Source organism: Aplidium turbinatum, chromosome 4, assembly GCF_918807975.1.
Source record: "Aplidium turbinatum chromosome 4, kaAplTurb1.1, whole genome shotgun sequence".
In the NCBI taxonomy this organism is placed as follows: domain Eukaryota; kingdom Metazoa; phylum Chordata; class Ascidiacea; order Aplousobranchia; family Polyclinidae; genus Aplidium; species Aplidium turbinatum.
In genome coordinates this window covers 13,887,006-14,030,175 of record NC_137475.1, presented here as the reverse complement: position 1 = coordinate 14,030,175, position 143,170 = coordinate 13,887,006, and the positions used below count along the sequence as shown (strand labels likewise).

The window sequence follows — 143,170 nt, the reverse complement described above, 5'->3', positions numbered from 1 at the left end:
AACACTTTTAGGGTAATATTTGAATAAAATTTATTAGCAGATAAACAGCTATTAACTTATTAAAGGTAGCTTTTACACACGAACGGGCAAAATCTGCGGCTAAAATTAGAGAACACCAAAAACTCAGCGACACAAAAACCCAACAGAGTAAGCCATTCTGAAAATGCTTCCACAAATTAGTTAAAAGAAACGTAAATTGCGTAAATTTTGCGCGATTTACGATTTGCAAAATTTATTAGTGTCTTTCTGTGTGTCTAAAACAAGTCCTTGGGGGTGTTAATAGCCAGATGTCTTGGAAAACGTTATAAATTTCTATAAATTTTATTGCCGTATACAGTATTTTCAACAAAGGGCTCAACTTCGGAATCCAAACTTTAAAAGTTTTGAGGGGGGGCATGGCACCTTTCGCCCCCCCCCCCCCCCTGGCTACGCATATGCGCAACACTAAGCAGAGCTCAGTTCAGTTCAGTTTGTTTCTATTTCTGACCATCACAACGAAAAAATAATAGGCTATGTGCCGAACATAGCAGAGGTCTACAAAAAGGCAGAAGCGACAAAACGCGGACGTTATAACGTGCATGATACTAAAGCAGGAAAATCAGTTTAAATTGTGGCACGGTCGCAACACCTTAGTTTCGTAGCATAATATATAGAAATTAAAAAAAGAGAGAAAAAAAGTTGGTGAATTTTTTTTACAATTTATACGAGTAAAATGAAAAAAAACAAAAACAATAAGCCAGTTGCTATATTAATCAATTAGAGCTAATTCAAGTAAAAAATAGGTAGGCTATCATATTGTGAAAGCAAAAATTTCTCGAAACACAGCAAGGGGTGCGAAAATATCCAGGCCAGCTAAGAATAGGCTAGATTGCGTTAAACAGTTGTGTTATCAGATGCTATTTTAGCTTAGCTAATGTAACTTACTATCTTATACCTAAAAAATGGATCAATGCTTCTCGGTTGCAAACAGCCCAGAGTTTGAAAACCAAAACAGAAGTAATCCTATCAGCTCCGTGACGCGACAATTTATCGAAAGACAATTTATCGAACGACAGTTCTGTAGTGTTTCGTCATAGAAACCATTGTTACGTTTCACTAGCCTATCGTTTGTACTACGTGCGACTGTTACGAGACTAGACACGAGATAGATTCAGCAGAGAGAAAGTACAATAAAGTGGTCTGTGTGTAATCTATTAAAGTGTGGTATATCTAAGTTAATCAAACGGAAATACAACAATGGCGACGAGGATTTAAGTGAAAGATGGCTGAACAAGTTACTGTAGCCCGAAGCAACCCGCTGGTCTGCGAACTAGGCAGTTTCAAATCGTTTCAAGTGCAAGGTGATCCACATGGTTTAGGACAAAAATGGAAGCAGTGGAAAAGGTCATTTTCTCTTTTTACTGTCAGCAAAGGAATCGCAGACGATAAACAAAAGCAAGCGTTGTTGTCACACACAGCTGGAGAAGAGGTTCAAGAAGTTTATTTCAGCCTCGTGGACGAAAATGACGACAGTAAGTCTTTTAATGATACTCTAGCAATTTTGGATGAGTACTTTTTGCCTAAATGTAATGTTCCTTTTGAAAGATACAAGTTTCGACAGCTGACGCAAGCCCAAGACGAGACAATTGATAAATTTATTTGCCGTTTGCGCCAGCAAGCAACGTTGTGTGAATTTGGAACCAATAGAAATGACTACATTCGAGATCAAGTTATTGAAAAATGTGCTTCTAACATATTGAGAAGGAAGTTGCTCGAAAAAAATAATCTAGTTTTGAATGATGCAATAGTTATTGCAAAAGCTCATGAAGATGTCGAAAATCAATTAAAGACAATGCAGCCTACGTCATCAGTTCATGTCAACGAAGTGCGCCACCCAGAGCATCGACGCGCATTGCCTTCAATTAAGAAGGAAGGGAAAGTATGTTTTGCTTGTGGTAAGACTGGACATTTTAAGTTTGATCAACAATGCCCAGCAAGAGGCAAGCAATGTAACAAATGTGGCAAAGTCGGACATTTTGCTTTACAATGTCGAACACGGTCCCGAACGAATAGATGTGTGACGTCACAATATCCTTCTGACGTCAAGATGAATCGGAATACGCCGTTGCGGAGACCAGTGCAGCGTAAGTCCAATACCAATACATTGGAGGAAGAAGAAGGAAAGACTTTTATTTTCGCAGGAAACGAGGAGAGCAACAAAGAAGTTTTCAACTTACAAGGGACACGTAAGAACTCTTGTACAATAACTTTGAAAGTTGGTGGTGTAAAATTATCTGATGTTTTGATCGATTCAGGTGCTGCCAGTAATGTGATTAGTAAAGATATTTGGGAATGGTTAAAATGTCGTAATGTTGTTGCCCAATGTCGGAAATCAGCTAAATCTTTGTATTCATATGGGAGTACTACACCGTTACCTACACTAGGTACTTTTACTGCAGAAGTAATTTGTGAGGATACTATCTGTGCCTGTGTAACTGATTTTATTGTAGTTAACTGTGATGCACCTAGTCTCTTAAGTAGAGATACTGCAGAAAAATTAAGTGTATTGCATATTGGCCCTTCACGTGTAAACAATCTGTGTAATGATGTTTTTGATAGTTACCCTAAACTGTTTAATGGGGTGGGACTTTTAAAAAATTATGAATTAAAGTTACACATTGACACATCGGTAAAGCCCGTGGCTCAACCAGTACGTAAAGTTCCATTTCAACTTAGGGGTAAAGTTGAGTGCAAATTGCAAGACCTACTCGACGCAGACATCATTGAAGAAGTTCCCGAGGGACCTACAGGTTGGGTTCCACCCGTTGTTATTATCCCAAAGCCAGATGGGGATGTACGATTGTGTGTAGACATGCGTCGAGCGAATGAAGCAATCATCCGGGAACGACATCCCATTCCAACAATTGAAGATTTGTTGCATCGAATGAATGGTAGCACTATGTTTAGTAAACTCGATTTAAAGTGGGGTTTCCATCAAATTATGTTAGAGCCAGAAAGTCGTTACATCACAACATTTGTGACGCATAAAGGACTGTATCGCTATAAACGTTTGATGTTTGGAATCAATTCCGCTCCAGAGAAGTACCAAAAGATTCTGTGCGATGTGTTGAAGAAATGCCAAGGAGTAGCCAACATCGCAGACGATGTAATTGTGTACGGGAAGAACAAAGAAGAACACGACCAAAGATTGATTAATGTTTTAGAAAAACTACAGGAAGCCGGATTAACCTTGAACAAACATAAATGCCAATTTCGTTTACCGAAGCTGACGTTTTTTGGACACAATCTGAGCAAGCAAGGTGTCAGTCCTAGCGAGGAAAAAGTCGCAGCAATACTGAATGCAGAACCACCGAAAACTTCAAGTGAAGCAAGATCATTTATGGGATTGGTTCAATACTCTTCTAAATTTATTCCAAATCTTGCTACGATCGCTAGGCCTATACTTGATCTGACAAAGAAAGAAGTTAAATTTGAGTGGAAGCAGGAGCAGCAACAAGCTTTTGAACAACTGAAATCATTGATGACCAAAGCTAATGCATTAGCATTTTTCCGAACCGATTGCAAGACACGCATTATTGCAGATGCATCACCAGTCGGTTTAGGAGCTGTTCTTACACAGCTACAGGATGGGTTATGGCGCGTAATTGCCTATGCGTCAAGGAGTCTTTCTGACATTGAGAAGCGTTATAGCCAAACAGAAAAGGAAGCTTTGGGGTTAGTTTGGGCATGTGAACGCTTTAATCTGTATGTGTTTGGGAAGGAATTTGAGCTGGAAACAGATCATAAACCTTTACAGTTTATTTATAACAAAACGTCCAAACCCTCTGCCAGAATAGAAAGATGGGTTTTAAGGTTACAAGCTTATGATTTCAAAGTTGTTTACAGACCGGGACGTACGAACATTGCAGATGCCTTATCAAGACTCAACTCCACACAATCAAAAGAAGACGGTTCGCATGAAGAGTACGATTTTGTGAGGTTAGTAGCAATAAGCAGTACTCCAGTTGCATTAACACCGCTAGAAATTGAAAGAGAGTCTGCTCGTGACAAGGAGTTTGAAGAAATTCAAAAATATGTCAAATCTGGCGATTGGTCAAAGTGTTCTCAATTTAGCTATTTACATGTCAAGGATGAACTTTGTTATGGTGAATTAATTTTAAGAGGAACACGACTAGTAATTCCAAAGTCTTTGCGAGAACGCGTTTTGGAGCTCGCACATGAAGGACACCAGGGAATCGTTAAAACTAAGAATAGACTACGCACGAAAGTGTGGTGGCCTAAAATGGACAGTGATGCAGAGAAGTTGTGTAGGAAATGTCATGGTTGCCAAGTGACAAGCGAATGTGCAAGACCGGAGCCGATGACAAGAGTGGTTCCTCCGAACGGTCCATGGCAAGCTTGTTCTGCTGACATTCTTGGACCGTTGCCAAGCGGTGAAAACATTTTAGTTATTGTAGACTACTACAGTAGGTACTATGAAATAGCTGTCTTGAAGTCTACTACCACCACGAAAATAATAGACGCAATTGTGCCTGTGTTTGCACGATTCGGTGTGCCAGTTTCTTTGAGAACTAATAATGGGCCACAATTTGTTTCTTCAGAGTTTGAAAATTTCTTAACCGAGTACGGCATAAAGCATGAAAAGTCGACGCCATTGTGGCCACAAGCAAATGGAGAGGTGGAGCGACAAAACAGAACGTTGATGAAAGCGATCAGAATTGCACATGTGGACGGAAAAGAATGGAAAGAGGAGATCAGTAAATTCCTGATGGCTTATCGATCGACACCACAGTCATCCACTGGTGCATCTCCGTACTATTTGATGTTTGGACGAGAAATGAAAACGAAACTTCCAGAATTGTGTCGTGAGCCACAACAGTTCGACGAAGAAGTCAGAGATCGTGATTGGGAGAACAAATTGAAAAGTAAGAGCTATGCTGACGAAAAAAGGGGGGCTGTAGAGTCGGAAATAAAAATGGGTGATGAAGTCTTAGTTAGAAATCCTAAAACTTCTAAATTGTCTCCTACATTTAAACCTGTCCCTCAAACAGTTGTCTCGAAAGAAAAGGGTGAGGTTACTGTTATGGATAAAGATGGTATTGAACTAAAACGTAATTCGTCTTTCTTTAAGAAGTATATCAGTCCAGACAATAGTCCTTGTGAAAGTGAGACTTACGACTCACCACTAGTCACTGTCGATGAATCAGATTCAATGAATCTATCACCCCCACGTTTACAAATGCCAGAACGTAGATCTTTTCGCTGTATAACTAAACCAACAAGGTTTAATGACTATGTTCTCACATAAACATGTTTACTGTATGTGGTAATATTGTGTAGTTCTGTTTTTACGTGTATTGGAGTAACCTACCACATACTAACAATTTTCTTATTTGTTTATGTCTTGCTTCATACTTGCATATTAAGGCATATCGTCGAAATAGTAATAGCCTGATCTGATGTTTCTATGTACAGTTGTACATACCGTTTGTGTCACCAATTGTTTCGTAATTGAGTCGCCACTAAAGTGTAGCTGTAGCCTACCAGTTTATAAAAGCTCATTCATGTTCTTGTTTTTCAATGTTAAAGCTGCATTAACTATATGATTTGTACCGTATTTTGAAGTTTTAAAAAAAAGGAGGGATGTAGTGTTTCGTCATAGAAACCATTGTTACGTTTCACTAGCCTATCGTTTGTACTACGTGCGACTGTTACGAGACTAGACACGAGATAGATTCAGCAGAGAGAAAGTACAATAAAGTGGTCTGTGTGTAATCTATTAAAGTGTGGTATATCTAAGTTAATCAAACGGAAATACAACAAGTTCATCGAACGACAGTTTATCGAAAGACAGTTCATCGAACGACAATTCATCGAAACGACAGTTCATCGAAACGACTGTTTATCGAAACGACAGTTCATCGAACGACTGTTTATCGAAACGACAATTTATCGAACGACGAAGCACATATGCAATGGAATACTCAGGGGTTAGGGGTTAAGGGTTAGGGGATAATGGTTAGGGGTTAGGGTTAAGGTTAGGGTAGGGTTGCCATACCGTCCGGAAAATTCCGGACATGTCCGGAATTTAGGGTTAAATTTTGCGTCCGGGAAGAATTTAAAAAAATGCTCAAATGTCCGGAATTTTATGATGGGCGTTTTGGGGGAATTAAAATTGCGGGAATAATCCTGTAAATTAGGGGTGTCCTAGAAAATTCGCTCAGCCAGTTCATTTTACTGCATCTGCAATCGTACTGTGCACACTGCCAATCCAGAACATTGTTATTTCGTACCATGTGCATTTTTTTACTACGAGGTTGTAGCCTACAAAATTATGATGTAACAGAGCGTTTTCCTTATCAATGATGGTTACCACTTAGAAGTCAGTGTTACCATTTTAGTCTTTTTAAAACCAAATCTGGTTTATTTTGCAACCGTTTCGTTTATTATTTTTCGATTTGGTTTATTATTATTATTTTTTTTTTTTGGTTTATAATTTGCTTTTTTAACATACTTTACGTCAGGTATTTGGTTCGTTGCAGTGATTATTTCACTCGAACAAATTTTTTGGTTTCTTTCTGCTTCAATTTGGCTTATTCTGGTCTTTTTTGTTTAGCTTCATGTGTCGTAATGCGATTTATCAGTATTGTATGTTAGTTTATTTTTTAATGTATTTCTGCTTCAATTTGGTTTATTCTGGTCTTTTTTTTAGCTTCATCTAAGCTTTATCAAGTTGAGCGTTGCAACTATGTGGTCACAGCGGTAAACCATAATCTCTTCGTGGGAAAATTGTAACATAAGATTCCCGAATCCGTTCGTCTGTATGTAATGACCGAAAAAGAAACACTCCTTCGAAACGTCTTTTCAAAATTTTATTTCTGTAAAAATAGCCTCAAAGCTGTCGAAATTGGATGCAACGCCGTACACCACTAAAACTTGTCACTACAGAACAGATTACTTAGATAAAAGACGGAAAATTTGTCCAGCTAGCAAGCACCAAGCAAACAGTTAAATATGCGACTGACTTCCAACAAACAATTTTACGAATGACTAGAATAATTTGCGATATCTCAAATGCACGTAGACAGTAACTGTGACGCAATAATGAAAGACATTGTCACGCAATTCAAACCGTTGTTCAAAGGTAGTGATGCAATATTTCATCAGGTCTTACGACCGATGGTGCAATATTTGGACATTTTCTAGCAATTTCCATGACGTAAGATGCCAGCTAGGTTAAGTAGACCACAACGGTTTTTATATGACGTTTGATTTGGTGAACAAAATTGTCGGGAACACTATGAAAGGCATATTGACTCTTCAATATAATTTCAAAGATATGTGCTTTAGTGAATTTTCTCATTTTTGAAATCACACAAGGCCCTATTGAAGAGAATTAGATCTTCAGAAAAATATGCATGGCCAGAAGCAGTGACGTTCGGTGGCTTAAACCATTGCGAAAGCAACTTGGAAATATGCTGCAGCAAGGTAGTAGGCCCGAAGGGCGTAACCGTCGGGCAAAGCCCGAAGGCGTGTTGCCGAAGGCAACACTTCCAGCGGGGGGCCTCCCCCAGAAAATTTTGAAAAACTCTTCCAATTTGGTGCGCTCTGAGAGCATTTCCAAAACAAAATCTTCGGACTTTCCCAGTCCGAGGATAAAGATTTAATCAATCAATCAAACTGGGACTAGTCTAGAATGTTGGCTGCGTTTTTAGACTGAGCACAAAAACTTATTGTCAATGTCATCTGTAAGCATTTAAGACATGCATTGGACTGGTGCACTAGTAAAGAGCAAATAATTAGCCTATAAATTAAGCTAGTCCATTCTTGAAGAACACAAGTAAATTTGCTCTGAACTTGTGATGTCAGTCTATTGACCCAAAAGAATTTAAAAAACACTTGTGCTGTTTCAGTAGCCTACTGGTTGGTTAATGTACCCTTTGGAATTGCATGTTTTATTGTAGAATCTATGTTTTTTTTGGTAAGAGAACCAGCTTTATTTTCAGCGTACTCAGTAGCCTATAGTTACAAGCGCGCAAATCACTCATGCGTAGAGGTTGTATTCGTTTCGTCTGAAACCAAAAGCAGCCGCTATGAGATACGCATGATGTCACTGGGAAAGCACAACTAACCATGCCATAACCATAACACATCTGATTGGCTAAGCAGCTGGTGACGTTTTGCAAAACGATTGAAGATTGGATAAAACGAAGGCGTTTTTTGACATTTTTGAACCTGGGAAAGCAACTTTGAAAGTTGATTTCCCTGGAGCTTCAGTGATAGTTTCTGACAAAAGCGTTTGCGTTAATTGGCATTTATAGGCAAGACATGCGGTTTGGTGAGGACTTAGACTACTCACAAGCGTTACGAGTAATTCTAGTCACGAACACAGTAATTTTCAAGTTAAAATAGACTTGATAAAAATAATAAGTTAAACCTAGAATTCAGTCATTATATTTTGCATAATTTTTGCTCAGGTAAGCACTGCTTTCCCTCACCGATCGTCACTGGTCAGAAGAGTAAATTTGTAGTGACTTGACTTACAAGCGTGTCTTTAATTTGTTTTAAGCATGTAATTGCTGTTCTTCCTTTTTGGCACAACCTAATTCTCATTATTATTTTTCACTCTGAAGTTGAGATTTTTTTCAGTGACGGTCCGTAGCTATATTTAGAGAGTGCTTACTGCTTACCCTGCCTGGTGTGAGATTCTGCTCGTGGCAGAAGACAATACTTTTCATTTCGGTAGCTGGCGCTTTAGCATGAGTATCGTACAACGTTTGCAGCTTTAGCATTTCGGTTTCATGAAAATAGTCATGCACTGTCCGGAATTTTGCTTTTTCAAATATGGTAACGCTAGGTTAGGGGTTAGGCTTAGTGGTTAAGGGTTAGGTTTTCGATTAACTGTCGTTCGATAAATTGTCGTTCGATAAACTGTCGTTCGATTAACTGTCGTTTTGATAAACTGTCATTTCGATGAACTGTCGTTCGATTAATTGTCGTTCGATAAACTGTCGTTTCGATAAACTGTCGTTCGATAAACTGTCTTTCGATAAACTGTCGTAGTACCTATCAGCTCAATGACATTCTGACGTCAAACTCAATGACGTTTGGAGATGCAAGCCGTTGAATTTTTGATGCAAACATTTGCCATTAACAATAACTTGCTCTTTCTACTGAACAACTGTGATGGTCTGTCTACACTGTCTAAGTACCACAGGATCAGGGGCGCCGGAACGGTTTTTGACTGGGGGGCAGGATTATGAAAAAAGGGCACTTTTGTTGTGAAAAGGCCAATTGTTTTTAAAGTTTTAAGATAAGATATAGCAATAATGCTCATCCATCAGCTCATCATCGAGTAATGATACAAGTGTCCGGTATACAAAGAACAACGGCATGGGAGGGCATCATGCCATGTTATGATGATGTAGGCTAATTACCTACTGTGATACAGAATTTTGTGCCGTGAATATTATTCTGCGGCAAAAATGAAAGATTATAATTAGGCTAAAAGCTAATTGCTGAAACTGTTATATCGTATTGCAAAATGTGCAGTAGCTTACATGACCTTAAAAGGGCACCATTTCCCCCCTACCCCCCATCCACAGAAAAATTGAAGGCAGGGGGGCATCCGCCCCCCCTGCCTCCGCTTCCGGCGCCCCTGCAAAGGATCGGTCACCAGTCTCAATATTTTATTACAAATCGATTTCATGAGAGGCCGTAGCCCTCACATCTTCAGTCTCGTATGAAACCAATGCTGCCACAGCTTACCTTTCAAAAATAACTAGAATCACCAAAATATATCACTAGATTGGAAAGAAAATCACTAGATTTAAAATGGTTGCGAGGAAGTAACAGTCTTGCTTAAAATCGTTTGAGAATGAATGAAAATCAGGTCATAATCAACATTACAGCAATACACAGCAAATTTTTTGTGGGTAGGCCTACGACAGAAAATGATAAATACATGAACGAAAAAAAAATTAGATACAAAAAGCAGAGACCAAGGATGGGAAGCTGCAGGCAGGTGATATAATTGATCTCCGATAGCTCAATTAATTGGTTAGCGCTTCACTTCTGAAACGAAGAAGCTTCAATATCAAGCGGCGCTGGTTCGACTCTTGGGGTGTGCGCTTGAGCAACACATTTTAAGGACTGCTCTCTATTCAGCTGCATCTAATGGATGGAATAATTCCCCGGCAACAACACTTCAACAACCGGCAACTTCACTCTGTCAATCTAGGTGACCGGGCCTGCGTCAGTTATTCAAAGCTTCTACAAGTATGAGAAACTGCCAGGATTAAGCTCTACAAGAAGCTTTCCAAGTCCGAGGATAAAGATTCAATCAATCTCACACCTCCTGTGGCTGATGTAGCAACTTTTGGATCCAACGCTTTTAGCTTTGCTAACATACAAGAATCTGACAAATCAAATCTTTGTTTAATTTGCTTACACAGTTCCACCAAATATAAAAGAATGTCTAAACGAAATTGTTCTGTTATTGTTTTTGAGAGGTTCTTGTAATAGCAAAGCTTCACAGCAGTGCCGGTCTTTGGGGTGTGCAAACCGTGCGATCGCACAGGGCCCGCAAATTAGGGGGCCCGAAATTTACTCAGAAAGTGCAGTAATTTTGTCATTTCCAATGGAAAAATTCAACAAAGAAATTAGCAACAAGAAAACATAGAGATTGAACGGCTGCAACCTATTTCGTACCCTGAAAAAATTGAGAAAAAAAACAACAGAGCCGAAGTCGCTGATCGGAGTTGCCGCAAACATTTCAAAATTTCTCTCGATCTTTTCAGGGGACGAAATAGGTCGAAATTTGATTTTGTTACTTCGATTTCAGGGTACGAAATCGGGGTACGAATTTTTCAGGGACGAAATAGGTTGCATCCAGACTCAACATAGAGACATAGCTTTATTTCAGAAAAATGCCAAAGAAAGCATAATCTTATCCTTTTGCTATGCCACCGGACAGAACCATTTTACAGTAATATTAATACCCAAGGTTTTGTTGAACATGCTCTTAGAATGCCCCAAATACAAAGTAATTTTTCAAAATTTTCTGGGGGAGGCTCCCGCAGATCCCGCTGCTGGGTGGCGCCTTCGGCGATCACGCCGTCAGGCTTCGCCCGCGGACCGTCAAACCACCCCCTCCCCTTTCAAAATACCTAGCTACGCTACTGAATTGGATCATTGTCATTGGGGCCCGCAAAGCATATTCCGCACAGGGCCCGAAATACCCTAAGACCGGCACTGTTCACAGCTACCACCAACAACAATTATCTTCTTTAGCTTTGTAATGGTTAGGGTGGTTTTTGTAATGGTCTTCTTGTAAGTTGTAACGAAATATCGTTCTCAGACTCAATGTCAATTTCCATCAGACAGCTCCACTTACCACCTGTCTACTATTATAGCAGTATTTTAAATTCTATTATTAAAATATAAAAAAATGACCTGTTCACCTTAACTTGACTAAAAATCACTAGATTGCACCGAAAACAGCAAAAAGTAACTATGTCACTAGGTCAGTCTGGAAATCACTAGATCTAGTGAAAAATCACCAGCTGTGGCACCACTGTATGAAACAAGTTACGGTTCCTGCGAAGAAATTGAATTACTGTATACACGCTATGACGTAATAATTATAAAACAAAGTGTGAATGCCACGGGAATGAATAGCAGTGGAGTCAACACTATAGGTTAGAAAATACACAAATTATTTCACTGCAGGTAAAATCATGGATTGAATATTGATGGTGGCTTTGATCTTGTGAAGCCACTTGTCCTCACAAGCGTCAAGCCGGTCTAAACTAGGTAGTTCAAGAAAAGTAACACTGAAACAGTTGGACAGAGGCGGTTTATTGCTCAGATCATAGAAATTGGCGAAATGCTTAAGTAAAGCTGCACAGTCATTATTTTTAGAGAGGTCAAATTTATTCCAGATATTACGATGGTAAAGCTTTGGTAGAGAGTTTGCTTTGTTGAATCATAGAGAAATAAAACAAAGCAACTGTTGTATGGATATCCTTCCCACTTTTTCAATAAAGTCTTAAACACCTTCATGGCTGATGAACCAAAAGACACGCCTGAAGAAGTAGATTTTAGTTATTTTATTAGTACTGTATACCCTTTTTACGAAAAGATTCAGCAATCTTTGCAAAAAACCTAGCTAAACTTATAAAAAAGAAATTTTCATGTGACATTCATCCTGTATACAGTGGCGTAGGAGCATATGCTGCCGCCCCTGGCTTTCGTTGAAAATGCCGCCCTAAGTACATTGCAGCAAATTTTGAAATAGTTTCATGTTCAAGCAATCTTTTCAATAAAAATAATTACAAATAATGTGCCGCGTCTCAGAAGTTCTATAATGCTTGAGAAAGAAGCCTTACCTACTGTCTCAGCGTTAAGGCCAAAAATAAAAGACAAAAAATGGACAACAAATGTATTAGGCAAATAAAAGATCAATAGCCGCCTCAAAATTGAACTTTTCGAGCTTTTGCCGAAGCAAAATCAGCGATAATATCTTCAAATCAAGTTTTTGAACGTAGTCTCTTTCTATAGACACAAGCATAAATATGGTGTCAAATCAAGTAGGTGTGATTTAGCTAACCAGTGTAAAACATCAAACGCTGTTGCATTACGATCAAACGTGGTTTCCCTGCTTTGCACTAGCCTCTTAAATCTGTCAATTTCCACAGCTAACCCCAAAAAGTCCACCTTGTTGTCTTTATTCATTTTGTTTTTTGTTTTTTGTTAGTCGTATCCAGGCTTACACCCGGTGGTTGAAGATTTAGATTAAGTGGACGGGAAAGCAAGGAAGCCAATCTTCGTGTCCACCTTCAGGCATGCCTTTAAGTGTCCTGCCACAGACACAGCCGCATGCTCGAGCGGTGTCGAACCGGCGCCCTTTTGATTGCCGTTCCAGGGTTCTCACCACTCGGCTATGCACCCGGCATTTTTGCATTATTTCATTTATTTTTGCATTACTTCATTTCTCGTGCTGTGTGCACTGTGCAGCCTCATTTTGCCGCCCCTTTGCAGCCTGCCGCCCCTGGCGCAGAGCCAGAACCGCCAGGTGGCTGCTACGCCACTGCCTGTATATAAAACATTTAAAGTGCACCAATATTTTCAACTGAAGTCGCCTACCCCCTTTGCTGTTTCTTCGAATGTTGTGTATAAATTTAGTTGTTTGCGTGAAACATGACAATAAAACCAGACATACATTAGTATGCCAACCAGACATTTGTTGACAAGAGCCGGAGAGCACTTAAACCCAAACTTAACAACCAAAAGTGCAATTAAAGAGCACATCGCCTCTTGTGAAACGTGCACTGACAATGTCTCGATCGAACAATTTAAAATCATCTCTCGAGGCAGATCTGAATTTCAGACTAAGATCATGGAAGCCTTAAGAATCAAACGTAATAATCCGTCTCTCAACCGGCAGTTATTCGCCTGTGGTTCATCGTTCCTCTTGTGTGTGTTCTAATTTGTTTGTCAAATGCCTGTAGTTTACACCTCATGTGATCTGTTTTCCACCGTATAATTTATTTGTAATCATTCCTGTGTCACTCCAGTTCAGTTTTTGCTTTTCAGTCTGGAGTGTCGTTAGTATAAAGTTACAGTTATAGTGCAAAGTCAAATTTACCTTACAATTTTCATTTTATGTATATTGCAGATATGTAATTCCTGATGAAGACACACGTGCGTGTCGAAAACGTTAGAGTTTATTTTTAATTATGTTATACTTGTGTATGTAATACATCATGTTAAACCCGCTGAAGTTACTTTGTTTTATAACTCTATAATACGATGGCCTGTCCAACGAACAGAAAATTTATTCACAGTTTGGCCGACGTACGTCACGTACTGTTTCTACATACGTTACAAGTTACTACATAAATACCATAGTTACTACAATCTAATTGTTGCTTGAGTTTAAAAACTTTATGGACTTTAAAAACTCTAAAAACTTTAACTTTCATTTCGCTTTTGTTTTATTTTTATTACGTCATAGTGTGTATATATATCAATTTTTTCGCACGAACCGTAACTTGTTTCATACGATACTGAAGATACGAGGGCTACGGCCTCTCATGAAATCGATTTCTAATAAAATATTGAGACTGTTGACCGATCCTTTGGTACTTAGACAGTGCAAACAGACCAACTAGTAATGGACAAAGATCGTCGCAGCATAATAGCAGCTCAGATAGTCAGGCAGATCTCCTCCATCAGTTTACTACTAGAGAACTTCAAAGAACAACTGTGATCCGAGATCTCCAAATGTAGTGGGGTGACTTCAGTCGCTAGATCTGTTCTTGTACAATGTACCTGTTAAATTTTTTTTAATGGGGCTGGATCCGATGTTCTGCCTCTAGGCCAGAGTCGGAAGGAAAAGCAGGCTACATATTCCAGAGCACGTGTCCGGTCAGTAGCGTAAAACCCACCAGAGCGATAGTTAGATTTTATTCTATTAAATACGTAAAAACGTGATAATTTTGATTCAAAGATGCAGTAAAGATAAACAATTTTAAACCATAACATATCACAAAATACTTCTGTTGTATTGCAATGAATGGAAGGTAATCTTTATTTCCAAAACTAAACATTAAACTAAACTGAATACTAAATATGGTTATTGCGCTATTCTAGCAAAGAGAAATAAAACTAAGTAACTTCAGCGGGTTTAACATGATGTATTACACACACAAATATAACACAATTAAAAATAAACTCTATTTAGAAAGAAACTCTAAAAAGAAATTTTCATGTGACATTCATCTTGTATATAAAACATTCAAAGTGCACCAATATTTTCAACTGAAGTCGCCTACCCCCTTTGCTCTTTTTTCGAATGTTGTGTATAAATTTAGTTGTTTGCGTGACGGAAACCAGACATACATTGGTATGTCAACCAGACATTTGTTGACAAGGGCCGGGGTGCACTTAAACCCAAACTTAACAACCAAAAGTGCAATTAAAGAGCACATCGTCTCTTGTGAAATGTGCACTGACAATGTCTCGATCGACCAATTTAAGATCATCTCACGAGGCAGATCTGAATTTCAGACTATAAAGATCATGGAAGCCTTAAGAATCAAACGTAATAATCCGTCTCTCAACCGGCAGTTATTCGCCTGTGGCTTATCGTTCCTCTTATGTGTGTTCTAATTTGTTTGTCAAATGCCTGTAGTTTACACCTCATGTGATCTGTTTTCCACCGTATAATTTATTTGTAATTATTCCTGTGTCACTCGTTCAGTTTGTGCTTTTCAGTCTGGAGTGTTGTTAGTATACAGTTACAGTTATAGTGCAAAGTCAAATTTACCTTACAATTTTCATTTTATGTATATTGCAGATATGTAATTCCTGACACACGTGCGTGTCGAAAACGTTAGAGTTTATTTTTAATTATGTTATATTTGTGTATGTAATACATCATGTTAAACCCGCTGAAGTTACTTAGTTTTATTTCTCTGTGGTTCAACAAAGCTAACTCTCTACCAAAGCTTTATTATTCTAGCAAAGTAGCCAACTTACAGTTTTATTCAATTCTTTAGTTTGTAACTATACACGCCGACCATTGCACTGAGGCTGTTTCATTAAAATAGATTTGAACCATTCTTGCTCAACATTTCTTGTAGGCTATGCGTGACAAATTCAAATGTCTAAATCTCAATACCGTACTTAACTATTTCAAATATCCTTCCATGTGCAAAAGTAGATTCTACAATTGACAGATTTGATAATTATCAGAAGCGAAAAGCTTTGCAACTTCTTCCGATTTTGTAAAAGTCGGATTCAGCGCGCTTGGTTTAAGAAATAAACACATCAACCTTATTGTACCGACGTCCACTCATTAACCAATGCTTTGAAAATCTGACACTTCAATGTTGGACTATATGTAAAAAAAAGACGTTTAACTTCCAAGCAGTTGTTTGCTTATGTGGCTGCAATTGCAAAAAATCTTGTTCAAAGTTCTATGTGGAAAGGTATCCACGAATTGAGCATCGCATCAGCATCGCACTTACATTGCATCGATGTTTACAACGTAGCCGATATTAGCTCAATTTGACCGGTGACCAAGAAATCACTTCCTGTTTTCTGCAATAATACTACCTCGTTTTTGAAACAAAATTGTTTTGCACCTCAGTGCCTCAATAGCTAATGTTTCATTTTCTATCATGTCGCTGGTTTTGATAAGTTTGGAATTTTTCTATGACACTATACTTTGTAATATTTTTGAATATAACTTAATAGCCTATGTAGGCTACTATTTTTTTGAAATATATATTATGTTTGAGTAATAATAGCCTAATAGCCCAAAAATCCATACAGTCCACAAAGAAACAAAAAGCAAACAAAGAAACAAAAAAGTAAAAGGCTCTGTACACCAGGTTAAAAACAATGGAAAAGTCACAATGTGTAGACTAAACTGTCCAGTGTCCATACCGCAATATTGCAAACTTGCAGGATCAGGACTGGATCTTTTAGATTTCCATAATCATTGGATCAGGACTTGTATTTGTCGGATCAAGATCTTGGAAAACGTAAATCCGAACATCTTTGATAAGTTCGGTAAAAAGATCAAGTAACCTACTTTTTCTTTCATTGTCATAGCCTACTTGAATCCAAGCATTGACTATCTCTTGTATGAAAAGTTTCCAAGTTTTTCGGTCTTTTGTTATTTGTGTTAGACCTGGTTGTTGTTTTCTTGCTAGTCTAAGAAATTCTCTGCATTTTTCGAAATACCCACAGCTCCAAACCATTTATTTTTTTTGTCATTCTTTTGTTAAATGTCCAAGTTTCTGGATTGTATTTAAACATTGGATAAATATAACACTCTCATTCACATGCAGTTGAGAAGGATATGTAAGATAGTCTACTTGTTGCACAACACTGATTTCATTTTGTTGAAAGTGGCTTTTGCTTGAGCAATAACTGGTCACAACGGTAAACCATAATCTCTTCGTGGGAAAATTGTAACATAAGATTCTCGGATCCGTTCGTCTGTATGCAATGACCGAAAAGAAACACTCTTTTGAAAACGTCTATTCAAAAAGTGTATTTCTGTAAAAATAGCCCAAGGCTGTAAATTTGGAGTGCAACGCGATACACCACTAAACTTGTCACTACAATGCAAATTACTTGGATAAAGACGGAAATTTCGTCCAGCTGGCAAGCACTAAGCAAAACAGTTAAATATGCGACCAACTCTCAAGTAACAATTTTAAGAATGACGAGAATACATTGCAATATCTCAAACGCACGTAGGCAGCTACTGTGACGTAATAATGATAAGCAATGATAAGCTATTCAAGCAGCTGTTTAAGTTTGGCTTACACCTGTTCAAGTAATTAAAGATTTAACGATGATGTAATGTTATGCTGCAGCTGCAATGTTTTACAGGTCTTGCAAGCGATAGTGCAATTTGCTCATTTTTTAGAAATATTCCATTACGTAATACGCTAAGATTCAGTAGACCTGAACGGTTTTACATGACGTTTGATTTGGTGAACAATTGTCTGGAACAATAGCCTATATGTGTAGGCTATTATAAGCTCTTCATCATTTTTTTTGCGTCAAAGTTTATTGCTGTCCCGAGATATCGAAAACGTTTTACATTCTTTCTGATTTTTACATTTATTTTAATTTGACAAATTGAAATTTAGTTTACTTTCTTTTTTCTTGATGATGACTTTTGTCGCTTTGTTTCCGTTTTCTTTTCCTTCAATTTCATCCCAAATTCCTTACTATTTTGTTCAACAAATTTTGCACTTTTTCTTCCGAATCTGCTATCAAGACAGTGTCATCAGAACATTCCATGTTATTAAAGTTAGTTCTACAAACACTTGTACCAACTTCATCCTCAAGACATCGGATGTTGATCTCACTATAAGTTATATATAAGTTATAACAACAAAAAAAAGCTTGGGAAAGCACTCATCCTTGTCTAATACCTCTCTTGACCGATGTCCAATCGCTAATGTTGTGATCCAATTGGTCACAGCGGTAAACCATAATCTCTTCGTGGGAAAATTGTAACATAAGATTCTCGGATCCGTTCGTCTGTATGTAATGACCGAAAAAGAAACACTCCTTTGAAACGTCTATTCAAAAAGTGTATTTCTGTAAAATTAGCCCGCGGCTATCGAAAATGAGATGCAACGCGATACACGACTAAAAACTTGTCACTACAATCCAAACTACTTAGATAAAGACGGAATTTTCGTCCAGCTGACAAGCACTAAGCAAACAGTTAAATATGCTACCAACTTTCAAGCAACCATTTTACGAATGACTAGAATACATTGCTATATCTCAAACTCACGTACGCAGTTACTGTGACGTCATAGTGAAACATTGTGAAGCAATTCTCAACAGGTGTGATACAAGTCTTACGAACGATGGTGCAATCTTGGCTCATTTTTTAGGTAAAATTCCATGACGTAATACGCTAAGATGCAGTAGACCTGAACGGTTTTTATATGACGTTTGATTTGGTAAACAATTGTCTGGAACACCAATCCACTCCACCAGTTCCCACGCTTTTCGAATTAAGCAGCGATTTTTTCTCTCCAGGTCCAAATCGAAAAATTGGACTCATAAAAAATTTAAGGCCTGGAGAAAAGCTAATTTTAGAAAAACCAAGAAGAAAATTTGATGGTGGTCACTTCTGTTGTGTTTTTACAACAAAATAAGTAAAGCTACAATAAGCTTTTTCAATTCGGAAAGTGTAATAACAATGATAGTCTTTGTTTCACTTTTATTCAACAGAGGGTACGATAAAGCAATAACGCAGACGAATATTAACCTCTACTCGTGCAGACGACCAGGGTTTCTAACTGGGTTTCGTAAACACGATAGGCTAACACCTCCCACGTAAAAGTTGTAAGTTCATGAATCCTAGTGACAGTCACTGGCAACATATACGTTTGAGGAGGTAGGCTACACATAAAATAACAATGATGATGCAAAACGACTCTACACATAATATGGCACCCTGAGTTTGATGACTCTCTTTAGGCCGATTTGATCTCTGGGGACTCGCCATTTCACTTTCAACCTTATCACTCAAATAGGCGCCAACCGAAGGCTGAGATTTACTGTCGAATCGTGGACGGAGCTGGTCAACGTGTCTGCGCCATATACAGTGGTTCCGAAGTTAGTTGAGGATTGGGGGGGATAAATCAATATTTTATCAAATTTTAGACAATTTTGAACATTGAGGGGATGCATATTTTTATACACAATTTTAGTGGTAGCCTGCCGGTATTAAGTTTATTAAACAATCACCGGACCTCGATAAATTAGCTGCTAACAGCATAATATACAGATAAGAAATCATGGAGATAAAAGTGCTACCAGTGCTCTTGTGAATGACTGCTGCAAGATTAAGAAACAAGTAAAGAAAAATTGGTACCTCCAGCGGGATTCGAACCTATGACCTTCCAATGAATACTTAGTTTTTCAAAAAAAAAAAGTTATACTTTTCTTCTTGTCCTCTCCTTCACTAGAATCACTACACTTAGTGCACTATAGGACAAAGTCACTAGTCAGGAGACGGAAAACAATCGAAGCTACAGAAGAACATCTGCCAATTCATGACCAAAATAATAACTTTCAAACACAGCACAAGAACTTGTTACAACAGAACATATTGCGTCTTACGGTAGTGCGCATTGAAAACTCATTAGCAATGTCATTTATGCTGATGTCATTAAGAATGTTTTGGTGAATGTTGCTAACGATACTAGCATTCAACATTTCCTGTCCCAAAGTATTTCTCAGCCAAGTTTTAAATCTACGAAGATCGGAACATGACCTCTCACAAGCAGCAGAGCTTACCGGGCAAACTAAGAGGATCTTAATCAGCTGGAGTATTTGAGAATAGAGAGGTTTTTCCAACTCGGACAATGCCTGATAAGCTCTTTTAGCATCGTTACAGAGATTTTGCTTCTGCAGCCTTTCTGAATGAATCAATTTGATAACTCATCGATTGTCTATTCAGCTCTGGATAATTTTTGACTATTTCAGGAACTAAGCCGGTCTTGAAAAAAACCGTCATAAGCATTACTGCAGTGGCGTGGCCAGTGGCCTGGTCCAACTCGTTCATAATGCCTTCAATGAAGGTCTTTCATTGTCTAGCATCAAATCCAAGACAATTTAGAACTTTGATCAAACATCAATAAAAAAAACAACAACAGCAATTCAAGACGCTTGCAAACAACTCGAAGTAGCCTACAACTTCATAGCAAATAATTTTTTCTTAATTATTGGAGGGGATGCTACCAAAATATTGGGGAGGATATATCCCCCCCATCCCCCTTACTTCGGCAAACTGGTATTTGTGCCCACAGTCCACTCGCACCTAGACCGTACAAGTTCCAAATATTTTGATGACAATCCCTGAAACCCAACGGGTTTGCTGCTTTGTGCTTGACCTGGCTTGACCCCATACAAGGGCGTAAACGTTCATGTGTTTTTTTTATAAGGGTTTCCATTCTTCTCTTCCCCTTTCTTCGCTGTTTGGCGAGCTTCCATCACTTGCTTCTTTTTTGCATCATGAACAGGTGATGGTAGCAGGACGTCAATTTTCGTTTTGATTTGGCGAATTGTGAGTATTGTAGTTCATTCGGAGAATATCCACAGGGTAGTGGCATAGGGAACGTTCAAATATTACGTAACGCTTTTTTTCCGAATTTTTGACCCCCCCCTCCCCCATGTAACGCCAACGTAACGCTTTTTTCAGTCCCCCCCTCCCCCATGTAACGCTTTTTCACTACGAATTCAGCACAAAAAACTACCATTCCGTACTCGAAAGCGTTACGTAACGTTTTGCTTGAACCCCCTCCCCCCCGATGTGACGCTAACGTAACGCTTTGCATAAACCCCCCCTCCCCCTCGAAGGCGTTACGTAATATTTGAACGTTCCCATACGCCTGTATGCCATTGCATCAAGAATTCATGCAGTGTGACTTTCGATGAAAAAGTAGACTTTCGTAGAGCTTGTTTGAAGGTTTGAACGAGTTTTTCAGCGGCTCCGTTGGTAGCAGGATGGTAAGGTGCTCCAGTGAATAGCACAATTTCTCTTTTCTTACACCATTGCTGAAAGTCACTTGACATGAAAGTAGCTGCATTATCTGTAACGTGCAGGTATCCAACATAAGTGAATGAATCTTCTAATAGTTCTATAGTGGTATTTGTCGATACAGAACTAGTTGGATAAATACACCGATGTTTGGAGTAAGCGTCAACGATGACTAGTCAGTTTCTACCAATGAACTGTATAGGCTATTGCGTGGTCTGCGTGTATCCGACTCCATGGTTTGTCGGGCATCATCTACGGGTGGTTGTCCATTTTAAAGGTTTATTCTGAAACTCCGCGCAAGTCAAACACTGTTTGCTTTGTTCTTGTATGTCTGCATCAAGGCCGGGTCAATAGACAGCTGCTGTGCGGGCGAGTTGCTGCATCTCTTTTATGCCGCAAAGATGTTATAATTCAAGAATAGACTTTAGGGATTCACTAGTCTCGATCCATATAACAAACATCTATGTTTCACTGACAATGAGTCAATAATTTTCGTAAAAACTTCAACCTTTTGGTTTTCAAGATATTTTTCTGGCCATCCCTCACGCTTATATCACATAGCTGTAGATATAGCTGGATCTTTTGCCGATTCTTTGCGAACAGATTGTAGGCTAAATCAGCTGACTTGAGCTGGTGGCTGATGACTTTGATGGTGTTGAAAATATTGATGTCATCTTCCTCTTCTTCATCGTCAAACTCCTCATCGTGACCACCAGGTAAACGGCCCAGGGCATTAGCGCTACCATGTTCAGAGGTTTTTCTATACTCATTGGTTTAGCTGTATTGTCCAAGAATCAGTGTCCATTTTGCTAAACGATTAGCAGCTTAAAGTGGTCTGACTTTAGTGGGACTGAACAATGCCAAGAGTGGCTTGTGGTCGGTGACCAAAATTAACTTGCGAGCTAAGTACCGTACTAGTGAAATTTATGGAAGCCAAAGTGGTCTGACTTTAGTGGGACTGAACAATGCCAAGAGTGGCTTGTGGTCGGTGACCAAAATTAACTTGCGAGCTAAGTACCGTACTAGTGAAGCTAAGTACGATTACGAGCTAATACGATTACGATTAATAGCTAATACGATTAAGCTAATACGATTAATAGAGAGCTAATACGATATACGATATATAATATACGATATTACGATATATATATACGATATATAAGAGCTAATACGATTAATACGATACGATTACGAGCTATCGATTACGAACTAAGTACCGTAATCGATAATGCTTCCTTTTGAATCTGACTGTAGCCTATTTTCTTTGTGTGGTAGATAACATTTTTAAAACATTAGCGATTAGTCGCTCTCTGCCATTGGGAAGACGATGAAATAACACAGCTCCATTTCCAATCCCAGATGCATCGCATGCTATTCCAATTGGAAGTGACTGGTCAAAGTGAGCTAATCCCATTTCTGTGCTTAACGTTTCCTCAAGCGTAGTGAAAGCTACTTCTTGCTGTTTGTAGTGGACGTCGAGTAGTCCAAAACATCCGCTCATAGGCTACCTAGCTGTAAATTATTGCAGCAACATCCGAACACATCGGCGGTGGGGATGATTCGAGAATGATGTCTGGATGTCTACGTAGGAGTTTGTTTGTTTGTTTATCTTTATCCTGCATTGCGGGAAAGCGGACTTGAGCGCTATGCATCGGTGTACGCCTTCCGACATACACCTGACCCACGCTGCAGCCGACAGCAATGTTTGTTTCCGGTTGTCTACTTTACTTATGACTTAAATTTGGTACTACCCATTACTCGAAATCGATCACTGGGTAGAAGCAATTATCGTAAAGTTTCTTGCCCAGAGAAACAACAGCAAGTGCGAGTGGCTGGAGTCGAACATGCAGGCTCTCGACTGCGAGCCCAACGCGCTAACCACTCGGCCACGGCTGCCGACAGAGTTTATTGCAGAAAACAAATCTTCAAACAATCAGGACGCATTAACTCAAAAAGTTGCAACCGAAAAATGCCTAACTAACAGAACGTGGTGAATTGAATCAAATCATGACTTGTAACATAAATTGAACTGACACCACAGCAACTGAAATGGTAGGCCTAACATAACTGCAAGCAAAGCGTGGTGAACTGATTGAAAAATGCCACGACTCAATGACTAAAACAATTGTAATAGTGCAATTCAACGCTAGACACGTTGGTTTAAGAAAAAACACAGTGTGGTTAGAATGCTCCAAGCGATGCAATCACGACACACAAACGCACTGTGGCATGCAGCACATGCACAACGCTAAAAAGACGTAAAAGTAGCTTACGTGTGGGCCTATATGTATCAAACTACCGATTGCAAGAACGCGCTCAAATTATTAGTTAGCGTTCTAAATTCGTAAGAAGCACACAAATACCTAGCTAGCGTTTCAAATTCCTAACCATGACACACTTGACTTATAGCGAAACTACAGGGACTAAAGGCCTCCAGGTTTTCACGACATCAATAACACAATGAGAACACAATAATGCCGCAAAGAAAAAGCCGCATGAGCTACACTGTTCTCCTCAGTTCCATTCTCAGTGTTCTTCCTGGTCAACTGGTAAAGGGGCTCTGTGATAGTGGCAATGTTAAGCAGGAACATACTATAAAACAGAAAAGAACCCAAAATTGATTGGAGAGTTGAAATGTCATTTGGTTGAGGCATGTTGTTGCTGAGTAGGCCTACAGCATCGACTTTGTGTCCTTTGGCAATGCCTTGGTGGGATAGGGTATGACCAAAATACTTGACACTATTCTGTGCAAACGCACATTTTTCTAGTCTTCAACGCAGTCCTTTGTCTTGTAGTCTCTGCAACAATTGACATAAATTGTGAAAATGTTCTTAAACATTATCACCACTGTTACGGACAATCGTTCCCCAAATCAAACGTCACATAAAACCGTTTAGGTTTACTTAACCTGGCGCCTTACTTCATGGAATATTGTTAAAAAATGAGCAGAGACTTCATCATCCTTTGTAACACATATAAAACATTGCACAATCCTTTTCAACACCTGTGGAATTGCTTAACAATGCTTATCGACTAATACGTCACAGATACAAGTTATGTGGTTTGAAATATCCCTAGTCAATTTCGTCATTTTAGAATTGTCGCTGGAAAGGTTGGTCGAATATTAAAACTGTTTCGCTTGTGCTTACCAACTAGACGAAGTTTCCGTCTTTTATCCCAGTAATCTGTATTATGGCGACAAGTTTTAGTGCATACTGTGTTGCGTTCTCCCTTTTCGACAGCCTGTGGTTATTTTTTCTTGAAATACAATTCGTGAAGAGGTTTTCATAAGTGTGTTTCGCTTGTTGTTATTGCATACAGACGAAAGAATTCGGGAATTTTATGTTACAACTTTCCCACGAAGAGATTATGGTTTTCCGCTGTGACCATAAAAAATAAAAGACGTGTTCTTGTCAGTTGGTACAGAAGAATTTCAAGCACAAAAAAAAAATTAAAGACGTTTTCTTGTCAGTTGGGATCGAAGAACTTCAAGCTAAAAATTAAAGACGTTTTCTTTGTTGGCTCTCAAGCAAGAAAAAGAAAAAAATCTGAAGAAGTTTATCATTTCATCTGGAAGCAGCAAAACATTTATTGGCAAGAAAGAAGATTAAAGACTATCGATCTGTGCTTGAAGATTCAACTGGACGAATCCAAGCAAGTTGTGTGGAACTTTCAATAGCCTAGATTGGAAGATTCCAGAAGGGGTTGGACTCGATATACCCCTACAACTACGGTACTGTGCATTTAAATTGTTTTTCTATTTTTACGGTCATCGCAGTTAAGTTTTTATAACTACTGTAATTGTTTGTGTGTGTGTAACTTAATTTTTAATTGTTAAGCCCAATATTTAATATGTCTACACTCGGTGGCGACAAGGACTCGACCGCCGTCGACTCGATTGGGTTTAAACCTGATGATGTTCTTTGCGGTCGGGCAGGCCATTCTGGGGAGGGACCCAGTAATGATGAGACTAAGTTAGTTAGAGAGGCTCGGTATCTTAGAACGGATATTTTGACTCAAATTGTAGCCCTAGGTTCTTTGAGTGATAAGCAGGCATTGTTAATTTTTAGATCCAAGTACTCTACTTTGGAAAAGGATTTACAGCATTTCCATGCACTTTTGAGTAAAACTTTTAACTCTGAAAATTTGGCAGAACTTCGTGATAGGGTAGATCCCGAATTTAACTTGTTAAAAAATAACTTTGAAAAAAAAGAAAGTGAGTACTCAGATATGTTGAATGCTGACATACACCCTGAAGATAGCGCCTCAAATGTAAGCACTAGGATGTCTAGGAGCTCGTCACGAATAGTTGCACAAATTAACCTGCAGCTAAGACGAGAGGAGCTCCAGATACAAGCCGAGGCCGCCGAGAGAGCTGAGACCATACGAGATGAGGCTGAAGCGAGAACTGAGGCCGAAGCGAGAGCTGCTGAGTTTGCACTCAGAGACGCCCAGTTGAGGGCTGAACAACGTAAGGACAACGTAGGCTGAACAACGTAGGCTGAACTACGTCTTCTAGGCTTTAGCTGAATATCGATCAGAGGTGGGCTCCCGACGTAGCTCTAAGAAGGGCTTTTCTAGGCATTCCAGAAGTGAACTTCATTCGCGGTTAAATTTACATAACTTTTTCCAGACGCCTGTTCAATCCGTAAGTTCACCAGTACAATCCACATGTTTTCAAGCTGTTTCAGGAGGTCTCGGGGCCACAGCTAAAGGTCTTCCGAAGGATCTAGAGCCAAGGCCAGCAAATTTTAGCCGAACTCCTCCACCAGAGCGTAGGCTACTGGTCACCGGGCCGCTATCAAAAGTAATGTTTTGCCCTCTTCACAGTTTTCTGCGCCGCTAGTTTTTGATTGCCCAGCTACACGTAATTTGAGTGGTTGTGAGAGGCGTATCGCGTCAACTGATTTTAACGTGCGTGAGGATCGTGATCGGGCTGTGCACGTGACTGAGCCCCCTCAGCCCCTTAAGGGAGATAGCTTGTCTTTTCTCGCTAAATCGAGTTCTCAACAGCAGGATTGTTTTTTTGAATACCAAAATAGTAGGACGTTTTTCGATAAAGCGGCCTTGATAGGTTACGATGGTAATAATATGCCATTTGTCTTCTTTAAAAATCATGTTACGGCCTTGATGGCAGCTTCGCCCTTTAAAAGGAACTCGTTTGACTTTGTTACAAGCAGCTTGTGTTAGAACAGCTGCGCAAACGATTGCTAATTTGGTTTCTGACACTCCTGGCTTGTCAGAGGAAGACAGGATAGAAATGTCGTTAGCTCGCTTGTCCCAACGTTTTGGAGTTCGTGGAGGTTTTTTTGCCGAACCAGAAAATAGGAAGTATCGCTATGGTAGCAAATTAACTTCGATCTCTTCTAGTGATTTGAAAGAGTTTAAAGATGAATTGTTGCAGTGTCTGCTTTACGCGCAAGCTTATGGTCAGCTCGATAAAATCGAAGGACGTTTTGTTTTGGATTTGGCTAAGCGACTCCCGTTTGACGCTAAGCAGCGTTATCTTGACTTTTTAGGTGATCAGTATGGTAGCACTAATGAGCCTACTTTTCAGAGTTTGTTCGATTTTGTAGTACGGGAAGAAACGAGTAAGTCGACTGATTTTGGCATTATGCTAATGGGCGATTCTGGTGAGTCGCAGCATTTTAAAAAGTTTGGCAAAGGAAAATTGTCTTCATGTCCGGTTAGGCAGACGTCGGTAAAACCCCATGATAATGTGATGTCAGGGAGTTCGCAGTACTCGACTGGTGTTGGCGCACCGCGCGGTGGTGAGGCCAGACGTAGAGACCTGCCGGCATGTATTATTGTTTGTCACGTGGCCAAGTAGAATATCACTTTTTGTTTAATTGTAAAGAATTTTTGGGCTTGACACCTAAAGATCGGAGAGATGTTATTGTGAAAGCTGGCAAATGTTTGAATTGTTTGCGCTAGCATATGGTTAGGGACTAAGATCATGCAAACAACTGTCGTAAGTGCAGAGATGTACGTATACGCCGCAAATTCTACGCCGTAGACATGCGGCGTAGACTTTTTTTACGCTAACGCTTACGGCCACACTTTTTTGGATAGTTGTCGCTTGAGGCTACGCCGTAAAGTTTTCGCATTTTTTTAGCTCATAGCGACCACGCATACTTTTTAATGTCTTTTTTTCGCTACAACACGCCAATACCTTCCAGCGCTGCAGTTGAAAGAATGTTTTCAATTGTCAAAGACATATTGAAACAAAAACGCAGCAAAACGTCAGATGAACACTTTCTGATGCTTGTGTTTCTTCGTGGAAATTCAAAATAAAACCTGTTTGTTTCGCGTGGTTTATACCGTGTGAATGTTTGGCACATAGCAAACAAAATGAGTTTACGCTAGTGTATGCGCTGATGCTGACGCCGCCAACTTTTTTACAAGTTACGTTGACGCATACGGCGTATGGTTTTTCAAACGTTTGCGTTTACGCTGACGGCGTCAATATTTTTTGTATGCGCGTACATCACTGCTTAAGTGTGGGCCTAACAATGATAGGAAACACTTTTTTATCTTGCATGATTTTTATGTGACGTCACGTGATTCTCTGGATTCGATCGGCAAAGATGCTGCTTGTGCCAGAGTTCCTGTGCGTAATGTTAAGATTGGAAATGTTAAAGCAGCCTTTAACCGCATTACTGCTGCTCGTGTTTTGAATCCAATGACGGGTAAATCGAAGTTGGTGTATTGTCAGTATGATCTTGGTTCGCAATTGACGATTGTTTTGAGTGATTTGGTGTGCAAACTTAGCCTTAAACCGTATGATAAAGCGTCGTTTAAAATGGATACCCTGGCTGGTCAGAAACCTACTTGTGCTGACCTTGTTAATCTCAACATCCAGTCGTTTGAGACGGGTGAACTGTTTTGTGATGTAACTTCGGTGGTTAGTCCAGCTTGGGCTGACGATGTTAAAACTTTACCGCATGAGCAGGATTTAAGTGGTTTTCGTCATTTTCATGACGTGAATATGTTTCATTTGAGTGAATGTAGTACTGTAGATGTACTGATTGGTAACGACAACGCTTATTTGATATGGGCTAAAGAAGAGCGTGTTGGTGAAAATCGTAGTGAACCAGATGCTTTACTCACTCCTCTCGGTTGGTTGGCTTGTGGTGGTAAGTCACCCTTAGATGAAAGCGTTGCTAACGTGTGCAGAGTGCAGACATCTTCAGAGTCAGATGTCATCTCTGGCTATCAACGTAAAATTGAGTCTCGTGATATGGAAATAGCAGACCTGAATAAAGTCATTCAGGATTTGACATTGCAAAATGAAACCTGTGAATTGTCTCGCAATGACATTTTGGCTAGAGAACTTGTTGAACCGAATATTAAATTGAAAGATGGTCGATTTGAGATACCTGTACCGTTGAAGGAAGATACTGATCTACCTAACAATTTTGTGTTGGCGTTGGATAGAGCTGCTGCTTTAAGAAAGAAGGCTTTAAAACAACCTGAACTTCGTGATTTCCTTACTGACACCATGAAAGATCTTAAATCTAATGGCTATATTGAGCGTGCTGGTGAAGCAGGAAATGTAAAGGGATTTGAGTGGTATTTACCATACTTTGTGACGTCACAATTAAAAAAGCGCATTATTTAGGCTACCATGGAAAATCTGAATTCCGAGGAACTTGTGTTAATGATATGTTTTCGGGTCCTGACTTGTTAAACCCTCTGGTAGATGTCTTGGCTGAATTTCGGCTTAGTAGATTTGGTCTCATGGCCAATGTGATTAATTACTTTTTTCACATTTTGGACACTTCAATAAGCAAGCCCAATTTTATTGAACTGCTTATACGTACACGGACAGTGCCGTTTGGATCGTGAACGAACGCCCTTTGGTACCTTTGAGTGACGACCCTAGGGATTTTACTGTCATCACCCCTGCCTCACTTTTGACCCCATATTTGGACCCATACTGTGCTGTTGGGCAACCACATGATCGTGACCAACTAAGAAGGGATTATTGGTTCAATTTGTCACTTTCTCAGCAGTGTTGGAGTAAATGGATAGATTTTACTTGCCAGGACTTCAGGGCCGGAAAAAATGGTTAAAAATTGCCGAAAATTTGGAGCCTGGTCAACTTGTAGTGGTGGGTTCTCTCCAAGACATTGGTAAACGTGGAAAGTATCAACTTGGAAGGGTGCATGAGGTAGTCCCACAAATTAGGAAATAGAAGCCTGTGGTTCGTAGAGCTAAAGTTGCCGTTTGCAACTATGATGAGAGTACGGGGGAAGTGAAAGTAGACTACGTGTTGAGGGATATTTCGTGCCTCGCCCCCGTAAAGAACGCCTAAGAGTTAGGGTTTGAGCCTAGTTTTGTCTGCGGTGGCCGACATTTGTCTGAGCCAAGAACAGTCGGTTATTATCGCAACCATTGTATATAGCGTGTACCTATGGTACCAATTTCATGTATCGTCATGTATTATTCTTATTGTTGTTCATTCTTTGCATGCCCTTTGTATTTGCGTATTAACCTAATACCTAAACGTGAGTGATTCAAACAATTTTTGTATCGTGTGTTTTTATTCATTGGCTCACGATTGTCGTCAATTCTTTTTTAGTTATGCCATGTCAGACTGCCATAACTGCTGGGGTCGTTATGTTACGGACAATCGTTCCCCAAATCAAACGTCACATAAAACCGTTAAGGTCTACTTAACCTGGCATCTTACATCATGGAATATTGCTAAAGAATGAGCAGAGATTGCATCATCTCTTCGTAACACATATTTTATTTTTTATTTTTTTATTTGCATCAGACTCAAGATGGTCCATGTTACACAATCACACATAGCCTAGAAAGTAGAAACAAAGCAGATACTCAACTCCGAAGAGCTGAGTCGTAATGAACCAAATACAAAGATTGATAATAACAGTCTGTTCGCATTAGTTCATAAATCCATTGATTGGAAGACAAGTTACATCGGGTTATAAACTGATAGGAATCTTTTGCGAATGAGAGCTTGAAAGGTTGTGGTATTGTTATCAACGAATGCAGAGGTGATGCTGCATCGTCTCTGCAGATTAAACAACATTCTGTAATAGTTACTGTATCCAACACGTAAGCGATTACTACTGGATGAAAGATAGTTGCACCATAGTTGACAGGCATATAAAGGCATACAATAGGAACGAAACAACACATTTTTAACAGCAATCGAACATTTGGAAAACCTTGCTTTTAACATGTTTCCAGCACAATACAACGACCGTAATTGTCGTTTCATATCTTCATCATCGGATAGTAAGTCGTTAATTATTACTCCTAAATATTTCACAGAGGTCTCAAAGCAGATACGTTTTTCATTTAAATATACGATCGGGTTAAAGTCAAGTTTCAACATCTTGGATTTAAATAAAACACCAACAGTTTTGTTGCAATTAAATATAATGTCGTGAGAAATGGCATATTTTTGACATACATTAATGAGTTTCTGGAGACCCTTGACACTTGGTGCAAAACAACACAAGTCATCAGCATACATTAAATGATTAAGACAGGAATTGCCTATGCAGCAGCCAACAGAAAGATCGTTTAATTCGGAGGATAAATCATTCATGTACAATGTAAAAAAGTGAGGGCTTAATACCCCTCCTTGTCTCACCCCATTAGAAACACGAAAATACTCGGAGTAGTGACATCCCCACTTCACCGCCATAGATTGATTTGCATACCAATAACATAACAATCGTACAAATATCATTGGCACAGATCGTTCAATAAGTTTTAAGAACAGAACCGAATGATTCACTCGGTCAAATGCTTTTGATGAATCCAAAAACACAGTAAAAACAGGAGTACCGTGTTTAACATAATGGGAAATGGTTTGTTTCAACAAAAATACACACATATCAGTACTGTGCTTTGCTTTAAAGCCAAATTGATTATCCGCTGTAATTAAGAAAGGCTCAATTTGTAGCAAAATATAGTACTCAAAAATTTTAGATATAATGGTGGCAATTGCGATCGGTCTATAGTTACCAGTACCGGTATTGCTAATGTCGCCATTGTTGTTTTTTACAGCAGGTACAATCACTGTACGCATACAATTGTTAGGTACATATCCGTGATACAAACACATGTTAAAGAATAAGCTAAGATAGAGGTAAACTACAGGATGTGAGAACAAGACGTGTTCAGCTGAAAGCTTGTCATCCCCAGCTGATTTGTTAATACAAATTTTCTTACACAGTGTTTCTAGCATATTAACATTGCAACAATACAGGTCAAGGTCAAGATAATTACCTTTGTTATTAATACTGTTGATCACTACACCTTCCGCGTAGGACTGAGGTTTCACTGCATTTAAGAGCAGGTTATAATGGTTCTCCCACATGTCAGCAATATCAATCTCACCAGTCGCTCCACCTACGGTTAATGAGAGTGGTGGATGCTTTTTCACACTTCTAACCTTTTTCCAAAATTGGGATGATGTACATCCAGCAAGTAAACTGTTTGCAAGAGAGTCAGCTTTGTGCTGTTCTTTTTTGTTTTTACAATCGCGTAGTGCATATTTAAAAACACGACGAGTATCTTTCATTTTTGAAAACACAGGTCCACTTGTTGGTTTATTACATTGAATCCATTCCAGATAAGCTGCTCTGGCCTTTCTATGTGTTGCACGAACATTGTCATTCCAACCATCAACATGTTGATGAAGCTTTTTCTTTTTCCTTGCAAGTGCAGAAGATGCTGTATACAGCGATGATACAATAACATTGTAAAATTTGTTTATATCATCCAAATGATTTTGGTCCTGGCAGAAAGGGTCATTACAAGAAATACACTGTGAAGGTAGAGGTATTTGACATAATAAGTTGTTAGTAGCATCATAGTACCTAACCTTCTCCACATCAGAGACACTATTCCAATGTAATGGAGTATCACTTGCATTTTGTTTGAAATCCAGTTTGGAAAGAGAAGTTTCAGACAACTCAATGAGCAAAGGTCTATGATCAGAGGTAAAAGAATCATGAATCACACCAATAGTGTTAATGGCATTGTGAGCAGAGCATGAAGATAAACAGTGATCTAACCAGCTTGTTGTACCATGAGCATCACTGATATAAGTAAATGTATCAGCGGGTAATAGCAGACAATCAGACATGGAAAAACCCTCCTCTTCACAAAAGCTATCCAAAAGAGGACCAAATGCATTGGTATTGCTAGCATTAAAATCTCCAGTTATGATAAGATCACTGCCACTGAGATCATTGCACATTACTTGCAGATTGCCAAGGTAATCAACAAAATCATCATGATTGTCACTGCAACAATATGGCAAGTACACATTCAAAACAGATAGTGATGAGCTTTCAAAGTTTATTGTGATGCCAATGATGTTACCATTTTGACTTGTAAGTTTGTCAGCATTTAGATTCTTATTCCATAGGATGGCAGTGCCACCAAATGGCCTACCAGTTCTAAAGCCATCTTCATCATTCATTGGAGAAAAAGAATGAGAATGATGATTTTCACTGAGATTGCTGAGACAATCAAGCTGTTGTTTAGAGAGCCAGGTTTCTTGGAGGAATATGACATCATACTTTTTACAAAAGTTTTTGACTTCATCAACAGAAGAACCAAAACCTCTGCAATTATATGACACAATTTTTATGTTGCTGGAAGCCATGAACTTTATTAAATTTAATTTGTGTCAGCAGACACAGGCTCCTGGGGTTTTGGAGAATAAAATCTTTTCACAAGGAGACCACTTGGCCAATTGTTTGGATTGGTTGAATCTTTAAATGCTATACCTTGTAGCTCTACTTTAAATGATGCATATGAATTATATTTAGATTTCAACTGGTGTACATTGACACTGGAAGCATATAAAACATTGCACAATTCTTTTTTAACACCTGTGGAATTGCTTAACAATGCTTATCGACTAATACGTCACAGATACAAGTTATGTAGTTTGAAATATCCCTAGTCAGTTTCGTCATTTTAGGATTGTCACTGGAAAAGTTGGTCGAATATTAAAACTGTTTTGCTTGTGCTTACCAACTAGACGAAGTTTCCGTCTTTTTATCCCAGTAATCTGTATTGTGGTGACAAGTTTTAGTGCGTACTGTGTTGCGTTCTCCCATTTTCGACAGCCTGTGGCTATTTTTCTCGAAATACAATTCGTGAAAAGGTTTTCATAAGTGTGTTTCGCTTGTTGTTATCGCATCCAGACGAATGGATTCGAGAATTTTATGTTACAACTTTCCCACGAATATATTATGGTTTTCTGCTGTGACCAACCACTGACAAGTAGGCTATGTCATCCAAATATACAGCAACACCTTTCAGGTCTGAGGTTAAATAGGACATGGTCTCCCAGGAAGCCTCCCCTGGAGCTGAACGAATATTGAAAGGCAAGCGCATTTGCAGTAACACTCCTTTGTGAGTGCTAAGTGTTAGTCGCTTTTGGATTTCTGGCTTAAAAGGTAATTGGTTGTATGCGTCGGCCAAATCTATTTTAATATTAACAACCTGTTTCAGCCTGATGCCAGGAGTTCGCGGATGCAACCTAGTTCGTACCCTCAGTTCGTACCCTGAAAAGATCGAGAGAAAAAATTTAAAAAAGCCGAAGTCGCTGATCGCAGTTTCCGCAAAGAAACAAAAACTCTCAGTCCTGATCATTACCGGAAATTTTAAAATGTTTGCTGAAACTGCGATCTCAACCCTAACCCTAAACCACAACCATTTTAAAATGTTTGCGGAAAATGCGATCAGCGACTTCGGCAAACTCTTGGGATCATTACCGAAAATTTTAAAATGTTTGCGGATACTGCGGAAAAACAGAAACTGCGATCAGCGACTTAGGCTTTGTTCTACTTTTTTCTCTCGATCTTTTCAGTTTGTTTGTTTGTGGAAACTCCGATCAGCGACTTCGATTTTTTTGAATTTTTTCTCTCGATCTTTTCCAAACCCTAACTCTTTTAAAATGTTTGCGGAAACTGCAATCAGCGACTTCGGCTTTTTTTAATTTTTTCTCTCAATCTTTTCCTAACCCTAAACCTTTTAAAATGTTTGCGGAAAATGCGATCAGCGACTTCGGCAAACCCTTAGGATCATTACCGGAAATTTTAAAATGTTTGCGGAAACTGCGGAAAAACGGAAACTGCGATCTATCGGCTTTGTTCTATTTTTTTCTATCGATTTTTTCAGTTTGCTTGTTTGCGGAAACTCCGAACAGCGACTTCGGCTTTTTTGAATTTTTTCTCTCGATCTTTTCAGGGTACGAACTGAGGGTACGAACTGTTCAGGGTACGAACTAGGTTGCACCCTAGGATGCAACCTAGTTCGTACCCTGAACTAGTTTGAAGGAAAATGGAATTCTAAGAAAGACCCTACATCAGACATCAACAGCCCTGGACAAACTGGAACAATATGGAAGAAGGGAAAACATCAGGATTCATAATATACCGGAAAACTTGGAACAAGATGAAGACGATGGGGAACAAACAATTCAACAATTGGCAAAAATACTGAAAATACAATTCTCAAGCACTGATATTCAAAGATGTCACAGACTGGGAAGACCGAAAAGAAACAAACCCCGACCAATAATTGCACGCTTCACATCTTACAAAAAAAGAATGGAATTCATACAAAAAAAGAGGAACATCAAAAAAGACTGCAAGGAAGATGACAATGCAAAAATGGAAAAAGCTTTCATAACAGAAGATCTCACTCCACTAAGATCGAAGCTCTTCTGGTATGTTAAAAATCATTGTTGCGATAAATATTCAAAGTTCCATACTATTAATGGCAACATAAAAGCATACCATGAAGAAAATGACAAATGGGTCACTATTTCATGTCCTGATGACTTATTTAAGCATGGTATGGACAATAATATTGAGGTTTTAAAACTGAAGGACAATGCAGGCTGGTTTTAATTTACTAAACCACTGGTGTGCAAATAGTTGTATCCTTCTGGTTAAACAATGGCCAACCATCTTTGTACATTTTGTAATAACTTAATTTCTCCTGATGATCAAGATAGTATCACTTGTGTTGTATGCAATAATCATATGCATTTAAAATGTGTATCAGAATTTGTGCACTATAATGAACAACATAGCAACTTGTATTGCCCAACATGCGGCAAAGCAAATCCTCTATTTGGTAATACTGTGAATATGGAAGCAGAATATATTTCTCTAAATAACCCTGATAGCAGTATGACACAATTAAATGATTCATGGCTTGACAGTGTTGAAGATCTTGACGCTACATGCAAATTCATTGGTGAAGATGAATTGTGTCACCATTTTGGTAATAATAATCAACTGGATATTATACATTTTAATATTCGTAGCCTTAGAAAAAACAAGGAAGAAATTGAGAGAGTACTCGCTCCATTAAAAAGACCTCCAGAAATAATTGCTATCTCTGAAACCAAACTGAAACCTTTTGATCCAATTGGTAATATAACACTACCAGGGTACCAGTTTGTCCACGAGGATTCCATTACAAATGCTGGGGGAGTCTGCCTTTACATTAGGGATAACATCCTGTACCAAGTCAGACATGACCTAAAACTCAACATTGAAGGCTGTGAAAACTTATGGATTGAGAATATTTGTGGCGATCAAGGCAAAGGAAAATTAATCATTGGTGTCATCTACAAACATCCCAGTACATCCATCAAAATGTTTATTGATTCATTTAGTGATACCAGGCCTCGAAATTCGTTTTTGTTGACGGCGGACAAACGTGTCCGGTCTGAGCAGCTATCTCGGCGGACAAATTAAGTTTCACGGCGGACACACCAGTTTTAGCGTCGATCGTCATGCTTAATCACTTTATCTTGATAACTCTTCGCCATTTAAGAGCTATGGCTACGGTTTGGAAGGCTTTTTAAAATTTCAGCGAAGGCTTTCATCAGACTAACGAGGTGCGCTTGGAGAGTCAAAGCGCCGTGTAGCTGCAATACGCCGCATAACTGATTAACTTCCACCGAACGAGGTTGTGTGGATTTTTGCGTCACAATGCTCTGAGCACTAGTCGGAAAACTTCTACACTACCGCTACTATTTTCTGCTGTGCAAAGTTTCACTGGGCATTTTTCTTTAGGTATATTTTTGCGTGTTATGTGAGCGAAAGTAAATTTTCCATGGGCCTTTTCTTTCTTACTGTAATACCAAAACTTAACAAATTTTGCTTCATTTTGCTGTAATAGCCTACTCGTATAATCTAATTTTGTAACCAACCTTGCCTTATCAATATTACTCGGAGATCAAAGCCAGACATTGTGACGTAAGACTTGAACTAAGTTGCGCGTGCTCCCATCGATTCTCAGCGAAGAATTCACCTTTGCTACGCTGATTCAATGTCATCAATCGTTAAAACAACGTAAAAATCGAAAGTTTTTCAGTTTGAATAGAATCTAAGCGATACAGTATTCACATTTTCTAGATGCGCGGGAAATTATATTCTCGCAATCGCAACAATAATTGTTCGTGCTATGCAATGACGATTTGTATCGCTAGTTCCTGTGTTATTTCTCGGCGGACAAATATGACCGATCTAGATGGTACTTCCCGCGGACATCACATGCTGTGACGGCGGACATGTCCGCGGTGTCCGCCGTGAATTTCGAGGCCTGTGATACCCTACACAAGTTACAAAATTTTAAAGGACTTTGTGTGATAGCTGGTGACATTAATATAAATATTTTAAATTCTACAACAGAAAATATTTTATCCTACAAAAATCTTTTGCAAAGTTTTGATTTAAATAGCCTAATAGACATACCAACACGGATTACATCTCATTCCAGCTCGCTGCTTGACCATATCTATACAAAATCCACTCTCAATATAAAATCTCAGGCCTTTGTTATTCAAAGCGATATCACTGACCACTTTCCTGTAGCTGCTAAATTTACTATAGACAACTATTCCAAGTCTGCTGAAGACACTCACATCCGGATACGTAGTATGAAGAATTTTAATGAAAACCAGTTTGTAAATGATGTTGCCAAATCTATTAATAACAGCATGACATTCAATATGACACCACAAGAGAAAGTAATAACCTTGGAACAGATTATTAATGATGAAACCAACAAGCATATGCCATATACTAAACTTAGCAAAAAAAAGAGTCGGTTATATCTGAGGCCATGGTTGTCAAGAGGTATTCTATCCTCCATCAAAACGAGGAATAAAATGTTCAAGCAACTATGTAAAACTAACTTTAAGAGTAATGATTTATACACCAAGTACAAAAAATATAGAAATCTGCTTACTCATGTGAAAGAGAAATCGAAGTCTAATTATTATAAAACCTCAATAAACAAAGAAAGAAACAACTCTAGCAACACATGGAAAATAATAAATGAAATTACTGGCCGTACAAACAAAAAACATAATATACAATACGCAACCAACTTTTCATTAAGTAATGGTCATGAAGTTACAACCGACCCGGTGCAAATAAGTAATACATTTAACACATATTTTACTCAAGTGGGATCTTCACTTGCAGCCAAAGTTCCAAAAACCACTTCTAATCCATTGTCCCTGATGAGAGGCAGACTTCTCAATTCCCTGCACCTAGCAAATACTGATGAAATGGAAATTTTAAGCATTGTCAACAGCTTAGATAACAAAAAAGCAACTGGTCCAGACGGCATCACTATTAAAACAATAAAAAGATTGAAGTATGTCATAAGCCCAACCTTAGCTTCTATAATAAATGAATCTATGACAATTGGTAAATTTCCTGATAGCTATAAAATTGCAAGGGTGATACCCCTTCATAAAGGGGGAGTAAAAAACAAAGTTGATCAATTCAGGCCTATTTCCATCTTAACATGTTTCTCCAAAATCTTTGAAAAAATCATTCATAAAAGGTTAGTAAATTTTTTTGAAAAATTCAATGTTTTGTCCCAACAACAGTTTGGTTTCAGAGGTGGACATTCAACCACATTAGCTGCTACGGATATCTATGAACAACTACTACAAAATTGCGATGATGGTTTTACTACATGTAGTATCTTTATTGACCTTGCCAAAGCATTTGACACTGTTGACCATGAAATTCTTTTAAAGAAACTAGATTATTATGGCATCAGAGGAAATGCCTATAATTTATTAAAGTCTTACTTAAATCACCGTTACCAGTTTGTGCAGATTGGTACTACAAATTCTAAATATGAAGAAATCAAATGTGGTGTACCCCAAGGCTCAGTTCTTGGTCCACTGTTGTTCATTATCTACATTAATGACCTTAATCACGCTTCTGAATTTGAGACTCGTTTGTTTGCTGATGATACACTACTATGTATTAAGGATAAAAGCCCTACTAGATTGCAAGAAAAAGTGAATTCTAACCTCTTAATGATTCAAAACTGGATGCATACAAACAAGTTAACAATTAATGTAAGCAAAACCAAATACATGTTGTTTGGGTCAAAGTTTGTTCGAGAAAATTCAAATCTAGAAATAACTTTTCAAAATACCAGTTTGCAACGCACAAACACCTACAAATACTTAGGAATAACATTTGATGAGTCGTTATCATGGAAACAGCACATCAATATAATCTCAACAAAACTTTCTCAAAGCTGTGGTGCTCTATATCGATTAAGAAAGTGCGTAAATTCCCAGACATTAAAAGCAGTTTACTATGCTCTAGTTCACTCCCACCTAATGTATGGTATCATCTGTTGGGGTCGTGCTTCTAAAACGGAGCTGTATCCTTTAAATCTGGTACACAATCGCATAATTCGCTGTTTAAACTTCACCAAGATTAAGGACAGAATTCCCACCAAATCTCTGTTCAATAAAAGCAACTTGCTACAAGTCGAAGACATGTTTTTAATAGAAGTATGTAAGTTTGTTTATAAAAGCAATAAAGGACATCTACCAGCAATTTTTTCTGAGTACTTTCGTCCTTGTAATGAAACTCATAACTATAATACCAGAGGTGCTAAGAAAGATATACTTTTTAAACCAAGAATGCATACAAAGCTTGGTCAACGCTCAATTAAATTTCTTGGAACAAACACTTGGAACAAATTACCGGAACAGCTAAGAAAAATTCAAACAATTAGTATGTTTTCTAAAAAATTAAAACTGCACTTAATGTCTGGGTATAAATTAAGTAACTGATATAGTGCCATCAAACTGTTTTTACTTATTCTCACCGTATCTCGCTAATTACTGTATATTCGCTTTTTCCTTACCAGTAGCCTATGCTGTGTTGTAGGCTATGTATAGCCTATGCCATTTTGTATTTCTGCATCGCTTCTTGTATTCCTGTTTTATATTGTACTGTTAAATTTCGTGTGTGTATTGTTTTTCATTTTGTAATGTATACAATATATATTTGCGTTCAACTCCGACACCGTTCCATGTCAAATAAGCTATGACACCACACGGGTGTGGCAGACTTGATGACCAGTTCGGTCCTTCTGCCACTCCCATCATCGTCAGCAAACATTAAAACAACCTAGTTCACATTGTAATCTTGTATTGTTTTTCCACATGTGCTGTTGATGCAAATAAATAAATTTCTCTCTCTCTTCTCTCTTTTACTTAAGAAGAATGGGTGCAAGTATAGAATCCGCCACCCTGGTCAACATGACGTCACAAAACGGACGCAACTACTACATAAAGGGTGAAAAAAAGGATGCTGAAAAGCGGCGGAATGAAGGTGATAAAGCGGAATGGATATGGATTTTTTGACAATTTTACTGTGTTTTTACAATAAAAACATTAAACCAACGTCGAGTGTTGAATATAACTACATAGAATGACAAAAAAATTACCAAATTGCATCAATTCAACTAAACATTTACCCATTAAACTTTAAAAATAAAATTATGAAACGTTTGCAACTAAATGTGTTCTATGATGTGTTGTAGCGGTCAAATTTCTGCTCGCATTTTAATTTTTACAATAAAAGTACCAATGTAACGCAACTGCAAAGAGTATGTCTTGCTTTATGCACGTGGAAAGTTTCAGGTTTATATCTTATCTACAAAACGGGCAATCGTCGTTCAAACGTAGCCGCTGGACGACACTTTTTTCCAATGCGTTGTAAAGGCGAATCGATCCTTATTCAGTGTAAGCCACCCCCTGTTTGCAGTGATCGGTAAATAGTGCTTCCACTAAACTTGCTGTAATTTTCTCGTTTCTGCTCAGATTTTAACAATTTTGCCATCGTTGGAAAGCACGATCATACATCTACACGAATCAATTAGCTATAAATCCAGAACAAGTAGCCTACTATCTTTATCTTGTAATAACTTAAACTTCACCAAGTTGTATCGATTCTCAGCAATTTACTTCATACAATAAAATTATTAAACTTTTGCAGATTGAAAGGGTATGTCTTGCTTTATTCACCTGAAAAGTTTCAGGTTGATATCTCATGTACAAAACGGGCAATCGTCGTTCAAACGTAGCTGCTCGGCGACACTTTTTTCCAATGCGTTGTAAAGGCGAATCGATCCTTATTCAGTATAAGCCACTCCCTGTTTGCAGTGATCGGTAAATAGGCTAGAGCTTCCACTAAACTTGCTGTAGTTTTCTCGTTTCTGCTCGGATTTTAACAATTTTGCCATCGTAGGAAAGTACGATTATATATCTACCCGAATAATTTAAATGCAAGCACAAAGTAAGTACTAGATTTATCTGGTGATAACTTAAACTTCACCAATTTGTACCGATTTTCAGCAATTTAATTTTTACAATAAAATCATTAATCTATTACAAATTGAAAGAGTATGTCTTGCTTTATTCACCTGAAAAGTTTCAGGTTGATATCTCATGTACAAAACGGGCAATCGTCGTTCAAACGTAGCTGCTCGGCGACACTTTTTTCCAATGCGTTGTAAAGGCGAATCGATCCTTATTCAGTATAAGCCACCCCCTGTTTGCAGTGATCGGTAAATAGTGCTTCCACTAAACTTGCTGTAGTTTACTCGTTTCTGCTCGGATTTTAACAATTTTGCCATCGTTGGAAAGAACGATCATACATCTACACGAATCAATTGGCTACAAATTCAGAACAAGTAGCCTACTATCTTTATCTTGTAATAACTTAACTTCACTTTATCTTATAATAACTTATCCTTATTCAGTATACGCCACCCCCTGTTTGCTCGTTTGGTAGATGAGATATAAACCTGAAACTTTTCAGGTGAATAAAACAAGACATACTTTTTCATTTTGTAAAGGATTAATGATTTTATTGCAAAATTAAAGTGCTGCGAATCGGTACAAATTGGTGAAGTTTAAGTTATCTCAAGATAAATCTAGTACTTACTTTGTGCTTGCATTTAAATTATTCGGGTAGATATATAATCGTACTTTCCAACGATGGCAAAATTGTTAAATTCCGAGCAGAAACGAGAAAACTACAACAAGTTTAGTGGAAGCCCTATTTATCGATCACAGCAAACAGGGGGTGGCGTGTAGGGTACTGAATAAGGATCGATTCGCCTTTATAATGCATTGGAAAAAAGTGTCGTCCAGCGACTACGTTTGAACGACGATTGCCAGTTTTGCAGACAAGATATAAACTTGAAACTTTCTAGATGCATAAAGCAAGACATACTCATTTAATTTGCAAAAGTTTAACAATTTTATTGTATAAAGTAAATTGCTGAGAATCGATACAAATTGGTGAAGTTTAAGTTATCACAAGATAAAGCTAATACTTGCTTTGTGCTACTGTTTAATTGATTCGTGTAGATATATAATCGTGCTTTCCAACGATGGCAAAATTGTTAAAATCCTAGCAGAAACGAGAAAACTACAGCAAATTTAGTGGAAGAACTATTTACTGATCACTGCAAACAGGGGGTGGCGTATACTGAATAAGGATCGATTGGCCTTTACAATGCATTGAAAAAAAGCTTCGCTGGGCGGTTAAGTTTGAAAGACGATTGCTCGTTTGGTAGATAAGATATAAACCTGAAACTTTTCAGGTGCATAAAGCAAGACATACTCTTTTCACTTGCAAAAGTTTAATAATTTTATTATAAAAATTAAATTGCTGAGAATCGGTACAAGTTGGTGAAGTTTAAGTTATTACAAGATAAAGATAGTACTTGTTCTGGATTTGTAGCTAATTGATTCGTGAAGATGTATGATCGTGCTTTCCAACGATAGCAAAATTGTTAAAATCTGAGCAGAAACGAGAAAACTACAGCAAGTTTAGTGGAAGCACTATTTACTGATCACTGCAAACAGGGGGTGGCGTTGTGGTAATATTTATTTAGGTTGTATTTTATTTAAGTATATGTTTAAGTATGAGTATGGTTTGTTTATAAGTTGAATTAAGATGAAGGCTGTCTAACTGCCTGATGAAATTTCTATCTATCTAATTTATCTAGTTTGGCTATCTGACTCCATGAAATAGCCTAATTTCCACACAATTGTTATTCGAATTATATTTTTAAGTTATCAGAAGGTGTTCGTATAATGTTGTAGGTCTATAACACAATTTGAATTTAAATAGTACAGAATAATGAAATTACAGGATAGTGAAACATTATGACGAGTTATTACATTTTAATTAAACAATCAATTTAATGTTTTTCTGAGAGCTGAACTGGTCTAACTGAGCTGGTTTGATGTGAGCTGGTTTCGTGTGAGCTGGTCCGATTTGATAGAGCTCTCGTCAAAGGACGAACAAACCATTTTATTGTGTGCGCCCTTTTTCTTATTTACTTCGGGAGCAGTTTACATGAAAAATTACAGAAACGCTAGGAAATAAATTTAAGTTAAAGTAGTTCACTTTAGTACAAGAAAGGGAAACGTATATGACGAAATAATGGATCGCTACAGCGTATACTGAATAAGGATCGATTCGCCTTTACAATGCATTGAAAAAAAGCTTCGCTGGGCGGTTAAGTTTGAACGACGATTGCTCGTTTGGTAGATGAGATATAAAACTGAAACTTTTCAGGTGCATAAAGCAAGACATACTCTTTCCATTTGCAATAGATTAATGATTTTGTTGTAAAAATTAAATTGCTGAGCATCGGTACAAGTTGGTGAAGTTTGAGTTATCACAAGATAAAGTTGGTACTTACTTTGTGCTTGTGTTTAATTGATTCGGCTAGATATATAATTGTATTTTCCAACGATGGCAAAATTGTTAAAATCCGAGCAGAAACGAGAAAGCTACAGCAGTTTCAGTGGAAGGACTATTTACTGATCACTGCAAACAGGGGGTGGCTTATACTGAATAAGGATCGATTCGCCTTTACAATGGATTGGAAAAAAGCTTCGCTGGGCGGTTAAGTTTGAACGACGATTGCTTGTTTGGTAGATGAGATATAAATCTGAAACTTTTCAGGTGAATAAAGCAAGACATACTCTTTCCATTTGCAAAAGATTAATATTTTTATTGTAAAAATTAAATTTCTGAGAATCGGTACAAGTTAGTGAAGTTTAAGTTATCACAAGATAAAGCTAGTACGGTACTTATTTTGTGCTATTGTTTAATTGATTCGTGTAGATGTATGATCGTGCTTTCCAACGATGGCAAAATTGTTAAAATCCGAGCAGAAACGAGTAAACTACAGCAAGTTTAGTGGAAGCACTATTTACCGATCACTGCAAACAGGGGGTGGCTTATACTGAATAGGCTAAGGATCGATTCGCCTTTACAACGCATTGGAAAAAAGTGTCGTCCAGCGGCTACGTTTGAACGACGATTGCCCGTTTTGTAGATAAGATATAAACCTGAAACTTTCCACGTGCATAAAGCAAGACATACTCTTTGCAGTTGCGTTACATTGGTACTTTTATTGTAAAAATTAAAATGCGAGCAGAAATTAGATAGCTACAACACATTTAGTAGCAAACGTTTCATATTTTTATTTTTAAAGTTTAATGGGTAAATTTTTAGTTGAGTTGATGCAATTTGGTAATTTTTTTGTCATTCTATGTAGTTATATTCAACACTCGACGTTGGTTTAATGTTTTTATTGTAAAAACACAGTAAAATTGTCAAAAAATCCATATCCATTCCGCTTTATCACCTTCATTCCGCCGCTTTTCAGCATCCTTCTTTTCACCCTTTATGTAGTAGTTGCGTCCGTTTTGTGACGTCATGTTGACCAGGGTGGCGGATTCTATACTTGCACCCCCCGGTTGACGGTATACAATACAACATTTGTCGATACGTGTATATAATTATATATCTTACTGTAGTCCTTTTACTATGGTCTTGCCATAAGTAAAAATGTTATTATGTGGTTATATTATAGGCATGGTAATTTTTTCCTGTACCGTAGCTCAAAATAACCTGTAATGCATTTCATATTGGAGGAAACTCGCAAGATTCTTTTTAAAAACCGAATTGACAAATATGTCTTCATTACATTGCACTTTCTTATGATTGGTACTTACTTATTTGAGCTATTGGTAATCTTACCAAAAATATATGGTTATGGTTTCTCTTCTTCATTGAAAAGCTGTCATATTATTGCTGGTAAGTTATTGCACTCATTGTATGCAATTCAGTTATTATTAGATAGCAAACGCTATCTAATTTTTTTTAGTCAAACAAAATCTTGCTTGCTATAGACTAGTTTGAAATTTCAAATAAAATAAAATAATTTTATTTTGAAATAGTTTTGTTTGGAAACAGAATTTGTGAACTTAACAAATCATCATCATCATCAATCAATTTTGATTATACAGGCCATGAATTAATCCTCATGTCGAGGGTGTGGCCTGTCTGTCTGTCAAGAACGAAGTCTTCCCCTCCACACCTCGCGATTTATTGGGTTGGCAGAGTCCATGTTCAGGGCTACAAAGTCATGTTTTATAAGTTCTTCCCAAGAAAGTTTTGGTCTACCTTGACCCCGTTGTGCTGCGATGTTGACACATCTGACCTGTGAGATCCAGCTTGAGCTGCGCTCAACGTGACCAAGCCATCTCAGTCTGCCTAATTGGAGGACTTTACTGATGTCTTTTAATTTGAGTTTTGATAGCAGAGTCTCAAAATGGATGTTGTTTTCAGGTTTGACTAGGCAGGTCCATCTTACCATCGCTCTGTCATTACGTTGTAGGCGCTTGACGGTGCTTGCTAAAGTAGCCCACGTTTTAGAGCCATAGAGCATGACACTCCTCACACAACTGGAGTAAACTTGTCCTCTGGTTGCAGCAGGAAGTTGCTTGCTTGTGAGGATAGGGAGGAGTTCTCTAAACTTTTCCAGGCTGACTTGCACCGAGTTATAGCCGCATGCTCACACCCCCCTCCAGAAGACATGGTATCACCAAGGTAGCAAAAGTCAGCTACCACGGTAAGTGTGCCACCTTCAACCTCAACCTCGCTTACCGGCCTGCCATCTATTGGTCTTGCTGTGCCCTGACAGCATGGGCATGAGTAGTGTGGGTCCGGTCTGAGTGACCCTTTAATTCCACTACACTTTTTGTGGACCCAGTGGGAGCAATTGGTGCAGAAGATAGAGTTGCTACCGGTTCCACTTAGGCATACCGAGCAAGGGTGCTTTCCTGATCTTCTTAGGGAATTCTGGTTGATGCCAGAGGTCATTATTTTGGTCTTACCCATGTTCAGTGTTCACTGTTCACTCTTAGGCCCTTTGCTTCCATTCCCTTCTTCCAGGCGGCGATTCTGTCAACTAGTGACTCCAATGAGGTGCTGATAATGGCAAGGTCATCAACGTACAACAGCTCCCAAGGGCAGGCTGTGCGCAGTTCGAGTGACAGGGCCTCGAAGACAATGATGAAGAGCAGTGGGCTCAATACAGAATCCTGATGCACAGTTGCATACCTATGCCTACTTTAAAAGTGTTACTGTGCCCATCCCCAACACACACATAGCTCCTAGCATTCAGGTACATTGATTGTACTATCCGAGTATCCGTACTAGCCATTCCTCAACAGTCAACACTCAACTTTCGCATGGCCCACCAGATCACCTTCCTTGGCACTCAATCAAAGGCTTTTTCCAGGTCTACAAAGGCCATATAGAGAGTCTTGTTTACGGCAAGGTGTTTTTTTTGAAGTTGGCGGATGATGAAGATGGCGTCAGTTGTACCTCGACCTGGCATGAAGCCGAATTGCATTTTATCAATCTGCACTTGTTGCCTAATCAATTGTTCTGTCACTCTCTCAAGTATTTTCATGGTCTGGTCAAGCAGCTTCAAGCCTCTGTAATTACCCCTATCAAGGGCATCCCCTTTACCTTTATAGATGTTGATGATGTAACTTTCTTCCCAGTCTGCTGGTATATGACCCTCGCTAACAATAGCTTTTACAAGATCACGTATAAGAGCAACTCCAGCTTTGCTTGTTGGCTTCAGCATCTCTGCTATTATTCCTGAAGGACCAGGAGCTTTGCCCATGTGCATCTTACTGATGGCTCTTTCGATCATCTCTGTGGTGATTGGTACACTAGGGCAATCGACTGATGGTTCATCTGAGAGATTATCCGGGTTCCAGGGGAACTCTACATTGAGAAGTCGTTCATAGTATTGTTTCCAAGCGACCTTCCTTCCTCGTCGAGGGAGAGTTCACTAGCATCATTTTTGATGGGTTTATCACTACTAACGTCTTGATTGTCACGTCGCATTTGCTTAGCCAGCTTGTAGACGTTCCCTGACTTTGAGTTGACAATGTGAAATAGTGTCTTCTCAGCTTCGGTTTTAGCATTGTAGTGTATATATATGGCATACTTAGCAGTTTTTTTGGCATCGTTGTACGCTTCTCTGCTTCCTCCTGCCTTCCATGCCTTAAAGCATCTCCTTTTCTCCTGCACAGCATTCTCCACTGTATCATTCCACCACCAGGTTTCTTTTCTGCATCGGTGCCTAGATGAAACACCACAAGTTTCTTGTGCAGCTTCAGTGAAATATATCGTCAATTTGAAAAGTGGTTGTGCAGTTGTTTTTTTGTTGTTGTATCATAACATTTATATAGTCGCTCTGTTGCTTAAAGGGATACTAAAGGAAAAACCTGACTTGACGATTTTCCACGTTCTTTCTGTTTAACATGCTACCATAAAACGATTTTCAATACAATTTTGCCCCATTGCGGTCTGACCACCATTGCGCGCGTGCTTTTGTCAGAGCTTTCAAAACGAGATTGGGCTTGAGCAGCGAAGCGTGCTATTGTACAGTAGGGTGGCTCATTTTCCTTGATGTTCTTTAAAATTTTTGTAAGTTTGGAATAATTTTGCTCACTGATATTTGCAAACCAAAAATTTTTGTTGGGTTTTGACCTTTGACCCTGGTTCATCCAAGGAGAAATTCTGAATTTTTCCAAAAAATTAGTAAATTTCGAAGTGGTTTAGCAGTATCTGAACAGGGGATTTCTCAAAATTTGACCACGTGATTTTGACGTCACTTCCCCTGTTAACTATCATGTGGAACATCTTCACCCTGCTCCAAGTCTGAGAGTCACTAATAGTGCATGCTTTTAGTGTCATTTTAGTTGATTTTACAGCCTTTTCGCGGTCAGTGAATCTATAATCACAGACCAACAAAAAATTTGGGCACAAAAGGAGAGAGTCATTTTAGAGTATTTCAGTGCCCCTGATTCCGAAAATGCACTTAGTTTTTTCGAATTGGCTCTAGTTTTCGAGATATTTCGCGATGAAAATATTTTTGAAATCGTTACTCAAAAGATTTCCATTAGCCAATTACTTATTTTCAGCCCTGTTTACCATTATGATGTCATAATTTCACTTGTCTAGTTCAATTGGTTGATATGGTACGAAAGTTCAAAATGCAAGCAAGGGTTGAAATGAACTGTGATTAACGTAAGGGAATCATGAATACTCAATGAAAGCAGTTGTAAATCAGTAGGCCTACATCATAAGAAAAATGTCGGCTGCATAGCCGAGTGGTGAGAACACTGGAACGGCAATCGAAAGGGCGCCGGTTCGACACCACTCAAGAGCATGCGGCTGTGTCTGTGGCAGGACACTTGAAGGCATGCCTGAAGGTGGACACGAAAATTGGTTTTCTTGCCTTCCCGTCCACTTAATCTAAATCTTCAACCACCGGGTGTAAGCCTGGATACGACAATTTCGACAAACAAACATAAGAAAAATAACCCGAAAGTCATGTGTTTATGAATGCAGCCTTATATTGAAAAGGTAGGCCTACTGAAATGGATAGGCTACTTGTACAAATGAAATTTTATTCTAAGCCTTTGCTAAGGCCAAGTCTTTGCTGCAAGAAGTTTTTTTTCTTGTCTATAGACTAATAAATAGCATATAGGCTAATAAAATATGCCTTTGACAAGTATAATGCTGTACAAACAACCCAGATATATTTTACTGCATGAGGCAACGCAGAGGAGCAACGCATTCTGCGATAGATTTAGCGCTATATAAAAACAAGCATTATTGTTACTTTGACATGAAGCTGGGTGATCAAGATAAGTCCTGGGTTCCTCCTAAAGTATGCAAACATTGCACTCAAACCCGTTTCTGATGGGCTCAAGGCTAAGAAGAAGTTCAGAGTGCCATGGCATAAAGAGCATCGTGGAATCACCATGAAAATTGATACTTCTGTATGGTGAGCATGTTCAAAAGAAGTTGGAACATCATGGAGTGTGCAAGGCAGCCATTGCGTGGACGTTGCCATTTCTGTTTTTTCTTTGCCCTCTCTTGTTTCAAGTGGTGATTTGCTTAAAACAATAGGAAAACGGGCATGACTGAGAGTAACCTCAATACCTTCAGAAATACTTTGGAGCAAGGTCAAGCTTTTTTCTCAATCATTTCTACCATCTACTGTAGGCTAGTAATTAAAGATTTAGTTATCAAAAATGGTAGCTGGAATCTTGGCTCCTCATCTCGATCAACGTGGCATTCTTGACTCCAAGGCCAAGATTACTTTCTTCCGCAACAAGGATAAAATTCTAAGCAGCTACTTTACTGAAGAACATAACTTTTTATTCTGTAATTATATAAATGGCCTTCGTACCTTGACGGGTGTTGCTCATTAGGCCAACCATAATAAAGAATTGCGTTTGTTCACCGATAGCTTTGTTTTGCTTATTTGTCTAGTATGTTAAGCAAAACAATGTATGCACTTTGTTTGTACTTATAGCTTGTCAGTGTTCATGGAGTTGCTAATTAAACTACTTTGCTTGCTACAAGTTTGTGTTACTGCCTCTTATTGTGTCCATTAATATGCTAGAATGCATTAGAAGACAGCGAGTGAGCAGTTTCAGGGATAAGCGAAAACTCGATATTTTGAAAAAATTCAAACCAGGTGAACCAGGGTCAAACGTTAATATTTTTTTGTGAAATTTGGTGTAGGAGATACATTTACCAAAAGGAACAATATTACAAACTGACGAAAGATTTAAAAGAAAAAAAATTTTTTTTCAAGAATTTGAGCCAGCCTATTGTACAGTCTGCGTCACTAGAGACTAGCAATCAGCTGATCTCGCAATAATTGTTACTGCGGGCGATTTGACTGTAGGCTATGTATGTATGCACATCAAAACATCAGATTTCAACATCAAAACATCAGACAGTTTGCTCAAAACATCAGATGTGGTAACGTGGCTTTTGTTATTGCTGTCTTTTGTGACGTATTCTCGAGCATTGTTTGCACTTTTGGTTATTTTGAAAAAAATGAAAATAAATGAAACATTGGACTTTGGGCCTTGCCAACGCCATTGAAAACATTTTTTTTTTCGGTAATTTTTCTTGAAATGTATTCTTAAATGTTCAGTTTACGCATTTTAATGCTTAATTCCCGTTTGAAATTTTCATTTAGTAGGCCTTTAATGTTGTTTGAGTATCTGTGGTGGTGAGCATTGAATGCACCGAAATGTTTCATGGTTTACACGCAAAATAACAAGTGAATATTGTGATAACAATGAATATTGCTGGACGATATGTTGCTATCCAATCATAATACTGTATATAAAAAGTAATTAATCCAATTCACCTACTATGCATTAAAGTAACAAGGTTCACTTTTAGATCAAACACATGTCTTGTGTTTGAACCAGTGCTTACATACCTGTTTTCTTCATTTGATTTCACTGAAACTTATTCAATTATATGTATTTTTTAATTGCTATACAGGAACGTGGATACTCATCAATGTGATTTTAAGTTTTTGGAAATTTGTACTTATTGATCCAGGAAGTGGGAGTCAGATTCTTCCCAGTGTTTTGAAGTCTGGTTGGAAGTATTGTTGGAAATGCGAAGCTAATTTTCCTCCAAGGTGGTTGCGCTGTTAAGCTTCTTGTTTTAGTTTTATGTCAATATTCACTACTTTCAACATAAAATTGATTTAATTCAGTGGCACATGTGTAAAATGTTAATATAAAGTGCTAACATTTAAAGTTTTCCCACTCCACAAGTTGAATGCTGACACAATGTACACGAGGAATCAACTATGTGCAATTGTGCATGAGCCATAAAAAATATATAATCTCTAAACGTCTTTAAAAATAAACACAAAATTTGAATGAGTCCAGCAATAAAATAATGATTTTTTTTTACTTTTATGGTGCCAGACAAAATTTAAAGCAATTATTTTGTTTCATTTGAGATCATTGCCGGTTAATGGAGACCAATATTGTCAGAAGAATGTCTGGTATCACAATTAACTATCATTGTACATAAAATGAATACACTCACAGGTTTATTCTGGGTTTAACAAATTATGGAAGACAATTGCAATTATAAACTTTATGGTCGCATGCCAGCTTTATTATTGTGTCAACTCCAGCTGGGCTGTGAACGCGTGAACACAACAAGCATGCTTATGTGGTCTGTGTTTCTGTAAAAAAGTTTTAAAACTCTAACGTTTTTGAAAAGTTTTATTCACTTTATTTGGTTTGTGGTATAATATCGCATAAATACAGAGAGAGACTGTTCAACAGGCATTTTAACTTTTGAAGAAATCCGCTTTTTGCAAACTCTGTATAATATACTGTAACTTAGACCATGAAATTATTTGGACCAACGCTGCTATTCTTAAAACTGAAAAGGATTATAATAAAAGATTGTTTTCAGAAAGTTGGTACATTAACCAAAAGGCACACTGGCACATGTTCTCAACCAGAATGATAATGTCAAAGCTTTTCTTTTGTTTACAAAAAATTACTTGGATGTTACAACTACCTTTTTCCATTGCTCAGAGCTTTTCCACAAAAATTGATTTGCTGGTACCTTTTATGTCTTGTCTCAAATTATTCAACGTTTCTTGACCTTGAGCCATCTAGAGATAGATAAATTTTAGGATTAAACAGGTAGCCTAGTGTTTACCTGTTTCAGGCTCCCTTGATATAAAGTCAGTCGTGCCGACTGACGAAACATCGGAAATAAAAGCTGGGTATCATTATTAACATCAGGTGGTAACCTAGTATAATAGTATATGATAGTCACCAGAAGAACGTTTGTATAGAAAAAAATGATCTTTTGCTCAGTTGCACTTGTTTATAAGGTTACTTTTATTATGTATTGTGCCATAAGCAAAAGCTCAATGCACACTGGTTTGAAGAGCTTAAGTGCTTTAACATGATGGATGCCTTTTAATTGCTAGTCGTATATTTATCACAGATCATATCACTGTCACTACTGTGATATTTGCGTTCTCGTCCGCGACCACCATTGTGTGATTGGATCGAATTGCGTTGGGTATAAGAACAGACGATACTTTCTGCAGCTCAATATCTATCTATGGCTTGCTCTTCTTTATTCTAATGTATTGAACATGGATTTCATGTGGGAGCTCTATGTCACGCTACAACACAAGTATGCTTTATCAATACGGTTACTTTCAATTTGTTTGAACTTTTATTGTTGTAACGCTTTATAGCTCAAGAAAAATATTACCTTGCAGCATGAGCGGCAAGACATGTATGACGCTAGACTTATCGGCTGCATAGCCGAGTGGTAAGAGCCCTGGTAGTGGTACGGTACTCGAAAAGGCGCCGGTTCGACACCGCTCAAGAGCATGCGACTTTGTCTTAGGTATGACGCTTAAAGGCGGGTGTGCTACTATTCGGCTACTAGTCCGATTCGGTGAGTTCATCATCATCATCATAATCCATCGTCGGTTTGTTCCCCACTAGTGGAGGAGTTCCTAACCTCTAACCCTAAAACGGCAATGATAATTAGGCTACGGTACCCGATAATTAAAAAAAAATTGAAAAAATCCCCCGTTAAGGGATCGGACTCACCGAAACGGGCCATTCCGCTTAAAGGCATGCCTGAGGTTGACACGAAGATTGGCTTTCTTGCCTTCTCGTCCACTTGATCTAAATTTTCAGCCACCGGGCGAAAGCCTGGATACAAGAAAAAAAGCGCAAGACCTAAAGATGATTGAAGGACGAAGGTGCTACTAATTGATTTTTTACTTGATAACCTTTATGGGAAGGCCGGAAAAGAATCCTAATAATTAGAAACGTCTGGCAAATTCTAAGTGCAAGTCTGGCTTCTCGCAATTGATCTCATTTCTCGCTGCTTCATGATTAACACAGGAGGTCAGTTTCACCCTTTTGCGACAATTAAAAACACCAATGTAGTTTTCTCCATAACAATTTTAGCTAAGCTTTAGGCTACCATTCTTTTTGCATATCTTTTAAAACTTAAAAAATAGTCATCGCAATGTCTCGATTGAACGCATCTGTTTTGAAGAAATCCGGATTCTTAGACTGTTTTTTAGACCGATTCGGTTCAGGCGCGCTGTCAAACAGCGTTTCATGATTAAAATATAATTGTCTGTATGGAGACATTGTCGAAAGCCCACCACGACATCTGTATATTTAGAGCAGTGGTGTCCAACAAACTGTATGTAGTGGCACTAGGGGTGGTTAAAAACGTTTTTTTAGTTGTCTTTTCTTTAATCGTTTTTTTATCCGTTTTATTTGATTATTTTGTTTTTTATACTATTTCCAACCGCTTCATACATTTTTTCAAGTTGTATATAACTGTTTCATTCACTATTTAACAAAGAACTGCAAAAAATATTAAATTATAACTGCTGAATAATTTATTATAGATTAGCTTGCTGCAATTTTGACTAAGTTCTGTTTAACCATTAACATACCAAGCGGGTCTCGTAGGGACCCCAGAGGTGAATTTTTTTATCTCCCGCCTTACCTATAGCAACAATCTTTCTCCTTGTCTGTGTATGTGTCATAAATTTAAGCAAGTTCAGTATAGTGCAACAAAAATTTAAAAAAATATTTTGAAACATATGCAAAAAACAGCATAACGTTACCTGGGGTCCTGATGGGACCCCCCTTGGTATATTAGGTTACAAATGCTGAATTTTTTTCAATAAACTTCACGCAAAAAATGTCCTTACATTTTGCCAGAGTTTGAGAATTTGATGACAAATCAACACGTGGTCAAAGAAAAGAAGATGCTAAACTTGCAGCTTTACGCGAAATTTGGCATGGATTTGTAGAAAACTGCAAAAAAATCTATAAGCCATTTGAAGAAGTAACCGTAGATGAACAATTAGTCTCTTTCCGAGGGAAATGTTCAATGAGACAGTACATGAAATCAAAACCAGCAAGATAGGAAATTAAAGTGTGGGCAGCTGAAGACGTGAAAACCACTTACCTGTATAGTTTCGGGAGAGAGTTTGCTTTTTTATACCAAAGACAGTCAAGACACAACAATACCACAGGGTTGAGCATTACAACAGTATATATTTTTTTACATATTTATTATATACCTGTATAATCTCCAAGTCTATACTGCAAAACTTCCTGGGAGTGCACCAGAGACAAATCAAGGACGTCTGGTTGTGTGTACTGTGTGACATGATGAAATCACTGTTAGAAACTGGAAGAAGTGTTACCACAGATATTTTTTTTACATCAGTGCCAAATGCAGAATTTTTACTCCAGAAAAATATCACCAAGACAGGAACACTGAGCAAAAAAGTCAGATATTCCTGCAGTTATGGAAGTTGCGAAGGGCAATATGTTTTATCGTCAAAGTTTATCTTTTCAGATAAACTGTCAGTTGTAAGCTATGTGCCTAAAAAAACAAGACGGTTCGTTTACTATCTTCTCAGTATCGTGATGATTCACTGTCTAATGAAGATCACAAGAAACCCAACATGATACTTGAATATAAGCGCACAAAAGGCGGAGTGGATGATGCAGACAAGTTGGTGAGTGAATATTCTTGTGCCAGACGAATGTCAAGATGGCCTTTCCGACTTTTTACGAACGTGCTTGACATTGGAGCCCTGAATTCCTATATCACTTGGGTGTTCAAAAACCGAGACAGGAACAGTAGAAAATCTAATCGAGGATATTATTTCTTGACGGAGTTAGGCAAAGAATTGACAAAACCTAATGTCTTGCGCAGAGCATGTAATCCATCTGGTTTTCAGCTTCACATCGTTAGAGCTATTGAAGGTATGGGAGTTTCTGTAGCTCGAAATGTTCACTGAAGCTTCAAATATATTCTTAACGTCAAGGCAGCTAGTGAGACTGAAGAGAGGAAGATGTTTTCAATGTCCTTGAAACAACGATGGAAAAGTTAACATTATATGCTCCAAATGCAAACGTTTTGTTTGCGAACAGCACCGAGTCACTAACACAACTGTGACAAGTGCAAAAGAATGTGAAGATGACAGTGAATGAACTTTGTGTTTATGAATATGATTCTTTGTCTAAGTAATTTGTAGAAACACATATATTATACTGTATGTGATGCTAAGACTAAAATTTTAGTTTTTATAACACTTGGGGTAAAAACAGGGGTTTGTTACAGTGTCATAAAAATGGCATCTGCTTTACTTACAATTTCAGCAATCTTCCTTTGTTTCATTAGCTGTATAAACTGTAATCTAAGTAAGGATGAAGAAAGTAGACTACAAGTTGGCTTGTGCTTTTGTGTGCCGGTATACTTATTGTATGTATTGTGAGAGAACGCAAAACTGGCTCAGCCAATTTGCTGTTTGTCATTTCCAAGGAAGAATGGCCTCCTTCATCCCCAAACCTGAACCCCCTAGGGCCTAGACTTTGGCATCTGGTCTTACCTGGTGAGCAGGGTTTCGACTAAACACCACCAAAGTTTGGGAGCGTTGAAGGCTAATCTGAAAAAAGAATGAGCCAAAATACCTCAAAGAGTTATTCATAACTCTTGTAGGTCCTTTTCGAAGCGTCTCCGACTAGTTATCGACGCAAATGGCCGACACATTGAGTAAAACTTGTTTTTCCTAAATATTTATTTATTTGACAATAATACTATATGTTTATTACTCAATTTTTATCTACCATTTGTTAATTACATTTGTTTGAAGTTGTAACGTTAATTATTCATGACCCTGCATATACTGTATACTTTAAGCAATAGAAACGATGGGGTCCTTGGAGGACCCCACCTTGGTAAACGACGTTGGTGAGCTAGGCTTGGTATGTTAAAGGTTAAAATCAGAAGTGTGGTCGCATTCTCAGCAAATGGTAGCAATAAACCACCCAATTTGAAGTGCTACCAATCATGAAGATGAGGACTGTTTGGTCCCAGTTGTGACCACGTTAACAGTCAACCTCCTTTGTTGCTTGTCTTCAGGGGCTCTATAAAGTCTATCCACTTTTAGAATTCGAGGGAGGGGGTAATTTTTGGACAGTGGGTTAAAATCATCATAGTCATTTCAACTTTTTGTTCATTTCACAACATTTCAATTTTACTCAGTAATGTTACTCAGTAATTTTCCTCAGTTGAACATACGAACGTTGTTCTGTTTTTTACATTCACAGAGCCTTATTGACAATGTTCATGCCACTACTTGCCTGGATATTTGGTGTGACCGAAGGGGAGACATTGATGATGTCCGTGTTTGCTTCATTTTGCGTGGTTTCTTTTCTCTATGCAACTGCCGTTCTGATGTTTCATATGAAGAACACCTTCAAGTATGTTTAATAACTATTTGTGACTTAGATGTCTTTTTGAAGTTTATATTTTATGTAGATACCGTCACAAAATCTTTTAGTTTAACAAAATCGAATTTGTTGCAGAGGCAGAACCACTCATGAAGTGACAACTAAGATAGGTCTGGAATACGACATTGGCCTCATTGAAAATTTAAAAGAAACTTTTGGAGAAAATTGGAAAGTTTCATGGATATGTCCTTTAATAAGAAGCCCGTTGCCCGGGAATGGATTGTCTTTCAGAGAAAAGGAAGCTGTGATGCAAAGCGGGAAAAAACTGTAGTCTTAAATTTTTGAAACACCAAAAATTCCATTGAAGTTAGACGGAGGTTAAAATGCAACGCCATTTTATGATGATGAATCATCGTAAAAGAAATTAAAGATGAAAGAACTAATGTTACCTGAACTAACATGATCTCGATAAAAGAACTCAAAAGATTTTTTAATTTTCCAGGCTTGTTGCTACCAGGTGCAACTTACAGGCATATTGCAGTATCAACCCTAGTGGATGCTGTGAACGAGATTGTGTTTAAGTAAATGTTCAGTTAGTTTTCGTAGTGCCTGTCTTATGATTGCAATGGTAGCATTGAAAAAAAGGGATATTTAATGTTACCAGTTGTAAAACTACAGTATGCTGTATATTGTGGTATCCTGTAGCCGTCATTTTATTTAGATGGTTTTTAGTTTCACCATAGATTTCTATCACATCATCGATACTATATATATCTGGATAAGACTCACTAGACTATTGCTAAGTTTTCTTTGTTGTACGTGACTAGTGGTGAGAGCCCAGGAACGACGTTCGAAAGGGCGCCGGTTCGACACCGCTCAAGAGCATGTGGCTGTGTCTTTGGTAAGACACTCAAAGGCATGAAGGTGGACACGAAGATTGGCTTCCTTGCCTTCCCGTCCACTTAATCTAAATCTTCAACCACCGAGTGTAAGCCTGGATACGGCAAACCAAAACTAGTGGGGATGTATGCCACTCTGATTAGTGCTTTCGTTTAATCTTGTTTGCATTCGCTGTGATCAAACCAACGCAAGCATGATCGTGAAAAACGATCGTTGCATTTGAACGCAATATGATTGGCGCTGCTTAATTTTAATATACCGTGTTTAATTCACCAATATCTTCAGTTTCTGTTTGTCAAACCTTCATCGAACATCTTGTTGTGAAGTTTCATTAGAGAAAGCAACGCTCTCTGATGGCCCCTGCTTTTGGGGTAGCGATACTTTGTCAATGCTACTTGTTTCAACTTTGCACGAAACTTCGTACTTAGCGTAAATGACAGCTGAGAAAAAGTATATATTCTAAATACTTTTTATTTTGTGCAAGTAACGTTCATAGTGCCGTATTTCCCGAAGAATGTGGGCTTTCTGTCACTGTTACACCCCGTCACTGTTGTTGCTGTCACCCCGAGGTAGTTTGACTCATGGCAGAAGAACAAATTCTACTACATTCTACAGTCGTATTTTTCCAACTGATCCAAACAAAAAGTTGTGTTATTTTCCCAGCCAGCAATATTGTCCTTTTTACAGTAAATTGATGCAACGTCTAGATGTTAAATTAGTGCAAAACGGTCGAACAACTTTTTCTAGCCGGATTGACGAATTGTTGCGCTACGTTGGTCACCCTATTTTGTACACGCCGATTGCTAGAACTGGTCATTTCTGCGTCAGACATGCGAGTCGGGTTTGGGAGTAGCTTTGAAAACTTTTCAGCCTTAATGTGTGCTATACATTGCATTGGTTTTGCCACAATTATTTCGGAATTGTAGTTTCTTCAAGAACAAGTGTATGACTATGTGCACTGCAAAGAGCCACACAGAGAATGTAGCCTCATATACTCAAGTGTGTATTTTTAACTTAAAATTCAGTCTTAGCATTAATTTTAGATTGGATAGGCTACTGCTTTGGTCAGTGCGATGGTTAACAGCCTGTTTTAAAAATCTCTTTTCTGAGAATCTTATTCAGCCTTCGCTGTTTCGTCCTATTTTGGTTTTGCCAATTGTTGTTGTTTTCTTGTTATGAAGAACCAATTTTATGTTTTATCAAATCTTCAAGTTTATTAAAAATTCAATGTTGATTTAATACAAAATTTTTAACTCGCTAGTAGCCTTTATCTTGTGATGCAGTAGCCAACTCGAGGTGTAAGTCCGTTCCGATTGTTCAGTTGAATAGTTAAGCAGCGGGTGTTGAACGAAGAAACGGCAATAGCCTACTTATGGCACACTCCTGATGGAATGTTAATTTCAGCACCGTCCATCAGATCGACTTCAAGAATTCTTCTGTAAAGTCTAATATCTTTGAAAAAACGTTCTTGCCTGCTTTTGAGACAGATGCCTGTCTTTTCAGGCCTCCTGTGCAGGTCTAGCTGACCGCTACCGAAATTTTCCCCAATAGACTTAACTTGGAAACTTTTCCAAATTGAAGACAACATTTCCTATCTGGAAACTTTGTTCAGTAGGCAAATCTTAGCGAGATAAAGCACTCTGTATGATGGCAATACAACGAGACAGTTTCCGCTGCTAATTCTTGAAAGGAACAAAGAAGTGTCAGGCCTGCTAAAATCACTAGTTATTTAGTTTTTGAATTGTTTCTATTACTTGAACATGTACGCAAGCAAACAACTCGTTACAAGACAACTTCTTGTGCAACACAATTGACAATAAACATTACTTTTGTGCCCATTGCAGTAATTCAACAAAAAAACGTTTTGGTAAACTTAATTTTAATGAATTTATGTGAGACATCAAAAGAGATGAAGTAGCAACTGTAATATATTGTAAAAATAAAACAACGTTTTAAAAATAAAGTGTAAACAAAAACATTTTAACAACAAAGTGATTAAATAATCTAAACATCAAGTTCGCGTCTCTGCAAACAAATCCGAATTTTGTAAGTTAACGATTTGGTTCCGGTACAAAACTTCTATCAACTCACCCAACGATCTGGTAAAGGTAACAAAACTAAATTTTGAATCAACTATGGTCTCGTTTCATTTTGTAAACTAGATCTAGTTATTGAAGATGACGCGACCCCTTAGCAAGGTGGTGATGGCTTGTAAATAGATTTTCGCCGATTTTTTTACCCATAAGAGCTGTTCAAATATAACATGATGCCATTTTCTCATACAGTATTACTTTCATCCTTCTAGTGACGTCAAATGTACCGTCAACAATGTATTGTATAGGCTACTGCAACATAACGTTGGTTTGACACCTCTCCAAAAGGAAGGTAGACAATTTTTGAACCGTTCTTTAGGCTATATACCAGGAAAGAACTAATATTTCTCAAGGAGGATTTCTATAGAATGCATGATTTGATGGGGCATGGGCAAAACACGTGTCTATCACTGTCCATTTTTGTTACACTCGACAGCCGAGAAACATTCATTGGTTGAAATTTATAGCTAGCCTGAAGGCTACACCGATATGGCTAGCAAAACGCACTGTTTTATAGTCAGCACTAAGCTTTGTGCTGACGCCAGGTAGATCGCTCCTAAACAATAATTTTGTAGTAAGAAATAGAAACAATAAACGAGAATGACATCCAACTTTTAATGTCGATATTGGACTTTAGTTGATGAAAAACATGCTGACGTGAATTCTGTAAACTTCATTTTAGACATCAAATAGATTTCGTGTTTGCGCCTCAGATATAGGCCACGCTAACAACTCTAAAAAAAACGTGGCGACTACGCTTCATTGCAACTATGGCAACTTCAAATGTTTGTTACACCTTCCTAACTTGTATAATGTATATAGATGCTGCTGTCATTTGCTTCAAGATAGATTTCTTTTTTAAAAATAAATTAAGATTTAATGGAAATGTGACAGGCCGGTTATCTTGACAATTCACATTATTTTTTGATGCTTATTTATTTTATATCATCTTTTAATCTTGATCAGACATGCGAATGGAGTTGACAAGCAATCGAACTTTACAGTGTTGAAGTGACCAAATAAATTTGGTGCTTTACTTTTCGTTGAAACCGAAAGAAACATCATGACACGAATAAGCCATCAAAACATAAACAATCTAAACATTCATGCAGTTTTGCTCAATAAACTTCTGCTAAAGTTGTCTATAATAAATACTACTTTAGATGATAAATTACCGTTGTAATATTAAATCAATTCAACATCCATCTAGAGGCGTTTCAGTGATGAAAATAACTTGATGTTTTGACATGGGCTATTTGTATGGCAACGGATTCGTTACGTTCTAAAAAAGTTGTTTTGCATGTACATTAGCCTGTCTATTGGATTTCCCTCCACAGATGTTTGGCTGGGGTAAGGGGTTAAAAGCTGAGGTAGGCCAAATGTTTGAAACCCGTCTTGGGGCGACGCCCCCGACATTTGATCCCCGTCTGAGCACAATGTCCCATTATTATTGTTGAAATCACCCATCGGTTGGGCCATGTTAATGTGGAGCCTAGCTTCCATTGACATGCGGAGAGATGACGCAGGCTCTGATGACGCCACAGTGTGAGAAACGGGATTCATTAATGCGTCATTAGACTGGTCGTTGGGAAGGTTGTTTGAGTCATAGTCGTCGTAAAGGAGATCAGCTCTCTCTGCAATGAGTTATACGAGAAGTCATTACTTGCATATAAGCTGCACAAAGAAATTGTTATCATGTATCCTACACAGTTAGGACCGAAGAACGACAAACATCCTATCTCCAGTCTAATCAGTGGCGTATCCTGGTTGGTTGAGCAAGGGAAGCAATAAAACTCGTGGGGGAATAGAGCGTGCCGAAGGCACGTGTTTTCTAAGGGGGTCCGGGGACATGCTCCCCCGGAAATTTTTGGCAAAATTACACTCAAATATTGAATTTTACTGCTTTCTGGAAACACTTTTAGGGTAATTTTTGTATGAAATTTATTAGCAGACAAACAGCTATTAACTTATTAAAGGTAGCTCTTACACATGAACGGGCAATAGGCAAAAAATGCGACTATAATTAGAGAACACCAAAAACTCAGCTACAAAGTCAAGTCTAGCTTAGACCTCACATATCCTGTCTTATTCCAAAGTCTATCCAGCCAGGATAACAGTGTAAAGTCAACATTTGGCTCAAACTTTTGCTTACAAGGCCGATATTATAACCATAACATTAACAGTGCCCTAGATTTTCTCATTACATAGCTCACTACTCACTGGCACAACATCCAACATAGCACAGTTGGCAGACTATGAAAAAGTCTTAAAGCCAAAATAATACAAAGAAAAGGCCAAAACAAGGAAAATATTAGACAAAAAAAAACAAATGGATATATTTACCTGTTTCTATCAAAAATAATAAAATTTACATATGTATTTTATAACTTGTAGTGGATTTTAATGAATTGTAGCAAAAATAATTCTGAAAGTAGCCCAAAAAATAGCAAGTTAGCCTATAAAAGTAGCGGATGAGTTTTGATCCGCCACATTACCAGTATTAAACAAGTATAGAACATGTATTGAACAATGTTGAATATGGTTTTATCTGGTAAGGTTACAATATTAGAGAAATATTGATTATTATGCATTTTGAAGAGTTTTAAAAAAAAAACTAATTCGCGGAATTTGGCTAATCTGGCAACCCCGCGATTGGAAGCAATTTTTAAATCGCTTCCAGCGATTAGTTAAAAGAAACGTAAATTGCGAAAACTTTGCGCTGCTTTTTTCCTTTCTTTCAAACTTGTTTCTTCTTATTGCAAAACCGAGAGCAACGGATGCAATACGAATCTTCGCTTCCGTTGGCTTCCAACTTTTTTAAAATTAAAACCGAGTTAAAATCATACGGGGGGCATGAGTTAAAAACCGTTCTAAATCGCATTTAGGTAAAGAAATTACGAAATCGTTTTACTGAAAAATATCAGCTTCTCTTTTTTCAATTTTGACAGGGGAAGCAATACTTCCCTTGCTTCCATTGAGGATACGCCCCTGAGTCTAATGTATAAAAAAAATCCGTATACGACTACTTCTGATTCATAAATGTACGTATACAATTTTTGTGAATTTATGAGATTTTACGAATAGGCTATCACAGAAAAGTTAAATCGATGTTTAGATGTAATAGCCTCTATAATATTATACATATATCAACATACTACAGTGACTGGGCGTGCTTTAAAATCTACAAAAATAGTCCAATGTTGGTTAGATGACTATTACCTACCACGTGTTGTCAGACCAGTATGGTAATAGGAGTTGGCTTCGGATGCAGATGTCACTGGTGAGGTTTGGGTGCTGCCAGGTGACCGGTAGGTATCGTGGTATAGCGTGTTTTGATGAGGAGTTGGCAATGATGTATATGAACCAGGACTCGACATTTCATCTGAACAGAAAGTAACAAAAACGTCTAGCAAGCTAAAAAGTACTGTTTCTAAATGAACCAACATACTTTACAATAAGCCTACCATATTTTCATCGCCTAAAAAGAGGACACATTTCGCCAGCAAGTAGAATTTTACGCTTGAGGAATCGTTTACATCATTTTAGATCATTGGAGTATAGGCCTACGCCGCAAAAGTTACCGAAAAAAAAACAAGAAAACAGATTGACTGAACGTTTAACTTATTTTTTCTCATTTTTAGTGCTTCCTTAATACAACCAATGATTTTATATTATTAAGAGTTAGCAAAAAGTGAAAAAAATGCTTAATTTTTAAACAGTTTCAGTCAGACAGCCATGATCGCAAAAATCTGCAAAATGTGACAAACCAGGCACGATCTCCAGGTAGCTAAGCCTTAACTTTTTTTCAACAAAGAATGGTCAGCCTTAACGAAATTATTAAATTACTTGCAAGAAATATGATTCAAACAGTACGCTGCACATAACCGTTAAGATGCTAAAAACGGCGTGAACTAAAAAGCTGTTTCTTTCCTTGCAACGCAGTAGGCCAATCCATGCCACGATTTCTTTTGCTGCAGGTTAGGTGTTATACCCATTGCACTTATAGACATTCGTTTCGATTTGTTTCAAGTAACAAATGAATCAAACTGAGTTGCTAATCAACAATGTCTACAAGCGTTGTAGCCTATCAATATAAAACGTATGTAGGTAAAAGAACAATTTTTTGTGAAAGTGTAAGCATGGCTTTTAAAATGTTGTTTAATGTTTTACAGTGAACTAGGCAATGAACGTTCAACAACAGTTCCATGAAATTCGCCAATTTCTTGTAGAATTAATAAATCAGCATGTTACAGTGGTAGCCTAGCCTATACAAAAATGTTTAGAAAACAAATAGCCTACAAGCTGTCGCTGAAACGTCATCAAGCAATATAATCCCGTTGAAAAATATAAGCAAGAAAACCCAAACTGTCAAAAAAGAGGACATTTCAGCATTTTTTAGTGTCCTCGGAGGACAGTTCATTTTTCTTGCAAAAAGAGGACAAATTCTCTTAAAAGAGGACGTATGGTAGCCCTACTTTACAACAGTTGTAGTAGCCTAATGCAAAAATAACGTTTTAAACGGCTTTTTTGTTTTCATATGTTGGACTTGTAGTAAATCTAGCCGGTTGTATCCGTTTTTTTTTTAATTAGCTTATAACAGGGATGGCGAACCACTGACTCACGGGTCACGAAGACTCGTTGCAGATTTTCAGTAACCCACTTGTCTTTTTAAAAACGACAAAATGTAATCAAACATTTCAGCAATGAATAGTTTTTTTATTAAATATAATAAAACCCCACTTTATTGTACCGGTAACCTAGTTCCGTACCAAATCGCCATATTGCAGTATGACCCAACTAAGGCGGTAGTAGTGCACCATGATCATGGCAAGTGACTAGGTATTTACTTGTAACGTAATAAAGCTGTTGCACTCTTGATTGTTAGCACATTATTTTGATTGTCTGCAGCCTACCCTTAGGTAAACTACTAATACTACACACAGTGATTGCATGCAGTCTGGGTGGCCCAGGGAGTATTTTGGACCCGGGCCTGAGATGATTTTAGGGGCTCGTAACCTTTCTAAGGGGTCCGGAATTTGATAAACCACCACATGTTCTTTGGATAAAGTACTTTTTTCTTAAAAGTGACATGATTTCGGGCCCAAGGATTTCATTGCTAGCCCACCGGGCACAAATTATTCTCTCAACGGCCCTGATTGCCTGTCTCTTGGCTGTTTCGGACTACTTCAATCTAGAAATAAAATTGATCTAAAACCGACATAGATGGTTGTGATTTTCATGCTTTTGAAACCCATGATAAAAATATAATTTCTACAAAGTGGATCTCTCTGCTAACTTTGTTTGAAACCATGAAAGGATTTGCAGTATCTTTGTTAGCGTTGTTGTATTCTTCATATTTATGAAAATCTTTATTTTCTCAAATGAATCTTATGCAATCAAGCATTCTCAGCTCAAATATGAATCCTGCATGGGTGAAGCTAAAACTACGCATAACCAGGGAAGAACAATGAGACTTGCAGAGAAGATGCAGCAGCAAGTTTCACCTGACTATTAAAATACAATTCAATGTATGACCCAAGTTTGTTGTTTTAAGAATTAAGATCTCTTTTGCGATCCATGCAATAAAAATGATTTGCCATCTCTGGCCTGTAGCCTATTCCCATACCGTAATTCTTTGCTTTAGCCTACATCCTATAAACTTTAGACGGTTATTTTGTCACAAACTTACTATCTGAATCTGAATCAGTGGTTTTCTTCCTTCTTGACCTGTTTCCTCCTCTTGGACATCTTTGACCATCTTGTTGCCGTCTCGCAAGCTTTTTCATCTGTAAAAGGAAAAGAGGTATAGCCTATCTAAATAGAAAATATGCATTTTATAGACATAGAGAATAAAAAAATTCTCAGTCAGCACGACTTCAATTTATACCACCGAAAAAATTCAAGTTCATAAACCGCATTTGTCACAGATATGCTGATAAGTTGAAAAAGGGTCAAGCATAAGCTATGGGCTACAGTGCAATAGTTCGTTCTGAAAGAGCATGTTAAACAAACATGAATTGTGACTTTTCAAGTAGCCTATGTATTTTGATTAAAAGCGTAGATCACACATAGCAACATCAAAGCATACTATAATATCTTTACATCAGCGTAATAGCTATGTAAAAGATGTAGGCCACAGTAGGTTAAGCTTAGCTAAAAATCGCTTATAGCAACAAAAGATTTTAAAGCTAGAACTCTTCTTTCAAATTTTTTCCAGCTAACACCCCATCATCATATAATCGCTCATTAGCCTGGTCAATTTAAATCACGAAATAGCTGGTCGACACCAAAACTGAGATTTAGTTCCGGCACCGTCACTGCCACGATGGTGGAAACAGCAGAGCCCCTGGGACTGGGAAAGAAGGTTCATATGAAGAATTCAATACCAATGCAATGAAATTACCTTTGCTCTTTGATTCTGAAACCAAACTTGAACTACTCTTGCGCTCAAACCCGTCTCAGCTGCTAAAGTTTCTCTCACCTGAAATTAGAGGTGGTCAGAAACTTAAATATCCTTGCTTCACCATGTTAAAATATATAAAAATGACAACGAAATTGCAAACGGAAACTGCAATGAAACATTTAGATTATTTTACACCACAGATCCGTATCATGTTATTGAATTTCAATAAAATTGATTTTAATTATGATGTAACATAACTTATGATCAACAAAACAACAACGTTGTGTGCAAAGTAGCTACGATTGGAAACACAGTCTATGTTAAACGTTCAACCGAGGTTGAAAGTTCAGAAGATGCAGATGGTTTGAACTCTCAAACTTTAGACGCCTTGAATTCATAACTCATGATGCATTAGCAAAACTTGAAGGAATGTTTTGTCGACGTTGTTTTTAATCTTTCAAAACGCAAAGGTAGCCAATAGCAATCAAGTAGCATAATCACTGACAGTGTACATCCCACATCTTATTTTGAAATAGAGTAATTGACAATTGTACGCCTAAGGATGTTGTGTCACGTGTACTGTGCAGTTAAATGTTCTTAATTGGGAAAACCTAAAGAGTATGAACAAAGAAGCACCTTTGCCGCCACAACACCACTTAACACCCCAAATTACTTGCATGGGCATCTGCTAAATAAACTACTTTCATATCAAGAACCGGGTTAAAAGCGTTTGCAATAAATAAACGTAAACGTTTACAAAAGCCCGCTTTATGCTGATAGCGTGCGAGGCTCCTTCACGACAGGGACTGGGAGGGGAAATGAATTTAACGCAAACTAAAAAACTTGCAAGAATAAGAAGTCAAACACTATATTAGTAACTATGTGTTAAAATGCTATAAATTGTGTTTTAAGAACCAGAACAACAAAGGAAATTACCGGACCGCGCCAAAATGGCAGCAATCAAATCACTGGTATATTTTTTCATATATTTGTTGATGCAGTCAGCGATCTGGATTAAAAATAGTTTAATTAGTAAGTTTGTCGACACAGATCGCGTGTCAGTTGTATTTGAACTGCATGGGACCTGGCAACTTGCGCGCACTCGTGTTATTTGTGAACTCAGTCTCCCAGTTTTTTAATCTCAGTTTCATGCTAAAAATAGGTTTTAAAAGAAAAAATACAAATGTTTATCAATGATTGTCACGCGAAAAGAAAAATTCTAATGAAACAAAAAACAGAAAACATCTCCCTTGTCACGCAAAGCACAAATTAAATCATTGATTAATTAAAACCGTAAATAGCTTATTTACTTTTCGACAAGGTTTTTGAGAAACTTCGAAGGAAGCTTTGAACTTTCGACGCTGAGCTGTGGTTAGAATTGTTCGTGGTCTTTTGGCGCGTTTTCCGTCCATCGATGGCGTCATCATAGACAAAGAGGGAGATGGATTACTTCCATGAGGGTGACCTATCGAGAGTTCACATATCGTTCAGAATGAAAATTTTGCTTCTTGTAGGCTAATCGAGTTGTAAAAGCAACAAATGGCCATAAATTTTGACCATGGCATTGGCGTAGGCTATGATAGAAAAGACTAGCTTTTCATGAAAAATTATGTAACAATGCAAAGCTTGTTTACGGTCCACGTGACCAGATTTGTTTGCCCACAAAATAGATTTCTGCAAAACTTTATAGTCATGTTTAATGCTTGCTATCTAGGATGCTTATTTGTATGCGCATGTAAGATAAATCAAAAGGAGTTGGTCTACTAATTGATAGGCCCACAATGGAATTATGAAATTTGGCCACTTCTGCCTTTACTGCACACTCATGAGGCTACACATTCTCAAATAAAAAGGAAAAGCAATAAATAAAAAAACAACGCAGAATTTCCTCAGCCTTACATGTTATGTGAATTCTTATGACAGTACTTAGAGCAAGATTTGCAAAGAAGTAGCCTATAGTAGGCCTAGGCCTACTGTAATATCAACCTAATACTTTTATTCGTCACATCAAGGTGTAATATACACGTGGTAGGTAGGCTATATACACTAGAACTGAAATATTATATATTGTAGCCTGTGCCGATAATTAAAACAGGGCCTAAAAGAAAAGTGAAAAACAGGGATATCTAAAGAAGGGGATACGAAGGCTTTTATTACGTCTGACAATAGAAGGGCTTTTGTTTATCGTAAATAATCTGTGTTTATCGTAAAATGACAATTGGCACCGATAGTAGTTTAATAAATTTTGTTATGATAACTTGCATTGCGCTATTAGCATCAGGCCTGGATATTCACAGCATGGTCATGGTTGTTTGTTAATTCAACTACCCATATACTAGCTTTACATCTAGCCTACTGCGAAGGCTTTGTTGAAAAAAAACAGCTTACTGGTAACTTTTCAACTGTCTTTGTAAGCAAGTATTCTTTAAATATGCTCTACGTAACATTTGCTAACTGTCTCCTGTAGCTCACTGTACCAGCTGCACTACAAAACTTTCTACGATTTTAAAAAGAACCACATGTTTAAAGCACTACAAACTACCGCCCTGGTAGTGTCACGAGAATAAGGCAATCGCTGCGAGCCTTCATATCCCCTTCTCTAGATATCCCTGGTGAAAAACGTTCAGAATTATTTCAACGTTTTATCGATTCTTTTGCATAGCTAACCTGCAGGTCCCATGTAATTGGTGAAATGACCCAACCCAGACATGTGGATGGACTGGTGAGAAAATACCTCATCGTCGCTCCTTTCTGTAAACAGCAATACTTATTACAATTCGTGTTTTGATGAGAGTTATTTTGAGAAATCACATCATTACTCTTTTGGCGTGTTCCCCTGCAGACACATGGCGAGAAGTTATCGGCCGAGTGACCATTTTAGGCCATTTTCAAAGAAGGCAGAAGAAATGCGACAAGACATGCACTCCGGTCAGCAACTCAGCTGATAAATCTACGAACAGACTTATCCTTGACGAGAGTCTCTTTCACCATTAGTTGAAAATTGATGGATTTAGAACAACAAGACGAACTAATGCAGTTCTTCAGCAAAATTAGTTGAATTCGAGCTACCAAAAACCATAAGTTACAAAGCTTAGTCTAAAATTGTTCTTATGACGAATAAAACCACCACCCCACAACGTTTCAGTGATTGCTTTTATATAGCAGGGTGAAAAATTTCGGCTTTTTGTTTAAAATAAAGACAAACGTTTCATCAGATCGTGATTTGGATTCCTGTCACCGTCGCAGTTGTGACAAATTCCGATGTAGATGGAGCAGAACAGTTTTAGTGTTTTATAAATATCTTCAAAAATCGTGCAACAAATTGTTTACTGCACTGGTTTATTTCAAAATTTATTATTATTTATTTGCAGCGTCTTAAAAGGACATTGCTTAACAATGCCAAATATCAACAAAAGTTCACAATCCGAGCAAGCTGCACGCATAAGCAACCGTGGATGTCAAATAAAGGAAAAGTGATTGGATAATTTTAACCCTCTCATTTTGCCACAAAGCAACTTTCATTTGAGTAAGTTGATGGCAATCGTTTTAAACTCAATATCGGTTTAAGACCAGAAAAATTTAAACTGCAGCTAGAAAAGGGATATTTTCTATAACTTTGGAAATAAGTGTTTTCATCTATCTAACAACAGATATAACACGCTGATTCAAAACATGCTTGTGTTTTATTGCAGATACATCAAGCCCCTTTCGTAACAAGAATCCTTTAGACTTAGAGAGCGCGTTTGTGTCACTTCAATTTTCAATAATTTTGAAGTAGGTTGAGGGAAGTTTTTCAGCTGCTCTGTCGGTCAATTCAATACTAGTCATTAGTCAAGGCAGTTGCGAAACTAAAGGAGATTTGCTGATATGCATTTCAAGCGCTTAAATTAACTGGACACCAATGTATGCTTACCCGAATCTGACCCTGAATCATCATCATGACAATGACGTGGTTTCGATTTGACGTCATCATTGAAATCTTTACACGCCTTGCAATGGATTTGATTGGTGGAGCTGTCCATGACGCAGTGATCACCTGACTGAACAAGCCAATACCATTGACATTATATTGTGACCAATCATTGCAAATTGCTTACACATTGATAAAACAACTTTTTGTCGGAGAGTGACACTTTATGGGAAATATTTGAAAGATAAAATATTGCAAAAATGCACTAAAAAAGAAGCTAAAACTACAAAACATTCACTTTGTCACCTCAAAAGCCCCCAACTTATGTCCGAAACAAGTCAAGCACTCATACACTGTTAGAAAGACGACGATTCCTTACCGCAAACTCAATCCTTTTCAAAAAGTTACAATCTAGTCAGCACAAAAACTTAGTGCGGCAGTGACGTAAAGACATGGCGCAGTTTAGCATTTGGTTTGATTTTGAATTTTTCACATTTATTATGTGAACTAAAGTATATAGAAAACCATTGGTAAACACCTGCAGCTGTTGTTGGCAAATATCGCACACAAAACAAGAAAGATGAAAAGTCTGGCCAGCCATCTTTTGCATGAGTTCGTTGCATGAGATAATTCTAGAACAACGCCGGCATTGTTGTAACCTGTAAGACAAAGCAATGGATTGCTAAATATCAAGACGTACTCACTTCACAAAGCAAACCATTGTATAGCTCACCTTTTCACAATTTAACGACCTTAACCTCACAGAAAAAGACATGTTCAACGAAGTAGCTTAATATTTAAAAAGTATATTAATATTTTTTAACTTGCAAAACTAGTTCTATGTGCAAATATGCTTTTTTCAACACGTCTTGACCCTGACTGCTATATTGTCAGCAGTGGTGACGTAATTTCGCACTTTCACCAAATAGCACTTTTGCCAAAATTGTTGATGGTACCAATCAAGTTTCTAAGTTCCCTAACCGCACTTTGCACTATCAATTATAAAAAAAAAAACATATTTGTTTATCATTATAAACCCTTGAATTATTTGAAGCAGTCCTTCACATATTCGTCTAGTTCAAAACTTCCACATGCTTTGGAGTGCTATACTGAGATAGTTTACATAAGAGCGATCCCAAAGAGAAAAGAAAATTGCTTCAAAATTGGGTTATTTACACTCCATGTAAATATGTTATACTTGGCGTTTTAATGCGCACAACTTTTAAATTGTTTAACTTGAAAAAAGTCTATTTGCATTCTAACTAGAAACTAAACGTTACATTAAACTATGTATAGTTATTAGAAATTTTCAAAAGAGATGCTAAAAAGTTTAACTCCACACTGTAAACGAAAAAGGCTCGAAAAAGAACCTATAAGGGAGCTACTGCGAATGGGGTTCTTTTTAAGAAAAGAACCCTTTAGGGGGTTCTTGAAAGAACCTATAAGGGAGCTACTGCGAATGGGGTTCTTTTTAAGAAAAGAACCTTTTAGGGGGTTCTTGAAAGAACCTATAAGGGAGCTACTGCGAATGGGGTTCTTTTTAAGAAAAGAACCCTTTAGGGGTTCTTGAAAGAACCTATAAGGGAGCTACTGCGAATGGGGTTCTTTTTAAGAAAAGAACCCTTTAGGGGGTTCTTGAAAGAACCAATACAGGGTTCTTTCAATAACCCCCAACGGGTTTTTTTCTTAAAAAGAACCTTTTTGAGGTACTATTATGAACCTTCTGAACGTTCGATAAAATACCTTTCAGGTTTTTTTCTTATTTAGTACCTTTTTGAGGTACTATTATGAACCTTTGATAAAGTACCTTTCAGGTTTTTTTTTTATTTAGTACCTTTTTGAGGTACTATTCTGAACCTTCTGAACGTTCGATAAAATACCTTTCAGAGTTTTTTTCTTATTTAGTACCTTTTTGAGGTACTATTCTGAACCTTCTGAACGTTCGATAAAATATCTTTCAGGGTTTTTTTCTTATTTAGTACCTTTTTGAGGTACTATTATGAACTCTCGATAAAATACCTTTTAGGTTTTTTCTTATTTAGTACCTTTTTGAGGTATTATTATGAACCTTCTGAAGGTTCGATAAAATACCTTTCACGGTTTTTTTCGTATTTAATACTTTTTTGAGGTACCAACCTTCCTATGGTTCCAATAGACACCTTTAGATAAACTTACAGTGCTATAACTGATGCTTAAGGTTTTATTGAAAAAGACGGTTACAAAGCAAATACCTTCACAAAACACGATTATCAAGAAATCGTGTTTTGTAGAAATGAACAAGTGTAAAGAAAACGAAAAACAATGAAGCATCGTTATTCTTTACATATAGGACGATAAAAAAATACAGACCACAACAACTACAAAAATTATATAGGATGATCGATAGCTTTTAAAGAGCGCAGAAAACGTACTTGCAACAACGAGATACCGGTACACGTTTTCTGATCTCCTAAATACCTTCCGAGCATCCTGTATAATCACTGCCCATTACAATTTATTTACAAAACGCAATACCTTGCTTGTTACCTCCACATCTAAATGTAAAATGTGGGTAGAGAAAAAAGACTAGGTATGCTTAATGGATTTGGGGTACTGGATGTTAAACACCCAATAAGTACTCATCAGCACGGCCACAGCATCCACTAAATTATCCATGCCAATTACTTGACACCCGTCAACCATGACAGTGAAGCCATCTTCTTCTTCAAACTGTATAACCGGATATGTTGATTCTGGATTCTATAACAAACAATGAGCATATTATATATCAACTCGATGGCCAGCACAAGTGCGGGCATTGAGCAACATTTACTTCACCAAACAAATAGCCTACAATGGGTGGGAGACACACAACCAAGAGCCTTTTACTTGGTATCACATTTAGCGATTATCAATCAAGTGCGATGGCTCGCCATGCAGGACATCAGTAATGTTCTTAATCAACTTTTACATTCTTAATTAGCTTAATTATAACCACCAATTTCCGTAACAAAGCATGCATTGAAAATTGATGCTTATAGCATTGGTTGTGATGTAGCCATGATAACTCTCATGAAAGAGTGACGGTACCGTGAGTATAGCCAGCTTGGATTAAACTAGTTCTTCTCTAAAAAATGATCTATTATTATCTATTAATTAATAGTTGCTATACATACTGTACGAACTACAAATTAGGGAGCGTTCAACGTCAACCGGTAACTGGGGAGGGTACCTGAAAGTTGATATTGGAGGAGGGGGTGAAAAGCTGGGTGACGTCAATTGTAAACCCTTCTCCTCAAGCAAAAAAAGATAGTTTAAACTTAACTTGATATAATGAGAATGCAAGTTTAGTTATGTTACCTGTTAAGTTCAGAATGTCCGCCGGCAATTTCTGCTTTTTAACGTCCTGATAAAAACGGTGGTGGCTAGTTTCTGAGAGCAGTTCAACACAATCTTTTTGCACCAGACTGTTCATTTCTTCGATCATCTGCAAAGACAAAAACCTCAAATTAACCTTCACATACATCCACGATTTCTGTCACTATATAGGATATATTAAAACTCATAGTATAAACACAGGGTCAGTTGGATAATAATCCTTAAAGGCGAAATATATTTGTCAATTAATCAGGCTTCTGTGTTTATACTGTGAGTTTACTGCACTGAGCTAACAAGTTCCAGCAGCGATCGCCTGATAGTTGTCGCCTGATATATCTGATGTCAGCTAGATCCCAGTCACCTTACTAACCAGTACGTCACACTGGCTTTAGTCTTTAAATAGTGCCGTATATATATAAAAATGAACGTAATGTTCAACATACCCAAACAGCGGTTCCCAACGACAGATATTTCGCTTGCAGATCCGCAACCGACATTTCGTTCCCATTGTGCAAACACGTGGATCGAGTGCACAACATTCGGTCGCGAATCAAGCCGTTGTTGCGACAGCTCTCCCCCTTCGCCATCTCCCCTCTCAATTGTTTCAAATGACGCTCAATGTTGAAAGCATCTTCTACCTCGCCAACCAACTGTAAAACACAAGAATTAGCACGCACACAACCATAGATACAAAATTTGCAGTAATAAGGTTTATAGTAGAGTAGACATTGACAGTTGACGGTATCCAGATGCGACGGTTTCTGAAGACAATATTATAAATTATAAATAGAAACAGAGGATTAACTGTTGTTTTACAAAGTATAAAGTTGTTGTTATTGTATAAAGAAGACCACGTTGCGTAATCACAAAACAACAGACGAGAACATTAATCTGACGTGAGAGGATCCTTAGAATACAAACTTTTAACCAGTATATCGCCAAAGTACGACATAATTAATAATATAAAGAACAGTATCTTACCAACTAATTGTAGCATACAGATCTTCACGAGTTGATTTCTGCACTTCGATAGTTGGCATAATTACTGATACTATCTTATATATGCAGCAGCAGATGTCTTGACTCTATGTCTATACACTAATCTAACTATCGTAAACTGTGAAATGCGTTGTAGTCACCACATACACTGGCTTGACCGGTAAACTGGTCTGACCCGTAAACGTACGATAACTAGTAGAAATTACGTCAAGAGACGCACAAATGCTTCCTTCAGCTTACGAAAACGAAAAAAAAGTTTTCTAAACGACGACTTCAAGCTTGACTGAACAGCGACACAAAACGATAAAAACACAAGGTTGTTTTGATAATTTTACGTTAGTTTTTTGTTTCGCCTACTTGTGTTCCTTTATTTCGTCATGCGTTCTTTATTGTTTTGCACTCTCTTGCACTGATCGCCAAAAGAAAAAAGGATTCGTAATTGGCAAATCGGTTTGTATTGCATTCGTTCTAAAATTGCTTATTTCAATATTTCATAATTTCAAAGACAGTCACAAATCGAAAGCTCAAAAGTTACAGCGCAAGTGAAATTGTCTAACACGCACATTAAAGTAGCCTAAATTAATGCACATCAAGCATATTAAAAGCACAAACAAAAACCAAATCAAAAATCGTGTGTCGTTTCATCTCATTTTACAAATGTTGTAGACTATGTTTTAATCATCATCATCATTCGTTCAGTCAATTGGAATTGTCGGTCACGCAATATGCCTTCTCTCTTCACAGCTGTACAGTTTTGCGTTTATCAAACCTCACTGCATCAATATCGGATTGCCCATGCACAAACTGTACAGTCTTGCCTTTACCAAAATGTAATGCACCAATATCAGAATCAACATATCCGGTTATACAGTTTGAAGAAGAAGATGGCTTCACTGTCATGGTTGACGGGTGTCAAGTAATTGGCATGGATAATTTAGTGGATGCTGTGGCCGTGCTGTTGAGTACTTACAGGGTGTTTAACATCCAGTACCCCAAATCCACTAAGCATACCTTGTCTTTTTTCTCTATCCACATTTTACATTTAGATGTGGAGGTAACAAGCAAGGTATTGCGTTTTGTGAATAAATTGTAATGGGCAGTGATTATACAGGATGCTCGGAAGATTTTTAGGAGATCAGAAAACGTGTACCGGTATCTCGTTGTTACAAGCATGTTTTCTGTGCTCTTTAAACGGTATCGATCATCCTATGTAATTTTTGTAGTTGTTGTGGTCTGTATTTTTTTATCGTCCTATGTAAAGAATAAAGATGCTTCATCGTTTTTCGTTTTCTAAGGTTGGTACCTCAAAAAGGTATTAAATAAGAAAAAAATCCTGAAAGGTATTTTATCGAACGTTCGGAAGGTTCATAATAGTACCTCAAAAAGGTATTAAATAAGAAAAAACCTGAAAGGTATTTTATCGAATGTTCATAATAGTACCTCAAAAAGTTATTGAAAGAACCCTGTATTGGTTCTTTCAAGAACCCCCAAAGGTTTTTTTTTCTTAAAAAGAACCCCCATTCCCAGTAGCTCCCTAATAGGTTCTTTTTCGAGCCTTCTTCCTTTACAGTGTTGTTGCTAAAAGAATCTCAAAAAAAGGTTAAAAAAAAACGTTTCGAAAAGAACCTTTCTGCAGGGTTCTTTTCGAAACAAGTTCCGAAAAAGAACCCTAGGCTTAGGGTTCTTTTGGCAAGCAAAGGGTTCTTTTTGCAATAAAGAACCTTGGTTGTTAAAAGAACCCTAAGCCTAGGGTTTTTCTCGAAAAAAGAACCCTAAACGAACCTTTTTCGAAACAAGTTCCGAAAAAGAACCCTAGACTTAGGGTTCTTTTGGCAAGCAAAGGGTTCTTTTTGCAATAAAGAACCTTTTTTGTTAAAAGAACCCTAAGCCTAGGGTTTTTCTCGAAAAAAGAACCCTAAACAAACCTTTTTCGAAACAAGTTCCGAAAAAGAACCCTAGGCTTAGGGTTCTTTTGGCAAGCAAAGGGTTCTTTTTGCAATAAAGAACCTTTGTTGTTAAAAGAACCCTAAACCTAGGGTTTTTCTCGAAAAAAGAACCCTAAACGAACCTTTTTCGAAACAAGTTCCGAAAAAGAACCCTAGGCTTAGGGTTCTTTTGGCAAGCAAAGGGTTCTTTTTGCAATAAAGAACCTTTTTTGTTAAAAGAACCCTAAGCCTAGGGTTTTTCTTGAAAAAAGAACCCTAAAAGAACCCTAAACGAACCTTTTTCATTTACAGTGCATGTATCAAAAGCAAGCTCCAACAATGATCACAAGAAGTTATACAGAATAATGTGAAGGCAAATGTAGACTGTTGAATTTATAAAGCTAAAATTGATGTAGGCTACAATATCTAGATTTCCTCGCTTCGCATGATTTCTGCAATTTTGTCAAATAATTCTGGAAATCGACGTGTCGTAGGTGAAAGCGTCTGGCAACAAAGTTTAATCAAACAGAGCTGCTTTTCAAAGCTTTTAAGAATTTCAAGGTTATTGTAAAACTAACAGACATGTTGTATTTTTCTGCAAAAAATGCAAGAAACGTTGAAATCATAGCTGACCATCAGTGCTCAGGAAGGCTTAATTCTTAACTGAGACCAATTGATGAGTAAACGACTTTTTATTTATCGATTAACATGTCATGAATCAAAGAATTTAAATTTAAAGTGCAATGAAGGCAACAGTTGACATTTCAAGATGGTCAGTGTTTCATATTATTGTTAGCTGATTGGATTCATAATTTGTTATCAGTTTGAAAAGGAAGCGGTGGTACGTGCCCTCTTTGATATCGTGATTGTAAATTCAAGCAGCGAGAAAATGTTTAAATACTTCTGGGAACTTAATTCTTGCGACTTAAAATTGAAAAGTTCTCAAGTGCAGAAAGAAACATTTATGCAAACTGTACCACTAAAGTTGAAGTGAACGAAGAAACAGCAAAGTTTCAACGTCAAAAGTTTACTATTTCACTAATGTAAAATTTGCATGTAATCAAAATAGATATTTCAAAATCACGCCGTTATTATTTGAAGTACCAGGCCGATTTATAACACGACCATTCGTGACAAACTAATGGAGCAACAAATCCATATTTAAATGCATTTTTAAATGCACTTCCGATGCAATTTACAAAGTGCAACACTTTTTAAAAAAAGCAACAAGATTTTACAGTTTGTTAAAGAAGTTAATAGTTCATTTCCAAACTGGGCTACTGTTATAAACATAAACTCAACGCAAACGCAAGCAATGTATCGCCATGTATGTGCACTGTACAGTTATGCATGAAGAGAGCGCAACACAGAGCGTTTAGAAATGATATTTCATGATTGTTACATTTATAACAAATTCGTAAGCAGAAGTGTTTTTATGAGCTTCTTAAACTTTTTGTCCTTGTGAACTCGATTAAATTCCAAAAAATAAACAATTATTTGTATTTCGCATATGTAGGGACTTTTATAGTTTGTGTATGTCCGTAAAACTGGCCGATTAACAAATGATAGTTTTAAGTTAAATGAAAACTCTTTTTTTATTTATTTCACTTTTGTTAAGCAAACCAAGTTTCCAAAAAACTAGGAAGTAGCCACGTTGGTGGTCAGTGTTGTTGTAACGGTACATATGTATAGTATTCCATAATATGGTATGCCTTGTCTATAGGCGAATGCACGAAGAAACCACTTTTGAACTTAATTTGGTAATACAAAATAATAACAGTTTTTACCAAATAACAAACAACTAATAAATGTGTTATTGAATAAGAAAAACGTTTTAAACATAACTTTTTCATGTGTGCAAAAATTGAGACTTATTAAGGCGTTATATTAAAGGTATCCGCTAGATGGTAGCAAAGACTTTAATTTAAAATCAGCCTTTCAGATCTCTTGCTAATGCATTGCTTGCTTTTATGAATATTAGACAAATAGAGACAGACGCACGAATACGTTTGAGTTACAATTAATATTTCTCACACTGTGTGCCGCGACGCGGAACTTTTTAAAGTTTTAAAAAATATTTTGTTCGTTTTACAAATAGGCATGCAGGCAAGCCTTCCAGACTTAAATACATACCATTTATTAAATTAGAAAACAGATAACATTATGGTATTTACCTATTGCCTTGTCGATGCAGAAAAAGTGATTACACTATGAGCAATGAAATTTTTATAGCAACTTTGTTTGGTAGTATAGTGTATGTGCGGCGAATTGTTTCTTTAGTGCGCCGCAAGCTGAAAAGGTTTGAGCTACATAGCTCAGTTGTTCTCAAAAAATAATCTAAAATCACATTAACAACGCTATACTATCCATTCTAGAAGATTTGATTCGGATGCCTTGCTGCACTAAAGACTAAACTTAATCAAACGTAACCTAGCTTATACATAGTACTGCGGTTCAAAATATCAGAAACAGAAATTCAGCTTTTAGATTCTTTAACGGCCACTAAACAAAACTGCAATAAAATATAGATTAATGGATTTCATAAAAGTAAATTGGTTTTAGGTTAAGTACAAATCAAAACTCATAACATTTCAGAACTAACACACAGATCGCTCCTGGCAGCACTTCAGAGGAACGCCAATAACAATAATAACAATGCTTGTTTTTATATAACGCTATATCCATGGCTGAATGCGTTGCTCCTCAGCGCTTTATAAAGCAGACAGAGTCAACGCTACAACGAAGATTGACGTCACTTTTCGTTGCAGTTGTTGTTTGATTTTACAATTTTAAGAATTTAAATAAAATTTGCAAACATTATCTCTGAGAAGGAAGATGCGTTCTTTATAAGTGAACAAAAACGTATATGTGACATAGCACTCTTCATCATAGCAATAACAAATAGAACTGCTGGAGTTGATTTAAACAATACTCATAGAAACACAATGAAAATTAAATATGGTTGAACGGAATCCTTGCGATACGTTCTCAGTCTTTTTTTTCTTTTTTTTTTTTTTGAAAAATCCCGATTTCGGGATAAAATCCTTCAAAGTGGAAATCATTGAATTGATTACAAGAAAACAAAAGAAATGAAAAAGCAATTAATAAACCATCAGTGGTTTATGCTTTGCTGAAATTCAGATCAATTGAAACGTTATGGGAGATCAAACAATTTTAATATTTAATTGAGTTTTGCAAATACTATAGAAAGGTTCGTGGCCTCGGGTTCCAATGTCGAATAAGAATGCAAATGTTTTGTTTTCTAATGATAGAAGGACTTCTGTAGACGTTAATGAGACAGAAAATGCGGTTAAAGAAACAGAAAAGTAAAAGATATCTTCGTGGTCTCTTGAGTCTGTATCAGACGTTTTGTAGAAAACAATCTTCTAATAAACAAATTATTGATAATTCACCGTGCCGTGTGGTTAATGACAAGAATGGGTGAAATACAGCCAACATCCGCATAGCGAAACAATTTCAAACTTCTTCAAAGATAAACTTCATAATAAAATCTTGTCAAATTTGTGTTAAAAACAGTAACTTAAATTTTGCAAAGACATATGCAGTAGTGCATGCCCTGTGTGGCCTTATAAAAATTATCCACACCTGTGTTGAGACTTGTTGTAATGAATTTTTTTTTTTTCTTGAGTGAATGATGCGCCTTGCCTACTGACGACATGACCCAAATTTATACATTACAATTACATAATTATTCTTGTCAGGAAATGACAAATCTGTTATTTCTTCTTCCAAAAAATGACAAGCGTACTTACACAAAGAATTTGTAGTGATGACAAAACACTTTTGATCGATTGAGCAAAGACCCTTGGCTCAATTCCCAGGTATGACGAAATGCATATGTTATTATAGATAGAGAGTTTGTTGTCTCACCACTAAGCTAGACTTGTCGCTAAAAATACAACTTTAGGCTGCTTTTTCAAACCGTTTCTATAAAGTTTGGCAGTTGAAGTCGAATTTTCCCAACAAAATTAGACAGGTACAGTATGGTTGTAGCAAATATGCGACCAAATTTAGCTAATTTTTCGCACGCAAAAAGAAACTATTAAAAGAGTGAATTACTCACAGAAACTGGTTTAAAAAGCACCAACTGACGAATGCACTCTTGGGTTCTTCACGACATGACATGCAGACCAAAAGAGCAATAACCGAAACATTAAATTTTGTTTCAAGTGTCGATAAACCAATTAATCAACATTCATTGATGTCATTAATCTTAAAATAACTTCGACAACTAACTTTGCATTTGCATCCTTCGTATTAATGCCGACTTCCGCTATTGTCGCTATTTAATTAACCACGCATTTTAAAGAAGCTTCAAAACTAGAAAGTGTATATTTACAAACTATACACAGTTGCTTCCTTTTTGTAACGGTAAGAAGCATGTGTTTTTAATCACGAAGCAAAAATATTTCAATCTATGAAGTGCAAGATCATCTCAAATTAAAAAAAATACATAACAATAAGTGTTCATGCTCTCTTTAAAATTAGATGATATTCAACTCAGGAGGGGGTGCTATGGTCATTAGAAAAGAAGAAGAACAGAACAAGAAAAACATTTAAAGTATGATCTTCTTCTTCTGGCTTTATTCCCACTTCAAGTGGGGTCGTCGTTGTTTAAAATATGATGTTATTGGTAGTTAAACATTTGAGACATTGTAAGAGTTTTCCACTTTTTTACTCTACTGAGCTGGCAGCCATTATGTTTCAGTGTGTTGTGGCTGGTACTCCAATCTTTATGTTTTCAGATTTAGCGCATTCAAGATTACATTAATTAACCTGCGCATAAACGTAGCTTGAAATACAAAGATTATTCAGAAAAATTGGTCAAAAGATGTACAAGTACGTCTAGCAGTTACAGGACTTCACCTTTAACGTCTAGATTTTCTTAAGAACAATCCTTTGCAGACAACCATTATTAGAGGATTAGTCGTCACAGGCTCACAAATAAAGAATTTTTAAATGCTGCTCTCGACTTCTATTGGCACGCGGATTTCGTGTTGATGTTCCCGGGTTAATTCTTACAACGTGTAATTAACTTAAAGTGTGCCTATACTGAAACATAAAGTGCCAGGTACAATTCAACGCAGTTGACTTTAACCATGACACCCTGACCTTTCTTTAAAGACAAAGGTCACCCAACTAAAAATATTATATATTTTGAAAGCACTAAATTGCTCATAGTTTGTATTATCACCAATGCTTTGTTAAAAACTAGGTTTACCTTATTCTAAGCTATATTTTTCACTGTACATATACATTTACTTTATATCTGGTCTAAAGAAGTGTGCATGAATTATATCATCAGTCAACAAGAGCTAACAAGTGCAATTGACAACACTAATTACATTACTACTCATGGAATAAGATAATTGTTTGCATCCCATGCGAAGAAACAAGGCGTAAAGATTGAATTAAAAACAGGTCGTTTACTTGCGAAAGTATTGCTAGCAACTCAGCCCCAATGTCTGTATATTTCTTATTTCAAAACTTGAGATGGTGCTTGGCAGTAAAAGGCTACTGGCCGGAAGACAATATCTCCGGTGAGCCAAGCATTTTTATACTATTTTATTCGTTGTAAAATATGTTTTGGTGGTAGTGGTATCAAAGAGTAACCCTTTACAATTCAGTAGATTTTAAGATAAAAATTAATATTTTATCTCGAAAACATCCTTAAGGCGGATAGAAGCGAAAGCCGGCCAAGGATAAAGAAAAACAGCGCAGTTGTTTTTAAGCTACTAGACAACAAGGACCTGGCTTTCAACAAATCACATTTTGCATAATTTAAAGTGATTGATATGCTGTAGGATGGTGAGCGGTTGGACATGGCGGCCGGTTCCGATGTTGGCTGGAAGCATTACAAAACTTTCACCGCAATTCGTTGCAATGTTTAAGTTAGATCGCTCGTCCCTCGGTTAGGTTTTAATTATTTAGCTGTTTGTAGCAGTACGCCTGTTGAAAAAGCTGAGTACATTCAAATCATGAATTATGTAGAAAAACGACAAGAATTGATAGTTAAACACAAAAGAAATCTGCTCGATTAAAAAGATAATGTTGTGTTGGCGCAACTGTTGCTGTACAGCAACTTTTTTACAAGATCTTATAATGTTTCAACGTCAAACAACACAAAAGTGATGTGATAATTAGAAGTTTATCAAATAAATATCAAAATCGCTAATTTTCACACAATTCTCAAGAAACAAGAAGTTGAAAAAGCAACAATTGAGGCAGGTTAGTTTGTGGACGACACTATGGCAAAATATTGTCGACTTGAGCGTCAACTTGAACGTGATGTTGAGCGTCAAACGAGAATGATGCTGCGAATATCAAAACTAACCAAAAACACATTGTATTCACTCGTGAAAACTTTAAGATTTTAACTTCTTTGAGTTGCAAATTTTAACAAGGTTATGGTAGAAATAACGTTATTTTAGTTGGAAAATGATAATCATTTTAATTTTTTAAGAAAACAATGTCATTGGCTCAGCAAATTGTTCTACTGACAATTTGAGAGAAATTTATCGCTAGCAGCATTGAAAAATTTTTTTTTTGCGGCAACAGTTAATCCGTCCAAGTTTATTTTTAGAAAGCAAATAAGGCTAAATGAATTAACGACAACACGTCTGCATACATAAAATATTACAAACACTAAAATGGTATTCGATATTCCTGCGATCTAACGTTGTCTTAAATATTCTCCCATTCTCCAATGGTGTGTAACCAACCTTTCCTAAAACATGTATTTGTTTATCCTTACCGTATTGTAAGTAAACAAAGAAGATTTTACCTAAACATTTTAGTATAGCAAACTATTTATAACCTTAAGTTATTTACAGATAAAATAGGTGTAAATTTAAAAGATAAAAACATTAAACAGAAAAAATGTGTGACACCAGCACTTCATCATTAATCCATTCATCTTCCCCTTTTTGCGTTTTATTTTGTAGGCTATATCGAAGAGTCGAAGTTCAAAGAGAAGTGTAAGTCAAAACTTCCTTGAAACTATTTATGTGGCATCTGCAATGATTTCACATTGAATTGGTCTTGTCAAATTTTGAACAGGTGCGACATTTTTGAAAAAAGAAATGCTACACTGCTTTATTTAAAAACATGAATCCTGCAATAACAGCGTTCTGTTTCAAGTTAAGTTTTAACTTTGCGTTGGTTGCACTCATACGTTAACACCCATTCGTATTTCTAAGATGTGGGTTGACAAGTTAAAGTCTTGTGTTTGCATGGTTTGTAAAAGTCAGTGAAAGTTATTTCCTGTGAGCAAAAGTCCGTTTCTTCACTCCTAAACCTTCATTGTGGCAGAGTCAGGTAAACATTTGACAACCGATAAAAAATCTTGGATCTTATTTCCAAAACATCTGACGCTCAAATTTTGAGGCAAAATTTTGGTATAAAATAGTTTAATCGTGTAGTTGGTGGCAACAACGCAAAAATGTTAAGATACCAAAAGCATGTAGTAAATAAACGAGTTATAAACACACTGGTTTGAGTGCCACTCACATGTAGAGATTGTCCTAGTCACTGCTGGTCAGGAAAAACAATGTTAAAACTGTTAAGGTGACACATTGTGTTAAAATTTCAGTTCTTGTAGCCCCTTCAGCTATGGCAGTAACTTTCACTGAACTCTAACATAAGAAAAAAAGCAGTGCAAAGGAAGAAAAATTCGGCTGGAAACGCTAAAACGCAGATATAGCGATTAGAACAGAACATTAATGTCACAACAAGGCACGGGGAAAGATAAGAATCACAGGAACCTGTATGTCGGCTGATGCTTTGCCACAACGTAAACAGCAGACACGCATCCACCTGTCACCTAACACTAACCCTAGGTTTTGTTTATGATTTCATATTTGTTTAATTACTTTCGCGCTTGTTTGAAATTGTTTGTCAAATTGTGCAAACCGATAGGCCTACCCGAAACAGGATATGCCAAAGGAAAACAAATTAGTTGTTTGACATAAGTTTCAGACATCTGCACTTCAGGAAGCAAGTTGGAATTCTGCAAAATATATGCTGCCATTTCAAAATTAACAGCTAAATTTTGCGAAAGGTCATAAAAATGTACTACTTTCACAACAAATCCAGATATATTATTCTTTGTTTTGCAAAATTGTTGTAAGTCAATCTTCGAAGCCGCAATTGCAATAATTTAGTTTCGGGAAAACATGGCGTGATCAGCACAAAAAGATTTCAAAATGGCCGTTCAAAGCACTAACTGACAGCAGAGATGACGTCAGGCCAGCAAACAAGTCCTAAACAAATAGTGAAAAACTGTGCTCAGGCTGATGAATAAGAGACCAAAGCAAATAGTACAGCGGCATCTTTGATCAAGTAGAGTTGTAAATCAAGCTATGTGAATTTTATGCAGCACACAAAAGGTATGTCATTCTCTATAAGACAAGACATGAATTTTTACCGACAAAAGACCTATCATACAAAAGCTTGAATGTTAACAGTCCATAAGTACACAAGGATTTTGCCACAGGTTGCATAAGGCAAATAACCGCATTTGTCTTACAATTTTTACAGCAAGTCACAAATGAAAAAGTATACTTAAAATACTGTATTTTTGGACCTGTCTGTCTCAATTTGTTTAACCACCCGCTACAGTATATCAGTAATAGCAGCAGACTACATATACAAAGACTTGAGAAAGGGTTCCACTATTGTGCACAACAGTGGATGTCACAAGTGTGTCACTGAAGAGAATAAAATTTTATTGGATTTATAAAGTGGTTTTGTTATTGTATCCTATATACCAAACTTTCAATTCTATCATCATTTCATACGTACTAAGATAGTAGAAGCAGCAAAAGTTTTGAATAAAATTCCACAAAAAAGTAGTATTAGTCTTGGTGGCAATACAAAATTATCAATCAAATCGCAATAAAATCTCGATGTGGAGAAGAGAAAACAGAGCTACACGGAATACGGCCACAACTATACGATGTTTGCAAGAACATAAAACACTGCGAGATTTATGTTTGAGTCAATATTTGCAGCTAAACAGTAGCCGCTGCCACAAAAGCCTGTGTGATAATGCTGATGCTGACATCAAAGAAAAGCCTACCGCTTCGTTTATTCCATATCGTTGGCAGTAAAAAGATGAGGAAGTATTGCAACCATGGTGTTGGACATTTGTCACAACAGACGTAAGAAAATATGTTTGTCTGGATGTTTTTAGCTAGACATTATGTCTGCCGTAGGCTAATCGCAATTTGACATTATTTGAACTGAGCACACTTTAATACCTATTGACCGGCGCCCGGCCAGTTGTGTTGGCGCAATGTTTATGACAACGATTCACAGTAATAATTCTGACAAGATTCATTATTCTCTCATAATCTTAACACAATCTTTTGCTTGAAATATTACAACAGTCGCTGCTACAGTGCTACATTGACATGTAGCCTACGTGACGGACAGGACTAGAAACGAAGTAGCCTACGTGGTCACCACATTGTTGGAATGAGTTATCGCTGTTCATGGATATATAAAAAACTGTTTACATTCAATAATAATCTCAGGCGAATGTAACACTAAACTATAAAAAAATAGAAAGCAAGCAGTTTTTAGTATTTTTGCAAAATCCGCAGTCTCGAAGTTTTTTCGTCTTTGGTTATTCAGTTACTCAAACTATACGTTAAATATTTTCAGTTAATCTTTCACACAAAGAAGCGTTTGTGTGCCCGAGGCTTTTTCTAATGCGTTGTCTGAATATTCATTTTCATGCAACGTCTCAGAAGAATCTTGTAAATACCATGGCTTACAATCCACTGCTCTCTAAAGGAATAAAAGAGTTAAATTTGATATGACTGAATGTTGAAAACAAAAAAAAACTATGATGTTGCTTGTTTAGACTGAAAAACCTGAATGGATTTTGTCAGATATCACGAAACGCTGAGGACCTTGTTATAGCAAATAGACTAGTACTACAGTGGTTCAAAAAAGAATTCCCAGAATACACTGGTGAACAACATCCACTAGTTTAACAACTGGTTCACTGGCTTTATCCACTGGTTCTAAACTGGAAGAAGATATGTGAGAAAAAAACATTTCCTGCCGAATAAAGTAAATGAAAACAAATTATTGCAGTTGTGCACCTATGGTCTCGTTTGGCAGCGGAAACTTGTCTTTTGTTTGAGCTGGTCACAACCGCATCGCGACAACCTTTGAAAAGGTAAAATCTTTTTTAAAGATGCCGTTGCTGAACCAACAGCGATTTTATAAACTTCTTGAAAATTGTTGCTACACAACTTGCATGAATGGAAGTGAGCTACAAATTTTGTCTTCAAAGCACACTTCAACAAGGATAAATAGCAAGCACATCAACAGATCGTCTGTTGCTGTTAAATAAACAGCTTTGTCCTTTTTATCACACTGTGCAGACACACAGAGATACCATTGCTTGCGGAGCTAAACACTCTGCTAATTGCTTTTCCTTTTTATTGTTATCACACCTCAGAGTCCCAAAGGGTTTCATTGACACGAAATATATATTTCTGAATCTGTGGGTCATTTGCTAATAGGTTGAACTTCGCTTTACATCAAGTGAATGAAAATCTGATAATGGACATATTCAACAAAAGACAAGTTCGAACTAAAGCTGGGAATTTTCCATGTTTTTAACACTTTCCAACATTGTCGGAAAAAAGTGCAAAGGCGAACACAAATACAAGGGAGTGGTTTGTAAAACGATATTCTTTCAACCTTCATTCACAAAAGAGTGTGCCAATGGTGATAGAAGTGCAGGTTTATGCTTTATGATTATTTTTAAAGTGCACGGACAGGTATTGCATATTTTAACAACTAGTCTCTTGCTTTCCTAATTTGTCAATATCAGAAGAAAATAAAACCAAGGTATCTTTTAGCAAGTTTTGATGGTCAATGTCAATACTTTTTGCTTCCAAAAAATGTTTATGATGCAATACGAATAATCACTAACTTGCGTTATTTAATAATGTGCAGTTTCCTGTGGTAAATGAAAAAGTAGAATCAGTTAATTTTGCTAAACAAACACGTTTCGAATTAATATTACAAGTCGAAATGACTACGCGAAAAACTCCACGATACTATAGCTGACTTGGAGAACAGAGTAAAATTAATCTTTTGTTGATTTGAAATCAAATGCACAGAAAATAAAGTGGGGCTGTTTGAAATAAAAGTAATGTCTATCAAAAGTTTCAGATATTTCGTTTTAACTCGTCGCATTGTGAATTCAATTTCATTATTTGCCAATTTGAAAATCCGTCACCAATTTTTCAAGCGCTGGGGTGTTCAGCACAAAAAGTTTCGAAATAGCTCGTTTTGACACAAAGTTCATTATCTGCATTTCGATTTGTTTCAAATTGATTTATTTAAAAAGCATTCTTTTCGTTTTGTCAAAAACACTGCTCTTAATAATCTAAAAGATTGTTCATGCAAATTGAAAATAAAGTGTAGTGATGTGCACCAAACAAAAAAACCTCCATAGCGCAGACTCAAGTTCACTTCATATATTGTGCATCCACGAAGTGTCACTCGTCAGAAGCTACATTTGCTTTTAATCCATAATAGCAATGACTTAAGAAAGATTTGCTTAAAGGATTGAAGATAAGTATGAGCAATGTAACACATGAAGACGGTAATGGATAGCTTGAAAGCTTTAATTCTGACAATACGGAAGTTTCTTATCCGACTTAATACGCAAATAATGTTTTGTGTGGAGAGAAGTTCTGTTTTGCCAAGGCAATGCCAAATGTATCAAACCATGACCCACTAGAACACGGCCAAATATGTTGCTATTTGAGGAAATTTCTAAGAGTCTGAATTGTTACAATCCTAGCTGTGACAAACCTGTCATCTTCCCATTTCCAGAAGTAAGTAAAATAAGCAGTATTTGCACCTAGACATATGTTTGGCTTATTTAATGGGAGATTAGGTATGTACGTTGAGCACAGTTTACACAATAATAATGTAATATGTAAGACTTTCCAACTGCATCCTGGAGGTAGTCTCATCATACAGTCGTTAGGTTTTTTGTACAGCAGGATCTTTCGGTAAAACACATATTTTACTTGCAAAATTAATCTTGGCGAAAAACAAAACAAACTAAAATTTAAATTGGCACATCAAATGAACATCTTACAACATAGAATCCACAAAAAATTCTTAACATTTCAAATGGAACATGCAATTGCACCAAACGATGCTACCTCCAGGATGCAGTTGAAAAGTCTTACATATTAAATTGTTATTGTGTAAACTGTGCTCAACGTACATACCTAATCTCCGGTTAAACAAGCCAAACATATGTCTAGGTGCAAATACTGCTTATTTTACTTACTTCTGGAAATGGGAAGATAACAGGTTTTTCATAGCTAGGGTTGTAACAATTCAGACTCTTAGAAATTTCCTCAATTAGCAACATATTTGGCCGTGTTCTAGTGGGTCATGATCAAACGTTTCAAAAAACTGATTTTAGATTTCGTAAGCTTTATGGAAGTAGCTTATTGGACAATATTCACTAGGTATAAATTTATAGTTTAGATTTGTATTTATTGGAAGCAGTTTTATCTTCCATCCGTAAGACACATATCGCCTTGTTTTGCAAACTTGCAAAAAAGAAGCAAAGAAATCTTTGTCTGTTAGCTTGCAACGCTACAAATGCATTGGAATTATATCTTTTCAAATATATGGCTGTTCATTGCAAAACAAAAGATAGAACTATTTCTTTTTGCTATCCTTGCGTTTTATAATAGCCTAGATCAGTGTTTCTCAACCTTTTTTGGCCCAACGCCCCCTTCATGAACTGGCAAAATGTTACCGACCCCAACAAAAACGATTAATTACGAAAAACGAATATAAAATAATAAATACTATTAATACTACAAAAAGTGCTCAATACCATGCAAAAAGCCAAGCAGAACGAATTACATCAAATATAGGCTAGTTACCAGTCTCTAAAGCCTTTACAGCCAGTTTTACACTAAAATGGGGATCATCAGAAGGTCCATCATCAGATTCTACTAGAATGAGGACCTTTTGATGATCCCCCTTTTAGGGTTAAACAGGCTGTAAGGGTTTTAGAGACTAGTAACTATATTTGATGAAAAACAAATATATATTTGTGAGCATGAAAACAGTATACGCCTACTGGTAGTCAGTGTGAACCTTGGGCTTGGTGAGAAAGTGCTAGTTTCTTCACATCCGGTGTAAAGCCAGTGAGAAACATTCGAAGATCACCTCTTATGTCAAGTGGGTTTGGCTGTTTGGTAAGTAGCAGAACAACACAGCTGAATCCTTTTTCCACCAGGTATGAGGTAGGAAATGCTACCATGAAGATACGAGCTCTTTGACGAAATCGTTACGCTGGGCGGTAGATGGGTACAACCAGAATACCCCCTAATAATCAAAACGCCCTCCTTAAGCCGAAGTAATCATACCTCCCCCCTACAAACTCAAAACGCCCCCCGGGGGCAGTACCGTCCTCGTTGAGAACCACTGGCCTAGACAGTTCCGCTGTATCACTAAGTTTGTGAGAACTTAGTAAATTTAAAAAAAATAAAGAAGTCAGAAAAATGTTCAATGCTGGAGTGAGATTAATATTTATAAATATTTGATAAGCGATAATTTCTAAAACTATTAACATCTACTTATGAACACAAAGTGCCGGAAAATGGCGCTCGCTGTGTGATGGAGTAAACAACCCTTGTAAAATATAGAACAAGCATTTAAATCGGCTTTTATCAAACATAAACTGAACTTTAATTTAAGTCAAAGTCAAGCTTTCTTGACATACGAAAAAATAAAACACTTCACAAAAGAAATTGTTGCTTAATCAAATTATGAAATTGCAATTCACCAACGTAAAGGTTTCAACAGAACAAACTTTGCAGCAAAATACTCCACAAAAGAAACGATTCAAAGCGTTAATAGACACAAAAGTTACGCAAAATGAGCAAAATAGCTTTAATTTTTTAATAGCTTTAAGATCGACTTGCCCTACTTAAATATTTTATGGCACGACGATAAATTCAAGGCTTCGATCAATGTAGAAAAAGTGTCAATGTTATTAGCAAGCGGGTGTGGATAAATGGTGCTAACTTAATTGAATTGGATAATTTGGGAGTCCTGGCTTGTTCTTCGCAGCAGGTAGCCAAGCAAGACGACCTCAATTTACGAAGCAATTTTTCTTATTAATAAATCATGTCTCGCGTTAATGAAATTGAAGTAAAAAAATATTGGATATTTTCTAGCATTTAGCGGCAACTCCTGTTTATTCAATTAGCAAAATGTTTTGCCTTTTGGACCTCCCTTGAAAGAAATTGCATTTTTTATATATTATTATTATTTGCTTCAACGCAAAGAGGGATAAATTAAACAGATGAAATATATTAATTTTCTCAAATCGTTTCATTAAAAATAATTTAGCATATTTCAAATTCAGAATTTATCAAAAATAATTCATATGAAAGTGTCAGAAGAAACATGATATTGAGAAAACCAGAATCATCATAGAAATTAGATTTTAAAATCGTCCCTGTGATATGGCCTCAACGCCTGTTCCAGCTGTTGCTCAAGCAATTTTGCTTTAGAATTTAAATTTTTTTAAGTTTCAGTTGATTTATAGAAACCTTAATAAAGTAATGAGTTTTCCCAAGTTAGTACTAACCACTGTATGATTTTATATTAACAGACTAAGCAGCAAACAAAACTGCCAGATTATTGCATAAAATAGACTAGTAGGCTACAATAGAACCAAATGGAAATGTATATACGCAACCATATCACTTTCCCAGAGGCGGCAGGGCAAACAAATTGATACCATAACAAAAATGTAGCCCATGTATCAAGCTTTTTTGTGCTTTTTTGTTTCTCATGTTTTGTTATATCTTTTTTTCATCTTTTTTCTTAAAATTTTGCAGAGTGCTAGCTTGCGAAATTTATTTTTTTCTTCACTTTTTAAACCTCGTGATGTGGCAGTATTCTGATGAAATTCATTTCCAAATTAGTTTCTTTTTCAAAAAGCAATAACCTCATCATGATTCCCTTGATTGTAATAAGCACTAAGACAAAGGGTCAATGAAATATAATGACCTCCAATAAATTAAAATTAGCTTTTGCAATTGCGTTTACAAAGTTATGTGTAGAGACTTGACTTTCATAAGCATTTATTAGATCTATGGTACAAAATGCATCAACAACTGAAGCCATCTGTGTGATAAATACAAAGCACGTGAAATGAACTCCAGAATGTTACACTTCTGCCGTTTGAAAGCGACCCACAGAAGGAAATATAAGGTCAGACTTAGGACAAGACCACACACAACTAAGGATATTTTTACAAAACTAGAGAAGCAAAGTGAGCAATTTGACTCAAAGTGTCGAATAAGTGTTAAGTTACTTTTGGAGTAATTTAAACATACGGAAAGGTCGGCTGCGGTCAGGCTGCTTGTTCTTCACAATTTTGTGATACGAATATTGCGGCGGACAAAAAGCAACGCAGATCGCTAGCCGAAGTTGTGCAAAAGAAGACATTCATAGGGACTGCAGACATGGTCAACTATCAGCTGGGAAAACTTGATATTAAGCAATTCGTATAACTGAATGTAAAAACTATTTCCACTGGCTATAAATAATAGAAAACTGGGAAATTGATTCTCCACGATTGGGTAAGTTTTCACATTACAGTTTACAATATCAGTTCTTTTTATATTGATTTAACGTGTACAGACGTAGAATCAATGTAAATAGATTAATCTTGTTCATTGGATTCACGATAATTAGACAACTACTCTAGATGGCACATTGCTGCGAATGTAACTTACAAAGTATCGGCTTGCGATACGTAACCAAGGCTAAAGAAATATCGCAAAACTCAAGAACTCGTCATACGTTAGTAGCCCGGAGTTATTGAAAAATAATCACCTTTAAGTGTTCACAAAACCACCAAACACACTGCTCTGTATTTTTAAGAAAAAAATAAAACGTAGCAAACTTTTGTGGCCCATGGACAAAGTTGGGACTTGGGACTTTAATAAATACGTCTGGATATTTATTAAATGTAAACAATGGTCTATCCTCATGTGGGTAAAAAATGAGACGTTACGACATAAATGGAGCACATCTAGGGGAAGATGAAAGTGGTCTTCAACTTGCAAGTTTTCGGCAAGCAAAATATTGAATTTCAAATGCCTGTTTGAAACTCCCAGTCACAACGAGACAAACACAAGGGACATTGTCTAACTCTTTCCACTGGGAAAAGTGATCTATACGTTTTATTGTCCACAAATCAATTGAAACTGCTTTTGTCAATAGATTTTATCCACCCAGCTGATCTTCTCCTTTAATATATATATTGTAGTTTTATTAATATATCGTATCATAAGGATTATTGCAATTAAACGAACTAAAGTAGTTTTAATAAAAACTTAACCTTCAAGCAAGAGAGGTGAAGCTATCAACTTAATGTAAGGCTTAAATTTAAAAGAATACTTCCTTTTGTTGTCATCATTTCCCGCTTGCATCACTAGTTGACGAAACCACATTCATAATGTAAAATAGTGAAGTCACTGAGTTACACAGGCATGGCTCTGAGTTTTACACCTTTTAATTTGCAATCGCTTAAAAGTGCAACCATTTTTTCGATCGAATTCTGCGAAGCAGGTGATTCTAAACACAAGCCATCTTTCCAATAATTCAATGAGCAACCATAGCCTTCATTGTTTACGCTTTTCCACACATCACAAGATAAGCAATAACAATTGCTAAGTGAAAGATACTGCACTCATCATTACAAATTTCTCACGGAAACTGTATTGATGCGAAAAGGATATATTTAATTATTAAAGGACTTGTCAAAAGCGTCTGCACGTTAGTTCAATGTATGTGACTGACCTGCCAAGCAAAACAGCTAAAGCAAGATTGGTCAAACGAAAGACCTTGCTCCATTTGAAACCCTGCATTGATTTAGCTGTTCATTCGAAAGATTATTTATTCTAGAATATCTACATTTTGTCTTCTTGCAACTTTCCACACAATCGTGGTGACATTTTATACATTTTGCTGCTCTACAACTTCTAAAGGTGCTTAGAAATGGTACAATATCAATTTTGCAGCGTGACAACTTTATCACCTTGACATATTTTCAGTGTTAAACGCAAAACAACCAGTAGCGTTTTGAAGTTCTTGGATTGACCTGGCTTGGAATTGAACTGAGACTTACCAGAACAAGAATCAAAGACACTAAGGAGCTGGTGCATTAGGACAAGTTGGCTTTATCAAAGTGGCTAATATATTTTTCTCGTCACACACTTCATGCGTTTTTTATGGCAATTTACAGATACTTAAACAACAAAAAAGTAATTTTAGGAGCATAATTGTGCACAAAGTTTTAGTTATGAGCATTTCCTGACACTACTAAGTTAAAAGTTTATGTGGAAGCGAACAAGACTTAAACTACAACGCCAAAACTACGTCATTTGACCACCAAAATACCGCGGTAAATTAACTGGCATATTATTGCGTACGGGATAAATCGCACGATCATTGTTGAATTGAAGAAGTTTTGTGCTACCACAACAAACTTCAAAACATTCTTTGCCAAGAATATACAATTTTTACTCGTGCTTCATGCCAGTCTCAAGTGCTCATGGTAAAAATTGGATGAAATTTTAGAAAAACGTGTCCGAAGAAACGATCCCACTATACGAATGCATTATAACGTTCGTGAGGATATTGTGCACTCCGTCAAACATAAAATCATACTGACAAGTTTGTCACAAAGCAATGTACAAACACCAAAAAGTATGAGCTGATTGCAAGTTGAACTACCACTGACAAAACGCTCAACAGAAAAAAACACATCTTGCTTTTGGTAGACAAAGGACCGGTCCCACTGTGGCAAGTAAGTTTGATATTGTTTGAATATCAAACTTCGATGAGACAGAAGGCTATTTCCAACATTACATAAAAACAGTTCATAAACTTTTTTTTAAACAGTTGCCCAAGCAGCAAATCAACTGTTTTTTTATTGATTCAACGTCTGCAGACGAATCAACGTGAACTACGGTTGATTTGCTGTCTGGGTAGTTTTAATTTGGAATTTTAAATATTTGTTTTTTCTAGCTTTTGGTTTCTAAGCTTTCTCATTTTTACATCAGAAATAAAAGTTTAAATGAGTAAAAACGGAATTCGCTTAGCAATGCTTTGGTAAGCTTTTATTGGCTTCCCATTTTGTATGAGACAGTATAACCAGTTAGCAAGTTGTGATTTTACACCGTTTCAACGTCTGGCTACGTTGAAATAATGCAAAAAAATAGCATTTTCTGGTTGGGAATATCTTTTACTCAGTGGGAGGCGAAATATAATTTTATGGCTATGACAATCTATACAATTTGACATAGGTGAGAAAATGATTCTCATAGTCTCGTAATTATATGTTCATAAGCCAGTTTCCAATGCGTTAAAGCACAAAGGAAAATTGAACGAAGTTGTATCGCTTTGCTTGAATCTTACGTTACAAAACGGTAAAAGCACCTCAAAGATGAAGCTGCTTATGTCGTATGGAGCAAATAGTTGGCCTCCATACTGAAAAACCTCTTATTTGAGACAATGAAACGTCACCACAACGATGTGCTTTTGTCATGTGATTACTTGTTCACGAAACCTATCATTCAATTTTTTTCAGCGGAAATCATCACTCGGAATGTCAATTGCCCCTGCCTATCTTAAGAGTCTTTTTGCGTCTCATCCCAATCCACTTTGGCACATGCTTTGATTTGTCATTTGGTGGTTTGATAAAAACTTACTGACTCGCTTGTGTCAAGATCACGACTATAAAAGCACTGTCCAGCTCCGTCTATAGTCATTGAATTCAATGTAAAAATAATAATTTTTACTATCTGGGGAATGGCTGTATCCTGCAACTGCTTTGTGATTTGCAAGAAGCAACAAAAACATTTTAACATGGGAAAATAATTGAACCATTAAACATTGAAGAATTTAAGTAGTTTGAACATTCTTCTGAGTTTGCATGATTACTCCTGTTTCCGACGAACAGTGCCAACTGTGACCTGGCAGTAACATGAATGCGAATATGATTTGTGATAAATTCTATTTGTTGAGAAAGATTTTAAACTTCTACAAGATTTTAGTGAAAACATATTTCTAAATTTTTTTCGTTTTTTCAATAGGCAAACTGTACTTGCAAATTTGCTTACTTTATGCATCCAACATTTTATAGCTCCAAAGCACTCAAAAAAATTGCGCCTAAAATGCTTTCAATAACTTTATGATGGCAACACTGACGACAAACCCTGCGATGGCATCGCTGGCACCACAGAGCAAACGAACAAATAAAAATAAAAATGTATTGAAAGATCTTTTATACATAAATTTTTGGAAACTTCTCATCATCTTTTGAAATGTTTAAAAATGATGTTCCTTTTTTGGCCAAGGGTTATAATGGAGAAGACTGAAAGTATTATCAACATTGTAAAGGAAATTCGCAGCATTATCTTAAACGTTTCAGGATAAATTCACACCCCGAATCCAGTCTGCGCTGAAGTCAAGTTTAAATTGCAGTGTATGTGTTCTTTGCCGAGCACTTCAGTTAAATTGCAGCTTGCAGCTTTCCAATAGAGACCCCACAATTGCTCCAAAGATGTCACAAAACGTCATGTGTGAAGCGTTATTTGTGGAACAAAATTTTGCTATGTCTTACAGTAGTGTAGTCTTGACTTTTGTGCACAATTAGCAATTTTATTAATGTTTCAATAAACAATTGAAATGTTTGTTTTCTGACAATCTTTATGGGCCAAACCCGAATTATGCCGTATATGGCTTAGTTGCCATATTACAAGACAGTGGCTACAGTAAACACCTTCAACAAAACTCTTAATTTTGTGAATATTGATAAATTAACTTACCGGTTATTCCTAATTGAATATTTTACATTTGTTTGTTTAGTTGTCTTTTAATGGCGCACGTTTTGGTTGTTACACTCTATGTTAATCTTACGCGGACTATGATTGCGTGAGTTAGTCAGAAGTGAACCTATCAAATATACTCACTGTTTATAGTCCTGTAGACAGTACAGTTGACAGTTTTTGGTGTAGCACGAATCAACCAGAGCCTGTCTGCAGACGGTGCATTGTACGCAGGACTCGTGCCATGTGCGTTGGTCCACCCAACTGTAGTACTGATCGTATATTGGCTTGTTGCAACCGGCGCATGCGTAAAGGTCGGTGGATTTTGCAGGTTCGACTGGGCTTGGAGGCTCCGGAATCAGCTTGCGGTCGTTGCTTTTCTCGTGGTTAGACGTCGATGAAATGTGGTTTGGCAAAGATTCTCTTGGTTCTGCAACAAGACAATAAATATTAACTCAAGCGATTCAAACTCATTTTCACCGACGAACCTTTTTCAAAAAATACTTAATTTCTAAACAAACAAAAAAATAAATAAAAGGTTAACATTACAGCAAGAAGTTCAAGGATTAGGCTACGGACTGTGTGAAATTATAACGCTTTCCGCTATTCCATAAAGTATAGCAAAATAATTATTCGATTTTTATTCATTGTGTTGCACTAGAAACATACAGGCAAGTAACACAAGCTTCTGCATATTTATATCTTTCAAATATGCTAAATCCGGTAGTGTTGCTTGGCATTGTGCGTTTATGATGTAGATTCAACAATTTTATAAAGTTACTGAATGCGTATGTGATTTTTTTGCTGGTGAAGAAATGAATGATGTCTACTTTTTAATGGATTGTGTCTGAAGCGTGTGTGTTCTCAATCACAACCCCAAGCTTGCCATCACGACACTTTCCTAAAATATCTCAGCTCAGTTTAAAAAGCGATGAACAAACTCATCGGAAGAGGAAAGCGAAACGTGCCATTATGCAATCGGCATTCATTTCGAAAATAGCCCATGAACCACAAGGCCGTGCGAAATAAAAACTATTTGCATTGAAATGTTGTCATTTTAAGTTCCATTTGCTTTCGTTTACTTGTTCAACGATGGGAATTCAATCAAACGCATCAAATGGTTGATGCCTCAAAAGATACACAATCAGTAACGATTATAGCCTACTGCACCATAACACGTTTCGATTGAAGTTAAAAAGTGACAAGTTGATATCTGCTCAAAGAAGTTTTGCGCAATCGTGTTTGTTTTTAAGAAGCGGTTAAAAATTTTGATCAAGTGGATAGACATGTAAAGGAGCCAATCCTAAGGCCCACGAGCAAGCATTTGATATAAATGTCTTGCCATAACGTATACAGGTCTAATAAATGTCGAACCGACGTTCTTACAGGTAGGCTGACGCTTTCACTCTTCGACCACGCAGCTGACGTGGCTTCTTCGAGAAGCTTCTGTTTGGATCTCGCTGTTTGAGTAAAGGAACAGGAGATAGTTCTGTGATTATGCAAAACCGTTGAGGAAATTTTGCGAAGATGTTTTGAAGGGAAGATCAATTTGTACTTCAAGAAGCGAAAAATAGTACCTGGTTAACACAAACAGCTTTTTTTGCTTTATAAATATATTAAAAGGACTGTGATATGCTGATAACTTGTGGGGCTTTGAATCGAAAGGATTGGTGTTTAATGCCTCGACCAGTTACGGTTGTTGTGTTTTTGAGTGAAACAGGTATACGGCGTACGCTGATTGTCCATCAGATTGACTCGACAAACGATTGATGAAGTTAAACAGCTTTTTTTCCAGATAAAAGGAATGTACGTTTTTACTAAAAAATCGTTGTTTCGAGCAACTATTAGTTAAAAGCTTCTGTGTCAGACAAAAAATGTTTTGCGCTAAGATTAGATTTTCTCACAACGTAGGATTCCAATAATAAACAGTTTCCACGTGGTGGTTGTAAGACAAAATAAAAGTGACGTTTTTCATGAAATCAGCAGAACTTTGTCACTAAGTGTTTTTACCGTATAAGCTGAAGCGTGCTACCAGACAGCCTGACCAGCTAACCAGCGCCAAAAGACAGCTATCAAGTTAGCACAGCAGTTTTTTCAGATATCATGTCTCTAGGCACGAAGTTTATGATCAAAGAATGTCAGACTTTGCCGCTGTTCCATGCTAATGATGTTTGAGATGACCCAAATGGGTTAAAATAGTCCCATTTTGTAACAGACGATTGTTCCACATCGTTGCCTTGTTTGCCAATGTAAATCGCAAGCTATATTATGAATACGCTTGTAGGTCACACATTACACTGGTAGGCCTATTAAATAACAACGTACTTTTGCTAAATATAACCGAGTAGTATTTACTGCATGATATCAATCTTTTGCACTAAAACAAGTGAAACTGCGCAAGATTACATCATTCAAATTGACATGGTTTCACATTTGGCCTAATTTGAAGGAACAGGAAATCAAACAAACAGTTATTTTTTCTTGCACCTTGTACGAGGTTACCGATTGAAAACAATCATGCCTGCAAAAAAAATTGATCCTATCTTAACAAAACTACAACCGTTGGAATAAGTGCTGCAGGCTAAATATCCCCGGAAATTTAATCTAGGTTTAAGACATTTTATATAGCATATAGAACAGGCTTACAGTATATTGTTGATGTTGGAATCATTTAAACATAACTAAAATATGTATTGGATGGATAAAACAATGAAACACCATTTTCGTGAAAATTAAATCAAAGCTTAAATGTAAATAAGACTTGTCTCAATATGATCAAAACGGAACGTCAATGCAAGAAGGTGGCACCAGTAAACTAAATTTGATATCAAAAATGTACAAAATTATACTCCAAAACAAAGCCAGGTTTAAATCTTTTTAAAAGCTACTTCTTTTATGCTAAAACGGACCAAACAAAATATCCTTTTGACAGTTGTAAAGTCATATCCTTTGTAGGCTTTGTTGTATCAGCTCCAATAGGGTTTGCAAAAAATATGCAAATAAAAAGAGCTGTTTTGCAGTTTTATGAGAAAATCCGTAACTTTGATGAAACATATTACGGCTAGTCTACAAACATCACCTTCGCTTGAGATTCATACGCGACGCACAAGAACCGAGACTATATCTAATCTATAGTCATGACAAGTCAACGATATTACCAGGACTACACTTAGGCGCTACTATGTACCTATTACTTGGTTTTGGAGTACCGGTACAAGACAAAAAGATCTTGTTTTGGGGAAGTGATGACGGCACTGTCTTAGATGATATGTTTTGTGGGCTGGTTCCTTATGCCGGAAGTTGTCTCTTTTCACTTGTGTATGGTTGAGTGGCAAAGTTTGTCGATGGTAGCCTACTGAGCCGATGACTAGAAACATCTTTGTGGAAAACCTGGTTCACCACAGACATAACTCGCTTTCGAGTATCAGGGTGATTTGAGGTCGTTCTAATTGCATTTCCTGTTTGCATGTTGATTCAGGCTTCATTTATTTATTATTTGTTCGTGTCAGATTTTTTGGCAACCTGCGCTTTTTCAATGGCGCAAACATTCAAACTAAAAAACTTTCAGAAAAGTGCAGAAAATAATGGTTTCATCAACAATAGGAAAAATCGTTCGTGTTCAATGAGAATTTTTTCAAGTTACCGATTTTTAATTTTGTGGTTTATTTTAGATTCATAACTATAGTCTCTCCTGGGCGATTTTGTGCATGTATGAACACAGTTAGTGGGAATAATAAGCAACTGCTGGAAACATCAGAGCAGATCTTTGAAAGTTTTTTTGTCTATGAACTGCAGGGTAAAATCGTTTTCCATGAAATGTGATTTGCATGACTCGTCTGGTATTGCAAAGTTGGCCCCTCTGGCTTACAGGAGATGACTGAGCATATATTATTTCAATTCGATCAACTATATTTAGTCTTCAACGCCCAGAAACGACTTTACAAGCAATTATATACAAATGAATGCAAACATTTTTGAAGCATAGGCTCTTATCATAAAAAACTGATTTGTTTACAAAAACAAACGTTTTTCATCAACTTTAAAGTTAGACTGAAAGTGCTCCTGACCAACCCAACCACAGGTTAATAGACTTTTTTTGCATACTGTGCGAAGTTGATTGTTTCCTATTACACGGACACTGACTACAATCCTGGATTAGCCCAACGACTTGTTAAACTTCCATGCACAGACCTATTTTAGGATGGATCGGGAGAAGGCACTCACCCACTTTAGATACATGCCTGGTAAACATCGTCAACTACTACCTCGCAACTTCCATGACGCAATGATCAAAGACAAGCACATTGCAGAAAGTGTACTCATGCATTTTTTTAGCTAACAAAACAAAACTAATCCCTTTATGAAGCGTATATATTATTTTCAACAGTGTAAAGAGGTAATGTTTTAATTTTAACTCAAATTTTGCAGATTCCAAGTTATGTTGGCTACTGAATTGATGTACAGTAGACGTGCTGTTTAATGCGACACCACCAACTGTAATTAGGTCTATAGTTAGATTTCTGACAAAAGATCCATGGTAGATGAAAACGGTTGATTTATATGTTTTAAATAAAATGATTGATAAAGCTCTAAATTTATGTTTCTGGAACAATACCAGCCAGCAAATTAAGCCTTTTTTTACATTTGATTCAACGTACCGCAGACGTCGAACCAAATGTAAAAAGTCCTGATCTGCTGTCTGAGATGGAGCTAACTTCTTGCTCTCAGTTTTTGAAGTCACAACAAAACCGCTTGTTTCATTTTCACAAATTGGCACTTTTGGGATTCATTATTAAATGCTCAGTTCATGCAAAAACTTGTTCACCTTCCCCGTTCAAGTTGTCTTCGTCCATATTTGTCATACCGGATAATCCACTTTTCATCAGACCAGTATTCGAGTAGAATATCAATTTATTATTTAGCAAAATATTTCAGTGTAATGAATAGGCTACCTATTTTTGAGCCACGCTACTAATACTTGAGTTAATTAGGTCTCTCTGCAAATATACAAGTCAGAAATTAGTTAATAACAGTGAAACTCAACTCCATCTCACAGGACGCTGTTCTGTAGTCTACTGGCGCAGTAAATAGAATGAAGCCACAGAGAAACTTCAAAAACTCAAAAGCGATTTTTAGGGTTGTCTGAACAGCTGAGTTCACAGTTTAGCATAATGTTGCCTTACAAGATATTGCAGTTCAATCCACTGACAGCACGACAGGGGTCTTTATTATTTACTGCAAACGCAACACATAAAACGAAATGCGGCACCATCAACACGAGCAAATAGACATCTTTTTACATAAAAAAAAATGTAAATTATAAATTTACAAAACTGGCAGCAAAAGGCTAGTATGTTAGTCAGTTGCCCAGGGTGACGACACAAATTCAAAAACTAACTCCTGCATTTAGTTACATTAAACAAAAGCAAGATTAAAAACAGAACAGCCGTCGTTAAATCGTTACAAGAAAAAATTCGAAAAATTCTGGACTTTTTAAATGGCGACGCTGTTGCAGGTTCCACCTTAAAATGGATACCTGCACTTCCTAATCTAACCGAATTAATGAGTCTTTATTCACCTGGTACGGTATGGCAAGAGGCTGTTAAAGTCAGCCACACACAATAAGCCTCACCATCTAACAAAAATGAAAACACAAAAGTTATAAAAATATAATTTCTAAAAGTTCACTCGCCAACACTAATGAGACTTGTTTAAAGCCAATGCGCATTCTGCAACCCACGTACTAACCAGTTACCAAACGATATCACCACTCAGAAAAAATTTAAAACGAAGTATTGAAACCTGTTCAATCGACAACATTTGAGCAGCAACATCACAGCTTATGCGAGAAGGGTCGCCTTTGCCGCTAATATCAAGATTTTATGCTACAACATTGCTCCCTTTTTCAATTTGCTTTGTTGTGTGTGTTATCAAAAACGTTTCCTTGTGATAGATTGCTTTGGTTGCGCAATAACATAATTGCCAAAAACGTTGGGTTTTATCTCAGCAAACGTTGATACAACGTGAAAAATGTGGTTTGCTTTCCGGCAGAATTTGATAAGCATCTGATAAAAAACACTTGTAAGCAATATGCTTATGAAATAATGTGACAAAATTAAGGTGGTAATCCGATGTTTATTAAACATTTGTTCAGCTTGATTGGCACAACAAAGTCTTATGAACATTGTTCTTATAAGCGTTTGATAATGAAAACAAAAGTTCTTTTTTATGTCAAATCAAGAGACAAAATGTTTACAACAAGTACAGGTTTGTCAAGAGGTGGATACTGAAAGCTAAAAATTTGAAGGAAAAATGAAAATGATTCTGAGCAAAACATTTTAAAAACAAGATTTATAGGATGATATTACGTTGTGTTGTGTGATAATACGTAAAAAAATACTCCAATAAATAAAGCCTAATTTTTATTTTTACCACCAAAACAGAACCTAGTTGATGTGTTCCTAATATACCAAAAACATTGCAGTATTACCGCCACTCCATCAGTGTTAGCAGCATTGGGGCAAATAGCCCATATGATATACAATTTGCATGTTCGCGTCGACCCTGTTTTCATCGGCTGCAGCAACAAGCAGATGAGATAACAGAAACTCACAAAACATCTTTTTGTTCTGTTACTTCCTTCTTTGAAGGAAAATAGATTCGTCGAAAGAAGACGCCTTATAATCCACTGAGTTAGTGAATGACATTTGTTTCTGCATTTACAAAAAGTTTTATTTGAATGTAAAATTTAAAGAATTTGACAAAAGTAGAAGGTAATATTACAAGCTGCAAAACAGGTAAAACGTTTTAAAAAATGTTCAACTGCACTGGTAGAAATTAACAGTTACGATAAAAGGATGAAGGATGCAAGAGATGCATTCTTTGCCATCCTTTCATTGCCTTTTTTGACACTATACCAAAGGGATCCAGTTAATATTAGAACTTAATAGTGGAAGATTTTTCAATGTTCTAACTTTGTAGCTTGACTTAACCTGGAATCGAACCAAGAACTACTAAAATCTACAAGTAAAATATTAGTTTGTTAAACTGAATTAACCCAACTGCTCCAGAAACCTTCACTTGAATTGGTGATGAACATATAATGTGTAAATCAAGTACAAAATAAGCATCTCCAAAAAAAAAGCATTATCAAAGCCTAAAAAATACGTAAAAAAAACGTAAACCAGCTGAAATTTATCTCAAGGTCTTGAGATCAACCACACCTGCCTAAGCCGACCAGTTCAGTGGCCGAGTGGTTTCGCTTGCGGCTCTGGTGCTGGTAGATCTGAGCTTGATTCCAGGTCAGGTCAAACCGAAGACTTTAAAAACGGTATCGATTGTGTTCTTTCTTGCATAACGCGTTGAGGATGAATCGGAAAAAAATGTGATGACATCTTAAACCTGATAAAAAATAAATAAAATGGAGCCCAGTCGCTGAAAGATCTTAACATTAATTATTATTACTAGCCTACATACCTCAGTCAAGTTCTCATCTAAAGTTTTTCCTCTTCTGGACTTTTTTTGTGATATTTATTTTCTCTGGTATTACTATTCCACTAAACTTCCTGTGTTAGATTTCTACTTTTTTTCCTCTATCAACAAGTAAAAAAAATTAAAAATTTAAATTTTGTTTATTATGTTTTATGTTGAAATCATGAGACCAAAAATACTGAAACTTTGCTGGTTTGAAAAAACCTGCTTATGCAATAAATTAACATGTCGCCTGTTTGCTAACAACGTATTCAGTCAACGGGTAACTTATGCAAGCATTACTAAAGCAATATTCCTGAAGGGGAACAAAAGACTCTTGAACACAAAAATTGTCAACAAAATGTTGCAAGAAAAGTGAAGAATATCTTTATATCTTTGGTAAGACAATATGCTATCGAAGCAACAAATTTTCCAAAAAATTTCCACTTCTTTGTTACAATAATAAATAAAGCAAGTTGATTCCAAGGCGTAGAAGGCCTGTCTGTCACCGTTCCATATTTTTGCGGTTTTGTTTCCAAAGCAAAAAAACGCAATCTTTCCTCGCACCTACGATCAACTTGAAATATCTAATATAATTGTTAAATTTTAATTTTAAACTGAAATACGTTTTTTTCAAACATCGAATCAATGCAAAATCATCAAATGATGCGCATCTTTTTACTGTAAGTTTGGTAGTAAAACAAAAACATTTCTGAATGATGTTTTAAAAGACGATGATTTTGCTTCTCTATTCACTGGTACACAATAGCAACCTCAACAAGCGTTTAATCACAACCGTTCGCTTTGGTAAACAACTGGAAAATCTACTTTGTTGTCAACTTAAATTAGTGCATCCAAGAGTGTTTCATCACACAACAACGAGCCTACATCAGCATGATGAAATATAAGAGACTTAAAATTGATATCCTACAAATTTAAAAAAACTCTTATATCGGGAAGATGTTGTGAACGTTGGACCAGAAAAAGGAAGGAACGGCTTGTCTTGCAGAGCTTCCTCGGGTCAATGTAAACGATCTTCAGCATCTGGATGCTAAAGTGCACTTTGGATTTTGAAACCAATACACAGCCAATGACTAGAGCCCGTGAGTAGCCTGGCTAAAAATGATCTAAAGCATCTCGTGTTGGTGAGATAAAAAGCGCCCCGGGGCTACCGTGGTGCGACGTGATAGTCAAGCCAAAGCCCCCTACCCATTGAAAGCTCAATTTGTTTTCAAATCTGAGTTATTTAAACGACGGCTATTGAACCGTCCTCTTTATTAAAATATTGTAAGTACTTTATTCAAACCTGCTAGTGTTCAAATTTAGGCCAAGTCTCCAACAGCATACGACCAACTGTCAATCATGTTTGATTTTCCGATAGCAACATAATCACTGTTCTAGCTGTCTAAAGGCGATAATCACGGATTCATCAATCAATCAAACAATATTTGAAATGAGTTGAAAATTTCTAAATTAACTCTTCTTTGAAGTAGGTAATAATTATTAGTGTCTGTCTATGTTTGGATGCTTACATAGCATTCGATAATTTTTTTACTAATCCGATTTGTTACCGAATGTCCCCAGATATTTTACACACGCAAAACGCTATAATTTGTTGACTGAATCTGCTACACACTACGCCTACACTGGTCTCTGTGGCGTGCACTGGCTAACCGCACACAAATACATGACTTTAACAAAGCTTTTAGATTTAGATGCACTCCAAGTAGTAAAATGCCAGTTGCGAAACTCAGACACAGCAGGCTACAAATGTTCGGCACGTGGGACAGAAACAAATGTAAAATTATTTTTAACACTACAAAAGACTTTTGCTAACCAAAGGCTCAACTTTTAATGAAATGTAAAAACAAACAATGTATTATATCGTTACTCGGTTCCACAAAGTTTTGTAAAAATATTGGAAATCATTGAGCTGTAGGCTGTCTTTTAGGGCAATTTTACAACCCTTGTTTTGAGATTCAATTCATTTGACTTGCAACTGCATTAATAAACAAACCGACAATGTACATTTACAGTAATTGCAAAACTCTGGGCTAGAACAAACCTTGCGATCTCTGAACAAAGCAGTCTACAGAAAATGTTGTTTTGCTAAGAAAATATTTGTTAACAAATAACACCGACACCGGTCAAATAAAAACAGTGTTTAGAATTTATTTAGCAAGTCATCTGCTGAACAATCTTTTCCATCAAAAAAACGCAAATTATTTTATTAAGCTTCGAGGTCAAAGCAGATGCAGCTACAGTCATTCAGTCGTGTGCACACGTGCAGTACAATGGCTACGGTCGTTGCTCGCGTGCTGCTCCCATTGTGAGACATTGTGTCATTACATTACACTGCTGCTTCACCTGTTACATTATTACCAACAACAAAACAACACACCGTGCGTCAAAGCAATGTTTTGGTATGTTGAATAAACAATAACTGGATAAAAGTTTACCAGCTGAATAGGATGACGGAGAATGGCTGTTTTGTATCTGCTCCGCATGTTGCCCTGAAACCTCATAGAAAACACTTCGAGCAGCTGCGGCTCGTTTTTTGTAATGATTCCTCACTTAATCGCCCGTTTTTTAAAGCTAGTTTCAATTAGAGCTTACCATTCTAAGAACTGTATTTTTTTAACTGGTTACCGACTCGCGGATTTTTTAAGCATTTTGAACCATGTTTTGCAAGCTAATTTTTTTGCATGCACCGGTAGTAGATGATTACATTTTTGTCACACAATTGGCTCAAGCAATCACGTTCCTGCAACGTCTAACAGCCTTAGGAGACACCTGTCTTCACGGTATAGCCTCACGCATTGTTTGACTTTTACTGAAACGTGATAGCCGCTCTTGCCGGTCGAAGACAACTTGTGCTGCTTACATCGAGAAATATAACCATGGTTCTTCAAACTTTGGCCATCCAGACGCCGCCGATATCTTGCTAGTTGTCGTTCTTAAACGAAATGAAAATAGATCAAACCGACATGACTAAAATGCTTTCTGTTGCGCCTCAACTACGCTGCTCAAACAATAAAAACAATTCAAGCCGGGATCACAAGTATTTAAATATTTCGTGTTTTTTTGTGTCCGTTTATAGCCTCACTTCAACAACGTTAAATTATACAAACTTTATGAATATTTTGGCAGCAAGATTTTTTTGCGAAATCAAGAGTATCAAAACAATTGAAACTATTTACCACAATATGTTAAAATTTGTAACTAAATAGCTCCTGGTCTGATCAAGCTGCAAACCCTTTGCAAATAATCAACAAAAACTGCAACAATGTAGCTGACTATATTTCTAAAATTTTATGCTTTAATCTCTTTTTGTGAAAGCAAATATTCTGTCTTCTGATTACGCCAATTCTAGCTTAGCCACGTGCCCACCTCAGACTCAAATTTGTTAGGAGCTGGCGACAAACTCTTTCTCTCTGGATTTGTTGCGCAAAACTAAGTTGCTTTTTTCTACTATATTTAAAAGCACAAAAGCTTATCGATAGAGCTTCAAAATATAGCTAGTTTGCGTAAAAACTAAATTAATACCGTACTTGCGGTAAGATATCACTGGAAAAGACGCAATCTTGGTAGAAAAGCACCACTCTTCTTCGTCATCGCAAATATAGACAAGTAGCCTATACAAGCAGATTCAAAAAGAAAAAAGAACAGAGTAAGAAAGAATAAAAGAATCATTGAAATTGTTTCAACAAACAATTGTCATGTGAAGGTAGTATCATGAGAGCATAAGCAAGTTGACTATAGCCTACTATCGGCATCACATGCCAATCTGCATCTGTAAAGGAAATTTTGTTATGATTACAAAAAATTTTTTTGAAGACCTCTAAGAACTGTTGAAAACAAAAATATTTTAAAAATTGTATAAAACAAATCAAAATTTTTATGCGAAATATTTTCGAAATGTCGTTTTAACCAACTTTAGTAGAAAAATCGATCTTCTCAACTTTGCGTTTGCATTGAGCTTTGCAGGAAATTCTAGTGTTTGCATCAAGTGGATATGAGTTGTCGCGTTTATCTTTGCAGAAAGGAATGCATTTTATGCAGAAGACAATCTCTACGTAGAGTAGCCTACAGTACAGCAGGCTTTACGTATCGATCCAATAGTTTGGAACGTGGATTAGGCTACTTGCCATTTTGTCGAATAACTGTTTGGTATTGCAATAACAACAAGTGTACAGCAAACTAACAATACAATCTAAAATTATAAAAAAAGGTGCACCGCTAAAGGGATTTGACGGATCACAGCAACAGAAATTCGTTCTGTCGCTTAACATTTTTATGCAGTTTAAAATATTTTGATACGATCTTGACTTCTATTTAGTTTTATTAAATTCTAAGTTTACAACTCGTTTTGGGATTTTTCTGACAACATGCAAGTAACTCATTTACATGTGGTATTTACTACCCGAATGAATCTCAAATTCACGATCTTCGTTAAAATGTCAGGTTTAGACGTGACTCGGTAGTTAAGAAAAATGGTTCCATCAAAAGTCCTGTGTCCGACCTCTTATCTAGCTACCAAGTCATCTTACTTTGTTTACATAATGTTTTATAGAAAATACTCGAAGTGTATTCAAATAAACCAACAGGTTCAAAATAACACAGAAACGAGTTGGGACAAAAATAGATTTGGAACGCAAGCAGTCACGTAATCGACCAAACTTAAGTTCGAAGAGCTACAATACAACCAATCCGGACAAAGTAACACGGATTTGTTAGAGAATGATAGTTTTTAACCCTAAATGCATCTGAACATTCTAGATGTCTGGGTCTTGCAGGGTGTATGGCGAAGTGGCTAATAAGCATTCAAATATTTTTACATTTTCAGGAAGTGAATTCTTTGTTCAGATTAAGAGAATTCATGCTTTAACTACTTTCTCGCCATCTTCAAACTTTGTGCCACCAAGCAACTTGAGGAAAAAAAACAATATAAAACTTTCAAACGCGTCCTAGCCATCAGGTCAGTCCTTTTTTACACTGATTAACGTCTTTTGAAGTTGAATTAAGACGTTGAACCAATGTTAAAAAATACTGATTTAGTTGCAGCGTTGCAAATACATTGATGCAAACGTTATGAATAAAATTGAGACTTTTTGCTTCATTATGAGGGAAATTTTTACAAGTTCCTTCAAAGTCTAAACCAGGGTTACTCAACTAATCTTAACAAAGGTCCAGTTTGACAAGTTGAATATTTTTAGCGGTCCGGTGAATAAGTTATTTCATACGCAACCACGAGAGTTAAACTATCTGTACCAAACCACTTTTTTAGGAAAAATGTAGCCTAACTCGAATTGGATTTCTGAGAAAGTGTTGGGGAGTCGAAGCCCCCCAGCAACTAGGATAATCACAGTAAAAATTGCTTCCTCCCAGTAGAAATCTGTTTAAAGAAGCCCTGAAACGTGACAATGAGGTTATTCTTCCAAAAGCTCAAGGTCCACCATCAGCACCCAGAAGGTCCGTATTCGGACCGCGGTCCGCCAGTTTAGCCCTGGTCTAAACCAACATAGACCTGAAATCATGGCAACTACTCACCGGTGCCAGATCAATCAGAGAAAAAAAACTCTGGGATGACACAAGGCGTTTCTAACACGAAAGGCTGGAAGAGAAAGACCAAGAAAGAAAATATAATTTATTCCACAATCCACGTTCCCAATCTTCTATGCCAGTGGTTCTTAAACTGGGGGGCGAGTTCCCCTTGAGAGACGTGAAGGTTCTGCAAAGGATCTCGAAGGTGATAAGCTGTTGTATTAGAAGACCATAAGCTACTGTATTGTACAAGACGTAAGTAGTACTGTTGGTGACTTACACCTTACCTTGTGTTACTGGTGTTAACATGACCTAATTTTGACTTCAGCTTCTTGTGCACTTGCAAGTGTGAAGACAAAATTAGAAACAAACTTGACTTTGAACCTGACATGCGATGTGCATTGCTTTCAACTTGTAGGCTAAGCCCAGAATTAAACTGCTAATTGCGAGAAAGCAACTACATCTTTTTCATTGATGCGAAGAAAGTAGCCTAAATTGCAATCTACTCAATATGTTGATTTTTGTGCAACGTAAAATGAAAACTAAACTTTGTTTTGAAATCTGAAACATTTAAAATTTATGCAGTGTGATTCTTATTTATAACTTCAACGAGAAAGCGAGCACGAAGTTCTACAAGTGACGTCAAGGGGGGCGCAACCTAAAAAGCTTAAGAATTCTGAAGAAGAAGATCTAAAACACCATAAGCAGTAATGCAGATCCCATCTACAGTTGATAAGTGTCAAGTAAAAGATCGTTCTCATTGCTCAAATCTGACGACACTATCGAAAGCTAGGGCAGTCCCACCTGAAACCATTGCAGTAAATCCGATCGTGCAGGTGTGTCGCTGCAACCAACACGATTGAACAACATCAGTCAATTTTCCTGATCAGCTGTAGGATGACTATGTAGTATACTGTAGTGTAGGATGATCAGCTTCTTTGTCTTGGTCGCCTTTTTTTTCAGAAACTACGCCCATCCATTTGTTGCTACGATAGGATGAATAGCTTAAATGAGAGCAGGAACTGTTGGTTTTGTTTTCTGATTTGCAAACGAATATACTTTTAGATTAGCAATTCGCCGCTAGAATTATTTTCAAAAAACTCTCCTAGTTGAAAGTGTGATTTCATCAAAATTACTCCTACAGTCTAGTGCTATCGTGAAGATTATGCGATGCAGTGTGTTCATTTGTTGACAAGTAATCTGCTAGTTTTGCAACTGTCAGCTTTCAACAAAAGACACATGAGCGTATTTTCATCACATGTAAAAACTCCGTTTCAATTAGATTCATTAACGTTGTCTTGCCCAATTTGCGATTTCGTTTTCAAAGATATTGAAGCATCAGAATTCCTAGACTTGGTATCCTGGCAATGTATCCAATATTTTACTGCGTTTGCCTACTAAGAAAGCACCCATCCGACGGGCGTATTAATAAAAGCTATCGCCATTTTATTTTTTAAACGAACGTAGGCCTCTTCCACGCCTCTTCATTACTGTTTGAATAAGCATGTGTGCCATCTAACGGAATTAGATTTGCGAAATCCGAACTCTCAAAATCACACTTCAACTTTTTATTAAACTATCAATTTTTTTAGAGCTTGTTCTTTAGTATTTAATGGATTTTTCAGACTTTGAGGCAGATGGTGGCAAGCCACCTCAGAGTACCTGTAATTTAGTGTTTCTAATCTGTGGCAGGCATTGGTTAGCAGCTTGTTTCAACCTTACCGCACTTTGAAGCAACTGCGAGAACCAGATCGCAATTGTACACACTGTTGTGTGTACTGGAAGTGTTTTACTCGGTTGTGTCTTATCTGAGACATGTCGGTCCATGGTCGGTCACATAAAAGATTTGTGAGGCCTTGTTACAATGTCTTATTTGGTTTCATGACAACGAGAAAGTTATTTCTTTAAGTTTTATCAGTTAACTTCTTTCCAAAGCCGATTCGGTAGGGTTTTACCAACTTTAATAGGACATTTAGACCAAGGGCCGTCTTTTCCAGCGTCAGATTTCCGATGTTTCCGAGATGCGTTTTATTCGTTCTTTCATAGCTTATCACACCAAGGTTGAAGTCTGTAGTTGGAAATACTTTTAAATTATGACAATTAAGCAGAAAGTAACACTATTCAAGACAGCAGACCTTCCGATCTATTGTATTTGGTAGTCAGAAGATAGTGCACTCGTCAAGTATATGGTTTGCGGTATGTTCTTCAACATCATATTAGCAGGAAGAGGAAAATGTCACTCGCACTCTCATTGATGAAACATTGAACGGAAGAGCTCAATGTCCACGAGAAGACACTTGAGACGCACCAAGCCCCTCGATAGAGACAGGTCTGCGGGTGGGGAATGATGGAACGGATCCTGATAGTATTTTGTCTCCATTTTTATTTCTATTCATGGTCCGCCTAGTTAGTTTCCAGGATATTTTGTTGATCAGCTTCACTGAGTAGAAGTTGAGTGGCTTGTATGAACGGGTGTCTTGATTTCAGTAGACGAGAGTGCTCGTTCAAAAATGCTTAGACCTTGGTTGAAGAAGATGACTTGGCTCCGCCGAAAGGCAGAGTGGCTTCTTCGCAACAACACACCGTAATCAAAATAAATTGGCTGACGAAAACCCAAATGGTTTCGTTGCTCAACACAAAACCTTCTTGATGACATCGAACAAATTGGTAGATCCATTCAAATTCCATTATCACAAAAGGATTCTTTTTTGTATGAGCAATTTTTTGAAAATTTACTGCTGTTGGTGGAAATCCAGGCCAGGGTAGCTTTGTCAAGTGCTGCTCCCCTGCATCCCTTTTATGGATTTGTGACCTCGGTGCACAAGGATGACAAACATCACATCGAGATTGTTAAAAGGACGAAAATCAAAGTAGCCACTTAAACAGGACAATTTCCTGTAAGACCTGATGACGCCGCCAACCAATCAGAACTGGTTTAAGTGACTACCGTCCAATCGTGACCCTTCTATCATTCAGCCAGAGAGTTGATCATACTTTGAACTTTGTTTGGTAATTACAAGAAGAAAAACTTGGTATGATTTGGATGAGAATCGAGCTCACGTCAGCGAAATGACTACCACTGCCTTAACCCTCTACGCCAGGGGTTGGCAACCTTTTTAACACAAAGGCCACTTTAGAAAATGTAATGCTTACAGGAGAGCCGCACATCAAATAAACACTAATTCATATTTTCAGCAATGGAGTTTATCTTATTGAAATTTTGTACAAGAATGTCATCCTCCTGCAGTGAATTCAATTCAAGCTGGATTTCTACAGGCGCAAAACTTATTTCACAGGTACAGGGGAGTGAAAAGACGGTCATATCACTTCTTAAGCTTCGAAATTGTGTAAATCGAGATAAAAATAGCCTTAATTTAAATAGCCTTATTTGGGAAAAAATAGCTGGAAGAAGATGAAGGGCCGCACAAAAAATGGAAAAAAGGCCACATGCGCCCGCGGCCGCACGTTGCCCACCCCTGCTCTACGCCAAGCTGTGGACGGCGAAACGTTGACTTTTACTTCATATCACAAATAGGCTACTTGTACGTTTCTCTATTTTTCCTGCATCTTTTAATTGGTTGAAACGCTGTTCCCGTAACTTTTGATTGGTTCGATGATTCGTTGGTTTTACAAAACTTTTTTAATTTAAGTGCCCACCGAAAATAAATGGCAGTTAATGTATTTGAATAGTGTTTCATTTGAATTATTTAATATTGTAATTTTCTTAAACGTGCTAGTTGTGGCCCTGTCTAAAATATAAACATGAGTTTGGTCCAGAGATACATTTGGATAAAGCATAGCTTGCCTAACTCCTGTTTGTGGTCGGTTGAGCTGGACCCCAGTAGGTTGAGATAGAGCAGTCTTGCAGGACACGTTTCAATTTGCTACACACAACTGAATTTCTAACTTGAAGATAGTGTGGATTTTTTTCTAAATATTTTTTGAAAGCTTTTACATGACACATAAAGGTCAATTAACTTTTGCTTGGCGTAAGTTTTTTTTTTTTTTTGTCAAGATTTTACTGTACGTCCATTCTGTTACATGCTATTCCACGTATGAGCCTGTAGTTATTGATGTAAAAAGCGTAAGTGAATTATTGTTCATCGCTTGTAAGTGATCAAACATTTCCGTACCACCTGTGGTTGGAATATGAGAGGCCTATACGCCATGTTTGCAAAATTGCAATACGGATACACCCTGACACGATGAACATGTTGGTGGAACAACATCAACAAAAGATCTGTATTTTTTATGTTATTGGAGGTAATTTTTACCCAACCAATTAGCGTTCTTAAAAAGTCTTTGGTCCGATTGATTAAATCTTTAATTTTTGTTGTAGCTGTTACAAATTTAATAATGGAACAATTGGGGAAAGTAAAAGGAAGACAAATGAAAAAATACAAAAATGTGACTTTAATTAGTGAAAAATGTATTGATTTGATTGTTCTTACGCAGTGGCCACTCACAAATTGTCAATACGCCAAGTTTTCTGTTAAGGCAGATTTGTAAAAACACCAACAAATTAAGGTACATTTACTTACATTTATCAGATTATCATTGATTCTATGTTGTTGTCACAAATATTTTGCATAAACATTCTTATGATAAGTTGATTGTGTAATTTTGGTGAATTGCAAATTGAACGAGACGTTTCTGGAATTGTGACTGTGTCAAAATCCGCTAATCAAACACATATGATTCTGAGCAATGAGCATAGCTCTTGTAGCAGTAGACTTTAGAAGAAAGTCAAAAAATAGAAAAAATTTGGATAAATTAATCCTAAATGCAAAGAACCGCTTTAAATTATTAACGCGTTTTGTTGGCCCTTTGCCCACACTAACAGGAAAAACGCCCTCAGTTTACAAATGCAATAACATTCATTAATGATCAACACTCGAAAAATCGCGCCTGATCTCAAGATAAAACCAACTAAATTTAGTTCAACTTTTGAAGAATACGTAGCCAAAATGTCGCAAACTAGGCTGCTGCGTTACAAATGAGTGTTTTGTCTATATGACGAAGAAGACGTCATGTGGTCAGAGATGCTGATGGAACGATTGGAAGCTACGGTATTTGAAAAAAAAAACAAGTTAAATTGCATTGTGAAGCCCTTGGGAGGTATAAAATAAAATATAATATGGGCCCTATGCACAAATAGGTGTATAATTATGCTTGTTTTTATATAGCGCTGTATCCATCGCAGAATGCGTTGCTCCTCAGCGCTTTACAAAGCAGACAGTGTCAATAGACTTCAAACTCGAGTTGATGCATACTCACAACCTCTTTTCCTGTATTCTGATGCGTTCAAACGGAGAGATTCTATCCGATCTGTGGCTCTATGACAAGTTTTACAATTTACATCTTGCCATGAATAGATTACACTTGTGGGGTTGGTCACATGAAGTCGCATGTTACCCTTTGGTTCATGTTTGCTATGGTTAATCTTCCATCTAACCTTTTTCAATAGCCTACGCAGTAGCAAAGGGCTGCAATTGCAAGATCTTTTTTCGAGAGAATTTTACAAACATTCTCGATATAAAAAATGCCATTTCTCATTGCCCATGCCCATTGCTGAAAACGCTCTCGGCCATGTGCGATTGTGCGGCCATATCACCTTTGCTGCCAGTTGGATTAAATTGATGAAACGTGCTTGAGTGAGCGAAGTGAACAAGAGAATTTGGTAAAAACAGAGAAAAATTCCATGTCTTTGTTGTTTCTTTCGAGGGACACGTGACCAAATGCCTTCCTGGCTCAGCGTCTGGTGCCCGCAAGCCAGACAGCCCCTTCGTAATGCCTTTTCAGTGATTCCCATTCGCTGGTCCGTGGATCAGTCCCGCTGCACGTAAATGTTGTGCCTGTCCTCAAAGTGTCTTACTTTTTCCCAACCTAATTCTAAAATGAAATTTTCCCCTGTAAAACTTATCTTACGCTTGGCTGATTCACTGCTGTAAAACTGATTTATCTCGCCTTTGTTGATCTTCTTTCATTGTCGTACTTGCTTCTAAGTATCCAAGCTTCTCCGTCTGCCTTTGTTGATACCGCTAAATAATAAAGTTTAACTTTTTAATGACCTAAATTTTTTCCCGTTCATGATTGTTTCGTAATGAATTACGTGGAGCTTTTAAAACGTTTTGTGATTCAGGGTTGCCAGATGGGTAGCTATTTTCCTCTTAATTTCGAAATAGTTCTGGGTTGGTGGGGATAAAAATCTGAAATTGGAGAAATTTTAAGTTTCCAGAAAGATAAGGCGGAAGGGAAGGGCTGCACTAGAAACCTGCCAAAACTAGAGTTTGAGAGGCAAATATTTTTACATTTGAAGCGATTATGCAAAATTTGGTGGCGGAATCAGCTAAGAGTTGGAAAAATAAGAAGAAGCCAAATTTCGGCAAAAAATGCTCTTGAGAATTGCGATTGGGGAAAAAGTAAAAAGAGTTAATAGCAATATAAGTTAACACTTAAAAGAGTTGGCTAACAATTTTGATCATGAATTTGTGGAACATGAAAATCCTTGACATAGAAACTTTTGAATCAACAATCCATTCATCGAAAACGTCAACACACGGGACTTTAGTCTTAATAAAAAGAATGCCTGATTGAATTAGCCTATGTTGTGATTCTACAGGTGTCTGCTTTGCTGTTCAGATAGAGCAAAACATTGTCACAATTCTGGATATTCTTGGAAACGAATATTCGTTTCTAACTTTTAGAATAATCGAATTGTTGGTGATTGTTTCAACGTGCTACTTTGGCCTATGCGAGAAATTTTTTCATCTTTAATTTTATTGAAACAAAGCAAAGAAATCGGCTGGTGCCGAAACAGAATTACATGTTTCAGAATCTTCTTTGATGCCTCGTTCACATTGGTTTTGTATGTAAATGAAATGGCATTTTGTTGTTTGAGTTGATTTGACTGCCGTTTTGCTGTAGCGTAATTTTCGTCTTAAAATGCATAACCAAAGCCGAAGTCTTGCGTTATGCTGCGCAACGAAAAATTTGACTAAATAAACAAAGATAGTATTTGCAAATATCTACCAGTTGCAAGAGGATCTTTTATTTCCGGTCCGCAAACATTCTTTCAATTTTTGCTGGTCCCCAGTTGTAAAAAGGTTGGAAACCACTGCGTTGAATCACAATGTAAGAGAATAAAGTTTAACTGAAAGGTTTTTAAGAAAAAGCTTCATAAAAAGGAGAAAAACAAATTGCGAGTTTTCTGACGATGCTAAAATCTATGATGACAAAACTGGTAATTTCAAAACCGGTTGCTCGTTGTTGCAGTTTAGTTTTTTTCTTTTATTTTAGTTTAAAGCAAAAACATTACTTGCCATAACGTAACTGGGGTTTAGAAAAAGGCAGAAGCGACGAAACGCTAACGTTAAAGCGTGTTCACGATTGAAATGGCATAATAAATACAAGGACTTCGTATGTTCGCAACAACTTGAAAAACCTAAAAGTTAAAGAAATATGAAAGAAATCTCAAATGCGCAATAAAAAAACAACAAAAAAATGAATAAAACTATATAAACAATTACAATGTTGGTCGGCCGGGGTGAGCTATCAAAAGTGTTGACTTGTTGATGGTCAACATTTTGAAGTAGCAGTACAACTTATTATTATTTAAAAAAAATATTTTCATAGTGTTGATTTGACAGTTGTTTGGATTATAGAGTATCAAAGGTCTATAAGTATCAAATATCATTTTTGTGTGCTATAAGTCTTCGTACAGTGCATGTCGTATGAGTTTTTAAGTTGGCCAAACTAGAAAGGTGAAAATGGCCAGGTGGCTTATTGAATAATGAGTAAAATTTTGTAGTTTATGGGCTAAAAATTGCTTACGGCTAAATTTTTATGTCTTTATAGTTAAATACTTGTGCTTCTGGAGTGCCCCCCAATCAAATTAGTCACGACACGCCTCTGGCGGTAGCTGTAACATTGCGTAAGAAACGTAGCTTATGCTTTACAAGCATGACTTGAATCAATACTTTAAAACAAGGAACGTTATTTTAATATCAGGACAGATTTCAAGTTTAGGTAGTCTGATCTTTGAAGAATTTGAAACCGGATTTACGCCTTTCGATGATATTAATTGAGTCAACTTGAGTGTTACGCTGAGACGAATTTAGTGTTCGGTGTGAAAATCTCCTGGAAAAATGTAGACAATATGACTTGTTAAGGAAGGGTAGTATCCTTCTGATTTTTGCACCATTAACGTTGCATCGTTGAATTAGATAAGAACACGGTTCATCAACTGATTAGTGCAATCAACAACGTGAGCCATGAAACAAAGTGTCTGTTTTCGAGGCTTGCTTCTGTTTCGGTACCACAAGCTTGAAATTGTTTCCGATTGAACAATGAACATGACAGTCAAGTGCCAACGCGGATAGCTTCCATTTTTATACGTAAATGTCTATCAAACGATGTGTGGCGACTAGACACAGATACCCCACTCAAGAATGCACTTCACCCAGTTGATCAGAGAAAGTTCAAAAAAATAGACACGCCCCAACAACATTTACAAGAACGGTACGAGTAGTTTAGTAACACTAGCCAAAATTGTTTGACAACATCGAAATCTCAGTCAATAAGTTACCAAGGAGTTATTGCATTTACTTTTAGACCTCGTTACATCGTTGGTTAGGATGTTTTGATGTTTTTACTGTACAAATCACAACACAGTATTTAGTTAACCGTATGTCGGTTTTCAAACACACTTTCGTTTTCGGGACATGTTTAAATCCAAAATAAAGAGCTTTATAACTACTGTAATCTTAACTCAAATATGCTGCTTACGATATTAAAATAAAGACAATGTTGGAAAAGCAGTAAGACGTGAAATTTAACTACTTATCAATTCAATAAACTTTTTATAAAAGCCATCTTCCTTTTCTGCTTTTTTGCCCATTAAAGCCTCCTACAGTGCATTGTTTGAGTCAAAGTGGAAGTCTTTGCCTCAGGGTTGAGTGCCAAGTTGAAATGCTTTCTGTCACATTTAGTTTCAGACGATTTATTCACATTAAGCTGTGAAACCACCTGAGCTGTTTTCAGGCGATTTAGCCCAAGCGCACTATTTACCACCTTCTCAAACGCGTCTCAGTTCGTGTTTGCTTATGCTTTCTTAAACGCAGTTCATACAACAGTTTATCACCGAAATACCACTAATCTTGTATGACAAACGCAACTCTATGTTGGTAGAAAAACATGAAAATTTTCTACCCGAATAAAAAACGTACGCAACGTAAATATTGAAAAATGTAACTCCAACCTGGAATCTGCTGGTATTGTATCACAAAAGCTGAGCTTAGTTAGAGTAAACATAGCAATACACTTGACATTTATACCGCCCTTCGTCTTGCGAAGCAGCGTGCCAGCTTAAAATAGCTTCTTCAAGCTCAGACGTTTTGTTTTGTAGCAACAAAAGATCTAACATGCAAACAGAATTGACAGCCAGGGGCTGAAAAACGTGACAACCGAACAATTTGGCTCTGAATGACATTGGCTGACAGGAGCATTTATTCATTTTTTATCGTCATCAGGTTACTGCATTAGCAATAGCCTCCAAGATGTGATTCAGTCACTCCCACTTATTCAAACCGCAATAAGATTTGACAAAGTCAAACTGGTCCGATTAAGCTCGTGGAGAAGGATCAAAGCTGTCATTTGTTTATGTTGAACTAGAACACGGGATCTTTACCATCAAACGTTGAGATTATGCCACTCTTAATAATTCGGCAGTCGCTACTTCAGCTTTTCCACAAGGGTTTGCTGTGCTGGTGTATTAATTGAAACAACACCAGCTACAAATCAACAGCCAGAAAAACAATAAACCACCACTTCCTCGTTGACGAAACATAAATGACAAAATAAGTCATTTTTGTAAACCAAAACCAAATACAAGTTTATTTATGGTTAACTAAATTTAGAGAAAATGTGCTGTTTAGTTTATGGTTTTCCAACATGCTAACATAAGGCACTCCAATCGTTGCCAACATCGCTTTTGCTAGACAAATTGAGTTGGGTGTTAAAATGAACGCTTACCACATATGGGCCTACAGCAGACGCAGCTTATAAGGTCCACCTTTGTTCCAGGAAAAATAAATCTTACAAGCGGTGGAGGGTAGACCCGTCAAACGGTGGATCTACTTTAGGTCTCAAGATGACTCAAACATACTCAATGGACACGGTTAAAGTTATGGAATGTAACTAACTGAAGCTTATTTAAACGTTGCAAACAACTCAAAATACAAAATAACACCAAACAAACACAACAATCTATCAAGAAACACAAATTTTTACAGATACAAATTAACCTTTGACCGTTAAGTCTCACTGGATAGTCAACACATGTTTCACCAGATGTTGAGAGTAGATTCACTAACCGGAGATGAGGATTCACTAAGCGAAGTAGTTTACACCACGTTATATGCAGAAACTCTGTTCCACGCGATTTATATTCAACAAGTGACTGGATCCAATATTTATGGATCCTAGAAGCGGCAACTTTTGTATTTTTAACAAACACACACGTCAATTTGAATCGGTTTAGTCTCAGACTGTGCCTTAGTTTCATATAACAATGAAGGTGAATCGCGTATCACAAACAACACTCAAAAGAATTTCTCCCCCACCGTTCTACGTTACGAAGTGGTACGCAGGATTTACAATAACTATGTTTCTAAACAACCAAACGTAGACCTCTGCACTCTGCAGCTGCAGCAACCAGATTTGCCCATTGATACATACAGCCTGGAGTAAGTCGACATAAACCACTGGACCGCATGTTGGTTGTGCAAACAGCTTATTTTGAAGCATAAAGGGTAGTAATGGAATGCTCTTGGACAACACTAAATTGTTGTCGAAACATTTTCTTTTAAGATAAGAACATTTTTTATCTATTTTAAGAATTTAAGCCATAAATTATTTTTAATCTGGAATCAAAATTAGTCTATCCCAGTTTGGTTTTTGTCATCCTTGTTTATTTTATCGTAGTTGAACTGAATTTTCGGCCACATGGTGTTTTCCACAACAAAGCTTTCATGGGATTTTATGCGAGATGTTTTGGAATCTGAAGCAAATGCTTTGGTACTCCATCTTGGTACTCCATCTTTTGCATAGGTTTAGAATGAAGTTAAAATGAATGAAGCTCCATTTATTTAAAGTAGGAGTCACTCAACATTATGTACTGGCATAGCCGTAGGAGAGTAAAACATTGTGTGGGGGAACAAAATTTGCCCAAATTTGGTCTTTGTTAATATACTTTCAAACAGGCAACATTACTCACAATCTCTGAGGTGGTGTAGGGGTAGGCTATAGTCTAATACAAGGGTTAGGAGACTTTTCAGGTAAGAGAGCCATGAAGCTACATTTTTGGAAATGTATTTTCATAAGAACCATATAATGCTTTAACACTTAACACAACTAACATGTAGTTGGCAGATGATGAGTTGTAAAAGTGGAGCCATGTGTTTACTGATTACATATCTGTGATAGCAGTGTGCTGTGTATGTTATCGCAATGAGCGCAAATAAAAACACGATTATTATTATTATTAGGCTACTGAAGATGAAAAAACAGCGGGGAGTCTAATGGACCTCTCCCAGAAAATGTTGAAAAAATGCATTTATTTTGGTGTATTTTGAGTATATTTTTAGGTTTAAATTGCAATGAAAAGTTAAGATAAAATTTTCTGTAAGCCAGATGCCGCCACAAAGAGCCATATGTGGATCACGAGCCGTGGGATCCAAACCCTTGGCCCAATGACTCCACAGTCATCAACTTGGCAGTGTACGAAGTCGAAAACACAGACAACAAACGTTCAACTTAGGTAAACAAGTCTGACTTATCTTTAATCGACATTCGTAAACCTGTCTAGTGTCTGCGTTTCAATTACCATAAATAAACCATCAAACTGAACCTTTCTTGCATCAAACTTGCACCCTTGAACAAAACTACTTTTAGTAGTTTATGTAATATTGCAATGAAATCATAGTCAATGTTCTTTCAGTGCCATCGCCACTTTAATAACTGGACATTTTTGTCAACAAACTACTGCATTAGTAGGATATGGACAAACAATCCAAAAACTTAAACATGTTTCCTATGCTAAAACAGAAACCTCATAAGGTTACCAGTATCCAGCAGGCTTTCAAAATTGTACTGATGAAGAAATGCAGGCTACAGTAGTATCCTAATGAATATCTGAAATAAGCTTACATCTGCTTACCAATTGCATTCTTTTACGTTTAATTCCTGCAGATTCTGAATCGAAGCTTAACATTCAACCCAAATTGCAATACCAAATACTAAAGCATTGACGACGCTACGTTTAGCCTACGTTCCAAGAAAATGTTAATGTACTTCAAAATGCAATACTATACAAAGTTCCTAATCTGGTAAAATGTTAAAAACTCATGGTAAGAATTGGTTTGTCCAAATAACTAGACATTTTTTCCCAAATAATTTTATTAATAACTACATTAGTAGGATACAGAGAAAAAAGAAAAAAATAGACAAGGTTACCATTACCCAGCAGACCTTTGAATCCCACCTATAAAGAAACGTAACCTACATGCTAGTGAACAACATACCTCTGCTCGTCAATTGCACTCTATTTGCAAATGTTGAATCGAAACTTATCATTCTGCCCAAATTGCAATACCACATGCAATAGTTTCCAAAATCGATGATAATACATTTTACATTTATTGGAAACTATCAATGTATTTCATAAATTATAGCAATTATGTAAAGTTTGTAAACTGGTGAAATGTCGAAACATCATGGTAAGCTTGATATGCCCAAATAACTGGACATTTTTACACAAATGCGCGACGTTTTTTTTTCTCAAGGAGGAGCGACCACTCCCCCTGCCCCATCATCTCCTGCTGCTATGTTTACTTGGATTGCGTTTATTCTACAACATCCAAACCTATGCGGTAAATAAAGTAAAAAATAGCTTATTAGCCAGCTTACCAGCGGATCTAGAAAAATCTTTTTGGGTGGTATTAGTTTCAAGTCGAAGCGAACAAATCGACATTAATAATATAACATTGTGATGTATTTTTACTACCAAAAAATAAGAACCGGTCTGGCAGCTTGTCACAATGCAATTTAGGTATATTTTGCTATCTGTTGTTATCTTTATGAGTATTTTTTATCTCCAAAACGGCTTCTCAGTTAAGACGCACACTTTATAGAACTATTTCACCATAATCCTCAATATGAGGTTTAAAACTAGGTTTGTAAACTCTGCATTTAAACCCTTTGATTGAGGAATTAATCAATTTTTATAATAGATTTTGAAGATAGATTTTAAGCTATTGTTAGGAGAGATTTAAATTAGTCGCTTAGTTGTAAATAATTGAATTAAAATTTCAAAACATTTTCTTTAATGCCAAATGAAGTAGGCATTAGGCAACCGGTGTTTAAATGATTTGTTTTTTGACAATGATAAAGTGAATGTCTTCTGAGACACCGAGACCTAACCCTGGCACGCCGTCAGCAAGAAGCGGTTGACTTGATCACATCGAAATAAGTTAAGAATTAAAATAAAGTTCAACCAGCCTCATGTTTAAAAAGAATATATATTTCGCTACATAGTAATGAGCATCTTCAGTTCTTATTCAAATAGAATCAAATAGTTCTTATTCAAATAGATTCTATTTGAATAAGAACTGAAGATGCTCATACGCTCTTGGCTTACGCCGATTGAGCACTTTACTGGGGGCACCTTGCTATGCATTGCGCAAAGCTCACTGCTTGCAGTTTGAGCACTTTGGCAAGGTTGGCAGTAGTACTATTTTTGGTGCTCACATACCACAAATAGGAAAATGTCACATGGAGGTATATACCTTCATGGCCATTCCAGTGTTGTTAAATCCATTGTTTCATTATCAATTTATCTGCATTGTTTCATTATCAATTTATCTGTAAACAATTGTCGTTTCATCAGCATGATGCAGCTCAATGAAGAATACAATCATCATCAATAAAATAAAATAGCAATATATGAATTAAGTATATATTGCATATCGTGAATGGACTCATATCATCTATCAATGACGTAATATATTTAACAACACTGGATCTGTATTTTCATATTTCAATATTTTAGAATATCACACACTACCTTCTCCTGATATACTGCTCTTGCCCGCTCGGATCAACCTCGCGTTGCTTTTAACACATCGATAAACATGATTTCACGATCAACTCGATGCAACCTCCAAAGTTTCATCCCACTATTCTATATTTTTCCTGGTAATGTAGCCTAGTCATACCTACGCTTCGATCGCTAGTCCCCCCGACTCATCTGGGTGAACCTGCCTCAACGTCTGGCCAGTGCACATCCGTGCTCGTTGGTTCAACGTCAACACTTTTCCAGTAAGTAAAGCATACAATCTATTCCCACATACCTTCTTTTTTTTACACCAATTAATTGAGCCTTTGCTCCAGAATTTATATAATTTTCGTCTCCCACGAGTATTCAAATTGTCGTTGTAGCTAAGCTTCTCTTCCTCGTAGGAGACCCCAAAGTTTATCCGCTCTGCCTACGGGCAGACCGGGTATAGGAGTCAAACGTACCTGTGTTGCGGTCACGTGATGGAGACGTAGGCGCTGCCCGGCTTTAAAACTTCTGCCGGTACCAGTCGCCCACACGACATGCTGCCCGGCCCGTTGTGAGCTGACCTTTTTGCGTTTACGGAAAGCTAAGCCCGTCTCCCTGGCCCGTTTCGCCATTCTAAATTTTGCGAACGAGTCGCACAAAAATTTCGATCTACACTTTCCTTCCACAGGTACCTAGACTCCCCAGCCTGGCCCCCGCGACCTAAGATGGTGGACTTTCCTTCCGGGTGCATCGCCACCCCATAATCACGCCGCTCCCCGCTTCCGCGGGGCGTGGCAGGCCGGTTTTTTAAAGTCTCTGACCTGGCTATGTTTATTGTGTTCTTCTCACCGTGTCAATTATTTTGTACTCGTGCGTTGTTGACCAAAATAAAACAGTTCATCACCTGCACTGACGAGACCGGAAGGTCGAAACGGTGTGCACTGTCTGCAGTTATGTAGCGAAATATATATTCTTTTTAAACATGAGGCTGGTTGAACTTTATTTTAATTCTCAACTTTTTTGACAATGTTGTGAATAGCCCAACTTTTGTTAATTTGAAAAGGTGGAGACAGTTCAGCGAAAAGAAATTTTTCTTACTTGATCACTTTATGCAGCGAAATAAAAGATGTTTTGCATAGAAACATAGCATCATTTCGGTTTTGAAGAGCCTGTATCCAAATTTCTTTCCTCATCTTTATTTCTCCACTGATTTAGAACACTTATACCCTTGTGGCATTGAGGTTAACAAAATGTGATTGGATGAACGTAGCGAGCAAGAAAGTTTTGCAAAAAACAAAAACAAATATTTATTTTTTATTTGAGGGGAGCCACGTAACCAAGTGCTCCCCCATCTTAGCTCGTTATTGAGACAGCTTTTCTTAGTAACCAGTAAAATATTATATTATTTAAAAGGTAAAATCAATAGATCCTCAAATTAATTTAAACCTAATGGTATCAAAAGCATTTTTGCACTCTACGCAAACCCACGCTTTGTTATCCGCCCGACACATACAAACCTGCATGACCAAACTTTGAGCAGATCCTCGCACACCTGGATGCATGACAAATACTAAATCTGATCAAACATTCACGGGGAATTCCCCAATGACGGAAGACGAAAAAGATTAATGAAAAATGGTGTTTGGTATCAAGATGCTTTTACGGTCCATAGGACATAGGAGTAACAAACAACTAACCTTGACTGAATTCACTAAGTAAGGCTTACCAGAAGTTTCTTGGGCTGTATTTAGAATAGCAAGTGAGAAATAGCTACTGGATGATGCAGGTGTGTCCTGTCTGAAACATGTGTTGTGACAAAAGGCTTCGCTATGATATGATCTTTCGCTTTTAACACCAATTGAACCGTGACAGCTTGGCTGGTTGTACGTACCAGACCGTGTCTTGTGTCATTAAACGTCTCTGGATAGCTTTGATATACAATAATCTGCAGAGATGATGCAGCATCACCTCTGTATTCGTTGATAACCATACCACAACTTTTCAAGCTCTCATTCGTAAAAAAAATTATATCAGTTTGTAGGCCTACTTTGTAACACGATGTAACTTGTCTTCCAATCAATGGATTTATGAACTAATGCGAACAGACTGTTATTATCAAACTTTGTATTTGGTACATTACGACTCAGCTCTACGGAGTTGAGTATCTGGTTTGTTTCTACTTTTTCTGTGTGATTGTAATATGGACCATCTTGAGTCTGATGCAAATAAATAAATAAAATAAAATAAATATATCACAGCTTACATAAAATACTAAGACGAAATACATTTTTATTTTAAATTTACACCGTGAAACAAAACTTCAAGATCCTATATTTAATTCGAACGTAGACTGCTTTTTTTAAATAAACCTTACATTTAAAACATTGATTTTCGCTTTGTAATAGCGTGTATTTTGGATTTTAAGTAGTTAGGCTAGTTTTAATTTGGTGAAATACAAAGTGTGCGTCTTGAAAAAGAACATTCTAGTAATCCACGAAAAGCGACCAAGACAGGGCAAGAGTAAATTTTTCAGGTAGGCTAAGGGTTTCTTTTTTACTTTTGATTAATATGTACAGTGTAATTAAAAGTTTGAAAAGGTGGAAATACAACACTTCAAGAAAGATTAAAATTACAAATAATGAAAATGGGCTCATTCACTCAACCCCAACACATAATGCCAACACGTAGGCCGACCAATGTTTTTGATTATAAAGTGCACACGGTCCAGTATCGCCTCACAAGTTGAAACGCATCGATGTCAGAGCATACATATTGAACCACACCGCCAAATTTGCGATACACATCTTAAAAACATCACTTAACATGAATGTAATGCTGTAGTTATATTTACGAGAAACGTTTTGATGACTTTATTCATTTAACTTTCCATATAGCCTGATGGAAAAGATGTTTCTACTACACTTCTGCTCGATCTTGCGCAGTGTACTGTACTTCACTGTATATTGCTCATGTTGGTAAATTATGTATAGTGACTAAAACCTATTGAACATTTGCTTGTCTAAACTGTTCATTTTTATTCTTAATGAAGTAGGTACACTAAGTAGGCTATAAAATTCTACTAAATCTGCAAGTTGTGACCTATTCACAGCCTATAGCCTATATATATATAGCCCGTTTCTTTTAACTGCAGATGTTTTTTCCTATTTCCACTGGATATTGGAAATAAAAGTTTCAAAATAACTTTTACTGCAGTCCCGTCAACAAAAATCAGATATAATGGTTAACCGTGTTTTCATTTTCTTTGTATTTGAGTAAAAACGCGGCAAAAGCATCAGCACACGAACGTGTCAAAAACTCACAAACAATGCGATGTCATTACACAATCCGCACAAGCCTTGTGCGAGATTTCTTCGTTGTTCTGTGGCCAGTTTTTATTGCAATGATGTTATTACCGCCAATTCAAAATTTTTACGACAAACTTACAGATCGAAGTTTGTGCCTGTGAAGAATTGTGATGAAAGTTCAACATGTGAAATAAAATGCAAACAGTTTAGTAAGATAAAGCAAATTCCAAATAGCTTAGGAATAACAGGATTTTTTTAATTTTTTTTCTTTTCCATCCAACCATTATTCCACCGGTTATCAATCTTTCTGAGCCCGTGAACCTCCTTGTTCCACTGCCTTAGATATCCATTGTCTGCGCAGCACACCAAAGAGATGCATGACAAAAAAACATTTGGCATTTCTTCACTGAGTCAAAAAATGCTTGGAACAACAATGCTCTTGAAATTATAACAATAAGCTCGATCTACTTTTTTCAGTTGTAGCCTTCAGGAAAAAAAGTTATTGGTGAGGTATAAAGCTTACCTTAACTAATTTATTGACCTGTTTAACGAGTACCACAGCATTTCATGTTAAATGTATTGCAGTGCAAAATACAAATGTTCAACCAAAGTTATCGGTAGATATATTTTGTCCGTTCATTATTTACTTGAACATTTTATTCAATTTTGCTCGATACTTGTTATACATCATAAATCGATGACGTAACTACAGTAATATTGAAAAGAAGAAACTGCTGTGCATTTTAAGATACGTGCTTACTGCCAAAATATGAATGAAATGAGTAAAAACTCAATTTTGCAAATGCCCAACCATCAAGAGAGATTTTCATCATCTTCCACTCTCCCTTTTGGGTCATCTTGTTCATAGAGGAGGATTGTTGAAAAGCAATGTAGTGCCTCCATACTGCAGCAATCGAATCAAACTATTGCTGATTGTCTTGCAATGGATGGATTTAAAACTTGTATACATTCGGCTACCACAAAGCAAAAAAAGATTGGACCTTACATAAGTGTATATAACCGCAGAATATCGTGTTTGTCATAAGATGAATGATGTTCTGCTTAACTTACATAATTCTCGACAGAATTTTGAAATTAATGAGATTAACGATGAGTTTAACTTTTCTTATTCGTAGCTTTTTGTATTGATTCATTTACGATTTAACCTTAGCTTTAGCCTTCGATTGTGACTAGAAAAAGATGTATTACAGTGGAGTTGTAACATGTCATTTGAGATTATTTTATTGTTAGTTTTGACAAATATCTTTGCAGACCATTGAAGAATCGTTTTGAAGCTAATCGAGTACCAGGAATTTCGGCTGATGTTGCAACCAATTCTTAGAGAAGTTTGAAAAACTTTAAGAAGCTTGATTAGAATTAAACACAAAATCAATCTGATGGCATGGGTCCATAGAAAACTATGCTATTCTAAATCTGTACGGATCAAACCAAGCAATCTGCAAACTTCAGCATTGGATGATTGCTAGGCAATGGTATAAAATCTGACAAGCTTGCCAAAAGTAAACTTACTGAGCATTATATCACGTCAGCAATTCAACAAGCTGATCTGTTTATAAAGAGGTTTAACTAAACCATACGAAAACAGTGCAAAATATTGGTGCACATGAAACATTATAAATTTGAAAGTTGATAATACTTCCCTTGTAAATCAAGGGAAAATGAGCTTAATAATTAAAAAAACGTAATAAACCAAATAATATTAAACTAAAGTATTTTTCAGCTTATACTAATTATTTGTTTTAGTTCTAAATTTTTACGTTCATAAAACGTATCCACAAGAAATGAGGAACGGTGTATATGCTGTCGTTGTTGCTACGAGTTATTGACACAAAATAAGAAAATTTTCATCTCGAATATACAGATTTAATTGTTCAGACAAACAGTATGTTTGAGGTTTGACCGTCAAGATCTCGTTGGAATTGGTGTTTACTCTGCAATTGCAGAGGTTCATAAATAAACGGTTTCTTTGAACAATATGAAATAAGTAGGCTATCTACAATAAATAGGAAAATGTTGAGTCTCAGTTGAGGCTGTTTCTGCATACACAAGTCAAGCCAACTTACTGCAACGAAACCAATAGAAGTAATTTGTAAAAATATTGCACAATAATTATATATTTTCTTTATTAGAACACTGTAAAATGTTATTGTTTTTATTTTATTTTTCAATTAATTTCTGAAATTTCAAAGGCTTGTGTAGTGTTGCACTCAACTTATATACTTATTACCACGACTGTTATAGAGAACGTAAGTTGAGGAAAAAGAAAAAAGATCCGCAAATGTTTAAAATACGACTAAAAATAAGCTGAAGGTTCTTTGAGGAGAAATCTATCATGGAATCGGCCACATTGCCTTAAAAAGAAAGTTGAAAAACCCCAAAATAGTTCTGAACCTTTATGGCCATGATGAAACACTTTAGGGTCCATTAAAAAATAGTTTAGAACCTTTTTGCCAAGTTTTGTAAATAAATTTAAGAATCACTGCAGACGCAAGCAGCTTGACGTTATTTGATCAACGTCCAACTTTCTTACGTCGGCAATCAGGCCATTTGCGTACACAATCTGACGCACATGCGCTTATGAGCTATTTATGTTGTGTCGTCATGAAAACATGTTGAACTTAAAGTAGAGTGCAATTGGCGTGCTTGTGTAGCCGACGACTATTTTCAACAGTTTTTTTCTTAAAATAAATAAGTGTTTATTCAGTTTTGAAAAAATCGTGCAATGTATCAGCTGAAGTCATAAATAACTTATTTAATGTAGCGCCTATACAAAATACTGGCTTGGTTTTCTCCCCACCAAAATGCTACTTGAGGTAACATTTCGGAAAACTAAGCAATACCCGTAGCAAAGAAAAAAATCAGTTCAGAGATTTCAAGATGGGAACTTTCTTGCCGACTGTGATTCCACCGCTTTTTCTTCTTTGAACCTTAAAAACCTTTTACGCCATCCCAAGAGTCAAGACCCGAAGGGCTTTTGTAACGATCGAGGCAGAGGTGGTGGCCCAGACAAAATGTCAGGGCAGGAATCGAACAGCGATGTCGTCATCTCATCATGCAGACCACGACCCCAGTTTAAGGGGCAGTAGATTGTGCAGTTAACGATGTGGTTTGCGGTCTGTTCCTGCAAGTCATGCTCACAAATAGTTGAAATTTCCATTCTTCATTTGCGCATATTTGAGCAGCGCAATCCGACGCCCAAGCGTGAACAACTTCGTCAACACACTAGGGAACAGTAGTATTACAATGTTTGTTCGCTGGAGCAACAGACCAAAAACACACTGCTCTCTAAGCTATAGCCTACAGCGGCATCAAGTACATTGAACAGCTTTCCTACAACACTTTAACTACACGAAATCTTTATATTGTCAACTTTAAGAACTGTTCAGTTCATTTTTTTCTGGCTTTTACAGCGAAAACAATACACGCCAACATAGCAAAGGTCCAGAAAAAGGTAGAAGCGACAAAACCACGAAACGCAAACGTTATATCGTGCGTGAGACCAAAATAAAAAATCAAGTTAAAAAAAAATTGGCACGGTCGCAACACCTTCAGAAAAATTAAGGATAAAAGGGAAAATAAAAAGATTAAAAAAAAGTTGCAAACAAAAACAACAACATATATCAAGGCTATAGCTTTATCAGCCCACACAGCTTTTAGCTGGTATTTTCAAGATTTGTATAAATAGTGTCGTGTAATTTACGTTGTATGCTACAGTAGAAACTCCTGCCGCGTTCCACGCATAATGCCTTTGGCCAACGCAACTGTTCAGTTGGCGCTCCCACTCTGTTTACTTGCTTGTTATGTTGAGGTGCGGTTCAGGTTGATAATCTTATTGTCTGAAGTACAAAGCTTAATTCATTTGTTTATATTTATTTAGATGTTCCATTTAGTTTGTTAAAGCTAATATAAGCTTGCGTAATAAAGTATGTATTAGTTCACGACAATTTAACAAACTAATTGAAGATGGATAGCAAGTTTATAAAGCCCAGTTTGTTCAGCGCTGATCCCAACTCTAGTCAAGCTAGTAAAGAGTGGAAACATTGGCATCGAACATTCGCGAATTTTCTTGCAGCATTTCCAGCTGAACCAGAGATCAGTGATGACGATAAACTGCGATGTTTGATCGCCCACGTTGATAAGGATGTTTACGATTACATCAGTGAATGTAATACTTATGAGCTTGCAATAAGAACTTTAGAAAGATTATACGTGAAACCAAATAATCTCATATTTGCCAGACATTTTCTAATGACGTGCAAACAACAGGCAGAACAGTCATTAGATGATTATGTATTAAACTTGAAGCGGCTATCTCGAGATTGCAATTATAAAGCCGTAACCGCGGAAGTTTGCCGCAATGAAGCGATTCGTGACGCTTTTATATCAGGGATATTGTCTGCATCAATACGTCAAAGACTCTTGGAAAATATTAGAGAAGAGACCATAACCCTCGATGCTATTTTTAATCAAGCTCGCTCATTAGATATTGCTCAGAAAAATTCTGATGCCTTTCTAGTTTCAAATCAACAGCAAACCTACTGTCAAGGAAACACATCAACATTTGCCAACACGATACAATGTTCTCAGAGAGAATCGGCTGAACAAGAGATTTCTTTGCGTGAAAGACTTCCGTTAAATGAAAGTTGTGCTGCAGCTGACTTGAAGAAAAAATGCTCCCACTGTGGCTGTCCTGACAATCATGGAAGAGAAAGATGCCCTGCGAAGAACAGTAAGTGCTATAAGTGTGGTTATCTTGGTCATTATGCAAGAGAGTGTCGTTCTCGTAGAAAACGAATTTCACAAAATCCGTCTAGTGCTTCTTTATTCTCCTTACATTCTGCTCCAAATAAAGTTAACTACACTGTGTGTATTAACGGTGTTACTGCAAGAGCACTTGTGGACACGGGTTCTACCCTAAGTCATGTGAGCAAACATTTTGCTTTAAAGAATGCAATTCCTATCGAACCGGAGTTTAATGAAATTGGTTTGGCCGTGCATAAAAAAACTTCACAAAGCGATGGATTTTCTACTGTTAAAGTTTACTTTCAAAGACGTGAATACGATAAAGTGAAACTTATCGTGCTTGATAATTTGTTAACGGACGTTATTCTGGGGCAGGACTTCTTGGCTCAGCATAAGCACGTAAAAATTAACTTTGGAGGTAGCGAAGCTCCTTTGTATCTGGGGGCACTAAAATGCGTGAAAACGGATATTTGTCCAAGATTGTTTCAACATTTATCGCCCAACTGTAAGCCTATTGTGACTAAGTCCAGAAAGCAGTCTGCTGCTAACGAAAGGTTTATAACTGAAACTATACAAAAAGATCTTCAGCAAGGTGTAATTGAGCCAAGCACTGCACCATGGCGAGCTCAAGTCCTTGTGGTATCTGGAGAAAATCACAGGAAAAGAATGTGCATTGATTACAGTCAAACTATCAATAAGTTTACGTTGTTAGACGGATATCCATTGCCTAACATGCAAAATTTGGTCAACAAGATTGCTCACTATTCATTTTTTAGCACATTGGATCTGAAAAGTGCATACCATCAAGTTGAAATTCCTGTGGAAGATCGGCCTTATACAGCTTTTGAAGCCAATGGTAGATTGTATCAAAGCAAAAGACTATCGTTTGGATTAACAAATGCTGTACCTTGGTTTCAAAGAATTGTTGACAATATCATCGAGAGCAATGATTGTAAAGGCACATTTGCTTATTTGGACAATATTACCGTGTGCGGTAAGACAAAGGAAGAACATGATGAAAACCTTCAGCATTTCTTAACAGTTGCAAACAAGTGCAATCTCACTTTCAATAATGACAAGTGCACCTACTCCACGGACAAGATCAACTTACTGGGGTATGAAATAAGTAATGGCAGTTTAAGCCCTGATCGCGAAAGAGTGAAGTCGTTATTAGAAATGCCGGTTCCAACCTCAGCCAAAGAGCTACGACGAATTATTGGTCTTATGGCATATTATGCTCGATGGATACCGCAATATTCGGACAAAATAAAACCGCTTGTTGATAGTAATAGGTTTCCCCTGAGTGATCAAGCTATCTCGTGTTTTAACGAACTTCGGCAAGTCTTGGCAGAAGCCACTTTGAAGGTAATAGATGAAAACTTGCCCTTTTCAGTCGAAACTGATGCCTCGGATATTGCGTTGTCCGCAATATTACATCAGGCGGGAAGGCCTGTGGCGTTTTTTTCTCGGACCCTGAATTCGAACGAAAAGCGATATTCCAGTATCGAAAAAGAAGCTACTGCCATAATAGAAGCGGTTCGAAAGTGGTCACATTTCCTTTTAGGCAGACATTTTACTTTGATCACTGATCAAAATTCAGTTGCTTTTATGTTCGACCACAGAAGAAGAGGAAAAGTAAAAAACGACAAGATAATGCGTTGGCGAGTCGAATTGGCACAGTATTCGTATGATATCGTGTATCGCGAAGGCAAACTTAACGTGGCATCTGATGCTTTATCTCGTGCGTATTGTGCCAGTACAACTGGGAACACACTGAAAGAAATTCATGAAAATTTGTGTCATCCGGGAGTTGTGAGAATGCAACATTTTGTAAGAACAATGAATTTGCCATACTCGATAGATGATGTGAAAAGATTGGTCACAAATTGCAAAGTTTGTTGTGAAGTGAAGCCAAGGTTTTACAAACCTCCAAAAGCTACATTGATTAAAGCAACGCAACCATTTGAACGCTTGAGTATTGACTTTAAAGGACCATTGCCGTCAAATACTAAAAATCATTTCTTTTTAACTGTTGTTGATGAATTTTCGCGTTTCCCCTTTGTTTTTCCTTGTAGTAACACTACTTCTCATACTGTAATTATTTGTTTGAAATCTTTGTTCAACATGTTTGGTATGCCAGCCGTAGTGCATAGTGATAATGCAAAATGCTTTATATCCAAAGATATAAAACAGTTCTTAAGTGAGAGAGGCATATCCACAACACATTCGTCAGTGTATAATCCGCGTGGCAATTCACAGTGTGAACGTTATAATGGTGTTGTTTGGAATGCAATTAAGTTAGCTCTTCGTACTAAAAATTTAGAAATTTCACAATGGGAATTAGTTGTTCCAGAAGTATTGCATTCACTTCGATCGTTATTGTGCACATCCACAAATGAAACGCCTCACGAAAGACTTTTTAATTTTCCACGACGTTCAACTTTTGGGTTATGTGTACCTTCGTGGTTGACTGAAGAAGACAAGGTACTGGTAAAACGTTTTGTACGTAACAAGTACGATCCACTAGTGGACGAGGTTCAACTTGTGAATGCAAATCCAAACTATGCTGTGGTAAAGTTCCCAAATGGAAGGGAAGCAACTGTATCTGCCAGAGACTTGGCAGCGCCAGGACGAGACTTTGCCGACCCCGTCAACCCTGCTGAAGTGGAGAAATCGAATGAAGTGAACTCCAGAATTAGAAATGTTTCTGATGACGTCGAACGTGAAATTACTTGTGAGAGGAGCTCTGCAGACGATGGTGCGGTTATTAACACGCAACCTATTGAACCTAATGTTGAATTGCAAACACAGAAAAACTGGCGTTCTGTTCGTATAAAAAACCCGCCAAAAAGGCTGAACTACAATTGAGCGTTTGTGTATTTATTGTACTGTAATTTTTATGAAGGGGTGAATGTCGTGTAATTTACGTTGTATGCTACAGTAGAAACTCCTGCCGCGTTCCACGCATAATGCCTTTGGCCAACGCAACTGTTCAGTTGGCGCTCCCACTCTGTTTACTTGCTTGTTATGTTGAGGTGCGGTTCAGGTTGATAATCTTATTGTCTGAAGTACTAAGCTTAATTCATTTGTTTATATTTATTTAGATGTTCCATTTAGTTTGTTAAAGCTAATATAAGCTTGCGTAATAAAGTATGTATTAGTTCACGACAAATAGACACTTGCTATGACAATCTGCCATAGTGCGTCATCAAGCGTGCTTCAGCCATTCAATGTCTCTGCAAGGATGCGAAACTCCTAAGATTATGCTTCAGAAAAAACTTTATCAATCAAGAATAAAAACTCTTCCAAAATGATTACACCATTCTCGTTGCTCCACTAGCAACTCGCTACTACATCGTCATTTTATCACTGCACGGTGTAACCAAAAATACAGAGCAGTTGCGGTTTTCTTTTTGGGAATTGGCTTTCAGCTCATGCTGACATTGCATGCAGCAATCAGTTTATCGACTAGGCAAAATACAGAAAAGACCTTTTTTACATTGCATTCATTCAACGAACATTATCTTACAATCTAATTAATTTTTCTACACAATTAATTTTCTTAGGCTACTTTTTACTGCCTCCCCCAAAGTAACACATAGGCTTATGCTGCTAACATGAGAAACGTGATCATAAAAAAAAAACATTTGACGATATTAGCAACAGTCGACAAAATCTGCAAAATGTTACAAATCATTGCGCATGTAGTCTGCTACATAAGATAACTAGATTGATTTGTGGTTTTGAAAACAAATGCATTCATGTAACAGAATATGTGATAGACTAGGCTACTGATTATTATTAAGTAGCTTCGGTCATTGTCCAAACCAAAGGCAAAAATCATCATCATGATAAAATAGGGCTACCATATGTCCTCTTTTAAGAGGATTTGTCCTCTTTTTTGAAGAAAAATAAATTGTCCTCCGAGGACACCCAAAAATGCTCAAATGTCCTCTTTTTTACACTTTCAGTTTTCTTGCTCATATTTTCAAAAGGATTTCATTGTTATGTAACTTTTTTGCAATTTCCAACCATTTTTGTACCAATGCAACATGTTGATTTATACATTTTCAAAACAACATTGGCGTAGAGCTACTAAGTTATTTGATCTGCTGTTCTAAACAATCCTAGACACGTTCATTGAAACACTACATTGCTTTGCAATTGTCGTAGGTAGCCAAATGTCGGTCAGCGATGAGTGTGAGCGGAGCTGCAAATCTACTTGTGAGGGAATTTCCTCATTTGAGATCTGATCAACAATTTATAAAAAAGAAAAATTGGAACAAACTAAAAAAAATTGAGAAAAAAAGAGTAAATCACAATTAAAACACTAAAAAACGCAAAAACTTGCAAATAAGTTTGACATGTTTACATTTTAAGGTCCTCCCACTTTTACAATAAATTATTGTTTTACACAGATCTATTTCATATTGATTCAGCGCTTGTAGACGCTGCTGATTACCAACTTAATAGTTTGGCTAATTTGTCAAGTGAAGCAAGTCGAAAACAATATCCAACTACAGATAGCCTATTGCAAAATAAATCCTGGCATGGATACTTGATTGATTGAATCTTTATCCTGGGACTGGGAAAGCTTCTTGCAGAGCTTAATTCTGGCAGTTTCGCATACTTGTAGAGGCTTTGAATCACTGACGCAGGTCCGGTCACCGAGATTGACAGAGTGAAGTTTCCGATTGTTGAAGTCTTGTTGCCGGGGAATTATTCCATCCATTAGATGCCGCTGAATGGAGAGCAGTCCTTAACGTGCGTTGCTCAAGCGCACAACCCGAGAGTCGAACCAGCGCCGCTTGATCTTGAAGCTTCTTCGTTCCAGAAGTGACGAGCTAACCAACTGAGCTATCGGGGAGGACTTACAACTTATGTAGGTGCAAATGTAGAATGAATTTAATCTATGATGCAGCTACAATAGTACAAGGAAGGAAACAACCTTTTAGTTGAGTCTGTCTTTAGCATCTCATTAACAGCTGTATACAACTTCAATTATATTTCATTCAAGTGATTTTATGATTTCGTTAAAGCTGATCCTTGTTTTTCTGAAAAAAGTTAAGGAATGGCTACCTGCAGATACTGCTTGATTTGTCACATTTTTATTACATTATCACATCACATTTTTATTGTGTTTCACGAATTTAACATATCAGCTTACAAAAAACAAATTTGTCTGTTTTTTTGTGTCTGTTTTTTTTGCTGTAACCTTTGCTGCATAGGTTTATAATTATCTAAAAGGATGTAAAAAATTCTTCATACGTAACCTTCTACTTGTATTTTACTCGCTGGCGAAACGTGTCCTCTTTTTAGGTGATGAAAATATGGTAGGCCTATGATAAAACAGCTTGAATGCTTGAAATAAATTTTACATTGAAAATGAAACCGTACTAGCAATCAGGATAAAAAATTGTCAGCCCAAAAACTATATTATCCCATATCGCGCCGCGCTTGCAGATCTTTAAAAGGTTAATATTCATTTGTGCGATTTCCTGTGTACAGTTGTACATCATTGGTTATCGTTATATATAATTGTGTCACTGATGAATTAAAAAAAAATCTCGCAACACAATGAGAAAGCTTTCTCTTGTTCTTTTAGCTGGAAGAGACTCTTTTGTCTTATAAGACGCAAAGCTAGCGTTGGATTCAGTGTAAGTGGCACTTAAGTAGCAGTTCTTGATGTTGTAAAAAGCAAACAACTTTTATTTGGATGAATCTCATTGTTCAAAAAAGTGACGGGGGTAAAAGAAGCTTGACAAGACAACGATTATCATCCAAGCGTGATAAATCGCTTTCAAAAGGTGTCTACGAAAAATAAACCACTTGTTGTGACATCACAAGAACTTGTTGTGACATCACAAAAGTAAACAATCTTATGAGTGGCAATCGTCCGAGCACTTTCATTTGTTCATAGAATCTTAAGAATTCCAACGGCGAAAAATATTTTAAGCAGTTTTTTATCCTGCCGAAGTTACCTATATTTGGAGCTTAGGCATAAGGATGTTACACAATTAAACAATTTTGTTTTTGTTTTTAAATTTTCAGTCAGCTGACAGTATTCAAAGAACTTCTTCATGCAATAAATTTTGATTTTATTTCTAATTCTCTTCAAGATTGCAAAGCAAAATGTTAAAGAACAATGTATACTGCTTAATTTGTGCATTAAAGAAACCTATACTTAAGACTTTCTTGTATTAGTTAGCCTGTGCATTAAAGAGACTTAATATAAATTGGCCTTTTTGATGTTTATTGAAAACAAGAGCAATGCTCACGTAAAACGCTCCATAATGATTCTCTAAACACGAACAAAAAGAATGAAATAAATACTGTACGTTTAATGTGTTTTTCAAGACAACATTTTTCCGGTCCAGCGTTACACCGGAAAAATTAATTGTCTCTTCAATTTTTAAAACCAGACATACCTTTTGAAGTGGAAATTTAGCTCAGTAAGCTCCAATTTTTCCTGATGCATTTGGATGGGCAAACATACCACTCTGCTTTTGTCATAAATTGAGAGTTGAGTTTAAATGTTAAACAATATTGCAGTTACGTAAGAAGATTACGTCAACTGATTCCAATACTACTGAAGTGGTGAATAAACAACTTGTGTAAATTTGTATTAAGACTACTTCAATAATTTCGAGGCATTCTTGTATTTTAAAGCAAAAATCTCACAAAATCCCAAACCAGGATTTTTAACAATCTTGAAAACCAAGCTACAATAAAACCCTACAATCAATGGAAACTCACTGGCACCACACCGTAGCCAAATATTATGACAGAAGTTCCAATCAATTCTCAAAGATAGCAGCAAAATAAGAAAACATGAATTGATTTTTACAAGTTTTTACAGAAGATTTTTACAATAAATCAAAAAATTTGAAATGGGCTTTGCCCTTGGTTCAAAAATTGCTTCTACTACGACTGGAACTTGTTTTCACTGTCTTTGTTTAAATTCGAGTAAAGTTTTGACAAATACCGAAAACTGTAACAAAGTTTAGACTTCCAGTGCATATATTTCATTTTGTTTTGATTTTAATTATCAAAATCTTCTTTCATGTTTCAAAACAAAAATAAATTTTTACATTGGGCTATAGAGCATGTTGTGTTAACATAGAGTGATCAAAAATAGCTTGTCAGATTTCTGATTTAAAATTCAGCAATAGCCAATCGTAAAAAAATTATTTAGATGAATGATCGAGCTTTCAGGCGTTTAGGTTTTACTTGGTATCCACATAAAAGCTCATTATTCTGACCAGCCGATGTTTTTCACTATAGGGGAGATGTGGGACCAATGAGCAGGGTGGGACCAGTGACCATAGGCTCGATTTCGCCATCCTGTAGGCGTTTTGTTCTTTTATTTGTTGTTTTGGTGTCGAGATTTCTTCTTTGTCAAGCACATGTGTTTTGGTTAACACAGACTTGCTAGTTTGATTTTAAGAGGCAGAAGTTGTTTTTAGAGGAAAAAAATAAGTTTTTTCGGGCGCATTCATTTTTTGTTTTCGAATAGGAAGAGAACATTTTTAAATAGTTTTTTTAGTTCAGGCTATGCATCATGGATTGGTGATAGAACTGCATTGGTTTCCGGTAAAAATTCACACCAGTTTTTTAACCATTGCATGAATGCCAAGATGGAGCAGATGTGGGACCTTTGACCCATGCTTGCAAAATATCATTGTGGTTCAAAGGTCCCCCAATGATATTTTATTTGTTTTTAGCTTTAACAGCCAACTCACATCCCGCGCTGCGCTTTTAAAGCGCCTGGCAGGCTCTAGCTGGGGGACGAGGGCTGACACTTTGCGTATAGCAGCCTTAGCCTTTGTCTACTTTTCAGCAGAGTACTGTGCACCTGTTTGGTGCCGCAGTGCTCACTGCCACAACATCGACAGTGCCATAAACAGCGCCCTGCGCACAGTGACCGGATGCTTGCGTCCCACACCATTGGACAATCTCCCTATTCTCGTTGGCAACCAACCCGCTGAGCTTCGTCGCGAAGAAGCCACTCTGTCCCACGGTCGACGGGCACTGGAGCCTAACCACCTTCTTCACCACAAGACCTCTACTCTCCCAAACGAGCACCCCCGTCGACTGAAATCAAGACACCCATTCGTGCTAGCCGCTTAACTTCTTATCAACGAAGCTGATGTACAAGACATCTCTGCGGCTGCTTGGGCGGACATAAATGGAGTGCTGAATGGAAGTCAACCGCCACCAGACTCTATTCGTTCATCCCCGACGCCGACACACGCCCCATCGGTCTGGCACTACCAAGACAGGCATGGGTACGCCTCGGCCGTCTCCGTAAGGGCGTCGGGCTTTTCCGCTCAACCATGCACCAATGGGGAATGGCCTCTTCCTCCTTCTGTGAATGTGGTGCCGAGGAACAGACCGCAGACCACATCATCAATGACTGCTCCATCTTCAAGCCACCTAATGGAGTGGAAGATATGCGTGTCATGGATGATGAAACCAAAGACTGGCTGCTCTCTAGTAGCCTTCCAGTGTAGTCCGGGAACATCGTGAATCTGGGGTGGTAAAAGGATAGACCCTCGGCCCCAGACGCTCACACGACGACGACGACGAGCTTTAATAGCCTATGCCTACTTTTTAAGCTATGCAAAAATAAATATTCCTTGTTTACACAAGAAGTGTAGAACAATTCTTTGAAGGAAGTGTTAGAACATAATGTCAGTTTTAGAAAGACTGAGAAAGAAAACAATATTGATAGAAACACTTTGTGCCGTTAGTCAGAAAAGTGTTACGTCATGACACGACGACTTCGCCAAAGCAAAGTGATGAAGCTGGTTTCTATGTGCTTGTGAAAGTGTATTCCAGTGAAGGAAGATGTAAGAGGTGTGCTGGCCTGTTGCTGAATGGTCCTGAAAAGGATGGAGATTTTGAGACTTCTTGTTTGAAGAGGAGGGTCAAATTTAAAAATGCTTTTGTGTTTCCTGATATTGAGGACCTTGCGTCTGTGAAGCACTCAGAATTTGTGTGCATTTTTGACAAACCTACACAGGTAGCAGCTACCAAAAGGCTTTCTAGAGTTATGCGGTTTAACGAACATTTATCTCGCCATGACATTCAATGATGCATCGTGACTTTGTTTTGACAGTGCATAAATGAACACTTTTTTGATGCTAGACTCGAAATTTCACTTTTCGTATTGTTTTGATTGTATTTTTTTGTGCAAAATCAAAAACAAAACTTAAAACCTGAAAGTATTGTGTAGTTTTCGACTCGATTGTAAGGGTTGGTCAAAGGTCCCACGAGGGTGGGTCATCGGTCCCACATATGTGGGACCAATGATTCACTTTTTCATTTTTTCATAATTTCAGTTTTGAAGGATAAAACTTCAAGATATTCATTTGGTTTTTGGCATGTAGGATTGTAGGTAGATGGGTTTGCTGACAACTTTTTTGGAGATTTTGGTGATCCTGAGAGCCAAACTTTGAAAAATTTTGGCAAAAGTGTGCAAAAAAGGTCATTGGTCCTACATCTCCCCTACAAACGGTACAAATCTCAAAACATTTAATCTCATTCAGACAAGTTCACAACATTCTACTATCAATCTCCGACTGGTCTCATTTCAAACTTCAACAAAATATTGAAAGGAGTATATTAGGTCATCAATTGCACAATTTAAAACTAAGAAAGATTGGACACAACAATAAATAGGCTGCTTCACATTTTGCAATTGTCTATGTCTGTCATAACATTGACAACCCAGCAGAAATATAATAACAAAAAAGCTTAACATAAACTGGCTTCACGATGTACATAAGAACACGATCATGATGCAGAATCTAAATAAACAACAACACAACACTTGCAAAACTTATCACACTTTTTTTATCAAGCAATAAAAGTTCTGTTATTTGCACATTTAATGACTAAAATAATTGGATTGCATGGAAAATAGTCCGTTGATAGGAGAATCAACAACATTACTTGCAAATTGCATTTTTGGTTCTTTCGTTGTTAAATATTCTGACGCCTCGAATCCTTCAGGCAAAGACATTTGGAAAGTATTGCACTCTTGCGCAGATTCCGAATGGTGACAGTCTTCAAGAAGGGTTCCACCAGTTGCAGGATCATTTGAGGTGAAGATTGAGTTGTTGAATGGCCTCTCCATAGCAACGTTGGAAATATTCACATTAACGCCTGGAAATTCACCAGAACTGGAAATCTGCTTTGGAACCATAGATATGTCTGAAAAACAAAAAATAATCTCCTCCTTTTAATTTCTAAATTTGATCACAATTAGGTTTTAAGCAACCCACCATAGGTTATAATTACAAAGTTATTGTAGGGCGCGTTATGTGACGCTCTTTTAAAGTTTATTAAACAATGGAAATTTTTGAAACGTAGGCTGTAAAGCAGGAAATTTGTAGATTAAACTTGCATAGAAATCTAGTTTTTAATTTTGTAAGTTTAGTTCATATAACGTAGTTCACACACACATAAAGTGTGAGTCTTAAACATTATAAAAATATTGGACCATAAATTCGCAAAAAGCAAACCAAAACACAACAAAATTTGACAATTTTTTCTGAGGACCAGCACCGAAGACCCTTTTTAATCAATCAAGTTTATTTTCCATTCGGCAAACACAACGAAAACATAACCCATGATGAAATTAATAACCAACAATTGCTACTGAATGAAAAGGAGATAGCAAAAAGACCACAAAAAGACATCAAGTCAGCCGCTGTCCCTATACCAAATCATTTTCTTTTTCGGATCTCAACTTATTAACTTTCTCTTTGAATTCATGCTATTTTTAAGCTGTGGTGCCCCACAAATTATTTTATGAATCCTTTGTTCCCTGCACATTGTGATGACGATGTGATGATGACAATAAAGCACACTGTGAACAGGGTTTGACTACCACTGCAAATCCAACCTACACATTACTTTTCAAGTCATGAATATTCAACTGCGGAAGTCATGATGTGTAATGCAAAAATACTTTAAGGTAAAATATAAGATAAGGCTATAGCCAAATATATTCGAAGGAGGAAGTCAAACCATATGTTTTTGGAAAATGTTGTTTATATTTATGTAAACATTTATGAAAACGAAGTATAAACACAGCCACAATTCTTATTCTTGAGAATTTTTTTCCAACCTTGTAGTCCTTGTTGCATGTGGTTCTGTAGCGCCGCGTGGTGGTATGTTGGAAGATGACCGTACATTGACTCACTCATGATGTCACAATGAGAATAGAGGTTTGGAATTTGATAAGAGCCGTGTGGAAAAGGGTTGAAATTGTTGTAACCTGTGAGAAACAAATATAATAATTTTTATGGCAAGGAAAATTGTTTTGACTCAGATTTGCAAATTGACTTTCTTAGACAGTGAGGAGAAGATTCATTCTGATGTTTCCATTATGAGTTTCAATGACCTCATTGTCAATTTGCAAAACTACTTATTTGTCGAGCATGTTATTCCGTTGATTGTTTTAAATTTTTTTTTTTTAATCTTTCAGAAACTAAACAAGAAAAACTTTCAAAATACACAACAAGTACTGTATTTTGCTTGTGCCTGAGTCAAACCTATATAAATTTGCAACTTTGTATAGGTAGACAATGGATCCCGATCGATACGGCCTGATTTGTCACATTTCGCAGAATTTTTTCCAGATTTTTCTAGTTTCTGGCAACCGCTTGAATGAATTTTTATAAAAATTATATTTTTACGCCTCCTTTACTGCCTTCCCCAGATGACACAATAAGTTTTAACATCATCAGACGTTGAAAAACAAAGACAATTTAATTTCGAAAATTTCAGTCATAGTTTTAATTTCTCTATAAGTCTGATTGAGCGTTTTTTAACTTACTTTTCTCATTTTCTATTGCTTTGCCAAGGCACCAAAAATATTTTATATCATTACAAAACAGCAAAAAGTAACAAAATCTGAGAAAATGTCATTCAGACGCTAACAGTTGCAGTGATCAAAATTTGCAAAATATGGCAAATCAGGTAACATCTCCAGGTGGCCATGTGTAGATCTGCTCAAACTCTGATAAAAATGCTGTCACAAATGTTAGCAACGACACCAGAAATGTTTGAACGACACTCTTTTTTAGATTTTTTGTAACTAGGCTAATGCCATTAAAAAAAAAAAACAGGAAATGAATCAATGAATTGATAGAGTTGATTGGACTGCTCTACCCCAAAAAGGTAGCCTAAAAGCATGAAAACGTTTTAAAAATTTTGAAATCTCTTTGGTTAGAATTTTAAGCCTAGATGGCTTGCAGTAATTTATTAACATTTACCAAGCACCCCGTGAGCTTTCAGGAAAACTTCCTCTTCAGCGGCCTTTCGCTTTTTAATTTTTTTCATTTTTGCTCTTTGATTCTGAAACCACACCTGAACTACCCTGGCTTGCAGATCGCATGCTTTCGCCAGTTCTTCTCGAACCTGGGAGAAAATTTCAAGTAAAAATTCAATCAGAGCTAAATTTTCATTAGATAAAAATCGATGATAATAAAGCTGTTAATCAATGCAATC

The 143,170-nt window shown here is 37.0% G+C and overlaps 3 protein-coding genes across 3 annotated transcripts; 1 reads left to right on the top strand and 2 right to left on the bottom strand.

Moving 5' to 3' along the window:
* Nucleotides 1-44,354: 44,354 nt before the first annotated feature.
* Nucleotides 44,355-58,090, top strand: LOC145768752 (putative palmitoyltransferase ZDHHC24). Its single transcript, XM_082580335.1, has 5 exons — nt 44,355-44,574; nt 50,161-50,302; nt 51,646-51,840; nt 55,815-55,967; nt 56,073-58,090. Exons 1-5 carry the CDS (start codon nt 44,394-44,396, stop codon nt 56,266-56,268), a joined length of 867 nt encoding a protein of 288 aa, XP_082436461.1. The 5' UTR covers nt 44,355-44,393; the 3' UTR covers nt 56,269-58,090.
* Nucleotides 58,091-58,633: 543 nt separating this feature from the next.
* LOC145769345 (LIM homeobox transcription factor 1-alpha-like) lies at nt 58,634-100,424 on the bottom strand. Its single transcript, XM_082580955.1, has 10 exons — nt 100,290-100,424; nt 95,609-95,894; nt 69,782-69,902; nt 69,247-69,373; nt 68,001-68,084; nt 66,644-66,798; nt 65,334-65,411; nt 64,620-64,716; nt 62,154-62,312; nt 58,634-60,564 (listed from the first exon to the last, which is right to left on the bottom strand). Exons 1-10 carry the CDS (start codon nt 100,345-100,347, stop codon nt 60,206-60,208), a joined length of 1,524 nt encoding a protein of 507 aa, XP_082437081.1. The 5' UTR covers nt 100,348-100,424; the 3' UTR covers nt 58,634-60,205.
* On the bottom strand, nt 71,861-73,781 carry LOC145768120 (uncharacterized). The gene is made up of 4 exons (XM_082579591.1): nt 73,582-73,781; nt 73,044-73,250; nt 72,583-72,709; nt 71,861-71,982 (listed from the first exon to the last, which is right to left on the bottom strand). Exons 2-4 carry the CDS (start codon nt 73,185-73,187, stop codon nt 71,948-71,950), a joined length of 306 nt encoding a protein of 101 aa, XP_082435717.1. The 5' UTR covers nt 73,188-73,250; nt 73,582-73,781; the 3' UTR covers nt 71,861-71,947.
* Nucleotides 100,425-143,170: the final 42,746 nt, after the last annotated feature.

What these genes read in the sequence shown, in the direction of transcription:
- LOC145769345 (XM_082580955.1), bottom strand. Translation starts at nt 100,347, where the DNA reads ATGAAAAGTGGATTATCCGGTATGACAAATATGGACGAAGACAACTTG. An exon ending in TGATTCAGGGTCAGATTCGG is followed by an intron (nt 68,085 to 69,246) that starts GTAAGCATACAT and finishes TGCTGTTTACAG; the next exon opens with AAAGGAGCGACGATGAGGTA. An exon ending in TTCAGAATCAAAGAGCAAAG is followed by an intron (nt 64,717 to 65,333) that starts GTAATTTCATTG and finishes TTCCTTTTACAG; the next exon opens with ATGAAAAAGCTTGCGAGACG.
- LOC145768120 (XM_082579591.1), bottom strand. Translation starts at nt 73,187, where the DNA reads ATGGCGAAGGGGGAGAGCTGTCGCAACAACGGCTTGATTCGCGACCGA. An exon ending in CGTTGGGAACCGCTGTTTGG is followed by an intron (nt 72,710 to 73,043) that starts GTATGTTGAACA and finishes TTGTCTTTGCAG; the next exon opens with ATGATCGAAGAAATGAACAG. An exon ending in GGACATTCTGAACTTAACAG is followed by an intron (nt 71,983 to 72,582) that starts GTAACATAACTA and finishes TGTTTGTTATAG; the next exon opens with AATCCAGAATCAACATATCC.
- LOC145768752 (XM_082580335.1), top strand. Translation starts at nt 44,394, where the DNA reads ATGCATTTCATATTGGAGGAAACTCGCAAGATTCTTTTTAAAAACCGA. An exon ending in AAGCTGTCATATTATTGCTG is followed by an intron (nt 44,575 to 50,160) that starts GTAAGTTATTGC and finishes ATTGCTATACAG; the next exon opens with GAACGTGGATACTCATCAAT. An exon ending in TATGTCACGCTACAACACAA is followed by an intron (nt 51,841 to 55,814) that starts GTATGCTTTATC and finishes TTACATTCACAG; the next exon opens with AGCCTTATTGACAATGTTCA.